Below are 128,944 nucleotides of genomic sequence, written 5' to 3' on the forward strand. Positions count from 1 at the left end.
AAGTCAGCATATATCTGGCATTCATTTGCAGTGGCAGGAGGCCCAAGCATGCTAGTTCTGCCTGTCTTGGTTTTTCTGTCCTCTGTCTCTCTCTCTCTCTCTCTCTCTCTCTCTCTCTCTCTCGTTGCTTGAAAATAAATAAATGAATGAATATTTAATTTAAATTTGTATTGTGTTTTTTTCTTCTCTAGTTTTATATGCTTTCTATGTGCTAATGTTGTGCCCCTCCCTCCAGCAGGAAGAACGACAACAACAGGATTCTTCTCAAGCACACTTTATTGGGAGCTCCAAACTGAAAGAGAGAAGGACCCCGACCCTACTGAGCGCCAAGCTTATATACTTATGGTCATGTGATTGTATAGCGTCGTCTGATTGGCTTAAGTCTCATCAGATGATTTTGCATCACCCAATCGGGATGGGTGAGCAACCAGATTAGAATAACATCATGTGCTCATGCGCAGACAATTAGGATACAAAAGCAGTAAACAAGCTGACATGGCAAAGCCTGACGAAGCCAGCATGGCTTCCCACATGCTAAGAATAATAACTCCTTATAAAATAAATTATGATTAATTTTCCTGTCTTTTCTCTTGCTTAAAAACTTGAAGTTGGGGCTGGAGAGATTACTCAATGGTTAAGGTGCTTGTCTGCAAAGTCTAATGACTCAGGTTCAATTCCCCAGTACCCATGTAAAGCCAGATGCACAAAGTGCACATGCATCTAGAGTTCAATTGTAATAGATGGAGGCCCCAAAGCTGCTTTTGGTTGGGTGATTTCTGCAAGCAATGCGAACCTGACTGCAATAGTAATATTTGGCACAAAAGGAGTGGGGTTGCTGCTAGACACCTGACTGTACAGCTTTGGCCTTTCGGAGCTGATTTTCAAGAGGAATGTGGAAATATTTGAAACCTTGGCTTAAGAGATGCCTTGCAGTGCTTGATGGACTATTCTGGTCAGAATTGAAAGGCCTGAATGCAGTAAGAACTATGGACTGTGAGGTTTGGTTTATGAGAGTTAGAAAGAGCTTTGTCTGGACTGGGCTACAAGCAGTTTGTGTGAGATGCTTGCTGTTATGCCTGTTTCCTGAGAAGTTGTTCAGGGTTGCTTTGCATAGAAACAGACTGGTGTGATCAGAGGGATATGGCACAAAAAAGAATGAAATCTTTGGGTGAACTGCTGCCTATTCAGCTGCAATTGAGAGATTACAACCTTTCAGATTGGGCCAGCTGACCTGCACTGGGGCAACAGGAAGAATGTACTCTTTTGAAGGGGCCTGAGTGCTCAAGGAGTGTCCTGGTCCAAAGTCTGCTTTATTCCCCACTGGATTAACAAATTGGCACCCTACCTGGTATTATGGAGTATAAGAAATGCAGGAAAGAGAGGGTTATTGAGTTTGCAATGCAATCTGTGTTTTGGAAATGGCCATGGCAGTGTGAAGCAGGTTTTCTGGATGCCTGTATGGAGACCAGATGGAGCCATGAAATTGAACCATGGCTTGCAGTGGAGACCCAGTGGAGATGCTGGGACTGAAAGATGGCTGCCAAGGAGAGCTGTCGGCCCTGGATGAAGTCTTCCAGGATTGTGAGTAGTCTAGCTGGAGGGGCGGAATTAAAACTACAAAGACTTGTTGTTGGTTAGGATTATCAGGTTTAGAGACTTGTTACTGGTTAGAGCTGTTGGACTTGGAGCCACAGAGTTTGATGTTTGTCTTGGTTGTTTTAAATCTTATATTGGTTGAATATTTCTTTGCTATGCCCAATGCTATCCTTTGCAGTGTGAATGTCTGTGTCATTATGGGTTTGGGAGGGATTTTTTTTTTTTTTTTTTTTTTTTTGGTATTATGGCTCATTTAAGATCTTGGACTATGGAAATGTTTGAACATCACTAGGATTGATAAAAATTATGGGAACTTTTACAGTTGGATAAATGCATTGCAATTTACATTATGCATGGTTATCAGTTTGTGGGGGTCAGAGAAGAATGTGGTGATTTGATTCAGGTGTCCCCCATAAACTTAGGTCTTCTGAATGCTAGGTTCCCCAGCTGATGACAATCAGAAATTAAAGCCTCCTGGAGGCAGTGTATTGTTGGGGGTGGGTTTATGGGTGTTATAGCCAGTTTCCTTATGCACCAGTGTTTGGCACACTCTCCTGTTGCTATTGTCCACTTCATGTTGGCCGGGGATGATGTCCACCCTCTGTTCATGCCATTGTTTTCCCCTGCCATCATGGAGCCTCCCCTCAAGTCTGTAAGCCAAAATAAATCCTTTTTTCCAAAAGCTGCTTGCTCTTCATCAAGTGATTTCTATAAGCAATGTGAACCTGAATGCAATGGTGAACTAATGAGTTGCTTGGGGTTACTTACAGAGCAGGGTGAGGGGTTTCTAACAGGAGCAGTGGATGACTCAAAGGCAGCCGCTTCTCCAAAAGCCCACCCAGCACAGGAACTGATTCACAGAGCTGCATCTCTGGAGCTTACTGCACCACCTGCAGGTGGCTGAGCGAGTGAGAGAGTCTCTCTAAGCAGTTGTTTTCCCTTTAGTTATCTTTACACAGGGTCTTGCAATCCTTTTCCCATGTTGACCTGAATTTCCTAACCTTCCTTCCTATTTCTTTTTTTGGTTATTTTTAAAAATTATACATATATTTTTTGGTGCGCACTCTGTGTGTGTGTATGTGTGTGTGTGTGTATGTATGTGTGTGTGTGCACACACATACATACACACACACACACATACACATTCCAGACACATGCACTCCTTGTGCATTTGGCTTATGTGGGTCCTGGGGAATCAAACTAGGATCATTAGGCTTTGCAGGCAAACACCTTAACCTCTAAGCCATTTCCCCAGCCTTTTTTTTGTTAAGTTTTAAAATTAGTGACATCTCCCATAATTATAGACAATAAACCATGATAATTCTGCCCCCCCACTTTCCCCTTCACAACTCCACTCTCTATCATAGCCCCAACCCCTCTCAATCAGTCTCTCTTTTATTTTATCATCATATTTTCATCCTATTATGATGGTTTTGTATAGGTAGTGCCAGGCATTGTGAGGTCATGGATATCCCGGCCACTCTGTGTCTGGAAGAGCGCATTGTAAGGAGTCCTACCCTTCCTTTGGCTTTTATATTCTTTCTGCCACCTCTTCCACAATGGGCCCTGAGCCTTGGAAGGTGTGGTAGAGATATTTCAGTGCTGAGCACTCCTCTGTCACTCTTCTCAGCACTATGGTGCTTTCTGAGTCATCCCAAGGTCACTGCCATCTGAAAAGAGAAGCTTCTCTAACCAGAAGTGAGAGTGGCATTAATACATCGGTATGAACATTAAGAGAAGTGCTTACCGGGCAATTTGGTGAGCATAATATATGCATTTAGCCAGACATCAGCAGATGTTACACCCCTAGGGCTCATGACTTCCCCTATTCATAGGTTTTAGGTATCAGGCATGTATCTCCTCCCATGGAGTGGCCCTCCAACTCAATTAGAGAGTGGTTGGTGTCCCCCATAACAGAATGCCACTGTTGTACAGACAGGCTTATTTGGTCTGGCTAGGCAAACTTAAGGTTTGCAGTGTCTACTATTGTTTATCTCCACTGATGACTTCTCTCTCTTTCATAAGGATGCATACGGTGTAGCTTTTTCCAGTTTTTTTTCAGCTGGTCTACAGGGAAGAGGCTTTCAGCTCAGCTCCAGAAGTAATTCTCAGTGACCTTGCAGCTCAAGTATGTGGAGTCTTCAGCAATAGGGTCTGTTGCAGTCAGGTTCACATTGCTGGTAGAAATCACCCAACTAGCCGGGCATGGTGGCACATGCCTTTAATCCCAGTACTCACGAGACAGAGGTAGGAGGATTGTCATGAGTTTGAGGCCACCCTGATGTTACATAGTGAATTCCAGGTCAGCCTGGACTAGAGTGAAACCCAACCTCATAAAAAAAAAAGAAAGAAATCACCCAACCAAGAGCAGCTTGTGGTTTATTTTGGCTTATAGGCTCAAGGGGAAGCTCCATGATGGCAGGGGAAAATGACGGCATGAACAGAGGGGTGACTATCACTCCCCAGGCAACACAAGGTAGACAACAGGAACAGGACAATGTGCCAAACACTGGCATGGGAACACTGGCTATAACATCCATAAGCCCGCCCCCAACAATACATTGCCTTCAGGAGGCTTTAATTTCCAATTTCCATTAGCTTGGAAACCTAGCATCCAGAACACATGTTTATGGAGGACACCTGAATCAAACCACCACAAGGTCCTACCATCTCTCCCTTGTGGGAAACCAAGAGTCTCAGCAATGTTTTGTAATGTTTTGGGGACATAAGGGACTTCTCTGACCAACAACTCACTGGAAGGTATCCTATCCCTGGCAGTGAAAAATTTCTGGTAACAATCTATGGCTTCTGGATAACACCATTGTCCAAAAAAGTAGGTTTCCATATGAGTTATTCATACACTCTGAGATTTTTTTCCTTTGTTTTTTCGAGGTAGTATTTCATTCTAAGTCAGGCTGACTTGGAATTCATTATGTGGTCTCAGGATAGCCTTGAACTCATGGCAATCATCCTACCTCTGCCTCCCAAGTTTCAAAGTTTAAAGGTGTGTGCACCATGCCTGGCTCCTTAGATTTTGATGAATCCTCTTCCCATCCTTCCTTTACTCAATCTTTTCCCTTGATCTCACTTAGGCCTTTCCATCCCGAGTATTTTGTTTTTCTACTTACATATGTGAAATACTATCCCCTTAAGTCCTCTCCTTTCCTCTCTTCCTTGTAGCCCCTTACTAGCTTACTGGCCTCTGCTATTGAGTTTTATTCCAAGTCAAATGCAAGTCCAAACATTTGTAGCTAGGATCCACATATGAGGGAGAACATGTGGCACTTGGCTTTCCGGACGTGGGTTACCTCACTTAGTATAATCCTTTCCAGGTCCATCCATTTCCCTACAAATTTCATTTTTTATTTACCACTGAATAGAACTCCATTGTATAAATGTGCCACATCTTCATTATCTACTCATCAGTTGAGGGACATCTAGGCTGGTTCCATTTCCTAGCTATTGTAAATAGAGTGGCAATAAACATGGATATGCAAGTGTCTCTAAGGTAGTGCAACGAGTCCTTAGGATATATACTCAGGAGTGGTGTAGCTGGGGCATATCATAACTCTATTTTAGCTGTCTCAGGAACCTCCACATTGATTTCCACAATGGCTATACCAGATTACATTCCTACCAAGACTGTAGAAGGATTCCTCTTTTTCTGCATCCTCACCAGCATTTACTGTCATTTGATTTCTTGGTAACAGCCATTCTGACAGGAGTGAAAGTAGTTTTAATCTGCATTTCCCTGATGACTAGGGATATAGAACATTTTTTTAGATGTTTATATGCCATCTGTATTTCTTATTTTGAGAACTCTCTACTTAGTTCCATAGCAGTTTTTTTTAATTGGGTTGTTTGGTTTCTTATTATTTAATTTTTTGAGTTCTCCATATATCCTATATATTAATCCTCTGTCAGATGTATAGCTGGCAACGATTTTCTCCCATTCTGTAGGCTGTCTCTTTGCTCTATTCACAGTGTCCTTTGCTGTACAAAAGCTTTATCATTTCATTAGGTCCCAGTGGTTGATTAGTGGTTTTATTTCCTGAGCAACTGGGTTATATTCAGAGTCTTTGCCTATACCAATATGTTGAAGGGTTTCCCATACTTTTTCCTCTAAGAGTTTCAGAGCTTCAGGTCTGATATTAAGGTCTTTGATCCATTTGGACTTAATTCTTGTGCATGGAGGATCTATTTTCATCCTATAGATACATATCCAGTTTTCCCAGCACTATTTGTTGAAGAGGCTGTCTTTTCTCCAATGTGTATTTTTGCATTTTTTGTCAAAGATCAGGTGGCTGTAGTTTGCCAGACTTACAACTGGGTCCTCTATTCTGTTCCATTGATCTACATGTCTGTTTTTGTGCCAGGACCATGCTGTTTTTATTACTATGGCTCTGTAATATAGGTTAAAATCAGGTATGGTGACACCACCAGCCTTATTGTTGTTGCTGAAAACTGTTTTGGATATTTGAGGGTTTTTTTTTTTTTTGTGCTTCCAAATGAATTTTAGGATTTTTTTTTTCTATTTCCATGAAGAATGCCATTGGAATTTTTTTTTCTGTATCTTTTTTTTTTTCATTTTTCCTTCCTTTTTTTTAAGCACTAGTTTGTGCTTTGTGAACAGAATCAAGACATTAACAAAGATCAGCTTCTCTGAAGAAAAGCATTTCTATAGAACAAAGATAGCTACATGTTTTGCTGCCATTACACAGCTCAAAGCAGGAAAAGAAAATATTTACAAAATACCAGTTTTTTTAAACTTTTGATTTTTTTTTACAATGCTAAAAGGGTTATTCAGAATTTTCAACCTTATAAATAGAAGAAGCACTTTATGCATAGGGATATGGTGCATTATTGTTGTTTAAAGAAACAATGACAAACCTTTAACTTGCAAACAGAACAAAAAAAAATCACTAATGTTGAAAATTGTGAAAAAAACCCCAACCATTAAGCAGTTTGCCTACTATTTTAATACGATTACAAAATGGCAGAAAAAAATTCCTTCCCCCCCTCCCCTTTTTTGGTGATGTGATTACACATGAGACAGGCACAGAGTTACCAAGAGTTTGATGGGGAGTGATGGAGACCACAGCTAGGACCAGACAGTGTTCCACAGGCAAGGGGAACATGAGCAGGAGACCAGCGGACACGGATGGAGACTGGAGGGGAAGGAAGCATGGGTGAGCCAGTCAGTGAGAACAGGATAGGCAGATGATGTTGGGGAGTGGGGAACAAGGGGCCAAGCAGTCCTAACCCTACCATCATCGACCAGGATAGGTGGAAACTACATTCTGAGTGGAAGGACTAGTGTGTACATGTGTATGTATGCATGGATTTGGGGAAGGGGCAGACAGGAAAGGGTAGGGAGGGACAGGGTGGGGTGACCTGAGCAGTTGCAGCAGGTTACTGCAGTTAAGGAGTCAAGACAGATGACCAAATAAAAGTAGGTCTTCAAGATCTGGACACAAGGGGAAGCTGTTCTGCTAAGAGCAGATGGCAGGCATGGCAAAGAGGCTGTAGGGTGCTCCAGCAAGGAGACCAAGGGGGACCCAGCCACAGCTAAGCCAAGTTGCAGACTGGAGGGAAGTTTAAGAACCCAGAGTGCCCTTGTTCTGCCCCACCCTAACCATGCTCAACGGAGCTTTCTACCCCTGCCATTTGCTGGTCCACCCTGCCCACGGGTGCAAGGAAGGGAGAGGGGTGATCATGTAATATCAGGAAGTCCAGTGATTCAACAGTGCCCAGAATGTTCCAGGACCAGGCCAGCAGGGTCTTATCCTGAACTTCTGTCTGCTAACTGGAGGAAGTGGTCAGGTGTGACAAGAAAACATGGAAACAAAAACAAAACAAAAATCAAAATAAGAAAAAAAAAGGAAAGGAGAATCTAAATTCCTTAAATTCACTAAAAACTGTGAAAATTTCCAGCATATGATGTTTGAATATCAAACGCAGAGATTTCTGAAGCTTTAATGCCAATAGTAGTGAGTCTGTATAGATTTTCAACTCCCGCTCATCTGTGAGTTGGGCGCTGGGCTGTAACTGTTGCTGCCAGATGCCGACTCTTGAGGGGGACAACAGGAGGTGAGGTGGGTGCCACCTCTGTCTCCCGGCCAGTCTTGCTGCCTGAGGTGTGTCGAGTACAGCGGGCTGCTGGTTCCTGTGCATCCAGTGGGTCCTCACATTCTGCCTGGGGACTGTATGCCAGGGGGAAGGTCCGTCGCTCCCACAGCTGGACAGACTGTTCATCCAGTCCCAGCTCTGGTGTGGAACATCGGGTGTCTTCACTGGCTAAGTGTCACAGTGTGTCCCGAGCCACAGGGGTAAGGGGTGCTGAGTGCAGTTCTGGGCTAATGGGGCTCCTTGGGGATTGACTGTGGGAGAACTCTGACACAGAGTGGCTACTACTGACATCAGGGGAGGCAGGCTGTGGGGTAGAGGGGTTGGCACTGCCCAGCTGGGGAGTGGTCCGGCCGTCTGATGACCTGTAAGACCTGCTGCCCTGCCGCTGGGGTGGCACACTTGTGGTCCACAGCCACCGTGCCCTCTCCATCTCCTCACATTTGGCATGCAGGGCGGTGAAGGCTGCATTAGAGAGGTCCTCGATCTCCTCATTCTCCTTATCAGGATTTCCCTTCAGAGACTGAAAATCGACCTCCCGCCAGCTGGGAGTAAGGATTTCCTTATATTGTAGTTTCTCGACACGGGTTGTTGCAGCAACAGACATTGGGATGACAATGTTATTAATATCGAATGAGCTCTCTCCTCTTCTTACTCTCCTTACTGGCTGAGATGTGCTGGCTGTAACCTGTGAGCTAGAGCTGGTGGGTGCAGAGGTGTCTGACGAGGTGGAGAGCTGTTGCACCAAGGGGCTGTGTGGTGAATGGTGGGCAGCTGCCAAGTAGCTTGAACTGCTCATGTCTGTGTGATGCTTCAACACTTCACTTCTCTCAGATGAATGGTCTCGCAATCTCATTTTGCTGTGGTTTGGGTCATGCACAGGTGGCGGTGGGTTGAGCAAGCGCTCTGCTTTTGGCGCTGTCACTCGCTCCACCATGGGCACGGCCCCCACATCATCTAAGTGCTGCCTGTGGGTCCTGTCAGGCTGGGTTTGGTGGTGGGACAGCTTGGCTGTTGCTAGGAAGGAGTTGACCAACTTGTGTCTATCTTTAAGAACTGCATCTGGCAGACTGCTGGGTATGGGCACTCTATGTTTAAGTGAAAACTTTTTGGGAGGTTTAATCTTGTCAAAAGGCTTGTTTTGCCACTGAGATTTCAGCATGCTCTGGAAGTGCAGACTTATGGGAACATCATCAGGAATTGCTAGTACAGGGTGAACACAAGAGTCCAATTGGGAAAGTCGCTCCAACAGAGGGGCTTCATAGTGGATTTCAGGAGGCATGGTGTTGACACTCCCTGAACCACACAGTGTACAGGAGGGATTCACATCACAGCCAGAGCGGACATGCTGCTCCTATGAACCTTCTTAGAAAGAGGAACAATGCCATTGGGTCGAACAAGCCTCTGTTTCTTACAACTCAGCACAGGCCGTGTTCGGGCTGCCACACAGGTACCATCAGATGATGAAGAAACTAGACTCAGTCGTTGCTTTTTATGCAATTGCACCTCAGCATCAGAACAGTCACCTGGAACATGGTCTGCCAAGACAGGCTGGAGAGTGTTAACAACTCCATTGACTGGTCTCAGTGCTCCGTATGATTTGGTAGACAATGATTCTGGGTTATGACCAACAGGGGCACCATGGTTTTCCAATGGCTGAGAAACAGACTCAATCAATTTGTCAGTCCCATGATCAGTCTTCTCCTCAGAAGTAAGAAATAAGTCTGTTGTATGGTCTGAGAATGGTGCCTCCCCAAGTACTATCAACCCCTTATTAGCACGTATCTGTTTGTAAATATCTGTTTGCTGACGAATTTGATATTCCAAGTCGGAAACATGAGCTTGCAGCCAGTTCCAGTGGCTGACAATAGCTGCTCGATCTGCAGCCCATCTCCATTCTGACCTGCGTTTCAGGGGCACCTGGCACTGCTCAGGATCAGCACGGGTCAGTTCTTCCTCTTCAACGTCGGACTCCCCTCCTGAACTACTGTCCGTGACATCTGAATCAAATGCTTGTTCACTGCATCTCAAGTTGGCTATGCCACTAGCAGTAAATCTCTCCAATTCTTCTGAAATGGAATCACTTTTCAAGAAGTTGCTAAGTCCTTCTGAAGTGGTGGTCTCACTGGCAGCTTTTCTCAAAGCGGCTTCAGCCTTACGAGTCAACATCAACTGGCTCCGGGACCGCAAAGATTCCAAGTTTGGCAGTTTGCTTAAAGTCTTCTCCAAAAATCCACCCAGCTGATGCTGTAAATGCCTCTCCACTTGCTTGGCTTGCACAACCTGTAAGCGCTTCTGTAACCTGTGGGCATGGATCTCAATATCAGCCTGTCGCCTCAATAAAGCTGTTATCCTTGTGTCAGAATCTAAAGCACTGAAAAGAATGGAAGACAGGAAAGACGCTTTGGCCTCTAACTTGACACCCAAGTTAGAGCCAGAGTCTGTACCAGATGATAACCCACTGCTTCCTTGAAGTGCCTGCTGCTCCATGGAATTGACAGAAGACTTGTTTGCAGTGCTTTTATTGCCATATAGAGTTGTATGTTCTACATCAAGGCTTCTATGTGGAAGAGTGCAATTGGTCATACCCCCCTTCAAGTCCCCAGAGTCAGAAAACCCCACTTCACCTCCCTGTACAGCAGATGAAGTGAGGGCCCGTTTTCCCCCATTGAGGGAATTGGAATTGTCATGATCAGAATGTGTTGAACTTTTAGTCAATTTCTTAGCCAACCCATTAACAGGTGGTTGTGGAAGACCTGTCTGACCACTTATACTCATGGTTCTAAGATTCTCTAAAGAAAACTCCAAAACTGGCTGTCTCCCCAACAGCTCAGCTCAGAGTTCATAGGACTGAGATAACAGAGGATGAGATTTAAGGACTGTCTGCTTGCTGAAGACCCCTTGCAATTTCAAAGACTCCTCTGAAGGAACAGCGGTTACATCAGAGCAGAGATAAGATGCCACCAGTGGTTGCAGCTTCCCCAAGTCTTCCTTGGTAGAATTATTTCAGAAGTCTAGACTGGGATCCTCTGCAGCAATGGCTTTTCTTTTGGTTCCGTTGGCAGCAATAAGGATGTTGGCGTTGCTGTTATTTTCGGCACTGCCAGGGGACAAGGTGGAGGATGGGGGAGCCAGTTTGAACCGGGTGTGGTGTGCTTCAGCTGCTGCGTCAGTGAGAGCGGGCGCCATCGCAGCCATTCAGCACAGAGAGACAGAAGTCCAGTCTCTTCCAGTGCGGAGGCCAGCTCCACGGCCCCTTACTGCCTCCCTTGAGAACAGTCTTAAGAGGCGTCCAAAGAGCATTCATAGTGTCAGGTATAGTTCACACAATACTCAGATATGAGCAGGAAAACTAAGTAATTCCCTCAGTTACCACGTATGAGGAGGCAGAGAGAACAGGTATCTGAGAGGATCTGTGCGGCTCAACCAAGCCTCGAAGTGGCCATTGGAATTTTGATGGGGATTGCATTAAATGTGTAGATTGCTTTTGGCAAAATTGGAATTTTCACAATATTGATTCTTCCAATCCAAGAACGTGGGATGTCTCCCCATTTTCTAGCATTTTCTGCCATTTCTGTCTTGAGTGTTTTAAAGTTTTCATTGTAGAGATCCTTCACATCCTTGGTTAGGTTTATTCCAAGGTACTTTATTTCTTTTGATGCAACTGTGAATGGGAGTGATTCCCTGATTTCATCCTCAGCATGTTTGTTGTTAGCATATAGAAAGGCTACTGATTTCTGTGTGTTTATTTTGTACCCTGCTACATTGCTATAAGTGTTTATTGGCTCTAACAGTTTGCTGGTAGAGCGTTTAGGGTTGTTTATGTACAGAATCATATCATCTGCAAATAATGATAATTTGATCTCTTCCTTTCCAATTTGTATCCCTTTTGAATGTCTCTTGCCTTATTGCTATGGCTAAGACTTCCAGTACTATATTAAATAAAAGTGGGGACAGTGGACACACTTATCTTGTTCCTGATTTTAGTGGAAAAGCTTCAGGTTTTTCTCCATTTAGTATAATGTTGGCTGTAGGTTTGCCATAAACAGCCTTTATTATGTTGAGATATGTTCCTATTCCCAGTCTCTGTAGGACTTTTATCAGGAAGGGATGTTAGATTTTGTTAAATGCTTTTTCTGCATCTAATGAGATGATCATGTGATTTTTGTCCTTCAGTCCATTTATATAGTGTATTACATTTATCAATTTGCATATGTTGAACCATCCCTGAATCTCTGGGATTAAGCCTACTTGGTTGGAGTGAATGATCTTTCTGATATATTCTTGTATTCTGTTTGCCAATATTTTGTTGAGAATTTTTACATCTATGTTCATGAGGGAGATTGGCCTGTAATTTTCTTTTTTTGCTGCACTTATTAGAAGAGTCAGAGAAAACCTTGCTGAAGTAGGAGTTGGGCAAAGCAGGATCCCTGATGACTCTGAGTGCTTCAGGTGTCAGGTGCCTCTCTGGGTCTTTTCAGGTTGTTGGCATCTTTCTCAAAGAATTGAGAAAAGTGCACACAAGTCATAAAATAGCAAGAAACTTTAGGAGCAAAGCAATAGTAAAGATTTGAATATACTGCCAAAAGGGATAGCAGGCCACTCAAGTGGCTAGTTCTCAGGGGCCCCAGGAAGTGATCTGGGCTTCTCTTGATAAGATTTTTAGGGGCTGATGGATTGGTTGTTTAGGGGCAGTGTTTGGGTGGTTCTCCGGTTTGACTGACAGGTTTATGTTATGTAACACATATTGCATATGCTCCTTCTCATGATGCATCTGATTTTAGTCATATGCATGTCCAGTTGTTTATAGGCATAAGACAGTCTCTCCCTAAAAGACACAGCATGCTGCTGTACATGGTGGCACACACCTTTAATCCCAGCACTCAGGAGGTAGAGGTAGGAAGACCGCCGTGAGTTCGAGGCCACCCTGAGACTCCGTAGTGAATTCCAGGTCAGCCTGGGCTAGAGTGAAACCCTACCTTGAAAAACAAAAAAAGGAAAAAAAAGAGACACAGTATGCTTTACTGTGAATGCACCCACAACCAGTTCAGCATGGATGGCTCTCTGCTGATTCGATCCAAACCGATGTGAGAATATATTTGAAAAAGTACTGATTGTGAATAATGATCACTAAGGGGAGAAAACAAGTTCACTGTTTGGAGAAGGATGTACAGTTCTGTCCAAGAGGGAGGCCAGGATTCCAAACAGATTGCCTGGTGCATTGTTTAGGAGAAGGGTGTGTTTAATGCTTAAGGTGGCTAAACTGTTCCCGATTCATGCTTGCCCTAACCACAAACATGCAGCAAATGCTAAGGCTGGTTTCCAGGTGGTCTGGTGTGTAGCCTGGAATAGAGACATCATACTCACAATGTACTCCCAACCATTCAGAAAATAAACCTTTATGTATGCAGATGGACAGAGGGTGAGATGGGAAGGAATAATGCATCAGTACTCAAACATGTAAGCAAGGAGGAAGGAGCCATGTTATCCCCAGCCTGCCTTAAGGAGAGAAGTAGCAGCCTGTTACTATGCTAATGATGCCCATGGACTGTGGAGGGAAGCCTGATGCTAGCAAGGAAGACTCAGTGGAGCCAAGCCCTTTGGTTGAGGCATCAAACAGGGCTTAGTGCCCAAGGCATGAGTGTGGCCCTAGTGGATAGGAGGATGACTGGTTCCTTAGGTGCTCGGGTATAGATGCAGGTTGTCAATGTCTTCCCGGAGAGCACCTGCAGCTGACGAAGCTGGGTCATTACTCATCACGGTGAAGGAACATGTACACTGCAGGGAAGGGTGGGGTATCAAAATAAGAGACTGCTGGTACCTCTTGAGCTGGGAGTTGTAGCTCAGTGATAGAGTGCTTGCCTAGCATGCACAGGGGCCTGAGTTTTATCCCCAGCACTCCACAGAAAAACAAATATAAATGAAATGTATCTCTTGCAGAATTCAGGGTAGTTTTTCAGGACCATTAAAGTTGGAGTTCACTTTGGATTGGATGTGTCAGAAAGCAGAGACAATTTCAGGATTGCTAATCTCATTAATCTATTGGTAAAGGAATCATTCTGGCCAGGAATTCTATTCTAGTAATTTTTGTGTTGTTTTATCTATGTATTTTAGATAGTCACATTTTATCTATGTACAGAGTACAGATATGTTTACAGAGAGGTCCTGTTATTACCTGGCCCATTCTGGCCAAAGTGGCCTTGCGCGAAGTTGATGCTGTATGGGATGGTTGCAAACAACAGAATACCAAAGCCTACATTTTTTTTTTTTTTTTTGAGGTAGGGTCTTGCTGTAGGCCAGGCTGACCTGGAATTCACTATGTAGTCTCAGGCTGGCCTCGAACTCACAGCGATCCTCCTACCTCTGCTTCCCAGCTGCTGGGATTAAAGGCGTGTACCACCACATGAGTTTTAAGGCACCTGGAAGGATGTGGACAGAAGAGCCCGAGGGCGCCCTCTACTGACTGTTCTAATTTCTCTATGAGCAAAGCACCTGGAGATAAAGGAAGGAGGATGTCAGGTTTGACAGGTGGAGGCTTGTCAGAGACTCCACGACAGGGAAGTCCCAGGCAGCAGGAAGTTTTTCCTGAAGCTAGTGATTATAATTGAGATGGCACGACTATGGCTTTGCAGCCATATTCTGCTGCACAACTGTAAACCCAGTCATAAGAGAGCCTGATGTAGAAGATCAAAGTTTCTGTCAGGCCATGATAGGAAAGGGGGTAGCTACATGACCCCAACACCTCTGAGCCTCAGATTCAACATCTGTCAGGGCATTATTAGTATCTATCCATTTTAAGTGTTGTGAAGTTTAAATGAGTAAATGTGTCAAGTACCCAGAATGGTACCTAGCTTGGGTAAGTAAGTAGGTGCTACAGTCAGCTTCTCATTGCTGGTAAAAAGCACCTGACCAAGAGCAGCTTGTGGGAGGAAAGGGTTTATTTTGTCTTACAGACAGACTCGAGAGGAAGGTCTATGATGGCAAGGGAAAACAATGGCATGAATGAAGAGTGGACATCACCTCCTGGCCAACATCAGGTTGACAACAGCAGCAAGTGTGCCAAACAGTGGCAAGAGGACCCTGGCTATAACACCTGTAAGCCCGCCCCTAACAATACAGGAGGTTCCAATTACCAAATTGCCACCAGCTGGGAACCTAGCATTCAGAACACATAAATTTAAGGGGGACACGTGAATCAAACCACCACAGTAGGTGTTACCTATTATATCATGTTCCCCTGATGCACACACTGTTCCTCACCTAGTAAGTTAGTGTTGGCCTTGGAGTGAGGGGAGAAAGAATTCCTTTACCATTGTAATTACGTTAAATAAGGAACAAAAGAGGAGAAAGTCAAACACAAGAAAATAAAGGGCTGGAGAGATGGCTTAGTGGTTCAGGCACTTGCTTATAAAGCCTAAGGACACAGGTTTGATTCCCTAGTACCCATGTAAGCATAAGGTGACACATGCATCTGGAGTTCACTTGCAGTAGCTAGTGGCTAGAGGCCCTGGCATGCCCATTCCCTTTCCCCCAAACAAATAAATGAATATACATACATATATATGTGTATAAATATATATGTGTGTGTATATATATATGTGTGTGTGTGTATGTATGTATACACACACACACACACACACACACACACACACACACACACACACAAAGAAAGGAGTAGATGAGGCCAAGTAGTCTGGATTGTGTGTTTGCAGGTTTACAGGGATTTTGAGCTTTAAAAGTGCCACACATATCTTTTAAAAACAAGTTAAGTGGGCAGGAGAGATGGCTCAGTGGTTAAAGGCACCTGCTTGCAAAGCCTGACAGCCCAGGTTTGATTTCCCCAGTACCCATGTGAAGCCAGATGCACAAAGAGGTACATGTATTTGGAGTTTGTAGCAGCAAGAGGCCCTGATACACCAATTCTCTCTCATAAATAAATATTTTTAAATGAGAACAACAATCATTTTTATACATAGGATTTTTTTTTACCAAGAAAATATAAGAACATACATCTGATTACAAGTAAGATATCACAAAAACATAATTCACATGATTATCAAGTTTTTATACCAGTCATTGGAGACATCTGCAAGTCAATGTAGACTAGCATACTCTATACAAAGCGTTCTCCTTAAACTAGCATTCCCAGAAAGTGATCACGTAACACTAGGCAGCCCATCGCATGAAACCCCGAACACAAGAGAGAGAGAGGCTGGGCAGTGAGTTGCAATGTGTGGCTTCTTTATGTCAGAGCCTAACGCTTGAGATGTTATTTGAGAGAACACAAAAACATTAACTGCAAAAGCATGGTTTTACTTTCTATTAATGTTAAAGCTCATTAGGCAAGATATAATGAAGCACTGGGTACAAATTCTGTCAAATACTTAGCTAAAATGGACTCCAGAAATTCCTTATTCCACACATCTATTACTTCCCAACTGTTCTCACCTTCTTATGGAAGGTGCATGTGCATATAAGACAGTAGGTATTGCTTAGAATTTACCTTGCAGAGGCACACTGACTGATGTAGATTCACAAAATGAATAATAGACTCTGGAGCTGAGGGAAGAGAATCTGAGTTTGAGGCCAGCCTGGGGCTACAGAGTGAGTTCCAAGTCCGTCTGGGCTAGAGTGAGAACCTATGTTGAAACCCCCTGCAAAAAACAAAACAAAACAAAACAAAAAACCCAACACCTTAAATCTATATAATCAATAGTTAAGAGGTTTGTATCATATTTGAACTGTAAAGTAAAAATCAAATGAACCAGCAAAATGCATTACTGAGGACTCACGACCAATCATGTAAGAACTGGTGAAAAATGTTCACCTCAAAGAATTCTTAATGACCCAGGAAAAAATGCCTAGAGGCCCTTCTTCACGAAAGGGGTCTGAGTTAAAAGCCCCGCTCCCACACTCACTATGAGCTGCGTGGTAAGTCACTCTCTCTGTGAAATAGCAACTGGGACGCAAGATGCCTGGACCGCCTAGCACAGAGCAGACCCCACCCACACAATTTATACTATCATGTCTTGCTAACAGTTTATGCCAAGTGCATTGGTGATAAATCAATGGATGTATGGGAATCCCCAACTTGCTAGAACCTATGCAGTTAGGAAAGGGAATATTTTTTCCCTAGAATATGAAAGGAAAATATTATTCTAGCTCTTGGGAGGCGAAGACAAGAGGGAATAATAACAAAAATCCATAAGATTAACAGTCCACTTTTGAGCAAAATTCTGCTTACCCACATATACTTATTGGATATATATAGCTTAGTCAACTGAACTATGAACACAATTCTTTATTGACTTTTCTTTTTTCTTTTTATTTTTTTTAAATTTTAATTAATTTATTTATTTGAGAGTGACAGACAGAGAGAGAAAGACAGATAGAGGGAGAGACAGAGAATGGGCACGCCAGGGCTTCCAGCCTCTGCAAATGAACTCCAGATGCGTGCGCCCCCCCCCCCCCCCGGTGCATCTGGCTAACGTGGGACCTGGGGAACCGAGCCTCGAACCGGGGTCCTTAGGCTTCACAGGCAAGCGCTTAACCGCTAAGCCATCTCTCCAGCCCGACTTTTCTTTTTTTAAAAAAATATTGTATTTATTTATTTATGAGAGAGAGAGAATGGGCACACCAGAGCCTCTAGCCAGTGCATACAAACTCCAGACACATGTGCCCTCTTGTGCATCTAGCTTACGTGGGTCCTGAGGAATCGAACCTAGGTCCTTAGGCTTCACAGGCAAATGCTGTAACTGCTAAGCCATTTCCCCCATCCTGACTTTTCTTTTCGAGGCACAGTTTTATCTATGAAAGGGAAAGAACTGCTTGAAATCTAAGCACTATGTTAAATAACTAAGTAAGCAAGTACTTGAAGGAATGACAGGATTAGAGAATTACACAACCCATTCTCTGCTTAGGTCCTCTTGCATTTACTGAAATTTGAGAAAAAAGACTTTTTCCAGTGAGTCTCTTACCTCAGCCTCTTGAGTGCTGGTATAAAGGTGTGAGCCACACCTGGCTTTGTCTGCATTCTTAAATATTAAAAATTTTGAATTAATATATAATTAATGGATATTTGTAAGTAGGTTATATTTAATTTATCTATTTTCTTTAGGGACTCCTATGAATTAGACATATTTAATAAATATTTTTATAAAATTACTTTAATTCAACATATGTCCCTATCTTCAAGGAGCTAAGCAAAAAACAAGCTTGAAAAAACCAAAAAAAATATTTTTTTGGTTTTTTCAAGGTAGGGTCTTGCTGCTCTAGCCCAGGCTGGCCTGGACTTTATCTCAGGCTGGTCTCAAATTCATAGTGATCCTCCTACCTCAGGCCCCTTAGTGCTGGGAATAAAGGTGCACGCCACAACGCCCAACTTTTTTCTTTTTTGGTTTTCTGAGGTAGGGTCTCCCTCTAGCCCAGGCTAACCTGGAATTCACTATGTAGTCTCAGGGTGACCTCAAACTCATAGCAATCCTCCTACCTAGCCTCCCAAGTTCTGGGATTAAAGGTGTGTGCCACCACACCCAGCCTCTTTTAAAATTTTTATTATTTACATGTGTGTGTGTACATGGGTACACTAGGGTCTCTTGCTGCTGCAAACAAATGCCTGTTTGGCTTTATGTGGGTAGCTGGGGAACTGAACCCAGGCTAAATGGAATATAGTCCAGCAGGCTTTGCAAGTAAGTGCCTTTAACTACTAAGTCATTTCCCCAGCACCCACAGCTTCTAATTTTTCACTTTTAATATTAAATTAAAATTAAAATTTTGGGGCTGGAGAGATGGCTTAGCAGTTAAGGTGTATGCATGTGAAACCTAAGGACCCAGGTTTGATTCTCCAGGTCCCATGTAAGCCAGATGCACATGGTAGTGCATGTGTCTGGAGTTCATTTGCAGTGGCTGGAGGCTCTAGTACACCCATTCTTACTCTCTCCCTCTCCCTCTCTCTAATGAATGAATAAATAAATTTTTGTAGAGGATATTTGCTGACAGCAAAAGCAACATGAAAAAAAATAAAAGTTCTCATTTTCATTTTGTGTTCTGAGACAGGGCCACACTATGTAGCCCAAGCTGGCCTTGAACTTGAGGTACTCTTGCCTGAGCCTCTCAAGTGTTAAATTTGTAAGTGCTCATGCCTGAAACCTTTTATCTTTTCAATATTTATTTTTTATTAGTTTTCTATTCAGCAAATACAGGCAGTTTGGTACCATTATTAGGCTCATCCATGATCTACCCCCTCCCCGTTGAGGTATATGGGTCGTGCATTGTGGAGTTAGCCCTCAGTTATGGGTAGGATAAATGTCTCTGCATATCATGACCCAACATGTGGCTCTGACATTCTTTCCGCCCCTCTTCGGCAAAATTTCCCTGAGCCATGTTGGGTTCATTTTTGGTCTGCTTCAGTGATGAGGTGTTGGTGGCCTCTGAGGCTCTGGCTCTCTGATTTGGTAGGAGTTGATTTTTCTCTGTGTTGGTCTCCTTCCCCCTTGTGCTGGTATCCGGTGAAACCTTTTATCTTTAACTGAAATATTTGGGGGCTGGGCGTGGAGGTGCACAACATTAATCCCAGCAATTGGGAGGATCACTGTGAGTTTGAGACTACATAATAAATACCAGGTCAGCTTGGGCTAGAGTAAGATCCTACCTTGAAACACCAAAATGAAAAAACACAAAAAACAAACAAAAGAATCAGGGGGTTGGAGAGATGGACCAGTGGTTAAGGTACTCGCCTGCAAAGCCTAATGACCCAGGTTCAATTCCCTAGTACTGATATAAAGCCAGATGCACAAAGTGGCACACATTTCTGGAGTCCATATGCAGTGGCTAAAGGCCCTGGCATGCCCATTCTTTCTCTCTGCTCACAAATAAATACATAAAAAATATTTTAAAAATCAAACTGTGACCTATTTTATTATTTTATGAATAGGCTTCTAACTATTCAGCCTTTAAGTAATTAACTATTATTCTTCCTGTACTTCAAATGGCATTTCTATGTGGTCCTGTGGATTGAACTCAGGGCTCTGTTCATACTAAGCATTCTTAAGATACTAAATTGTTCAAATTTAGAATCAATTTCTACAGACAGAAGGATGAACAAAAAAAATCCTATTTTTTCTTACAGAGACACATCAAATGTATATCCTCATATGTACTTAAGAATAACTTTTCGTTGTTACTATTCTAGGATGAGAATTTAATGAAAAGTTTTGTTCCTGAGTTGGGCATGGTAGCTCATGCCCATAATCTCAGTAAGGAGGGAGTTATAGGCCAGCCAGGTGCAGAGTCTCAAAAGCCAGTAACACACACACAAAAAAAACTTTGTCTCCTCAAAGTACTAATAGTAGGCAAGCACTACAGCCACAGGACTGTTTCTCCAGATGATTCTGGATTTTCTTTAGAATCCCCAAGACGTGACACAATAGCTGGTCATTACCCACCTTTCTGGATTAAAAACAGCATTTCTTTGGGCTGGGAGATGGCTTAGTTGTTAAGGTTGCTCGCCTGCGAGGCCTAAGGATCCAGGTTAGATTCCCCAGCACCAATGTAAGCCAGATGCATGTGGTGGTGCATGCGTCTGGAGTTTGTTTGCAGTGGCTACAGACTTTGGCATGCTCATTCTCTCTCACTCTCTACCCCTTTCTCAAATAAATAAAACCAAAAATAAAAAACAGCACTTCCTGTACTGAAACCTACTTTTATTATTCCAACCAAACTGTGAAAAGTATTAAATACACCTTCAATAAAGATGTCTCTACTAATGTTGACAGAAATAAGAGAGAGTCCCTAAATTATTGCAAGTAATAAAGAACACTACTGTGGGATTCAGGGTATAGTCTCTGTAGTAAAGTATGACTTCAGCTATGAAATAGGACTAATTTATTTTCAAAGCCATATGTTGTCAGTCATGTGTTAAGAGAACTCTCAACTAGAAGAAAATGAAATTATGAGTTTTCATAATTAACAAACTGAAATTTCTGATTGTTTAAAAAAGATATATAGCCAGGTTTTGGTGGCGCATGCCTTTAATCCTAATACTTGAGAGGCACAGGTAGAAGGATCGCTGTGAGTTCAAGGCCACCCTGAGACTACATAGTTAATTCCAGGTCAGCCTGGGCCACAATGAGACCCTACCGAGAGAGGAGGGGGAGGGAGTAGGAGGGAGGGAAAGAAAGATATATAACTGAAGCAATTAAAGTTAGGGCATAATTTTTATTAAATAAAGTGGTTCTTGTTCACCATTGCAAATGACTGTTTTATTTGTCTAAAGGCAGCAATTGTTCCTATTATTCTCTCATAATATTATATAAGCCTTGATTTAGTTCCAGATAACTAGGAAAACTTTTTCATATTTCCCCAGATCTGTATACTTGCAAAGGAAATTCAGAACATGTAGGTAAAATGCAACACATATATATAAAAGATCAGTTTTAGATACTGACAATTTTTCTTTGGAATTAGATTAAAATTTGGCTTCTTGTCAGAATTCTAATGTCCACAGAAGTCAGTATCTATTGTTGTAGCCCTCAAGTGCTAGGGAGAGAAGATAAATTCATACAATAGACTGCAGCAAATACTGTGGGTCAAGCACGAACAACAGTCCACATGAAGACATCAGCACATCCAATCTTAACACCCCTGGGTGTGGTATGGGTTAGAAATCAGGACTAAAGCACTGTGGTTACTTGATTGCAGGTACTGGTGGGCTTTCACTGTACATTCCTCATCTATCCCCAAACACATGGAGATTCAGGAGGGAAAAAAGGCCAAGCAAAGTGGTGGGCAAGAATAAACAAAGACAACACCATAAATCTGAGAACATCATCTCTTTTGTGTAACAAAAGGAGTTCCCTGCAGCACAGAAAGCCTGGGTGGCGGGCTGCTACTCGGTTATCTGGGGAGGTCGGGATGCCGACTCTGGCCACTCATAGACGTCGGGCAGCAGGGAATCGTATTCGCTTCGCCAGATTCTTTCTTTAACGTATTTGGCCTTGTCTTCAGGTTCTGGGTATCGGAAAGCCATTTTATTAGCATAAAGGTATTCTGTAACCTGTAAAATAAAAAGGGTTATTATGTAGGATCTGAGTGTCAATCTAACAGAGAAAGAAAGTACTATTACAAGACACAGAAATGAAGTTAGAAGAACAGCATTTTTCTTTTTTCAAAATGTAAATATATTACTCATTTCACAGTATTTAGGTTTTGCAATGTGTGAAAGATAAAAATTATCTGCAATCTGGAGATGGCTCAGTGGTTAAAGGTGCTTGCTTACAAAGCCTGCCTGCCTGGGTTCCATTCCCCAATACCCATGTAAAGCCAGATGCACATGGTGATGCATTTGACGTTTGTTTACAATGGCAACAGGCCCTGGTGCACTCATCCTCTCTCAAATTAAGAATATATTTTTTAAAGATCTGTCATTTCAGAAGAGTGTTCAGCACTGAAATATCCCTATCACTACTGCCAAGGCTCAGGGTCCATTACAGAAGAGGTGGCGGAAAGAATGTAAGAGCCAGAGGAAGGGTAGGACTCCTTACAACATGCTCCTCCAGACACCAAATGGCCTGGATATCCATGACCTCACAGTGCCTGACACTACCTATATAAAGACCATCATAACAGGAAGAAAAGATCATGATGTCAAAATGAAAGAGAGACTGATGGAGGGGGATATGATAGAGAGTTTCAAAGGAGAAAGTGTGGGGAGGGAGGGAATTATCTTGGGATATTGTTTATAATTATGGAAATTGTCAATAAAAATTAAAAAAGATCTGTCATCTTATAATAAATTTAAAAAAATATTTTTATTTATTTAGTTGAGAGAGGGAGAGAGGGAGTGAGAAAGAATGGACAGACCAAGGTCTCTAGCCACTGCAAACAAACTACAGACACATGCACCAGGATGTACACCTGGTCTATGTGGGTACTGGGAAGTCAAACCTGGGTCCTTAAGCTTCACAGGTGAGTACCTTAACCGCTAGCCCATCTCACTAGCCCTCACGATAGATTTGATGGCAGTTAAAAAATAATCCTTGAAACTGGGTGTGGTGGCTTCTAGCACTTGGGAGGCAGAGGTAGGAGGATCGAGTTCAAGTCCACGCTGACACTACATAGTGAATTCCAGGTCAGCCTGGGCTAGAGCGAGACCCTATCTCAAAAAAAAAAAAAAAAATCCTTGAGCTGAGTGTGGTGGTCTATACCTTTAATTCCAGCACTTGGGAGGCAGAGGTAGGACGATCACTGCGAGTTCAAGGCTAGCCTGAGACTACATAGTGAATTCTAGGCCAAACTGGGCTACCGTAAGACCCCATCTTGAACCTCCCCCCCCATTACATTTACAGAAGAAAATGTATTCTTTCCTATTCTATCTTAGCCAACATAATTTAACCATTGACTACACAAAGAAGGAAGAAAGGCTTAAGATTCTTGGTGGCAGGCAACAAATACAGATCTAAGAGGGCCGGGTGTGGTCGGGGCATCCCTTTAATCCCAGAACCTGGAACCTAGTAGGGGACCACTGTGAGTTCAAGGCCAACCTGGAACTACTGAGTGAGTTTCTGTTCAGTGTAGCCTAGAGTGAAATCATGCCTTAAAATAAGTAAATAATTAAGACCTAAGAGGTTCCTAAAACCCCAGGACCAAATAAACACATCATACAGCCATGAGCATAGCTCATTTGTCTTTCCTGGTTTTGTACTAAATAGAAGAAAAGAAATGATGTTGAAAGATAAGGAAAGATTTCTGTTTTTAAGATGAAGTAGAAGCATTCTGCCCTATTCCTGCTGTAAGTATGGCCAAGCCCCCCTGAAACAGAGGACACTACTGGTGGAGAGGGCAGACCACTGGGAACCCATTCTTTTTTTTTTTTTTTTTTCGAGGTAGGGTCTCACTGTGGTCCAGGCTGACTGGAGTCTCAGGGTGGCCTCGAACTCACGGCGATCCTCCTACCTCTGCCTCCCGAGTACTGGGATTAAAGGCATGCGCCACCACGCCCGTCTTTTTTTAATTTTAATTTTTATTTATTTATTTATTTTTGGAACCAATTCTTTTGTTAGCCTGTACTTCAAATCTGGAGCTGAAGAAGCTTCAACAAGTGGCTGCTCTCTCCAGTCACATGACCAGAAAACTTATGAGGCAATGCCACTTGCCAGTGAACACCCAGAAACACTATGGTCCACTTCCTATGGCACAAGAGCAGAGGGAGGGGGGGCTTAGGCTCCCACCCCACAGCTCAGTAGAGGGTATGGTGCCCCATACCCACTGTCAGCAGAGACCATGTGGGAAGCAGGACTCCCATTTCTAACCAGACCGTAGCAAGTCTGAGTACCAGACCACTGGGATGGATGTCAGAGAAGGTTTATAAAGGACTGGCCACTGTGCGGTGGTAGAGGCTCCAGACTGTCGTGTCACCTGTCTCAAGTGTCAGCGAAGTGGGGAATCTCCACTGGAGAGAGGAAGCCATAATGGACACTTTCTCAGAGCATAAGGAGCAAGATGAGGCACTGGCCATCACACACGCAGTAACAAGCAGCTAAACTGTTAATCCCAGCATTCAGGAGTCTGAAGCAGGAGGACCACTGTTGAGTTCGAGGTCAGCCTGAGCTAGAGTGAGATCCTACCTTGAAAAACCAAAACCAAAACAAACAAACAAAATATGTATATAGGGCTGGAGAGATGGTTTCGTGGTTAAAGCGCTTGCCTGTGAAGCCTAAGGACCCAGGTTAATTCTCCAGGTCCCTATTCAGCCAGATGCACAAGATGGCGCATGCACCTGAAGTTCATTTACAGGTGCGTCCACTCTCTCTCTCTCCTCTCTGTCTCAAACAAAACGAAGAAACAAAAGCTGAAAAACTAAAACATCAGCAAAAAACCCTACATGAACCTTAAAAAAAAATATGTATACATACAAAGACCTACGGTAGCAAAAGCATGCTAGCCTTTTCATTTGAAATAGTCATAAGCACTCCACACAAGGACAGTCAGGGGTAGTTCTCACAGGCCTCTAAAAGTACCCACAAAAAAAAGGTGGAGAGTAAGAAGCTATGAGGGGCTGGAGAGATGCCTCAGTGCTTAAGGCACTTACCTGCAAAGCCTAATGACCTGGGTTCAATTCCCCAGACCCCATGTAAGCCAGATATATGAAGTGGCACATGCATCTGGAGTGTGTTTTCACAAACATGTTCTGTCTCAACTACCTACCTACCTACCTACCTACTAACCTAACCTAACCTAACCTAACCTAACCTAACCTAACCTAACCTAACCTAACCTAACCTAACTAACTGACTGATTGACTGACTGGAATAATTCATGAGACCAAGAGCATATTCTTAGACTCCATGCCCCCACCCCCAGATGTCAGTCTTGTAAACTTTCAGGAGGTGACTGGTGGCTCTAATAAAAATGCACAAACACAGGGCTGGAGAGATGGCTTACTGGTTAAGCACTTGCCTGTGAAGCCTAAGGACCCCAGTTCGAGGCTCAATTCCCCAGGATCCATGTGAGCCAGATGCACAAGGGGTGCACGTATCTGGAGTTCGTTTTCAGTGGCTGGAGGCCCTGGTGTACCCATTCTCAATCTCTCTCTCTCTCTCTCTCTGCCTGTCACTCTCAAATAAATAAACAAATAAAAATAAACAAAAAAATTTAAAAAATGCACAAACAGCTCTGTTGCGGTTGAAGTCTCCTGCCATAGGGCTAAAAGGAGACAGTCAAGAGTGGCAGATTGGGGTGGGGATACAAAGCTATACCTATTTTCCTGAACCTTTTCTCCAAAAACAGAAAGCCTGTCACTGAACAGGCTGCCAAGTTTCTATCCTATACTGCCCCAAAGCAGGTTTCCTTTAATACTTTTCATTGGACGTATTTCCAAAATCTGTGCTTCCAAAAGACAGGGTATTACCATGTAGCTGGGTTGCTTCAAATTCATGATCTTCCTGTCTTGGCAACCAGAGAGTTGGAATTACAGGAATGCAATACCATGCCCATTGGTATCATCTATAATATCATCCCATAAACTCTACATCTGAACTCTATCGAAGTACTTCTGGAGAGATGGCTCAGCAGTTAAGGCACTTGCCTGTAAAGACTAAGTTAGACCCAAATTTGATTCCCCAGACCTGTGTAAAGCCAGATACACAGGGTGGAGCATGCATCCAGCTGGTGGGAAGTAATAAAAGATGAGCAAACAAGTTACAAAATAAAGACATTAAAGATATATAAATAACAGCGCAATGTAAATCGGTGCTTTACTTTTTTTGGTTTGTGTGTGTGCGTGTGTATGTGTGCAAGCAAGTGGAGGCTAGAGTGACAGCTCATGTGTCATCCTGACATACACTGTCCACTGCTTTTGTTTTCAATACTTTTTAAAATTTTTATTTATTAAGAGAGAGAAAGAGAATAGGCACACCAGGGCTTCTAGCCATTACAAAGGAACTCCAGGCACATGTGCCACTTGTGCATCTGGAATCGAACCTGGGTCCTATGGCTTTGCAAGCAAATGCCTTAACTGTGAGCCACCTCTCTAGCCCTGTCCAATAATTTTTGAGACAGGGTCTCACTGGCCTGGTACTCATCAATTAAGCTTATTGGCTGGCCAGTGAGCTCCAGAATCCATCTCTCTCCCTCCTGAGACTTTGGATTACAGGCACACACTACCATGCCTGGCATTTACATGGGTACTAGGGATTGAATTCAGATCCTCAGGCTTGTAAGGCAAGCTCTTTACTGACTGAGCTATCTCTCCAGCTCTTTATTTTTTTTTCCAAATATCTGACAATATTTATCAGAAGTATTAGACATACAATTACCTCTTAAAAGATTAAAATGGAATACCTCTTTTAAGATTAGAATTTATCTTAGAGAAGTCTGGTGTGGTGGGTAATGCCTATAATCCCAGCACTTGAGAGAGAAAAGCAGGAGGATCAGGATTTCAAGACTACCTTTGACTACATATGTATTAAACAGAAAAATGCATAAGAAACCAACTGAAAAGCAGGCACAGGTGACCTCATCACGTGCACATGAATGTGTGTATTTACAAAAACAGAAAGACTAGAAGGCAATAAACCCCAGATAATGCATGCTATGTGTTCGATTCTGGTAGTAAGCACATGAGTGAGGGCTAAGGATGTGGTCCAGCTGGGTAGAGTGCTTGCCAAGCATGCATGCTCATGTTTGATGCCCAATATGGCCTAGGGTGTGGTGGCACTACCCATAAAGCCTAGCACCCCTGACCTTCAAGGTTATCCTTTACCACACAGTGAGTGAGTTTGAGGCCAGCCTCAGATACATAGGATCCTGTTTGAAATTATGTATGTATTTTTCTTCCTTTTCATCCTTCTAAATGTTTCAAATTTATCTCTTTATAAACTTGTGTTACTTGTACAAGAAAAATCAGGTAATATATTCAAGTAGTATAAATCACTTACCTTTATAGCAATGTTAATTGAAACTTCTTGAATATTACCAAGTGGTGGGTAAAGTCTCCCTTGGGCTAACTCTTCATCTGTCAGTAGACTTGTTAGTGCCTGGAAAGAAAAACACCATTATACTTTGTTTGCTTAAGTAAAAGAAAAATCTAGTAAGGTGACGAAACAGAAAAGTATAGTTAGCTGAATTCTTATTTCTTTTTAAAAATTTATTTATAAAATTTATTTATTTCAGAGAGGAAGAGAAACAGGCGGGGGTGGGGGTAGGAAAAAGAGATGCACCAGCACCTCCAGCCACTGCAAATGAACTCCAGATGCATGCACCCTCTTACGTGGGTCCTGGGGAATCAAACCTGGGTCCTTTGGCTTGGCAGGCAAGTGCCTTAACTGCTAAGCCATCTCTTCAGCCCTGAATTAAATTTTTTTTAAAAAAATGTATTTGACAGAGAGAAAGAGGGAAGAAGAGAGTCTAGCCACTGCAAACAAACTCCAGACATGTGTGCCACCTTGTGCATCTGGCTAAGGTGGGTCCTGGGGAATTCGAACCTGGGTCCTTTGGCTTTGGAGCAAATGCCTTAACCAGTAAGCCATCCCTCCAGCCCCCTGAATTCTTATTTCTTACAGGACTACACTAAACTGCCGAAATTAAAACTGTTCATCACTAAGCAATAAAGAAACAATCAGATTTAAAGACTTACTGAGACCTTCTGTTTCATACATGCAAAAGCTCTGCACAATTATAACAGCTTCAAAGAAAACAGACATCAGCCTTTATGCCAATGTGAGTTGTTCCAAACTTCTACTGAAAAGTCTGAAGCAATAGGTCAGCAAGCCCAGTATCAGCACTGTCCATTAGGAGTGTTGAAGGAGAACATGGTGGTTTGATTCCGGTGTCCCCCATAAACTTATGTGTTCTGAATGCTAAGTCCCCAGCTAGTAGCAACTTAGCAACTGATGCCTCCCGGGGGCAGTGCGTTTTTGGGAGTAGACTTTTGAGTATTATAGCCAGCTTCCCCTTGCCAGCGTTTGGCACACTCTCCTGCTGCTGTTGTCCATCTGATGCTGGCCAGGAGGTGATGTCCACCCTCTGCTCATGCTATCATTATCCCCTGCCATCACAGAGTTTCCCCTTGAATCTATAAGCCAAAATAAACCCTTTCCTCCCACTAGCTGCTTTTGGTCAGGTGTTTTCTGCCAGCAATGCAAAGCTGACTGTAATAGAGATGTATTTTATCTATGTTGTCACACTGTTATCTTCATACATACATACATACATATATCCAAGGTTCATATTTGATTCATTGCTTATGATCCAACATTTGAGAAGTATGATTTTGAAAGTTAATGCAAAAATAGATAGCCAATAAAGTTATGAATGGCTAACTTCTTTTTCATTAGTAAGATAGACTTAACACATTCTCTTTGCTTTTAAGAGCCATTTGTTTTTATACTTCATATTTATAGAATAAGCAATATTAGAAACATTACCTTCGCAGCTTCTAGGAAAACACTATCACTGATATGTCTTGTTTGGCAGAGAATCACAGCTAAAGCCACACCTGGAATACAGTTTATACCATTTATTTAGTAATATCACTTTCAAATTATCCAAGGGGCCAAATATTTATACTGAAACAAATAAATGGTAATTTACATCAAGCCATACATCCCCCAAGAGCAAATAAAAATCCTAATTAAAGAAATCAAATGAACCTTGTTAATTTCTTTTGTGTGTGTGTGTGTGTGTGTGTGTTTGGTTTTTTTGAGGTAGGGTCTTGCTCTCACCCAGGCTAACCTGGAATTCAGTATGTGGTCTCAGGGTGGCCTTGAACTCCTGGTGATCCTCCTACCTCTGCCTCCCAAGTGAGTGCTGGGACAAAAGGTGTGCATCACCACATAATTTTAGAACTAACTGGATTTTTCAATTTAGTTTTTACATTTATCATTACCGCAAATCCTTGTGGGTTGGAAACATGGTTCAGTGGTAGAGTGTTTGCCTAACGTGTGAGGACCTGTGTTCACTCCCCAGCTGCATCAGGGCTGAAGAGATGGCTTAGCGGTTAAGGTGCTTGCCTGTGAACCCTAAAGGACCCAGGTTTGTTTTCCTCGGTACCCATGTAAAGCCAGATGCACAGGTGGCACATGAGTCTGGAGTTTGTTTACAGTGTTTAGAGGCTCTGGCATGCCTAATCTCTCTTCTATCTGCCTCTTTCTCTCTCTTAATAAATATAATATTAAAGAAAAAAGCAAACTAGTTGCAAGTCCACCTCTAATCCTCCATTCCTTGTCCACAGCAACTGCTTTCAGCTCCTTCAGCCGATTCACTCAAAAACTTGCCTGAATTTCCTGATTTTATTTTATTTTATTTTTTTCGAGGCAGGGTCTCATTCTAGCCCAGGCTGACCTGGAATTCACTATGGAGTCTCCAGGTGGCCTCTAACTCATGGCAATCCTCCTACCTCTGTCTCCTGAGTGCTGGGATTAAAGGTGTGTGCCACCACACCTGGCTTTCATCCCAGAACTCTGAATTGTTTATATCTGCTTGTATTTTGTCTACCTTATATATTTTCCTCCCCGCCTCACCCCCCGAGATAGAGTCTTACTCTAGGCCAGCCTGACCTGGACGTCACTACAGTTCCAGGCTGGCCTCAAGCTCATGGTGATCCTACTACCTCAGCCTCCTGAGTGCTAGGACTAAAGGTGTGTGCCACCATGCCTAGCTTTACCTCATATTTATGTTCTAATGTGGTGTAAACCTCTATGGCAGTTCCAACCTGGTTAGGTCATTCTTCATTTCACACACAAAGCTGACATCCTGGAAACTCCATTATCAGCTTGGGGACTGTTTCTGACTCCATTTCCTATGCTCCACTTTTTACTTTTTTTTTTTTTAATTTTCTTTCTAGTAAGGCAGGTTCTTCTGTATTTTTCTGAAAAATGAGGTGAGAAACATTTTCTGTAACTTTTTTTTCCTCCTAACAGCAGGTTTGTTAACTCTTCCTACTTACTTGATTAGTCTGTCTGGGTTTAGAATTCTAATTTGGAAATAATTTTCCTCCAGAACTATGAGGTTCCTACTTTCAATTCTGATGCAAGGTCAATGATTCCCATCCTGCTCAGTATTTTGATTTGATCTTGGGAGTATGAAGGGTCTTTGTTTCTATGCCTGATGGTGTCTGGTTTTCACTATAGTCTCAAGGTGTGTTTTCTCCACTGTACTTGACATTCAGTGGTGAGGGCTTCTTATGTGAAAAAACTTTCCATTTTAGGAAATTTTGTGAAATCTGATATGATTTTTTCCTCTCATTCTTTAGTTCTCTTGTCCTAAAATTTCCACTTTCTTTCTTAAAAAATTTTTAAAATTTTATTTATTTGACAGAGACAGAAAGAGGCAGATATATAAAGAGAATAGGCACACCAGGGCCTATAGCCCCCACAAACTCCAGATGCATGTGCCACCTTGTGCATCTGGCTTACATGGGTCCTGGGGAATTGAGCCTGTGTCCTTTGGCTTTGCAGGCAAGTGCCTTAACCACCAAAGCTATCTCTCTAGCCCTCCAATTTCTGATATTGTGCCTCCAGCATTAGCCATCTAATTTCCTTCTGTGTATGTGCAGGTACACATGGAAGTCAGAGGACCATTCTGTTTGTCATTCCTCAGGAACACCATCTACTTGTTTATGTTTCTGGACAGAGGGGCTCTCATTGGCCTGAAGTTCAACAAGTAGGCTGGAGTGGTAGGCCAGCAAGACTTGGGGATCTGCCTGTCTGTGCCTCCCAATGCTGGCATTATGGGCATGTGCACCACACCCAACTTTGTGTGAGTTCTGGGGATCACACTCAGGTCTTCATCCTTACATGACAAGCACTTCACCAATTAAAAGCTATCTCTGACTCTTCACTTACTATCTCCTGAAGCGATGTCCTCAACTTTTTTCTTGTAATCTTTCTGCTACTTTTTTAAAAAAAATTTTCGAGTTTGTTTTGTTTTCTAGGTTTTTACAATTTATTTTTATTTTTCATTTGTGTGTGTGTTTGTGTGTGTGTGTGTGTGTGTATGGGTACATGTGTACCATCATGTGTGCAGAGATCAGAAGACAACTTCAGGGTGTTTCTCCTCTTCTCTCCACATTCTTCTGTGACAGGATTTCTCTCAGTGCGTTTGCTGCTGTGAGCTTCCAGAGCCTCTGTTTCCCACTGTCATAGGCACACTGGGATGATATACGCCTGTGGACTTTGCATCCAGCTTGACTAGGGAATTGAAGTTGGGCTAACAGGCTTGTAAGCAAACACCATTAATGCTGAACCTTCTAATTTTTTACAAACAAAATTCTGGGGGCTTAGTGGGTAAGGTGCTTGGTTACAAAGCCTAATGACCTGAGTTTGATTCCCTGGTACCCACACAAAGCCAGATGCACAAAATGGCATGTGTCTGGAGGCCCTGGTATGCCCATTCTGTGTTTCTCTGCTTGAAAATAAAAAATTTAAAAAATCTGTCTTGTATTTTATTATTTATTTGACAGAGAAAGAGGGAAGGGGGGAGGGAGAAAAAGAGAGAGAGAGAGACAGAGACAGAGACAGAATGGGCACGCCAGGGCCTCTAGCCACTGCAAATGAACTCCAGTTGTATGTGCTGCCTTGTGCATCTCGCTAACATGGGTCCTGGGGAATTGAACCTGGGTCCTTTGGCTTTGCAGGCAAATGCCTTAACTGCTAAGCCATCCCTCTAGCCCAAATCTGTCTTATTTTAGAATCTGGTATCCCCATCAAGGAGATTTATAGTTCTTTCAAAACTTTCTTCCCACAGTTTTTTCCCAAGATGCTCTTCTTTAGTTTGCTAGCTTTGGTCTCTTCTATGCAATATTCCTGCCTTGTGAGAGACCACCATTGGGTGATGACGAAGCACTGCTCATACCTAAGGTTAAGAAAAGAGGAGCTCTGGGCAAAGGGAGGGCTGCCCCACTCTGAGCATCACTGCAGTGACCTTGGCTTTGCATATCTCCGTTTCCTGGCACATCTGTTCTCAGCCCTGGCTAGCATTACCTACTCTAGGCATCTGTTTTACTCATTCAAAGAGAATGCCCATCAGTCAGAGATGGCAAGGGTGGCCAAAGATTTGTTTGCCCAAAGATTAGAAGAGGGTCACAGGAGTTTTCTTATTTTCAACTCTCACTTTTCTTAAGGTACAGTGGTTTGACCATCTCCATTTAATGTGTCTTAAGTGGTCTCGGGCTGAATCTAGTGTTTAAAAAAAATATTTTAGCTGGGTATGGTGGTGCACACCTTTAATCTCAGCACTTGGGAGGCTGAGGTAGGAAGATTGCTGTTGAGTTTGAGTCCACCCTGAGACTACATAGTAAATTCCAGGTCATTCTGGACTAGAGTGAAACCCTACCGGGGGGGGGGGGGCGGGCGGATATTTTAGTTACTTATGAGAGAGAAAGAGAGAGAGAGAGAGAGAAAGGGCTACACCAGGGCTTCCAACCACTGCAAACTAACTCCAGAGGTATGCATCACCTTGTGCATTTGGCTTATGTGGGTCCTGGGGAATTGAACCTGGGTCCTTCAGATTTCCAGGTAAGTGCTTTAACTGTTAAGCCATCTCTCTAGCCCTAAATCTAGCATTTTATCTTCTTGTCATTTTCTTACATCGTATATATTCCCCTTGCTCTTCTTTCTTATTTTTGGGGTGGTATTTGAGGCAGGGTCTCCTTCTAACCCAAGCTAACCTGTAGCTTACTCTATAATAGCCCAAGGTGGCCTCCAAACTCACATGAATTCTCCTACCTTATCCTCCACAGTGCTGTCTTAGGATTTAATTATTTCATTTTATCCTCTGATATTCCTTTACCTGAAACTGAAAGTTTTCCCAGTTATCGTAAAATGTGTAATGCATATTGTTATCAAAATTCCCCATCAATTTTTAATTTATCACTGTGTAAATCTCTCATAAGTTTAATCTTACTTAGCTGAAAAATACTATTGTACATTTTTCCTGTACATTTTGCAGAATTCTGTAAGTATCATTACTCTGCTGTCTATAAGCAGCATTGCCCTTGTTCTGCCCACACGCTGAGAGCACGCTTTGCTTTCCTGTCCTCTGAACTGCTTTCTGGGGTTATATTCCTTTTCTGAAGGAACAAGATTTCCTTTCTTTTCACACAAGCCTTTACATGGTGAATTCTGAAAATGTCTTCATTTTGCCTTAGTTCTTGAAAGACGTCGTCACTGTATCACGAATCTCCCATGAGCAACACCGGAAGCTCCTCCCTGCATCTTGACATCACTCCACTGAGGAGTCAGGTGTCAGCCTCACGGCTGTCCCTTCACAAGAAACACTTGGCCCAGCCGCTCACATGTCTTCTGTTGTGATGTTCTGAAGCCTACAAGGAGCTTTCCAGGCAAAGGTTACTTTTCCCCTACCCGAAGAAGGCTTCAGTGAACACCTTTGAGTCTAATCATCAGTTACAAGTTCAGAGAAATTCTCAGCCACGCACCCTGCAAAAGTCCCCTCTCCCTCGTCCTCACTATGGTTTTCTTCCAGGACGTCAAGGACCTGCCAATGCTCTTCTGTACCTCCTTTTTTTGTCTCTGGGCTTTGCTCTGCATTGGTGCTTCTAAGAGGCGCTCTAGCTGATTTTCTTGGGCCTAATCTGCTCTAAGCCCCATTCACTCAAGAAATGATCACAATAAATTTTTACTTTCCAGAATTTACTGATTTTGGCTAAAGTTTTCAAGTATGGTTTTTGTCTCTACAGTAGTATTTGTGTCATGACACTTGACTTACATGTGAGGCCAGAATGCCTATTCTTTTGCTTCTCTGGGTTTGGCTTGTGCTGTCCTATCTCTTCATGTGTTACATTACCTTTGATTTTTTTTTTTTTTTTAAACAGGGATTGTATTTTGAAATTTCTTTATAGAAACAATTTGAAAATACTGGGAGAGTGATTTTCCGAGATTGTCCTTTGCTTCTGCTGTAAGTCCAGAAGTAAGGCTTGAGGCTGCCTAGATGAACTACTGCTAGAAAGCCCACCCATTCCTAGGTGTGGCCCTGTAGAGTTTCAGTCCACAGTGGGATGCCAGCCATTCACCAGACTCCTCCTTGGACAAAATATAATACTGTCCTTCTGCCAGGAAAATTATAGCTTTGCCCCTTGGCCATTTGTTCCAGATTAGTAAATGCTTCTAATGAGAAGCTGGTTTCAAAGGCTGGCTCACCCTTTAAAAAAAAAAAAAAAAATATATATATATATATATATAGAAGCATATAGAGAGACTGGGTGCACCAGGGCTTCCAGCCACTGCAAATGAACTCCAGACACATGTGCTGCCTTGTGCATCTGGCTTTCATGGGTCCTGGGGAATTGAACATGGGTCCTTAGGCTTAACAGGCGCCTTAACCACTAAGCTGTCTCTCCAGCCCCTGGCTCAACCTTCTAAGCCCTCCTTTTCCTTAATCTTGATATGGAATCCCACAATATTTTGTTAGCCAACGTATTACTAGCCTTTTGACCTTTGAAAGGCTATTTGTCTATTTTATCGGTTTCAAATAGGGTCTTACTATATAGTATATATAATATATATACATACATACTATATAGTATATATACTTACTATATAGTATATATAATATGTAGTATATATATCTAGTATACTATATAGCTCAGCTAGCCTTAAATTAATGATCCTCCAGTCTCAGCCTCTCAACTCTAGAATTACAGGCTTCTACCATTACAGTGGACTTTGTTTATAAATTTCATCTAGTTGTTAAAGTGGTTAGACTGGAAAGTTCATTATTATAGTTTGAGGCCACCCTGAGACTACACAGTGAATTCCAGCTCAGACTGAGCTACTTTGAGATCCTACCTTGAAAAGAAAAAAAAAAAAAAAAAAAAAAATTCTTTATATACAGACTTTCAGACAAATCTATTTGTGAGTCTATTTTTCCTTCCACTGCCAGGTCATTTTTCATGTCTACATTTAATGGAGGAAGACAGGAGAAAGTTAGCTCAGAAAGAATCATGAGATGCCACCACAAAAATGGAACTCTTGTCCGACTGAGACTGATCTACAGCACCATCTGCTGTCCAGGCTAGCACACTACCTAGAGAGATAGACAGATAACCCTGGATGGGCTAGCCCAGGGATCTACTCTCAATCTACTGACCAGTCGGGTCTTCCCCTTGCATATAAAGCCTGTTTTCTTCCCGTCAAAGACTCTGCCCTGCTCTGTCCAGCTCAGTTTAGCTTCTCTGCTTGGCTTGCCTACCTCTCTTCACTGAGGCCAAAAGGATCCACCTTGAGTCCAGCTTCACCCTCACCCAGCATGGCTGGGTGGGTGGGGAAGAACATGAAACTGTTTCTTGGTTTGGATGGTGTGGCAGTTTGAAGGGATGGTCCCCAATAAATTCTGGATTTTATTAAAGTTTGTAATTTAGATCTGCTGGAGGAGGTGTCATTGTGGGTGGACTCAAATTCCAGTCTAAACATATGGAAATTATGGAAGCTTGGCCTGGAGTACCAGAAGTGTGCTTGCTTGCTCATGGTGGCTTTTTCTCTATCTGCTTGGGTCTGTGGAAACAGGCCAGCTTCTTATAATAATATGGAACTTCCCTTGGATCTGTAAGCTTCAAATAAATTCCCTTTCTCACTAACTGTGCCTGGTTTGGAAGTTCATCTCTACAAACTGAAGGTGTGTCCTACAGAGAGCTTTTCTGCTTGCCTCTACTTTATAGTTTGGGGTAACTTCTCACTTTGATTACATGTATGATCTTCCTCTGTTCTCTGAATCTACCATGTATGTACTTTCCTTACACTCCAGATCTACCATGTGGGTGCCCTTACTAACTCTAGGTCTGCTACCTGTTTAATTTCTTTTCTTTTCTTTTCTTTTTCTTTCTTTCTTTTTTTTTTTTTTTTTGGTTTTTTGAGGTAGGGTCTTCACTGTAGCCCAGGCTGACCTGGAATTCACTATGGAGTCTCAGGGTGGCCTCGAACTCATGGCAATCCTCCTACCTCTGCCTCCTGAGTGCTGGGATTAAAGAAAGGCGTGTGCCACCACGCCCGGCTGTTTAATTTCTTTAAACTTGGGGTAACCATGAGTGCAACTCTCTGCTTTGATATCTGCTCTCTCATTTTTTTTTTCCCCTTTAGCCTCACCATTTGTCCTTTTACTTCCTAAAAACATATGGCAGATGTCATGCCAGTTTCTCTTAAGTCTCTCTACACAAGCTCCTAGATTCCTACTTCCCAGGTATTTATGACTGTTCTAGCTTTCCTTCCTAGATCCCTTAAATCTCCCCTGTGATTCTTCATTTAAACAAACCCCACCATTTGTGATTTTCTCAATAAACTTAATAATTAATAATTTATCCCAATTGAATCCATCTTTATTAAAGGTAGTACAGAACCTAAAACTTGGGGTCCATAAATGCAGGGAGACCCCTCCTGAACCCCTAACAGCGTTTATTCATAAAGTTAGGTCTTTAAGATTTTGCGTAAGGGCTGGAGAGATGGCTTAGTGATTAAGGCACTTGCCTGCAAGTTCAATTCCCCAGTACCCATGTAAGTGAGATGTACAAGGTGGTGAATGTGTTCATTTGTAGTAGCTATGTGCCTATTCTCTCTCTCAAATAAATACATAAAATGTTTTTTAAAAACTATTGCATAAAAATACTCAGCTGAGCATGGTGGCACATGCCTTTAATCCCAGCACTTGAGAGGCCAAGGTAGGAGGATCACTCTGAATTCAAAGCCAGCCCGAGACTACACAATGAATTCCAGGTAAGCTTGGGCTAGAGCAATATCCTACCTTAAAAAACCAAAGACAAAAACAAAACAACAAAAATAAGCAACTTTTAGGCTGGGTGTGGTGGCCCAGCACTCTGGAGGCAAAGGTAGGAGGATTGCTATGAGTCTGAGGCCAGCCTGGAACTGCAAAGTGAGTTCTAGATCAGCCTGGGCTAAAGACCCTCAGCCCCCCCACCCCAAACAAACAAACTGCCAAATCTGTTAGCAGTAAAATATGACATAAAAATTAGCAGAGAAGTATTCGCTTTCTTGCCCTCATGTCTTTGTGCCATACAAATACTATCGGACAGACAGGTTTATTTTAAATATATTATTTCAAACCAAATCCTAGAAAGGAATGACTGATGATGAAAGAGCTTCTCTTGTAGACACTAGGTCTCAAGAGGCAACTAACTATGAGGAGAACCTTACATACAAAATCACCAGAGTCACAGGCTAAGTAAACGCTGTGTTTACTTGACAGTATAGCAGCGTGCATGTCTGATGCTGGTATACGTGTGCTATGAATCCAATTCCTCTTATCATAACATAACATAAACATAACATACAACAGTGCCTGTTGCCAGCTACTCAGGGACAGTTCTGCAAGGGGAAAGAAGGAATGTGTGTAAAAGAATCCATGCCAAATCCCTATCTGGTTCAATATAATCTTTCTTGAAAATGAATGGGGCTGGGATGTGGCACAGTGTTTGTCTATCATGTATGAGGCCCTGGCTTCAACTACTAGCACTGCAACAAAAAATTAACAAGCAACTGAGGAACACCAGAAATTTACAGAAACAAACAAAAACTCAGCAAAAAGGAAGAAACATCTCCAGAGACATGGAAGAATACTAAAACCTTTTTAGTGGATATAAACAACAATTAATTCTAGAACACAGAAAGGGCAGTGGGAAGAGAACACTGTTGAATGGGGTGAACTGAGAGTCACACCAGTAAGTGGGTATTGTCCATCTCCTTGGTTCAGACGCTAGTACGGTAGTTGGGTTTCAGAAATGAGCCAGGCGCAGCGGTGCATGCCTTTAATCTCAGCACTCTGAGGTAGGAGGATCACCACGAGGTGAGGCCATCCTGGGGCTACAGAGTGAGCGCCAGGTCAGCCTGGACAAGGGTGAAACCCTAACTTGAAAAAAAATCCCATAAAATCCTTAATTTTTATGCTTGATCTCAGCCAAAATGCTGAGAAGCAATGGGATACTTAATATTTTAGACATAATTAAAGTAGTTATGAATGGAATTATATGACATTTCTGTTTTACTTTAGAAATACTTAGAATAAACACTAGAACTGCTAAAAAACAACAGACTTAGGTCAGTGAGGAAATACCACAGAAGGTTCCCATAATGTAAGATAAAAAAGGTAGAGGTAAAATGAGAAATAAAATTTAAAATCAGGCGTGGTGGCACATGCCTTTAATCCCAGCATTTGGTAGGCAGAGGTAGGAGGATCATGGTAAGTTTGAGGCCACCCTGAGACTACAGAGTAAATTCCAGGTCAGTCTGAGCTAGAGTGAGAGCCTACCTTGAAAAACCAGAAAAAGAAAAATTAAAATTTAGGGTCTGGAGAGATGGCTCAGTGGTTGAGGTGCTTGCCTGCAAAGCCTATAGTTTGATTCCCCAGAATGCACGTAAAGCTAGATGCACAAGGACATGCACGCTTCGGGAGCTCGTTTTCAGTGGCTAGAGGCCTGGAGGTACATGCCAGTGAGCAGTACTAGTATTCCCATTCTCTTTCTGTCTCTTAAATAAATAGAGATATAATGAACAAGTTTTGACACTATGAATAAATCTTCAAAGAAAACAAAGCAAGCCTGATTTACTAAATTCTTTGTGCTTTCCTCTACATTCATATTAAAAATCTATAAATACTGTTGCTCATTTAAACCTTAAATTCCAAAGAATTCCTCCATAAAGCTTTTTAAAAATTTTTTTTGAGGCTGGGTCTCACTCTATCCCAGGATGACTTGGAACTCACTCTGTAACCCCAAAATGGCCTTGAACTCAGGGCAATCCTCCTACCGCAGGCCTCCTAAGCACTGGGACTAAAGGCATGCACCACCATGCAAGGACCATGAAGTATATTTATGTAACTGTTAATCTAGTACATAAATCATGGCATTTACCTGGAAAAATATAGACATTGTTTCCTTGACCTGGTGTGAAGACTCGTCCATCTTGGAGTTTCACTGGCCCAAAGGGACTGCCGCTGGCAAATAAACACCTGCCCTGTAATGAAATGGAATCATCTCACTTTATGTGGTTGGGAAAACCCAGGTAAATTTGTATAAAGTGAAGTTGTGTGTTTCTAGATTACCTGGACATAAGAAATCACATACTATATATATCGTTTTATTAGGGATGAGGCTGTTCCATGCATAAATTGAATTTAAAAGTTAAAACATGGGCTGGAGAGACAGCTTAGCAGTTAAGTGCTTGCCTGTGAAGCCTAAGGACCCTGGTTTGAGGCTTGATTTTATTCCCCAGGACCCACGTTAGCCAGATGCACAAGCAGGCACACGCATCTGGAGTTTGTTTGCAGTGGGTGGAGGCTCTGACACGCCAATTCTCTCTCTCTCTCTCCCTGCCTCTTTCTATGTCACTCTCAAATAAATAAATAAAATAAACAAAAAACTGGGCTATGGAACTAAATAGAGAGTCCTCAAGAGAAGAAGTACAGATAGCATATAAGCATCTAAAACAATGGTCTACATTCCTAATCATTAGAGAAATGGAGATTAAAACTACGTTGAGATTCCATCTTACTCCTGTCAGATTGGCTACCATCATAAAAACAAACGACCATAAATGCTGGCGAGGATGTGGAAAAAGAGGAACCCTTCTACATTGTTGGTGGGAATGCAATCTGGTCCAGCCATTGAGGAAATCAGTGTGGAGGTACCTAGAACAGCTCAAAATAGATCTACCATATGATCTCCAGCTATAGCACTCCTAGGCATATATCCTAAGGACTCATCTCATTGCCTTAGAGATACTTGCTCAACCATGGTTATTGCTGCTCAATTCATAATACCTGGGAAATGGAACCTGCCTAGATGTCCCTCAACTGATGAGTGGGTAACAAAGATATGGCACATTTGTACAATGGAGTTCTACTCAGCGGTAAAGAAAAATGAAGTTATGAAATTTGCAGGAAAATGGATAGATCTGGAAAGGATTATAGTAAGCGAGGTAACCCAGACCTAGAAAGCCAAGTGTTGTATGTTCTCTCTCATATGTGTGTGGATCCTAGCTACAGATGATTGGACTTGTATGTGAGTAGGAAGAAAACTCAGTAGCAGAGGCCAGTAAGCTAAAAATGAGATATAAAGGGAAGAGAAAGGAAGGGAGGGGGTACTTAATAGAATGTTATTGTATATACGTAAGTAGAAGAATAGATTAATGGGGGTGAAAAGGCCCAAGTGAGGTCAGGGGAAGAGATTGAATAAAGGAAAGGTGGAGGGAGGGCTAATCAAAATCTAAGAGCATATAAATAAATCATATGGAAACCTCCTTTTTTGGACAATGGAATGCTCAGGAGCCATAGATTGTTACTAGAAAATTTTCAGTGCCAGGGATGGGATACCTTCCATTGAGTTTCTGGTCAGGAAGGTCCCTGATGCCCCCAAAATATTACAAGCCATTGCTGAGGCCCTTGGTTTCCCACAAGGAATAGATGGTAAGACCCCATTGCTGAAGACTCCACATACTTGGGCTGCAAGGCCACTGAGAAATCCTGCTGGAACTGAGCTGATAACCTCCTCCATGTAGACCAGCTGACAGAAAGCTGGAAGAAGCCATTCTTCAAGCAGCTCAATGGGAGAGAGAGAAATCACCATTGAAGATCAGTGGACACTGCAAGCCCTGTATTTGGCCAGCCAGGCCAAATGAGCTAACGGGTGCATCAGTGGCACATCTGTCATGGTGGAAACTAACCTCTAATTGGACTGGAGGCCTGCTCCAAGGGAGGGAATACATACTTGATGACCCACCAAAGGTTAATGGTAAGATCCTACTGCTGAAGACATCATATGCTGTTGGTACAGAACAAGGAGAGACCTGGCTGGAATATGGAAGAAAGTCAGTCACCCAACAGTGAGCTGGTCTAGTGCCAGAAGGGGCTACATGAGCGACGGGAAAGTGACCAAAATCTGTCCAAGCAACTCGTGGTCTAAGCTAATAGCTACTCAGCAGTAAACAACCTGACGTGATGCTCACCCAAGTGCAATAATGGCACACAGCCATGTTGGGTAACCAACTGCTCTTGGTTGGGTTGGCTAATGGATCCACTCAGTGGAATGGAACACATAGCTGGAACTGGAAAACAAGTCAGAATTATATCCAAAAAATGAGTTTCCTCTCCAATATCAAGCTCCCACCACTCTGAGGCTACAAGAGGGACTACACCTATTAAATTCTTTCTAAACTAACAATGGTTATCCCATTAATCTGGTGCTGACTTCACTCTCTGTTGGAAAATCTGCCTCTCTTTTTCAGAAGGATACAATGTGAGGAGAAAAATCAGTTCATCCATCGCACCTCACCAGGGCCCCAGCTGAAACAATACAGTAATTGGGGAAATGAGCAAGAGTGCTGCTTTCTTGGTGAACCTTCTACCACCACAAGGGTGCAGGAGATAGACACAGAGAACACTCAACTCCTACCAAACGAGAGATCCAGAGTTACAGAGGCTCCCAAGACCTCATCACTGAAGTAGACCTAAAACAAACCCAACATGGCTCAGGGAAATTCGCGGAAGAGGGGGTGGAAAGATTGTTAGAGCCACAACTTGGGACATTATGCACAAACATTGCCTCTTCCCCATAACAGATGGTTACCCACATAGTGCACGACCCACAATCTCCATGGGGATATCTGGCACCCCACACGTGCTGTTTACACAGTGAGTATGCACATAACTAATAAAGTAAAAAAAATGGTAATAAAAAAGAAAGCAGAATTTATGACTCATTTATATAAAAGAATTTCTATAAGTAAAGAAAAAAGAATAGTACATGAAAAGCAAAGATGGTCAAGATAAAGGGAAAAGGTCTGGCTACTCAAGTGAAGTCTAAGAGGACAGAGAAAGTATGGCCAAGGCAGACACACTAACCTGTCTGCCAAAAAGAGAAACAAAGCAAAAGTCAGCAAAGTTAGAAATCACCACAGTTTCAGGAGCACTGTATTCTCCAGATGGTACCGGCACAAAGAAAACCAGGAAACGAGGAGATGCTCAGGGGGTTAAGTGCTTGCTGTGCAAGCATGGGGACCTGAGTGTGATCCCAGCACCCATGCACAGTGCTGGGCATGGTGGTACACAGCAGCAGTCTCAGTGCCATGGGGGTGGAGATAAGATCCCTAAGGCTTGTTGGCCAGCCAGTCTACCCTAGCCTAACTGGTGAGCTCCAGGCCAATGAGAAATCCTCTTTCCATTAAAAAAAAAAAAAGTGTGTGGCATTCCTGAGGACATCACCTGAGCTTATTTTCTAGCCATTTTATGCAGGCACACAAACATATGTTTGCATGTATGCACATCCACATATGTAAAAAATAAATAAAAAAAGAACAAAGAAAATTATTACTAGGCTTACTACCGTAAAACCACTCAAAACCTAAGACATGACTTTACATCGAAAACAAAATTCCCTAAAGAATAAAACATTATCTTGAAAATGCTGAAAGAAAGTAGCTACAAACTTCAAAATGAAGACAAAAGAAAGAAACTATCATGAGACTTCATGAAACCCACACTCACACAAAGCCGTTCTGGTAGGAGGAAAATGACTGTACAGAGAAGTACAGACATGCAGGAAGAAAGGGAGACAGAAGAAGTTCAAATGTAGGAAAACCTAAATGATTAATTTTTGTCTAAAAATAATAATGCCTCCTCGGTTCAAAGTAAACACGGAGAAAGAAAACAGTAGGTACCGGAGAGCATTATAATAGCATTCACAAGTACATGCTTTCCAGAATCAATACATGTTACCAGGGTGACTCCTGAACCCACGTTTCTCTCCTCAAAGCACTACAGAACTGGGCAAGAACATGTAGGCAACAGTACCTCTGTGAGTGTATATGCTTCTTCTGGGGTGCACTCAGCCTTCGTAGTAGGATTACTTAATGCAAATATGATAGGCCTTTCATTGATACTGGCCATGGCTCTGAGAACCTCAGGAGTAAAGAGCCGGCCAGCACCTGCAACTCCTGCAACACATAAGGGGGAAAAGTGACTCAGGACAAAGATAATAGCAATTCTTACCAACAGCATTTCCCCAATGTATTCACTGTAACAGAACCACATCACAAAGACACATTTTGTATTGCTGAGAGAATACTACAAAGAACACAACTTCAAATCTGAAAGAAAAAAATAATAAAATGTTAACAATTTTCAGTTATCCCAAAAGAAACAAAATAGAATGGTAGTTGCCAGTGGTTGAAGGAATGTGACTGTTTAGAGGGTACTGAACTTCAGTTTCATAAGACAAAAATAGTTCGGGAGACTTGTGGCACAACAATGGGAATGTATTTAAAGCTGAACACTTAAAAACAGGAAGGGTGGGGGACTGGAGGTATGGCTCAGCAGTTAAAGAGGAGTGCCTGCAAAGCCTGATGGCTCCACTACCCATGTAAAGCGCATCTGGAGTTTATTTACAGTGGCAAGAGGCCCTGGTGCACTCACTCTCTTTCTTCTTGCAAATATTTTTTTTTAAAAACAGGTAGGATGAAGATGGGCATCACCATGAGTTCAAGGCCAGCATGGGCTGCAGAACAAGTTCCAGGTCAGCCTGGGCTAGAGTGAGATCCTGCTTCAAAAAACCACGCAAACCAAAACGAAACAAACAACAACAAAAGGTATGATGGAGCTGGGGAGATGGCTCAGCAGGCAAGAGCGCTTGCGGCAAGCATGAGGGCCTGAGTTCAATTCTTCAGCACCCAAGTGAATGGCTGTGTGGTTGTACACCCCTACGATCCCAGTTCTGTGAGGAGCAAAGAAACAAGAATCCTTGGGACTTGCTGGTTACCAAGTCTGACTATAAGCAGCAGCTTAGGGTTCAGTGAAAGGCTGTCTTAAGGAAGCGAGTGATCAAGGACCAGAGCCTGTGTCCTCTGGCCTCCATGCACATGCACACATGTCATGGTCATCTGCACACACACATATGCATACACCACACCAATTACTACACACACACACACACACACACACACACACACACACACACACATGTGCGCGTACAGACACGCAGATAACAGGAGCATGGTATGCTTATATGAACTTGGCTACTATTTGCCAATTTTTTTAAAAAAGGAGCAAAACTTGTCTCAAATGTTCACCTGTTAAACTCTATGGTGCACATTGCAAAACAGTAGGAATTCAAAGATAATCTGGACTGAATCAATCAACATCTTGATACAGCTGAGTTTTCCTTTCAGTAAGTACATACAAAGTCCCAGACCTGAACTAAGCTATTAAGACATACAAATGAACACAATGCAGGCAGGTTATAGTTGAGACAATGAGCAGTCAGCTCTTTCTTTCTCCCACAGGTGCCATGAGCCGTGGGCAGAGCTGTGAAGGACAGCGTGCAAGGCGGGTTTTCTACCTGAGGCTGCAGGGGAACATGGACGTAGCTGACATGACCAAATGATGCCTTAGCTGAGCACTATCCCCTCAAAACTTTCCTTTTTCTCTCCTTGGCCCATCCCCTCAAAGCTTTTCTTTCTTCTTCTTCTTTTTTTGTTTTTTTTCAAGGTAGAGTCTTGCTCTAGCCCAGGTTGACCTGGAATTAACTATGTAATCTCAAGGTGGCCTTGAACTCAGTAATCCTCCTCCTACCTCTGCCTCGCCAGTGTTGGGATTAAAGACATGTGCCACCACGCCCGGCAGAACTTTGCTTTTTGTCTTCTTGACCCTCCAGAGGTCAAGATCAATGGATAGGTTCTTAGTTCCCACACAGAGTTTTGAGAGGAATGACCTAGATAACCTTTAAGATTTCTTCTTGTCAATGAAGAAACTAATCAAGGCATACTTTTCTTGTTTGTGAAGGGTTTTTGTTGTTTGTTTTACTTACTTTAAAAAAAAATTTATTTATTGGCGGGGGGAGGGCACACCAGGACCTCTAGCCACTGCAAATGAACTCTAGATGCATGTGCCACCTTGTCCATCTGGCTTATGTGGGTTTTGGGGAATCAAACCTGGGTCCTTAGTCTTTGCAAGCCAAGTGCCTTAACCACTACGCCATTTCTTCAGACTGTGTTTTAACTTATTTTTGAGGAGAGAACAAATGAGTGTGCCAGGGCCTCTTACTGCTGCAAACACAATCCAGATGCATTTAACACTACGCATCTGGCTTTATGTGGGTACTGGAGAATTGAACCTGGGCTGGCAAGTTTGCAAGAAAGTGTCCTTAAACACAGGCCCATTTGCCCAGCCTAAAGGTTTTACTGTTTAAAATGCAGTAAAGCTCCTATGTGAAAGCTGATATAACTACGAGTAAGATTGTAAGTTCAAACTTCTAGAACCAGAGAAAATCAACCAGCTGAGAACCTGCTGCTATGTGGGCACTGTCTGATGTCTGCTATGCAATGCCTGGATCAAAACACACTCAAAGTTTCCTTTTTGTTGCTAATAAAACTCTCACTCTGTACTAGATGTACCTGGCACAGTCTAACAAATGACCTTGGCCTTTTAAGAGTTTGTGATCAACAGTCACAAGTCTAAAAGCAAAGCACCATAAGGAGGCAGGCAAGCATGTGTGCACCCGTAGTCCCAGCTACTTGGGAGGCTCAGGCAAGAGAATTATTTGAGTTCAGATGGACAACACAATGAGACTGTCTCTTTTGGTCTGCTCCCTCTCCCCTTTTTTTAAGAGAGAAAGAGAGGGAGGGAAGGAGAGAAACTGCAGATGCATGAGCCCCTTTGTGGCATGTGTGCCACTGTGCATCTGGCTACATGGGACCTCAAGATCTGAACACGAGTTCTTAGGCTTCACAGGCAACCACTTTAACCACCAGCCCTCACTTTTCTTTTCAGACAGCATCTCATTATGTAGCCCAGGTTGGCCTCAAACTCATGATTTTCTTACCTCAGTCTCTGAAGTGTTGGGCTATGTGTTACTATACCCAGCATGCGAGCCTATCTTTTAAAGAAAATCCCCTAGAAAGGGTAAGAGGGGAGGGGCATGCATTGTCAATGCCACAGCTCACAGACGAAAGATTACAAGTATTGCTAGGCATGGTGGCGCATGCCTTTAATCCCAGCACTTGAGGCAGAGGTAGGAGGATTGCTGTGAGTTTGAGGCCACCCTGAAACTACATAGTGAATTCCAGGTCAGCCTGAGCTAGAGTGAGGCCCTACCTCAGAAAACAAACAAACAAACAAACAAAAATTACAAGTAGTAGGTGAGAGAGGCGGCTCAATAGTTAAAGATGATTGCTTGCAAAACTTGGTAAACCAAGTTCCGCCCTCCCCAGCACTCACGTAAAAACGTTTCACATGTCTGTGGTCTCAACATGCCTGTGACAAGAAGCCAGGAGGACCCAAAGCTTGTGGCCCAGGTGGCCTGGGGTTTGATTCCAGTAGCAAGAGACCCTGGCTCAATAGAAGACGGATGAGTAGACACCTTGAGATTTCCACATGTGTGTCATGGACACATGTGGCCCCCACACGTATACTTGCATACATAAACATGTGCAAGTAAATAAGTAAAACAATTTTAAAACAAATGTTAAGTATCACCCTCTGAATTTTCACACACTGTAACCACAAAAAAGTTACTACTGAAAACACAAGTCAGGGCTGAGAGAGATGGCGTAGTGGGTAAGGCACTTCCCAGCAGAGTCTAAAGGCCCAGGTATGATTCCCCAGTGTCCATGCAAGCCAAATGCACAAGGCGGCACATGTGTCTGGAGTTCATTTACAGTTGTTACAAAATGTGCCCATTCTCTCTTTCTCTAAGAAAATATTTTTTAAAGAGAAAACACAAGTCAGCCCACTGTATTTGTTGTCTTCTTCATGAAGATTGGAAATATTAAAGAACAGGGAGGTCCCTGATGCCCCCAAAACATTATAGGCCATTGCCTAGGCCCTTGGTTTCCCAGCAGGAATAGATGGCAAGATCCTATTGCTAAAGGCTCCACATACTTGGGCTGTAAGGTCACTGAGAAATCCTGCTGGAGCTGAGCTGAAAACCTCCTCCATGCAGACTGGCTGACAGAAAGCTGGAAAAAGCTATGCTGCATGCAGTTCACAGGGAGAGAGAGAAATCACCAGTGAAGATACTCAACAGTGGACACTGCAAACCTTAACTTTGGCCAGCCAGGCCAAATGAGCCAATGGGTCCAATAGTGGCATGTCTGTTACGGGGAAAACCAACCACTCTCTAATTGGACTGAAGGCCCGCTCCATGGTACTGATAATGAAAACCTACAACAACGGTAGTCATGAGCCCTAGGGTGTAACATCTGCTGCTGACTGGCTAAATGTATATACTATGCTCACCAAACTTCCCAGTAAGCACTTCTCTTAATATTCATACCTATATATTAATGCTACTCTCACTTTTGGTAGAGAACCTTCTCTTTTCAGATGACAGTAACCTTGATATAATTCAGAAGACACAATGGTGCTGAGAAGAAGTGACAGAGGAGTGCTCAGCACTAAAATATCTCTTATCACACCTTCTAAGGCTCAGGGTCCATTGTGGAAGAGGTGGCAGAAAGAACATTAAGAGCCAAAGGAAGAGTAGGACTCCTTACAATTTGAGCCTCCAGACACAAAATGGCCTGATTATCCATGACCTTGCCATGCCTGACACTACCTACACAAGACCATCATAGTAGGAGGAAAAGATCATGACATCAAAATAAAAGAGACTAGGCCAGAGAGATGACTTAGCAGTAAAGGCACTTGCCTGCAAAGCCAAAGGACCTCAGTTTAATTCCCTAGGACCCACAGAAGCCAGATGCACAAGGGGGGGTGCATGCATGTGGAGTTCATTTGCAGTGGCTGGAGGCCCTGCCATACCCATTCTCCCTCTCTGTTTCTCTCTCTCTAAAATACACACACACACACACACACACACACACACATATTTTTAAAGAGAGCAAGACTAAGACGGGGAGGGGATATGATGGAGAGTAATTTCAAAGGGGAAACTGGGGGTAGGGAGGGAATCACCATGGGATATTGTTTATAATTATGGAAGTTGTCAATAAAAAAACAATAAAAGAAGAAATGCTGGAGAGATGACGTCAGCGGTTGTGTGCATTTCTTGTGTAAGCATGAGGGCCGCAGGGGACCTGAGAGTACCTGAGCTCAAACCTCCAGATCCTACATAAACAGCTGGCTTTGGCCACGTAGGCATGTAATTTCAGCTCTACAGGGGAGCCAAGACCTGAGAATCACTGCAGCCCACAAGCTCCAGAAGTAATAAAAACACACTCAGGCTTGAAACAAGACTAGGTAGAAGAGCAGTCGGGTGGAACACCTGACCTTCCTCCCCAACCACTGCAGGTAAGTGTATGGGGCACTGCAAGGGCACATACACATGCATACACCACACTACACACTACACACATCAGACACACACACACACACACACACACACACAGAGAGAGAGAGAGAGAGAGAGAGAGAGAGAGAGAGAGAGAGAGAGAGAGAGGGAGAGAGAGAGAAATCAATGAAAAAAATTGGAGGAGAAAGATTATATCCACGGCACGTGACAGATCTTGTTATTTTCAGGTTATTATTCCCTAGACAATATAGTACAATAACTACTTGCACAATATTTGCATTAACTCAGATATAAGTAACCTAGTGATGTTTTAATGTACATAGCAGACTATGCACAGGTTAGATGCAAGGGACTAAAGAACTGCAGGTTTGGTACCAGCACTGAGCCTGGAACCTTCACACACACAGAAGGATAACCTGCCTAACAGTGTGGTAGTTTGAATTTATGTCCCCCATAGACTCAGGTGTTTGTTTATTTAATTTTTTGCCTTTTTTTTTCTTTTTTTTTAGTTTTTCGAGGTAGGGTCTCACTCTAGCCCAGGCTGACCTGGAATTCACTACAGAGTCTCAGGGTGGCCTTGAACTCATGGCGATCCTCCTACCTCTGCCTCCCAAGTGCTGGGATTAAAGGTGTGTGCCACCACGCCCGGCTTATTTAATTTTTGTTTGTTTGTTTTGCTTTTGTGAGGTAGGGTCTCATCTTAGCCCAGGCTGAATTGGAATTCACTATGTAGTCCCAGTGTGGCCTGGAACTCACAGTGATCCTCCTACATCTGCCTCCTGTGTGCTGGGATTACGGCATGTACCACCACAACTGGCTTGGATGTTTTACTAAAGCTTATAACCTGGATCTGCAGCCACCTGGCTGGAGGAGGTATCACTGGAGGCAGATCCTGGGGTCCAGCCCTAATGTGTGTTTAGGGGCGGATTGGATTCTCAGCCCCAATGTACGCAGAGCAGTCTGAGCTGTGGCTTATCAGCTTGCTGCCCATTTGTGCTTGCTGCTTTTTTGTTTTTACAGACTTTTTGGCTGTTTCTCTCTGCTTGGATGTATGGAAGTTTCTTCTTATGCCACAGATGGAACTCCCTCCCACCCCCCTGCCAGATCTTGAAGCTTGAAATAAAACCTCTCCATCATGAACTGTGTCTAGCTTGAATGTTCAACCCAGCAATGTACAGCTGCCTACAAGCTGAAAGCTGGGAAAATGCCAGTTTACTTTTACTAAGCCTACCTGGTAGTTAGGATAGGCAGGTAAGTAACAGATCACTGACCGTCAGCATTACTTACCAATGATAGCTGACGGCTTGAGTGTATTCACTGCATCTTCGAAAGTATCAGGTAGGTTCTCGGGGGCTGAGTGAGTGAATGGCTCCTGGTAACTATCTATTTTAGCAGTCCGCCCCTGAATGTGTTGATAAGATACAGCACTTTTAGCACCACATATTGAAGATTAAGAGAAAAGACATGAATTATGAAGTACAAACATAAAATAAGACTTTGCATTTATTTTCCTCTTTTACCTATGTCTTCAAATTCTAACTTCAGTGCCCCAAAATATAGCACATGTATCATATCCCATTGTACCTCACAACATTCTAACCTCACTCAAACACTCCCTCTATAAAGTCCATCAATACTGCACAAAAGCTAGACAGCTTTTATCTGGGCTACATGAGTTTTATTTTTATTTATTTGAGAGACAGAGAGAGAAAGAGGCAGATAGCAAGAGAGAGAATGGGCGTGCCAGGGCCTCTGGCCACTGCAAACGAACTCCAGACATATGTGCCACCTTGTGTATCTGGCTTATTTGGGTACTGGGGAAAGAAACCTAGCTCCTGATGCTTCACAGGTAAGCACCTTAAGTGCTAAGCCATCTCTCCAGGCCCTAGATGAGTTTTAGAATTAAGATTTTTTTTTTTAAATTTTAGAAATATAAAATAGCAATTACAAATACTATATATATAGCCTACCGAGAGGATAGTAAGCAGACTAAACAGACCTGTGAACAGTTACACCAAGTAAAAAGGCTTGTTTATTTTTGATGCGAGGAAGTGAACCCAGAACCTTGAGTATATAAAAATGCTCTGCCATTGACCTCCCAGTTTTTTCTTTGTTGTGCAGTTTTTTAAAGGTAACAAGATATGAATACCAGGAATACAGGCTTCTTATACTGTCCTCAAGACTACCAAAGCTCTTCAGATGGGCTTTTTATAAGAAACTGTAAATTTTGAAATGGATGGCAGAGTTTAGGATCACCAGAAGAGAATGGAAGCCTAAGGCCCATATGTCAAGCAACCAGGAATTTGCTGTAGTTAGCAACACCACATTCATTCTAGACCTGCTCTGCAATTCAGATAAAGGGCAGCAGCATAACACTGGATGAAAATCAACACTACAGGGCTGGAGAGATGGCTTAGCCTTTAAGGTGATTACCTGCAAAGCCCTGGGCCCATGTAAGCCACATGCACAATGTGGCACATGCACGGAAGTTTGCTTGCAGTGGCTGGAGGCCCTGGTGCACCCATTCTCTCTCTCTTTCCCTCTCTCACTCTCTCAAACACATAAATAAAATTTTAAAAAAAATAAAAAAGAAAAGAAAATCAGCACTTCAAAGTAAAGTATAAACTGTGAGGCACTGGAAAGGTACACGCTCCACACAGAAAGGTGATGCCTGAAAACCATTCTATTTCGTGTATCAGCAAACACTGTGCTTACAGCACCCCGGGAAGACCGCGGCTTAACAAGCAGAGGGGAAGCTTTAGTCAGGCAAGATTCTCAGGTTCTGAGTCTGCCCCCAACGTTGATGACTTTGGAAAAAATCCTTGAACATTTTAAACTTGTTTCTGTGATTGGAAAATTTCATAGGACTCCTCCCATACAAATTATATATATATATAAAAAACCAAAACCCAACCTCCCTACAATAAACACCATATGAATTTTGAGAGGACTAAAGAACAGATGCAATCTCCTCACAATATCTGGTATACTCCAAATTACTGTTATTATCTTAAATTATGTGTGATTTAAATGTCAAAGATTTTTACACCTTAAATTTTAATTTATGTTTTTGTTTTAGTAGAATACTGAAAGGAAAAGAATTTCAGAACCAGAGCCAAGTACACGGAGGTGGCCTGCTGCATAGTTAAGTAGCAAGAATTCTTGTGATTACATTATGATGCAAGTACAGCTGCACTGCACACCACTTAGTTCACCTTAAAACATAATCACTGCAAGGAAGGAAGGCTCAGAGAGTGCTGCAATAATGCAGGAGAGATCTTTATCACCCATAGATGGGTTTCAGAAACACATACTTTTTGTTCCTGCAAAGGGTCCACAGGTTTCTATTAGATTGCTATAGGAAATTACGATTAAGTAGTTAAGGAATTTTTGCTTAAACATTAGATGTGGACTGGAGAGATGGCTCAGTGGTTAAAGAAAATTGCTTGCAAAGCTTGACGGGCTGGGTTTGATACACCTGGAGTTCATATGTAGTGGCAGGAGGTCCTGGCGTGTCCGTACTCTTTTTCTGTCTGTCTGTCTGTCTCAAATAAATAAAAATATTTTTTAAAAAAATCAGATGTACTCTTCTGGTTAATATGGCAGCACAGTAGCTACACAAGGCAGCCTAAGGGGGAAAAAGGCAGAAAAATATCACAATACACTCTTCTACCCAAAATGAAGGTGTTTAAGGAATTATTAATCCCAGCAGAGAAGCAGGAGAGTCCCAGAGGCAAGCATACAACCAGCCAGAATTGGCTCCAACCATGGCCCTGTCTGAGCCAGCAGGAGCAGTACTACGGTGAAGGGACTATCCACTCACAACAGCCTCACAAAACCACAAATCCTGGAGAAGACAACAGAGACCAGCTGAGCAGCTCCTGAGGGAGAAGACGACGACGGGGAGCAGCTGAGCGGCGCCTGAGGGAGAAGATGACGGGGAGCAGCTGAGCGGCTCCAGAATAACGTTAAGCACTCCCCACAGCCTCCCCTCCCCAAACCTCTAGTACCTGGGTCCACTGCAGACCTTGGCTACCACTCAGCCACACAGCAGATCACCAGCCCAACCCGCCTCATCAAGTCCATAGTGCAAAAGCAAGAGGAAACCAGGTGGGTACTCAGCGTAGGTGAGACCCGAAGCCATCCAAAAACGTAACAGGGACTACTTACATTGGATCAATACCTGCCCCAAAGCCAGGTATTCAGGCCTGCACTGGAAGAAATAACTGCACCTTCCATGTCAGGGCAGGTTATGTGTTTTTAGACTTGACTGATATAGTTTTCGTCAGCTTTGCCATTCTTAAATAAGTTGTTTACTAGAGTTGACTTTTGTTGCTTTTGATATTTCCTGATATATGATGCCTTTTTGTATTTTTGTTCTGTCATTCTTGGGGCCAGGGTCTCACTTGGATCCAGGTTATTTGGAACCCATTACAGACCAGGAATCTCAGCCTCCCAGTCAAGAGGATCAAGGGTGTGAGTCAACACATACCCTTGAAGACTTTGGGTTTGTTATATTATCAGTTTTCTTAATCCCCACTCTGCTGGTTTTGACTGAATTATATATGTATATTGCTCAACTGAATTTTAAAATTTCCTGTATTTTGCTCCATACAGTCTACTAGAACACTTGCATAGCAAGCAAGCTCAATACGAGGGTCACTTCTGCTATTACCCTAGGAGTAATATAACAGCCACAACTGGCACCTGAGACACCTGCACTGACATATGCAACTTCTGATTTGCACCTCCAAGAATATACCAGGTAATTAGAAAACCCAAGCACTGAATTGACTAAAGATGTAAAAATATCTACATTATAGGAAAAGAACAAAATATCAAGACAGTAATTCTACCAAAAATTATCAACCAATCAGAAATGACCTCCAGTGAGACTGATGTCTGACAAAAAATTCAAAAAAATAACTATGTTCAAAGAAACCAAAGGAATCGAAGAAGAAAACAAACTCCTAAAAGAATCTCAAGAGAACATAGGAAACCAATTTAATGAAATAAGGAGGTCAGCACTCGGGAGGCAGAGGTAGGAGGGCCACAGAGAGTTTGAGGCCATCCAGACACTACACAGTGAACTCCAGGCCAGTCTGGGCTAGAGTGAGACCCTACTTCAAAAAACTAAAACAGGGGCTGGAGAGATGGCTTAGCGGTTAAGCGCTTGCATGTGAAGCCTAAGGACCCCGGTTCAAGGCTCAATTCCCTAGGACTCACATTAGCTAGATGCACAAGGGGGTGCATGCGTCTGGAGTTTGTTTGCAGTGGCTGGAGGCCCTGGCATGCCCATTCTCCCTCTCTCTGTCTCTCTCTCTCTGCCTCTTTCTCTGTCTGTCGCTCTCAAATAAATAAATGAAAATGAACAAAAAATTAAAAAAAACTAAAAATAAAAAATAATTAAATAAGGTCAATATAAGACATGAGTAAGGAAATAGAAATACTGAAGAAATACCAATCAGAAATACTAGAAAAGCAAAATATAGTGGGTCAAATAAAAAACTCTAAAGCTGGGCGTGGTGGTGCATGCCTTTAATCCCAGCACTCAGAAGGCAAAGGTAGGAGGATTGCTGTGAGTTCGAGGTCATCCTGAGACTCCATAGTGAATTCCAGGTCAGCCTGGGCTAGAGTGAGACCCTACCTTGAAAAACCAAAAAAAGACCTCTAGAAAATCTTACTAATAGAATGGATCAAGGAAAGGACAGAATATCTAAACTAGGAAGAGAAGTGGCACATCTAGTACAGTCCAACAAAGAGAAACACAAACTAATAGGAAGATATGAATGGGAATTACAAGACATTTAAGGCACTGTGAAGAAACCAAACACAAGAATTCAGGGTATAGTAGGGGAAGTTCACTCCAAAGGCACAGTAGGTATTTTCAACAAAATAATAGAAGAAAGCCGGGCATGGTGGCCTTTAATCCCTGCACTCGGGAGGCAGAGGTAGGAGGACTGCCATGAGTTCGAGGCCATCCTGAGACTCCATAGTGAATTCCAGGTCAGCCTGGGCTAGAGTGAGTCCCTACCTTGAAAAAGAAAGAAAGAAAGAAAGAAAATTTCCCCTAAATAAGGAAAGAGATGCCAATCCAGATATGGGAAGCATTTAGAACATGGAATAGACAAAACCGGGACAGAACCTCTCGTTACTGTATTATAATTAAATTACTAAACATACAAACCCAAGAAAATACATTGAAAGCAGTTACAGAGAAAAAGCAACTCACATGTAAAGGCAAGCCCATTAGAGTAACAGCAGATTATTCAACACAATCTTTAAAAGCCAGAAGGGCTTGGAATGATTTAAGTTCTGAAAGATAACGGCCGTCAACCAAGATTACTATATCCAGCAAAGCTATCTGTCAATAAGGACATTCCACAACAAAAACAGGTTAAAGGAAGATATGCTCACTAAACCAACTCTACAGAAAATAACTTCATACTTAAAAGAGAAAGAAAAGGACACACATGAGAAAGTGGGAAAAAATAAACTATATTCAAATACAAGAAAGTAAAGGAGAAATAGGAAGCACTACAAAACAAGAATGGTGGGAATAAACACATACCTTTTTTTAATTAACTTTTTTCATTTTTATTTATTTATTTGAGATTGACAGAGAGAGAGAGAGAGAGAGAGAGAGAGAGGCAGCTAGATAGAAAGAATGGGTGCGCCAGGCCCTCCAGCCACTGCAAATGAACTCCAGATGCGTGCGCCCCTTTGTACATCTGGCAAACGAAGGTGCTGGGGAATCAAGCCTCGAACCAGGGTCCTTAGGCTTCACAGGCAAGCACTTAACCACTAAGCCATCTCTCGAGCCCATAAACACATACCTTTCAGTAATAACTCTTTTTAAAAAAAATTTTATTAACATTTTCCATGATTATAAAAAAATATCCCATGGTAATTCCCTCCCTGCCCCCCACACTTTCCCCTTTGAAATTCCATTCTCCTTCATATTACCTCCCTATCTCAATCATTGTACTTACATATATACAATACCAATCTATTAAGTACCCTCCTCCCTTCCTTTCTCTTCCCTTTATATCTCCTTTTTAACTTACTGGCCTCTGCTACTAAGTATTTTCCTTCTCACGCACAAGCCCTATCATCTGTAGCTAGGATCCACATATAAGGGAGAACATGTGGCGCTTGGCTTTCTGGGCTTGGGTTACCTCACTTAGTATAATCCTTTCCAGATCCATCCATTTTTCTGCAAATTTCATAACTTCATTTTTCTTTACTGCTGAGTAGAACTCCATTGTATAAATGTGCCACATCTTCATTATCCACTCATCAGTTGAGGGACATCTAGGCTGGTTCCTTTTCCCAGGTATTATAAATTGAGCAGAAATAAACATGGTTGAGCATGTTCTTCTAAGGAAATGAGATGATTCCTTCAGATATATGCCTAGGAGTGCTATAGCTGGGTCATATGGAGGATCAATCTTTAGCTGTTTTAGGAACCTCCACATTGATTTCCACAATGGCTAGACCAGATTGCATTCCCACCAGCAGTGTAGAAGGGTTCCTCTTTTTCCACATCCCCGCCAGCATTTATGATCATTTGTTTTCATGATGGTGGCCAATCTGACAGGAGTGAGATGGAATCTCAATCAAGTTTTAATCTGCATTTCCCTGATGACTAGTGACGTAGAACATTTTTTTAGATGCTTATATGCCATTCGTATTTCTTCCTTTGAGAATGCTCTATTTAGCTCCATAGCCCATTTTTTGATTGGCTTGTTTGATTCCTTATTAGTTAACTTTTTGAGTTCTTTGTATATCCTAGATATTAATACACACACACACACACACACACACACACACACACACACACACATATATTTGGTGAAGATTTTTTTTCCCATTCTGTAGGTTGCCTCTTTGCTTTTTTCAGTGTGTCCTTTACAGTGCAAAATCTTTGTAATTTCATGAGTTCCCAGTGATTAATCTGTGGTTTTATTGCCTGAGCAATTGGGGTTGTATTCAGAAAGTCTTTGCCAAGACCATATGTTGAAGGGTTTTCCCTACTTTTTCCTCTAGCAGTTTCAGAGTTTCAGGTCTGATGTTAAGGTCTTTAATCCATTTGGACTTAATTCTTGTGCATGGCGAGAGAGAAGGATCTATTTTCATCCTTCTGCAGATATATATCCAGTTTTCCCAACACCATTTGCTGAAGAGGCTGTCTTTTCTCCAATGAGTATTTTTGGCATTTGTATCGAATATCAGGTGGCTACAGCTACCTGGGCTTACATCTGGGTCGTCTGTTCTGTTCCACTGATCTACATGTCTGTTTTTGTGCCAGTACCATGCTGTTTTTGTTACTATGGCTCTGTAGTATAGGTTAAAATCAGGTATAGTGATACCACCAGCTTTATTTTTGTTGCTCAGTATTATTTTAGATATTCGAGGATTTTTGTGATTCCAAATGAATTTTTGGATTGTTTGATAGGGATTGTATTAAATGTGTAGATTGCTTTTGGTAAGATTGCCATTTTCACAATATTGATTCTTCCAATCCAGGAACAAGGGATGTTTCTCCATTTTCTAGTGTCTTCTGCAATTTCTCACTTGAGTGTTTTAATGTTCTCATTGTAGAGATTCTTTACTTCCTTGGTTAGGTTTATTCCAAGGTCCTTTATTTTTTTTTTTTTTGATGCAATTGTAAATGGGACTGATTCTCTGAGTTCATCCTCTGTTGTTTGTTGTTAGCATATATGAAGGCTACTGATTTCTGTGTATTTGTTTTGTATCCTGCTACATGGCTGTAGGTTTTGATCAGCTCTAACAGTTTGCTGGCAGAGTCTTTAAGGTCCTTTATGTATAGAATCATGTCATCTGCAAATAATGATAACTTGATTTCTTCCTTTCCAATTATATCCCTTTTATGTGTGTCTCTTGCCTTATTGCTATGGCTAAGACTTCCAAAACTATATTAAATAAAAGTGGGGACAGTGGACACCCTTGTCTTGTTCCTGATTTTAGTGAAAAAGTTTCCAGTTTTTCCCCATTTAGTAATATGTTGGTCAATAATAACTCTTAATCTCAATGGCCTCAATGATCCAACCAAAGACACAGGCTTACAGACTGGATTAAAAGGCAGGATCCTTCTGTTTGTTGTCTCCAAAAAACTCATCTCTCCATAAAAGATAAACACTGTCTTAGGATGAAAGGATGGAAAATGGTATATTTAGCAAATGGGCCTATGAAAACAGCAGGTGTTGCTATCTTAACAGCTGAGAGGGTAGACTTCAGACCAACATTAGTAAGTCAAGATAAAGAAGAATACTTTATATTGATTACAGGAACTCTCCAACAGAAGGACATTACAATCCTAAACATATATGCACCTAGCATGGTGCTCCCAATTTCATTAAATAAAAATGACTAGACTTAAGGTCACAGATAACAACAAGCACAATTGCAGTGGGAGACTTAAATACCCCACCCTCATCAAGCGACAGGTCACCACAGCAAAAACCGAACAGAAACATCTGCATTAAATGACATCATAGAATAAAACAGAGCTAACAGATATCTGCAGGATGTTCCATCCAAATGCTTCAGAACACACATTCTTCTCAGCAGCACATAGAACACTCTCTAAAGTAGACCATGTACTAGGACACCAAACAAATCTTAACAAATATAGGAAAACTGAAACAATTCCTTGAACTCTATCTGATCCCTCTGAGATTAAACTACAAATCTACAGGCAAGAAAAACTACAGCGGGCTGAAGAGATGCCTGTGAAGCCAAAGGGCTCATGTTCAACTTTCTGGGTGCCACATAAGGAGATGCCCAATGACACAAGCACACAAAGTTGCATATGTGCACGAGGGGGCGCACATGTCTGGAGTTTAATTACAGTGGTTGGAGGCCCTGGTGTGCCAATTTCCTCTCTCTCCCACTCTTGCATTTAAAGGAAAACAAAGGCAATCTGTTGGGTTTGCCTCAAAACAAAAGAAAAACTATACAGCATATACAAAATCATGGAAACTAAACAGTACACTATTAAATGATGGATGGGTCACTGAAGAAATCAAGGATATCAAAAAATTCATAGAATCATAATTAAATGTAGCGATAACACAACATATGTGGTAGTTTGAATAAATAGGCCCCCTAATATATTCAGTGTTTTATTAGTTTGTAGTTTGGATCTGCAGCCACTTGGCTGAAGGAAGGAGTTATTGGGCAAATCTTAAGGTGTGGTGATGAGTTTCAAATTCCAATCTAAAGATATGCAAAGTGGTCTAGAGGGATGGCTTAGCTGTTAAAGCATTTGCCTGCAAAGCCAAAGGGCCCAGGTTCGATTCCCCAGGACCCACGTTAGCCAGATGCATAAGGTGGCGCATATGTCTGGAGCTCGTTTGCAGTGGCTGGAGATGCTTGTGTGCCCAATCTCTCTGTCAAATAAAAAAAATATATATTTAAAGATATGCAAAGTGCCTAGTTCCACGTGGAGATCCTGAAGTGTGTTGTGTGGCTTTTGGCTTGTGGCTTTCTCTCTCTGCCTGGTCCTTTAAGAGGGGGCCAACTTCTACCATCATGAAACTTCTCCTGGATCTGTAAGCTTCAATAAATATCCCTTCTTCCATAACTGTACCTGGTCTGTGACTCCATCTCAGCAAACCTGAAGCTTTAAGTACCTATATTAAGAAGTTAGAAAGGTCGCAAGTAAACAACTTAATACTTCACCTCAAGGCCTTGGAATACGAAGAATAAGGCAAACTGAAAATCAGTAGATGGGAAATAGAAAATAGAAACAACAATGGGCTGGAGGGATGGCTTTAGCAGTGAAGGTGCTTGCATGTGAAGCCCAAGGACTCAGGTTTGGCTCCACAGTACCCATGTAAGGCCAGATACACAAGGTGGCACATGTGTCTGGAGTTCTTCTACAGTGGCTAGAGGCCCTGGCATGCCCATTCTATCTGTCTCGTTCTCTCTCCAATAAATAAGTAAGTTTTAAAAAATCAATAGAAACAACAACACAAACAATACATAGAATCAAAGGACTGAGGGTGGTGACACACACTTTTTTTTTTTTTTCCGAGGTAGGGTCTCACTCTAACTTAGGCCAGCACTGGGATTAAAGGTATGTGCCACCATGCCTGGCTTGACACACACTTTTAATTCCAGCATTTGGGAGTAGGAGGATTGCTGTGAACATCAGACCACCCTGAGTCTACATAGTAAATTCTAAGTCAGCCTGGGCTAGAGCAAGACCTCACCTTGAAAAACCTAAATAAATAAATAAAAGAATCAAAGAAAGAAAGAGTTGACTCTGAAAGGATACACAAGATTGATAAAACCTTAGTAAATCTGGGGCTGGAGAGATGGCTTAGCGGTTAAGCGCTTGCCTGTGAAGCCTAAAGGACCCCGGTTAGAGGCTCAGTTCCCCAGGTCCCACGTTAGCCAGATGCACAAGGGGGCGCACGCATCTGGAGTTCGTTTGCAGAGGCTGGAAGCCCTGGCGCGCCCATTCCCTCTCTCTCCCTCTTGTCTTTCTCTCTGTGTCTGTCGCTCTCAAATAAATAAATAGAAAAAAAAAAAAAAAACCCTAGCAAATCTTATCGAGAGAAGAGCTCAGAGTGGTGGTGCATGGCTTTAATCCCAGCGCCTGGGACCCAGGTTCAATTCTCCAGGACCCATGTAAACCAGATGCATAGGGTGGAACATGTGTCTGGAGTTCATTTCCAGCAGCTAAAGGACCTGGCAGGCCAATTCTCTTTACCTGCTTCTTTCTCTCTCTCAAATACATTAAAATTAAAAATAAAAAGACAAAAAACTTAGTTCTAAGCTGAGTGTCATGGCACACTCCTTTAACCCCGGTACTTGGAGGAAGAGGTAGAAGGATCATTGTTGAGTTTGAGGAAACCCTGAGACTATATAGTGAATTCCAGGTCAGCCTGGGCTACAGCAATGATCTACCTCAAAAACAATAACAACAACAACAAAAAAAAAAACCCTAAAAAATAAAAACACTTAGTTTTAGGCCCAGGGCCAGGGCTTGTTGCCCAGTAGCAGAATGCTTGCTTAGCATGCAGAAGATTCCAGGCCCAATCCTATAAGCCTCAAAAAAAAAAACAAAAACAAAAACAAAAAAACCAAAAAGCAAAAAACAAACCCTCAAGTTTTAATAAGTTAAATACAATCATAATGGCTAAGTGAGCTCTTAAGAGCCTAAGAACAGTGAGAAAGATGAAGTCTGGAGCCAAAAGGCAGATTATGATTTAAGTATGAAGGAAGAGTCTCTGTAAAAGAAGAGACTGGAAGGTCTCTGGTGAGAACACCGGCGAAGATCATTAAGATCATCAATGGGGAGGTCCACTGCCTGCAGGATTTTAAGAAATGATACTATTTAAACAATCCAACAAAATGTCACAGCTACACTCTTGCTTTCCCATGTTTTAATCATCTTACCTTAACTAATAAACCATGCTTGTCAAACATCCAGATTTTCTTTTGTGCCTCTTCTTCTGAGAGGCCATTTTCGACCATAGACATCACTATCAGATTTGCAATTCCAAGAGCTGCCTGCCCAACACAACAGATAACAATGAAGAGTAGAGGATGAAGTACTGAGTTACTTATCTACAAAGACTGTAGCCAACATGCTGTCATTCCTTCTACTTCTAGAGGACAGTGCTGGGTTTAAATATTACAAATGGATCTGGAGATTAAAATTAGGGCAAATTGTAAAAAGGGGTCTGCAACATTAGAAAAATAGGGGGTGGCCTTCTTTCTGCTGCTCTCTCAAATAAATAAATAAGAAACATTTAGCTCAGCACTTGAGAAGCAAAGGTATGAGGAATTGCTATCAGTTCAAAGCCACAATGAGAGACTATATAGTGAATTCCAGGTCAGCCTGGATTAGAGCAAAACTCTACTTTGAAAAACCAAAAACAAACAAACAAACAAAAAAAACCAAAAACAGGGGTGGGGGAAGGGTTCAAGGATTAACAACTCTGGTTCATGGGGCTGGAGAGATGGCTCAGTGGTTAAAAGTGCTTGTTTGCCAAGCTTGTTGGCCAGGGTTTGATTCCTCAGTACCCACATCAAATCAGATACACAAAGTAGTGCATGTGTCTGGAGTTCATTCACAGGGGTTAGTGACCCTGGTGCACCCCTATTCACTCACTCCCTTTTTCTCTGCTTCTTTCTCTCTCTCTCCCTTAAATAAATAAATAAAATGACACACTTAAAAGGGGGGGTAGGGTTGGCAGGGGAGAAAGCTTAGCCAGTAAGTGCCTGCCATGCAAGCATGAGGACCCAAGTTCTGATCCCTAGACCTCATGTAAAAGCAGGGTGTGGCAGCACACATAGCACATGCCTGTCATCTCAGTGCTAGGGAGGCAGAGACAAGAGGACCCCTGAGGATCGCTGGCTAGCTAGTCTAGTTAAATGGGTGAGCTTGGGGTTCAGTGAGAGATCCCGTCTCAAAAAGAAAGAAGGGAGGGTGTGCACATCTGCTTACACGTGCATACACTGTACACGTATACCCTACCACCTCTACTACACACACACATCTCCCAGCTGCTCAATGCTCCCACGTTAACTGTGTGCTGGAAGTAGGACCTGGTGGTATAGTACTTATGCACAGAGAGCCACTTGTGTCTTTAAGTACTTTTGAATGGGCTAGGTACAGAAAATATACAGTAAGGTTGAATTTCCTAATGGACAAATGGATACAATGATAATTCGTAAAGCTTATGTCATAATGGTATCTTAGTCCCGTTTCTATTGTCACAATAGAATATCAGAGACTGTGTAGTTTATAAAGAATAAAATTTAGCCAGGTGTGGTGGCGCACGCCTTTAATCCCAGCACTCGGGAGGCAGAGGTAGGAGGATCATGGATAGTTCAAGGCCACCCTGAGACCACACAGTTAATTCCAGGTCAGCTTGGACCAGAGTGAGACTCTTACTTCGAAAAATCAAAAAAACAAAAAACCAATAAAATTTATTCAGTTCATACACAAAGAAAAGACAGGGAGCAAATGAATAATACAGTTCATGTTGACATCTGACATTCATGTACCATTCTCCATGAAACCATGATCTACGTATACCAACATGCACAGCCACTCAAAAATTAAAAATAAAATAAATTATAAAAAGCTGGGTGTGGTGGCACATGCCTTTGATCCCAGCACTTGGGAGGCAGAGGTAGTAGGATCGCTGTGAGTTCAAGGCCACCCCGAGACTACAAACTGAATTCCTGGTCAGCCTGAATTAGTGTGAGACCCTACCTCAAAAAAAAAAAACCAAAAAAAACCCCCCAAAAAACAACAACAAAAAAACTTACCTCTCCTGCTCCAAGAAATAAGATTTTGTGTTCTGAGATGGGTTTATTGATAACTTTTTGGGCTGCGAGAAGGCCAGCTAGGGCAACTGCAGCTGTCCCTAAAAAATCAAAGATGTTTAAAATGAAAAAGCACATTACATTGCTTAAAAAATATACATCAGACCTCTGGTTTCCCTTTCACTTTACCTTGAATGTCATCATTGAAGGTACAATATTTTTCCCGGTATTTTCTCAAGAACCTGAAGGCATTATGGTTTCCAAAGTCTTCAAACTGAATAAGCACATTCCGGCCATACCTAAAAAAGCAAACCACATAATAACTGCATTGAAAACACTCTCATTAAATAGATTTCCTGTTTAATATTTGTTATGACACGATCTGAAAATAGCATATCATATCAGCTCAATACCCTTTAAAGTTTCAAGAGCTTGGACAAAGCAAAAGGCAAAATTCAGAAATAACAAAAATTATGTGGTAATGGAAGAGAATATGGCAGCACAATGGGCCCATGAGACATCTGTGTAAACTATTTCTAAAGGTCCTGGAGGGTATCTAGTGCATACAAGCAATAAATAACTCCATAAAAAGGAAGAGACTGCATAGTCCTATTAAGTAACACTGAGGACTCCGAATGCTGTGAGTTCCAGGCCAGCCTGAGCAACAGAATGAATTCTAGGTCAGCATGGGCTAAAATGAGACCCTGCTTCAAAACAACAATAAAAACAAAACAAAAGAAAAAGAAGGGCTAGGGAGAAGCCCAAGGATCAATAGCACTTGCTTACAATGGCTGCTGGCCTGGGTTCAATTCTTCATCCAGGTAAAGCCAGGCACAACAAGTGCCATGGTGTCTGGAATTTGTCAGCAAGCCATAACACACAGGTACACGCATAAAAATAAAGAACACAAGCAAAAGAAGTGGTTTAAAAAGAAGGTATGATGACTTAGGAAAAATAAAAACTAACTGTGAAATCTTAAAAGCCAGGATGCAACTCGATTTGCACTAAAGGAAGAAGCCAGCTAAGGTATGCTGGGAGGGAAGAAAGCATCCTGAAGGCCAACTTAGAGATGCCGTCACTGAGAAAAGCCCTCAGTGGAAAGGCAGAGGGGAGGGGACATAAGAGGATAACTTAATGGGGACATGACCAATTTGAAATATTTTCCTAAAGCTTCCAACAAAAATTGTTATTAAAACAAAGGCGAGCCAGGAGTGGTGCAGGCCTGGAATACCAACACTTGTGAGGCAGAAGATCAGGGAACAGGAGCATTCGTCTCTCTGCTGACACCATGTGACCAGCTCCATCAAGCTTGTCTTGTGCCTGCCCCACCTCACACAGTGATCTTGTTTTCTTTTGGTTATTTTGTCACAGCAATATAGAAAACAACTTATACACAGCCTGGTCTAGATGAGACCCTATCTCAAAAAAAAAAAAAAAAAACCCCACAAAATAGGGCTGGAGAGATGGCTCAATGGTTAAGGCACTTGCCTGCAAAGCCAAAGGAGCCAGGTCCAATTCCCCAGGATCCAGGTAAGCCAGATGCACAAGGGGGCACATGCGCCCTTGGCATGTCCACTTTCTCTCTCTTAAAACACCCACCCACCCAAAATATGCTGCAGGGGAGCATCCGAGCAGTGGTGCAAGCGAGCCTGGCCATTTGTGAGGACGGCTGGCAGGGCGGTGCAATGAGGGTTGCCAGCGGAAGTGAACGCAGACTTCCCTCCATACGTCTGGTTAACGCCAGAAAAACAGAACACCAGGCGCATCACTGGACAGGAAAGAACAAAAGTTCCCAAAACTTAGTCTCCCCTTTGCAAACACCGGGTAGACAAAGGAAAGCAAAGCAGAATGAAGCCTCCATGCTCCCCACCACTCAGGTGCCTCGTGTCTCTCATATATATAAGCTTTTAAAGATACCTGTCAGTAATTGCTTTCATAAACTCATCAATCAGATCATCATAAAGTTGAGAGCGATCTCGTTTCTGATACAAGCCCATGTAAAATGGATCTTTTAAGAGTGCCTGTATAAGAAATCAAATGTAAACATAAAATCATATTACATTATTAGACAGACATAAAATAAAAACTGCAATCCTTTTAGAAATTTTCATAGGTTTAACTTACTATTACTCATATAACAGTGAGTTTAAGAAAAGCTTCAGATCTACACATAAGATTTTCCCATTTCAAACCGTCTTCAGAAGGCAACCATGATGAGTTAAAGAAAAAGAGAAGGGAGGCAAAGGGGAAGAATGGTATCACTCACGTTGTTGTCAGTTCCCACGTCAATGCACACTGGTAGGCACCTCTCGGGCCGTATTCCCGCACAGGCTGTATATAAGCAAAGCTTTCCTACTGGAATTCCCATTCCATAGACACCCAGATCTCCAAGACCCAGAATTCTCTCTCCATCAGTCACCACCACGGCCTTTATCACAAACAAGCAAGTAGCAGTCAAAAACAGCACTACAGAAATGCATCTTTACTCTCACTTTAAAAAATAAAACTGTTTATAATATCACTTCCAGTGTAAACCCATGAAGCATACTTAACCTAGGATAAGCATTAACTAGATCGTTTTTCTTTGGTCTGGGAACAGAATGCTTATGACTTTTGAACCCATTTAAATATTTCCAAAAGACTTATATGGGAGAAGCAAACAAAATTCTAAGGAAGAGAGTACTGTAATAAAAAGAGTTTAGAAATAGTGTGACACCCCAAAACAATAACCTCAGCCAAACAAAATAACAACAACAAACCCTACTATCAAAAGTAGAGAAAGATCTAGAATTTAAAAATAAATGCACCTACACCTAAGGCTTTAAGATGATACTGTAAGCTTCGTTATTTTACCAATTTTTTTCTAAATTATCTAACAATTTTTATTTTTTTCTGGGGGAAAAGGGTATTAGGCAGGGTCTTGTGTAGTTCAGGCTGGCCTTTAACTCCTTATACAGCCAAAAGATGACCTTAAACTCTTTTTAGGAGGGGGTGTTTTCAGGTAGGGTCTTGCTCTAGCCCAAGCTGACCTGGAAATCAATATATACTCTCACACTGGCTTCAAACTCACAGTGATTCTCCTACAGTGGTAGCCTCCTGAGTGCTGAGATTAAAGGCATGGTGACACCATGGTCAGCTATGGCCTTAAGCTCCTCCTACCTCTACCTGCTGGGATTTCAAGCATGCAGCACCACAGTAGAACCATTCATTAGTGTTTACTTTTGTAAAGATGATGTAATCAAGGCAAGTAAAATTATTGCCTCTAACAAGCACAAAAGCCTACTGAAAGATCTGGATATATGTTCTTAAATTCTGTTTTACAGGAGATAACTATATGACCATGGTTTATATTTGCTATATTTAAAACTCTTTTGAGACTTCTTTCTCCCTTCCTCCTCATCTTCTCTTCTTCCCCCAACCCCTAGGATCTCAACTTTGCTATACAGCAGAGGATGACTGTGAACTTCTGATTCTCCTGCCTCCACCTGTGGAGTACTGGAACTACGGGTGTGTAGCCCCAGGCCAGGTTTATGATGTGCTAGGATCCAAACTAGGGCTTTATGCATGTATCCCTACCCCCAAGTGTTTCTTATTTGCTAATGATCTATATCTAGCTTATAATTAAAGACAAAAAGACATTAACCTCTGCCCAGAACAAAAGCTGTTATAACACCTTTTCTTTTATGTTTGTCTTTATTTTCTTTCTTTCTCTCTCTCTCTCTCCTTCCCTCCCTTTCTTTCTTTTATCAGAGAAAAGGTCTCATGCATCCCAGGTTGGCCTTGAACTTGCTGTGTAGGGGAGGATGATATTAAAAACTTCTGATCCTCCTGCCTCCACTTCCCAAATGCTGAGCTTATAGGTATGCACCACCACCCCTGGTTCAGGGGTTTCTATTTTCTTCCTAGAATAACATTAGTGAAATAGAAGAGGCATAGAGACAAGGCAGGAAATTAAGGGGGCAGTGACTATGAAAGAGCTGTTTTGTACACTAGCTCCGATTTCTTTCTCAGAGTCAAATTCTGTACCAGTCATCTGTTTTAGAACTATCATCATCTCCTAGGACATGAAGCAATGTCGGCAGGTACACAGGTGCTAATAGATCAGAGCAACAATGAAAAACTATTCTTGGCAATTTAGAGTTCACTTACAAGGAAAAAGAAAACAGTGTGAAAAGGAGGGGTGTGCTCTTAGTACCTTAACATGATTTTCTGGCCAGTTATCCACAATTGATCTAACATGACCTCTGTCTGAGATTGAAATAAATAATCCCCTGCAACAGAACAAAAACACCTTTGCATTTCATGACAGTTTTTGGTTTAAGTTTTTGTCCATAATTGGAATATTTAAATATTGTAAGAAAATATCAAGATACAGTTTCATTCCCAAGCAAATTCAGCTATGTCACACTGATTTATTTCCAAATATTTTCAAGCATTTTGAACATTTTTCACATAGGGCTATAATGAAGATTACTGTTAAATCATATGATTATTTTAACCAAAGAGTAATATATCTATATGGCATATCCAAATCACCAACACCAAGAAGCATTGTAAGGCCTAATAAAATACTACTAAACTCAATGACACTGAAAGATTTAAATTTGAAGGAGCAGGAGAGGGAAGAAAATAAAAATGCACTCACATAAAGAAGCAGCACTTGGAACAGTAGAAAAAGTTATTTTCATTTCTTTAAATTTTTATTTATTTATTTATTTATTTATTTATTTTGGTTTTTTCGAGGTAGGGTCTCACTCTAGCCCAGGCTGACCTGGAATTCACTATGTAGTCTCAGGCTGGCCTTGAACTCATGGCGATCCTCCTAACCTCTGCCTCCCGAGTGCTGGGATTAAAGGCATGCACCACCACGCCCGGCTTCTTTAATTTTTTTTTTTTTATTGACAAAAGCTATATATTTATCATGCCCAATATGTAGCTTTTAAGTAGGTATACATTGTAGAATGCCTAACAACAACTACAGAAAACAAAACAAAAACCTCAGGGACTGGAGAGATGGCTTAGTGGTTAAGGTGCTTGCCTGCAAAGCCAGGTTCGATTTCCCCATGCCCACATAAACTAGATGCACATGGTGGTACATGAATCTGGAGTTCATTTGCACTGACCAGAGGCCCTGATGTGCCCATTCATACACACACAAACACACACTCTTTCTGCTTCTATCTCTTTCTTTAATAAATAGATTAAATATATATATATATATTTAATCTATTATATATATATATTTAATCTATTATATATATATATTTAATCTATTATATATAATCATATATATATATATATATATATATATATACACACACACACACATATATATACACACACATACACACACTCGGGATACTGTTCTCTAAATCGGATAATTAGGATTCAATAAAGGAAAGAGAAGTACAGAATAAGGAAACAGGTCAGGCAGAAATGGCCTCGTTGTCTTTGAACTTACTCTGATGTTTGCCTTTCCCCTGGTGTCTTTGGCATTACTGCAGTGTCAGTCAACAGTCTCGGCCTTTTCTGAACCATGGCTATGTCATTGTCTCATGAGCTTGTTACAATGCCAAGTCACCCATGATCTAATGACTAAGTAAGTAAAACAAATCTCTTGCAGAGGACACTGTGCAGTTATGAGATACAGCATCCAAAAGCCAAGCTCTGTATGTCTATCAGTTCTCATCTCTGGGTGCACATGAAAACCACACAAGGAACTTCTATGAAATGATCCCACTTGGCAGACTAACTGAATCAGAATCCCTAGAGGTGAAGTCTGGTCAGCAGTATTTCTGTTTCCTTCTATCCTTCCATCTGAGTGGAGAACCACTGTTCTAATAAGAAACTGCAGAAGGGCTTGATGAGATGGATAAACACTTAAAGGCATTAACTTGCAAAAGTCTGTCAGTCTTTGTCTGATTTATACTTGTAAAGCCAGATGCACAAAGTGGTGTATGTGCCTGGAGTTCATTTGCAGGAGCAAGAGGCCCTGTCATGTTCATTCTCAATCTCTCTAATAAATAAAGTATTTAAAAAACCTACAAAAGCAGCAAAGGGCTGAATGGTATTACAGAAATGTCTTAGATATGTTAGCTGAGGTCAGCATGCAGATTAGAACAGACAGTGCTCCTCAGTGTCGCACAATCATGGAGGGTCTTCACCGAATTTCAGACCAATCAGCCCTTTCTCCCTCAGCAGAATCTTGGGGATGGAAGGGAGAGGACAGGAGAGTTGTCAAGGTTCAACCTCTGCCATAATACCAACAGATGCTTCTTATGCACTCTAAAGTTAGAAGGAGTTACCAGACTAGATATCTCAGCGTCTATGTTTGTATCAGTGTGGATTAGCCATGGGAAAAAAACAAGGACCAAGGAAAACAATAGGTTAGAGAGGGCAGCATAACTAGTATGTATATAAACTTATAAAGAACCAACCTATCAGTCCTCTAAGTAGCTTTCACGGGTACTACCACCCCTGTCTGACAGGGAAGACAACATTCAGAGGGACTATGTAGCTCATCCAAGGACTGCAGGTGAACAGCCCATTCCAGTACTCCTTCCCTATAAGAGTTGGGAACAGCCAGACCCACTTGAAATTAAAATTTATGAAAGCTGATTTAAAAGGGGGGAGGGGAAATATTAGAAAATAAAGCTGCAAATAACTAGGGAAGCCCTTCACTTGGCAAACTGGCCAAAACTTTAATGATCACTACAAAAAGCACAGGATTCTTGTAATGATCGTGATACTTAACAGGTGAGAAATAATTCTATTATTTCTATGAAAAAAATATGAACATGTTGGTTTTTTTTTATTAACCTCTTTCAATATAAATTAAGCTTTTATGAGGTGGGCAACAGGGAGATAAGACTTTAACACATTGAAATCTAATTTGGTGTTATGGAATGATTTTTCTTATATAATAATAATTTACATATTTTTTAAAATAAGCCTTACTTAGGTCTTCTAAAGATGTGTCCATACTGGGAACAGGCAAGCCCAACTGTTGGTGTGTATACAATTGGCATTAGACTTTCGATATCATCCTGTAGTATTCTATAAAACAGTTTCTCATTTCTTTCTTGGATACCCATTATATAGATGTATCTGAAATTAAGCACAGTAAATAAGGTGAGTCAGCCTGCATGACAAATGGAATTTTTTTTGTTCATTTTTGTTTATTTGTTTGAGAGCAACAGAGAAAGAGGCAGAAAGAGAGAGAGAGAGAATGGGCGCAACAGGGCTTCCAGCCACTGCAAATGAACTCCAGACGCGTGCGCCCCCTTGTGCATCTGGCTAACATGGGTCCGGGGCAATCGAGCCTTTAACCAGGGTCCTTAGGCTTCACAGTCAAGCACTTAACCACTAGCCTATCTCTCTAGCCCACAAATGAAAATTTTGGTTTTTTAAAGTTAACCTTAGCAACCCTCCTAAAAATTTCCCCAAATCCTACATTACCACTCTTTAACATCCAGGAGTAAAAATTAGCAAAAATATAGATTTACTTAAAATGGTAGATGATGATATTTTTTTAATAGCCAGAGAAACAGTAGCTAAAGCTCTGTACAAAGCCTGAAAATAAAGAGATCACCACAAGAAACCTGTCTGCCAGGAGGCTGGCTTGTGAATAATAAATACAGAGATCACCACGAGAGGCCAATCTGCCAGGAGGCAGGCTGGCATGTGAATAGTAAATACAGAGATCACCAAGAGAAGCCAGTCTGCCAGGAGGCTGGCATGTGAATAAGGAAACAAAATGAGGTGTTAGTCATCCAAATGTTTACCAAACAGTACCTGTGCTAGGCACCATGCTGAATTCCAGGACATAGCAAGATACCCCTGGCAGTTTAAAATTCAGTGGGAGGCTGGAGAGATGGCTCAGCAGTTAAGACGCTTGCCTGTAAAGCCTAATGACCCAGGTTCATTTCCATAGTACCCACATACAGCCAGGCACACAAGGTGGTGCATGAGTTTGGAGTTCGTTTACAGTGGCAAGAGGCCTTAGTGCACACATTCTCATATTCTTTCTTCTTACATACAAACGAACAAATAAATCCAGTGGGTTTTAAGCATTAATTATAAGGTACAGGGAAGAGAAAGGCAGCCCAAGAAAGTCAATGGTCAATAGTATATAAACATGTAAATACCTTTCTTTAGTATTTTATTTACATAAATAAAATATAATGAGAGGGAGAGAGAATGAATATGAATGGGCACATCAGGGTCTCTAGCCACTGCAAACTAACTCCAGATGTATGCAACACCATGTACATCTGGCTTACATGGGTTCTGGGGAGTCGAACCTGGGTCCTTAGGTTTTGCAGGCAAGCACCTTAACCACTACACCATCTCTTGAGCCCTAAATAACTTCTTTTAAATATAAAGTGTGGTGCTGGAGAGAATGCTTACAGGTTAAAGGCACTTGCTTACAAGCCTGATAGCCTGGGGTGATTCTCCAGTAACCATGTAAAGCCAGACACAAAATTTGGAGTTTATCTGCAGTGCAGGAGGCCCTTCCTGGTGCACCCTAACACATACACACATGAAAATAAATTATATATAAATGTATATATAAAATAAAAAATAAGTGTGAAGAACAGGAACATATAGCTTGAAAACCACAAATTAGTTTGAGATTAATGTGTCTTAAATAAAACTTAGCTTTGCATCAACCTTGTTTCTTCTTCTCCTACCATGTGACCCAACAGGGAAATCAGACATCATTCTTACTTTCCTTCTCCCACTCTCCCCTCCGCAAGTACATCAAGACCTACAGTCTACCTGCGAAATATCTTTCAAAACTATTTCCTCCTACTCATAACCAGTCCAAGCAACTAACCAATCTTTATACAACTTTCCTTCCCTGCTCCAAACCATTGCTCTCTTAAAAACATTACCTGAGATCATTTCTATTCTCTTTAAAAGGCTTTCAAATGTCAGTAAAAGAAAGCTCTAACTCCTAAAATAGTAAGACCTCTGTATACTTCCAAGCCTCGTTTCCTCGGTACCGACCTACTTCTCCATTTCTGCAAATGCGCTGCAACTCTTATGAGGACATGGTGCAGTGGGCAGCCCTCTGCCTGACCCCTGCTGCCCAGGAACCGTCCCTTACTCTTATCTCCTAATGTAGCTTGGGGGCTGCTCTACCGACCCACCACGTGTATTTTCCTGTGTTTAAGCCCCACAGTACGTTATTACCTCTTCTGTATTCAATTCTGTATGGTTTTCAGATTATAGTACAGTCAAAAAATCCTAAAGTGATTCAGCATAGCAAAGGAAGTTACATGCAAATTTTCTCTCTTGAGCCATAATGAGTTATAGCTCTTGGGTAGCCATGCAAGCAACAGGGTCAGTAAATGGCATTTTGCCAAGTGTTAAGTTATGATATTTAGTAGATTGGGTATATTACATGCATCTTCAACATATAATACTTTCAATTTATGATGGGCTCATTAGGACATAAGTCCATCAAAGGTTGATAAGCTTCTGGAATCTGGATTTCCAAGAGTTAGCATCCAATTGTATTAATTGTCAAGTTGACAAGAATCACTTGGGAGGGATTATCTTTTTTTGAATGTTTTATTTACTTATTATTTGGGAGAGAATGGACATTCCAGGGCCTCCAGCCACTGCAAATGGACTCCAGACTCATGTGTCACCTTGTGCATCTGGCTTTACGTGGGTATTAGGGAGTCAAACCTGTGGGTCCCTAGACCTCACAGGCAAGCTCCTTAACAACTAAGATATATTTCCAACACAGGGGAGGAATTATCTTATAATTACGGTATTTGAGATGGGAAGATCTGCTTCAACTGTGGGCTGAGGCCTTAACTGAGGACAGCACCATTCTATGGGCTGAGGTCCTGGGTCAGTGTGAGGAGAGAGCTGGCTGAGCAGCAGCATTCATTGCTCTCTACCTCCCTACTGCGGGCTGAATGTGACCAGCTGCCTTAACTTCCTGCCACGACAGACTATAACCTCTAACAGTAAGCTGACACAAACCTTCCTCCTATAAACTGATATTTGTCAAGTATTTTGTCCCAGTAACAAGAAGTGGTGTAACTAATGCAAACTGGTATGCAAATGGTTGGTGAATAGATAAGAAGGGAATTATATTTTCCATGTTGCTACTAGGAGCAGAAATGGTACCAACAGAATTAGAGAGATTTCGTCTTACTATAAAGACATAACCAAAAGTAGCTAGGCTAATGAAATGGGAAAGGCAGCTTTGTAAAAGGAAGAGCCAGGGTGTTAGGGAAAGAATGGGCGAGCCATCCACTGGATATGTGAGAAGAAAAGTTGCGCAATCCCTGGGCCTTCTTACGTTACCACTTCACCTTCATCTCACTTCAGTCCCCCTGCTGCATGCCCGCCGGTGATTTTGTGTCCTCACCTACGTCTGTTACAGCTCAGAAACAATGACTGCCCCATTCCACTGACCACAACCTCCATCATTCGCCTAGTTATATAATGCCCTCACTTGCTCATTTTTTTGAGAACTCTACTTTGTGGTTCATTCAGTTTCTTCCATCCTACCAGCTCCCAGGACCCGGCTGTCTTACTCTAAGCAGTCTCCCACAGTTGTCACCATTTAAAAACTTACGCAAACCTTTATCAGTCCACTACCTTCTACCACCAAACACTGAACTCCTTGACAAAAAGGCTGGATTTCATTTTTGTAACACAGAAGGTTCTAAGCCTGGCATACAACAGCCCAGAATACATGGATGCAGCACCTTTGCCAGCACAGCAGACTACACAGAACCTGAATAAAGGTGAAGGTTCTCCTTTCCCAGGGAAAAGTAGCACTGCTGTACAGAATGGGGTCTTACCATGTAGCTCAGGCTGGTCATGAACATGTGATCCTTATCTACTATTTCAGCTTCCTGAGGAATGGAATTACAGGTGTGCACCACCATGCCAGACTTGTTCTCATCTTTTCTTGCCTAACTTGATTGGGTTTTATCTCATAACTGAATGGCTTTTTAGCATTTATTACACTGCCTGTCAACTCTATTGTCCGTGGTCCCTCTAAATCTTAGCTGTGACATTCACATACATCATAAAGAAAAATCAAGGTAATCAGGCATGAAGCTTTTTGTCATCACCATCATTATTAAAATCTATATATCAGGGCTGGAGAGATGGCTTAGCAGTTGAGGCATTTGTCTGCAAAGCCAGAGGATCCCAGTTCGACTCTCCAGGACCCACTTAAGCCAGATGTACAAGGGGACACATGCATCTGGAGTTCATTGGCAGTGGGAGGCCCTGGCGTGCTCTCTCTCTCTCTCTCTCTCTGTCTGCTTCTTTCTCCCTCTCAAAAAAAAAAAAAAAATTATCACCCTTTACAGCAAGGCAACACCTCTACTTCTGCATTAACCATATGCCTTTCTCTCTGGACCTCACTGTAGCAATTATTCTTTTCCTGAGCTCATCCTTTTATCTATGAACATGTTCAACTTTCTAGAACTCTCAAATTTTGATCCATTTTTATTAATAGCTCAATGTCTTTCTTCTTCCCTTGAATTTATTGAGCACGATTCCATTTTTGGCTCTGCCCACTTACTTTTCAATCTATTGCAGCCTTTCTTTTCCCCATCACAGAAACCACTCCAACATCAGTATTTTATACTGAACCCCAGAAGAACACTCAGTCCTGTGTTCAGACTGTAAGAAATATGAATATGATGATGGTCCATTTTCAATGCATACATATAAATACATGTAAGACTTGAGCTTACAGGCTGAACAAATCAGGGGTACTGAACATCTGCCATATACACTCCTTTGTCCAGACTGGAAATTTATAGGGTGTGAAGTGTCTTAATGCATGCCTGGGTCTGTAGATTTCAAAGCCCCATACAAACACAGATAAAACCTCAAGTCTTCAAAAAGCAGAACGAGAACCAAGGTTAACAAAACAAAAGCTGTGACTCAGCTTCTGGGGGTTACATTAATATACCAGGAATTGTACCTGAGTGAGAAATGTGAAAGACAATCTGTCTTTTCGAGTAAAGGGTTAGATAAGGTAGGGAAACATCTCTAGAGAATGTCATTTAGTGGAAAAGCTACTCCTGAGTCAACAGTCCTTGAAACCAAAGCTTAGTCACATAAGACTGAGGCCAAAGTCTGATCCAGAGTGAAGCCAGGATCTTTGTATTAGGATAGAAAGCGAGCCAGTGGACTGCCATGAGGTGTGCTGGCGGCCTGAGCCCTTCATGGCTGTACCCTTCTTTAGAGAGTGGTCGTTCTCAGACCCCAGACTTATGTCTAACAAGATGGATCCCTCGACCTACAATACTTTGTTCCTCTCTCAGTTTGACTGTTACATGCAACATACTGTTTAGCCTTCGGCCCGGCAGTCACTTCCCAGGGAGCTTTATCTGATCCCCATGCTGGGCTCACTTCCTACACCATGCTTTCAGAATCCATACTGCAGGCACACTCTTACACTTCATGTCACAGTGCAGTATACAGTACAATGACGGTCACATATAGCTAACTGTTGCTAAGCTCTCAGAAGGCCAGGCTACATGTTACTGGGTGGGTCACTGCTGTGGTTTCAAAGCATTTGTTAAATTTCATGTATTAGAAACTTAATTCCCAAAGTCATCAGCCAGTGGTGTCTGGATGTAGGACCTGTGGGAGGTAGCTCCAGCATAAGGGCTCTGTTCTCCTGAGCGTATCCATCCTTTCGTACACGGATAAGTTATCAAGGGAGTATGCTAGTTGTTAGCATAGTGGATCTATTATAGAAGCCAGTTTTACCTCCTCACTATGAGGTGTCCCATGCAGACTTGAGACTCAAGAGTGCACCGGAAAAGAGGCCCTCTCTGATGCAGTTTCTCATCCTTGAACTTTCTAACCTCACAACCTATTATTAGAGTTATACACAAAGTAAGGTGACCAATAAAAGTTTCTGAATAAAATATGCACAAATTAGATGACACCCTATGTTTCCAATGTTCTAGTCACGTGTGAAACGCACAGGCATTGGAACAAAAACTGATTTCTGTCAAATTTTATAACTATGACATGACAAATAAGACACAAAATGAAGGGAACAATCACGGAGGAGTTAAAACAAACTTCATCGTGAGACTACGTATTTCTTCTGCCATAACAGACCCATTTTTTTCTAATCAAAAAGTCTATCAATTTAAAAAAGATTATCAGCCAGGTGTGGTGGCACATGCCTTTAATCCCAGCACTTGGGAGGCAGAGGTAGGAGGATCACTGTGAATTTGAGGCTAACCTGAGATACATAGTGAATTCCAGATCAGCCTGGGCTACCTTGAAAAACAGAACAAAAAGACTGTCAATAAAAAAACTCAAACACCCAATTAACTTACTTTTCCAAAGGGCTACTCATCTTTTTCAAGTTTCTATGGAATCGTAAGGCTTGAATATCTTGTGTCTCTATTTTAGGAGGTAAAAGTCCTTGAAGACCAAGCATTTGTCGTTCTTGTAATGTAAATGCCATTCCCTAAAGAGAAACAAAAGGATTAAAATTATTGCTGACACCAGTAGCCATCCTTTAAATTACATCCTTTAAAATTACATCCTTTCAAATGTAATTTTAAAATGTAAAAAATAAAGATGCATTTTATCTCTTAAAAAATGTAATTTGAATGCAAGTTTTGAAAATCCACAAAATACTGAGACTTCAAAATTTTATGATTCATAATACCTAGTATTGACAAGGGTATGGGCAGAGTTACCTCTCTGGTATCATTGCTGGAAATGTGAGCTAGTGTGGGCTTTTGGAATAGATTTTTAAAATCTTAGATTTTAAATCTTTAGTGTGTGGTCATTCTCGGACCCCAGACTTATGTCTGAAGATTTAAAATCTTCAGCACACATATTCTTCAGTTAAGCATTATGACTTCAAGATAGCCATCCCAGAGAAATACCCAAACACTCAAGGCAGAGGTTTACACAGACCTGGCTGTAAACATGGCGCCTTGGCTGCTACAAACTAACTGAAAGTGGGTATCTCCTTACCACAGAAACAGTTAAACCTATCTGTGAGTATATAAAGCAGTACAAAGACCTCTAAGACTCATGGGGGAAAAAAGCATGCTGCAATGAAATCACACTATTAACCTACTTGTACTCAGAAAAGCCATATAAAGCTACATGTTATACAGACTCAGGTGACACATGATGAAATCAACAAAACCAGCTAAAATTAATCTACTTCAGAAAATCTTCCATTTCTGGTTTTAGCTGTGGGGGAAATTGTTTATTACAACATGATTCCAGAAAAGTGCTGAAGTGTGGATTTCTGAAAACTCTTTCCTCCATAAAAGGGATAAGAAACTGGCCACACTATCAGATTCAATTTTCTTTCTTTCTTTCTTTTTTTTTTTTTTAAGTTCTGGAAACGAAGTAAAGGCTTGCCACCAAAAGGGCGCTCTTCAAAGCAGCTGGATTCTACGCTTCAGGGCATGGTTACTTGCCTGAACCCTTTCCCCATCCTGCAACCAGCAACTAGTTATAGCTAAAAGTAGCCGCTTGGAGGTCACTAGCTGGAGATTTTGCCAAAGCCCAGATGATATGTATTTACTGACCAGCCTTAGCATGTGCTAATACCATTCCCTCTTCCCGAAAATAGAATTTGTTGAAAACAATCAGAGGCAACTTTTCAACACAGCAGCTGCTTGAACAGAGGATCACACCTGAGGTCAGGAAAATAATCAAACAGGTGAAAAGGAAAGCTTAAGCAATGAAGCGTCTGTGGGAGAGAAGCTTTGAAAAGCTAGGAGGTATTTACAGGACTCTAGGAAGCCTGAGCTGTGGACAAACCCAGGAAAGACGTGAAAGGCCCTAAGCTAACCTGGAGGCTCTGGGCAGGAAGTGAAGCCTAATACATATTTGTAAACTGCCTGTCTGAGCCCGGAGGCAGGCAGCAGCATGCAGGAAGCCTTACTCGTTCTGATTCCAAATATGTTCATCTCTGTACAATCATTAGCTGACCGCCATACTAGTACTAGCCAGAGACTTCATTACACAAACACAACAATACAGATTTCAGGGCTGGAGAGATGGCACAGCTGTTAGGGTGCTTGCCTGTGAAGCCTAAGGACTCAATGTATGACTCTCCAGATCCTACATAAGCTGGCCACACAATGTGACGCAAGTGCACAAGGCCACACATGCACACAAGCTGGCGCACACATCTGGAGACTGACGGCAATGGCTGGAGGCTCTGGCATGCCAATTCTCTTGCCGATTCAAAAAAAAAGGGCTGAAGAGATGGCTTAGCAGTTAAAGCAGTTGCCTACAAAGCCTAAGACCCCGGTTCGATTCCCCGGTACCCATGTAAGCCAGATGCACAAGGTGGTGCATGTGTCAGGAGTTTGTTTGCAGTGGCTTTAGGCCCTGGCACACACATACAATCTCTGTCTGCCTCTTTCTCTCTGACTCTCTTTAAATAAGTAAATAATTTTTTTTTTTAAAGAGCATAAACTTCAAAAAAAAAAAAAAAAAAAGAACACCTCAGAAAAACCAATGCATAACAGGACTGGAGCTAGTGTGAGGTCTTCAGAACGGGGGTTGTGGAGGGAGGAGAGGAAATACCCATCACTGTAAGACTACAGGCACAGTGGCACACACTGGCACACTTGCAATCCCAGCACTGGAGAGGCCGAGGAAGGAGGTTATCATTATTTATTATACTCAATGCATGTAAAGCTTTGGGATCAACTGAGCCATGCCAGTTTTGTGGCTATGCAGGATGCAAGTTATGGGTTCATGAAGATGTCACATGAGGGCTGAAGAGATGGCTTAGTGGTTAAGGTGCTTGCCTGCAAAGCCAAAGGTCCTTGGTTAGACTTCTCAGGACCCATATAAGCCAGATGCACAAGGGGTACATGCATTTGGAGTTCGTCTGCAGTGGCTAGAGGCCCTGGCATCCCCAATTTTCCCTGCACCCCCCACCCTGCCTCTTTCTCTCTCTCAAATAAATATCAAGAAAAAAAAGATGTTAAATGAAAGGCTGGATGCCAGGCAGTGTCACCATCAGCAGTCTGCAGGCTGCATGTGGAGCCACGGGAGTAAAGCTGAAGCCGCAGTGAAGACCGGAGGGAAACACGGACCCCGGAACCAGGAGTATCTGCTGAGGAAAAGCCGTAGGCCATGTGCAGTCAGAGCAAGAGAAGGGCCAGGAAGACTGCAGCCAGTAAGGCCAGAGGGCTGGGGTTGCCCAAGCCCGAGGAAACCCCTATAGCCAGACAGAAGAGGTTAGGAGTGGATGTTTGTCCTGCTGGGCTTTGGTCTTCTTTTGGTCCACTCCTATCTCTGCCTCTATTCCTCCTTCTTGCAGCAGGAGTGCTCACCATTGGATACTGTGTGTCTTGGGAGTAAGTGACTTTCCTCGTGATTCTCAGAGGCTCACAGAATTTGTCACCGAAGTCTCTGGATTTTGACATCTGAGTGATACCAGAACAGCTGGGACCTTGAGAGTCTTGGATATGGACTGCATGTACCTTGCAATGTGGCATGAGCATGAGCCTTTTGAGGTCAGGGTGGAATGCTACATCACGGATCTTAAATGTCCCCCAAAGGCGCATATGAGGAAGTCTTGGTCTGGAGTGGTGTGCCTGGGAAGTGGAGCGTTAAGTAGGGCCTACGGTGAGGTCTTCTGGTCACTGAGGAGTGTGACCTTGAAGAGGACTGTGGGGTATTGGTTTCTTTCTTTCTTTCTTCCTTGTCCCAGACAAGGTAAAGGGCTTTGCTCTGTCATGCACTTTCTGCCTTGCTGCAGGCCCAAAGCAGCTGAACAAATTGACTGCAGCAGCTGGGCGTAGTGGTACACGTCTCTAATCCAAGCACTCAGGAGACAGGGGTAGGAGGATCACTGTGAGTTTGAGGCCACCCTGAGACTACATAGTGAATTCCAGGTTAGCCTGGGCTAGAGTGAGACTGTACCTTAAAAAAAACAAAAAACAACAACAACAAAAATAAAAAACCCCGCAGAACAAATCCTCTATTAGCTATAAACTAAAACTCCTTTCCTATTTAAGAATTATATCAAGCTGGGCATGGGATACAGGCCTGTAATTACAATACCTAGGAAACTGTAGGAAGAGGATCATTAGTTGGAGGCTGGTCTAGACTACAAAGTAAGTTCACAGTCTATCTGAGACTCTGGCTCACAAATTAACAAACAAACAAACAAACAAAAAACCCTGATTATATGAGGTATTTGTCTTAGTAACAGAAGGAAAGCTAACACATCTAATGATCAATACTGATTTAAAAATAAAAAGTCTCTTAGAAGGCTGGAGAGATGACAGTTAAGCAGTTAAGGCACTTGCCTACAAAGCCAAAGGATCTAGGTTCAATGCCCCAGGACTCATGGAAACCAGATGCCACAAAGTGACAGATGCATCTGGAGTTCACTTGCAGCACTGGAGGTCCTGGTGTGCCCATTCTCTCTCTCTCTCTCTCAAATAAATAAACAAAAATAAAATAGGGCTGGAGAGATGGCTTAGCAGTTAAGCGCTTGCCTATGAAGCCTAAGGATCCCGGTTCAAGGCTCGATTCCCCAGGACCCACGTTAGCCAGATGCACAAGGGGGTGTATGGGCCTAGAGTTCGTTTGCAGTGGCTGAAAGCCCTGGCCTGCCCATTCTTTCTCTCTGCGTCTTTCTCTGTCACTTACAAATAAATAAATAAAATAAAAACAAAAAAATTAAAAAATAAAATATTAAAAAAAAATCTCTTAAATTCTCAGCTGGATGTGGTGGTGCATGCCTTTAATCACTTGGGAGGCAGAGGTAGAAGGATCACTGAGAGCTTGACACTGAGAGCTGAGACTACATAGTGAATTTCAGGTCAGCCTAGGCTAGATTTAAATGTTAACAACAAACAAAAATCCCCAACATATTTATCAAATGGCTACTGTATCTAAGACTCTGAAAAAGATACAAAGTATTTGAATGGTACTGTCCAAAATGAACCTAAAACACAGTCAATAAGACAGAACCTTATCTAAACATAACTCCCAGTGATTGAAACAAAGCTTAAGACATGAAAAGCAGAAAGCTAGGTTCTTCTAGGCAGTTTCAGTTAGAAACTGAGGCTCAGAGGGAACCAGGAGTTGCTACACCATATGCCACCTCACCTTGGCCCAAGAATGGAAATCTTGGCAGGAATGGAATTCGTATCTGATTGAGACTGATCTACAGTGCCTCCTGCTGCCCACAGTCTAGCGTGCTACCTAAAGAAACAGCCCAGGTGGGCTGGCCCTGGGGCCCACCCTCCCGATCTACAAACCAATTGGGTCTTCCCCTTGCATACCTGAATATGACAAAAGAATACACTTTCAAATATTATAAAGGTTATGGCCTGCTCCTCTATCCTGCTCTCTGGATTTTCTTAATGCCTGCTCTCCTTGTTCAGGCCACAGGGATACACGAGAGTCTGGCCTGTACCCTCACCCAGCTTTCACCCTTACCCAGCTTGTGTGTGTGTGTGTGGGGGGGAACATAAAACCGTTTCTTGGTCTAGAGGAACTTTTCTGCTTTCCTCTGCTTTATGGTTTGCGGTAACTTCTCACTTTAACTACGTGTATGATTGTCTTCTAGTCTCTAAATGTACCATGTGTGTATGTATTTCCCTTACATTCCAGACCTACCATGTAGATGCTTTCATTAACTCTATGCTTATTACCCATATCTTTAAACTAGGGGTAACCATGGGTACAACTCTCTTTCCTCAAGATTTCTCAACTGGATTTCTTGGTCTCTACTTTGATATTTTCCCTCTGCTACTCCTCCTTAAGTGGGCCACGGGGAAATATAAGGCGGATACTATGTGTGTTTCTAAGTCTCCCTACACAAGCTCCTAGATTCTGCCTTCCATATGTTTGTGGCTCTACTCCAGTCTTTCCCTTAAAACCTTTATTTTTCTTAAAGGATGACCTACACAGTGCTTTCCCCATAAGAGCTTGTTTCCTACTTCCCATGTGTTTATGACTCTGCTCTAGCCTCCTTCCTAGACCCAAAGTTCCTTCAGTACACACCACTATTTGTAATTTCTCCTGAAATAAACTTAATGCTTCATAATCAATACTTTTCAGTTTTTTGTTAAAAATAGAACAGTGGGGCAGGAGAGATGGCTTAGCAGCTAAGGTGCTTGCCTGCAAAGCAAAAGGACCTAGGTCCGATCCCCCAGGACCCACATAGCCAGATGTACAAGGTGGTGCATGTGTCTGGAGTTTGTTTGAGGTGGTTAGAGAGGCCCCTGGCGCATCCATTCTCCTTCTTTCTGCCCACCTCCCATCCGTACTCTCTTCCAAATAAGTAAAAATATATTTTTTTAAAAAAATAACAGAGCCAAAAATCAGGGTTCATAAACTTGGGGAATTCATGACCCCCAAAATCCGGCATCACTGACCATGTGAAACAGGAAGATAAAAACTGCTTAGGGGTTCAGAGGAGGGAACAACTACTCTGCCAAGAGAGTAGAAAGAGGCTCTAATGGAAGACTTGCTGGGAGTGGGGGAGGAGACGGAACAAGATGGGATTGGGGACTGCCCTTGGGACCTCAAGTATGCTAAACAGGTGCATTTCCATTAAGCTACAGCTCCTGCCCTGTATTTTAGACAGGCTGCATCTTGAAGATCCAGTAAGATTTGTGGAGTTGAAACACAAGCAAGAAGGGCTGAGGAGATAGATGTCCTTTGCAGGCTTCCTGTAACCCACTGCTTGCCACTCTCATGCTGTGGCCATTACCAAGAATCCCGAGAAGAGGTGCATCCATGGGACCAAGGATCCCCTGAAGGCCTCCTATAACCCACTGCTTGCCACTCTCATGCTGTGGCCATTACCAAGAATCCCGAGAAGAGGTGCATCCATGGGACCAAGGATCCCCTGAAGGCCTCAAGCTCTTGAAAGCTGTGGTACTTACACAGCTCATTACTACTCTCTGGCAAGAAGAAAAGTGACAGGAGAGATCCATAGCATCTACAGCCCACACAGGCAGGCGGAAGCGGCTCCAGCAGTGGCAGCACCAGGTCCGCGGTGGCAGCTGGTCTGTGGGGACACAGCTGCAAGGCTCAGGTTGAGCCTCAGGAAAAGCCAGGTGAGGGGATTCTCCACTCACACAGAAACTCCTCACAAACTCAAGAAACGTGAAGGGAGGACCACAGAGACCAACGGAGGAGCAGATCATGAGGTAGAGGATGACTTGGACCAGCAGGAGAACTAGACCTACCGCAACAGCTCCCCTCCTCCACCACCAGCACAAGCACCAGCAAGCACAAGAGACCTGGGGAAGGGAGATCACAGAACCCAGCACCCATGACCAGAGCAGCAATCCAGCGACCCAGCCAGCCTATCTGAACCCACAGCGCACCAAAGAGAGACCCAAACAGGAGCTCAGCATAACTGAGACCAAAATCATCCCAAAAGGTAACTGGGATTACACCAGGTCAGTACCTGCCAAATAAGCCCAGTATATAGGCTTGAAGTGGAAGTGTGAATTGCACCTTCCAAATCAGGATAAATTACATGTTGAATCTGATGGACGGTTGAATTTGCTATTCTTAAAAAAGCTATATTTTGGGCCTCTTATTTGTTGCTTCCTGATTTATAGTGGCTTTGTTTCTTCTTCTGTTGTACATTAGGGAAGGGTCTCACTTGGTCACAAGCTGACTTGGAACCCTCAACAGACCAGAAATATTAACTTCCTAGGTGACAGGATTAAGGGTGTGGGGCACCACACAACCTAAAGGATTGAGACTTTGTTAGAGGATCTGGTTGCCATAATACCTACTCTTGCATAAATACTCTGTGCTGTTTTTCATTGAATGTGTACATTGTTTACTGAAATTTGAGAATCTGCCTGTATTTTATTCCACTCAGCCTACTTGAATACTCTCATAGCAGGCAGACCCAACATCTAGGATCACTTTATAGATATTCTTAGAGTCTTAAGAGCCACACCTTGCACATTAAGCTCCTACCCTGAAGATAGATAACATCAGATTGATTGATACATCTAATAATACTGCAGCTAACTAGAAAATCCAAGCATTAAAATAATACAAGATGGAAAAATATGTACATTAAAACACAAGAAGCACCAAAAATCAAGATAATATAAATCCATCAAAAAGTATTAATGCATCAGAAATGACCTACAGTGAAAATGAGTTAGAGGAAATGCCTGAGAAAGATTTCAAACGAATGACTATAAATATGCTCAAAGAAGTCAAAGAGGAAATCAAATGAATAAAGGAGGAAATAAAAGGAATCAAAGAAGATGCAGGACACCAATTTAATGAAATAAAGAGGTCAATACTAGACATAAATAAGGAAAGAGAAAAAAATAAAGAAAAACCAGTCAGAATTACTAGCAATGAAGAACAAGTCAATGAAATAAAAAACTTTGCAGAAAATCTCGCCAGTAGAATGGATGAAGGAGAAGACAGAATATCTAAAGTAGAAGACAAGGTAGCAGATGTAATACAGTCCAACAAAGAGAAAAACAAATAGGACAGTATGAATGAGGATTTCAGGATATCTGGGACACTATGAAAAGATAAAACATAAGAATTCAGGGTGTAGTAGAAGACATAGTAGGCATTTTCAACAAAATCATAGAAAAAAATTCCCTCAAAATTGGGAAAGATACAGATACAAGAATCCTTTAGAACACCAGCCAGACAAAACATGGAAAGAACCTCTTCTCGCCACATTATAATTAAATTACCAAACATACAAACCAAAGAAAAAAATTTTCAATCAGTTAGAGAGAAAAATCAAGTTACCTTCAAAGGCGAGCCCATCAGGATTACAGCAGATTACTCAACAAAAACTGTAAAAGCTAGCAGGGCTTGGGGTGATGTATTCCAAGTTCTGAAGGAAAACATCTGTCAACCAAGGTTACTTTATCCTGCAAAGCTATCCATTCAAATAGACGGAGAAATAAGGACATTCCACAGCAAAAGCAGGCTAAAGGAGTATTTGAAGACAAACCCAGCTCTACAAAAAATCCTCCATGCTGAAGAGAAAGAAAAGCACACATATAAGGAACCTGAAAAAAAGCAAGCCATCCTCAAATACTAGTTAATACAAGAGAACAAAGGTAAAACCAGAAGAACTAAAAAAAAAAAAAAAAAGGCAAAAATACATACCTTTCAATAATATCTCTTAATATCAACAGCTGCAATGTCACAAACAAAAGACATAGGTTTGCAGACTGGGTTAAACAAACAGCAGGATCCTTCAATTTGTTGCCTCCAAAAAACTCACCTTTCTACAAAGATGTACACTATCTTAGGGTGAAAGATTGGAAAATATGTTTTAAGCAAATGGGCCTAGAAAACAAGCAGGTGTTCCTATTCCCACATTTGACAAATTAGACTTCAGTTCAACATTAATTAGGAGAGATAAGGAAGGTCACTGTATATTGATTAAAGGCACACTCCAACAGGAGGACATTACAATCCTAAACATATATGCACCTAACATGAGGGCTCCCAACTTCTTCAAACAAATGCTATTAGAACTAAGGTCACAAATAACACCAAACACAGTTGTAGTGGGTGACTTCAACACCCCACTCTTATCAACTGACAGGTCACCCCACGAAAAAATAAACAAGAGCCATCTGGATTAAATGAGGTCATAGAAGAAATGGGCCTGAAAGATATATACAGGACATTTCATCCAAATGCTGAAGAATACATATTCTTTTCAGTAGCACATGGAACATTCTCTAAAATAGACCATATATTAGGACACAAAGCAAATCTTAACAAATATAGGAAAATTGAAATAATTCATTGCATTCTATCTGACCACAATAGACTCAAACTACAAATCAATAGCAAGAAAAGCTACAAAGCATACACAAAATCATGGAAACTAAACAATACACTACTAAATGATGAATGGGCCAATGAAGAAATCAAGAAGGAAATAAAAAAATTCATAGGGGCTGGAGAGATGGCTTAGTGGTTAAGTGCTTGCCTGTGAAGCCTAAGGACCCCGGTTCGACGCTCGATTCCCCAGGACCCACGTTAGCCAGATGCACAAGGGGGCACATGTGTCTGGAGTTCGTTTCCAGCGGCGGGAAGCCCTGGTGCGCCCATTCTCTTCTATCTGTCTCTTCCCCCCTCTCTCTCTGTCACTCTCAAATAAATAAATAAATAAATGAACAAAAAATATTTAAAAAAATTCATAGAGTCATGTGATGAGAACACAACATGCCAAAATGTTTGGGACACAACGAGGGCAGTCCTAAGAGGGAATTTTATAGCTTTAAGTGCCTATATTAAGAAACTAGAATGGTCTCAAGTAAACAACCTAATGCTTCACCTTAAAGCCTTGGAAAAAGAAGAGCAAGGCAAACTGAAAATCAGTAGATGGAAGAAATAATAAAGATCAGGGCAGAAATCAATGAAATAGAAACCAAAAAAATAAAAAAAAAAAAACCAAAGAATCAATGAAACAAAGAGTTAGTTCTTTGAAAGGATAAAGAAGATTGATAAACCCTTAGCAAATCTGACCAAAAGAAAGAGAGAAGAGACACAAATTAATAAAATTAGAGATGAGAAAGGAAGCATCATGATAGATAACCAGAGAAATTCAAAAAATCTTACGGACATACTATAAAAACATATACTCCAATAACTATGAAACTCTGAAAGAAATGGATGATTTCCTTGATTTATATGACCTACTTAAATTAAATGAAGATGAGTTTAGTCACTTAAATAGACCTATAACAAGTATGAAGATCCAAACAGTTATAAAAATCTCCCAACTAAAAAGAGTCCAGGCGCAGCAAACTGTTAAAGCACATAAACACCTATAGCCTTGTAGCAGGATACAAAATAAACACATAGAAATCAGTAGCCTTCCTATATGCGAACAACAAACACACAGAGGATGAAATCAGAGAATCACTCCCGTTCACAGTTGCATCAAAAAAATAAAGCACCTTGGATTAAACCTATAACTAAGGAAGTGAAGGATCTCTACAATGAATACTTTAAAACACTCAAGCGAGAAATTGCAAGAGACACTAGGAAATGGAAAGACATACCTTGTTCTTGCTTCGGAAGAATCAATGTTGTGAAAATGGCAATCTTACCAAAAGCAATCTACACATTCTATGCAATCCCCATCAAAAATTCCAATAGTTGGGCTGGAGAGATGGCTTAGTGGTTAAGCGCTTGCCTGTGAAGCCTAAGGACCTTGATTCGAGGCTCAATTCCCCAGGACCCATGTTAGCCAGATGCACAAGGGGGCACACATGTCTGGAGTTCGTTTGCAGTGGCTGGAAGCCCTAGCACACCTATTCTCTATCTCTCTCCCTCTTTCTCTGTCACTCTCAAATAAATAAATAATAAACAAAAAAATTCCAATAGTATTCTTCACAGAAATAGAAAAAACAATCCAAAAATTCAGTTGGGATCACAAAAATTCTCTAACATCTAAAACAATACTGACCAACAAAAATAAGGCTGGGGGTATCACCATACCTGATTTTAACCTATACTACAGAGTAATAGTAACAAAAACAGCATGGTACTGGCACAAAAGCAGACATGTAGATCAGTGGAACAGAATAGAGGAGCCAGTTGTTAGTCCAGATAGCTATAGCCACCTGATATTTATAAAAATGCTAAAAATACTCATTGGAGAAAAGACAGCCTCTTTAGCAAATGGTGCTGAAAAAAACGGGTATCTTTCTGTAGAAGGATGAAAGTAGATCCTTCTGTCTCTCCATGCACAAGAATTAAGTCCATATGGATTAAAGACCTTAATAATATCAGACCTGCAACTTTGAACCTGCTAGAGGAAAAAGTAGGGAAAACCCTTCAACATATTGGTCTTAGCAAAGACTTTCTGAATATAACCCCAATTGCTCAGGCAATAAAACCACAGATTAACCACTGCGACCTCATGAAATTACAAAGATTTTTTAAGGCAAAGGACACTGTCAATAAAGCAAAGAAGCAACCTACAGAATGGGAAAAAAGTCTTTGCCAGCTATACATCTGATAGAGGATTAATATTTAGGATATACAAAGAACTCAAAAAAATTAAATACTAAGAAATCAAACAAACCAATTAAAAAATGGGCTATGGATCTAATTAGAGGGTTCTCAAAAGAAGAAATATAGATGGCATATAAGCATCTAAAAAAAATTCTACATCCCTAGTCATCAGGGAAATGCAGATTAAAAACTATGTTGAGATTCCATCTCATTCCTATCAGATTGGCTACCACCCTGAAAACAAATAACCATAAATGGTGACAACGATATGGAAAAAGAGGAACCTTCCACACTGTTGGTGGGAATGCAATCTAGTCCAGCCATTGTGGAAATTTGCTAAGACAGCTAAAATAGGTCTACCATATGACCCAGCTATAGCACTCCTAGGCACATATCCTAAGGACTCATCTTATTACCTTAGAGAGACTTGCTCAACCATGTTTACTGTTGCTCAATTCGCAATACATGGAACCAGCCTAGCTGTCCCTCAACTGATGAGTAGATAATGAAGATACGGAACATTTATACGATGGAGTTCTACTCAGTGCTAAAGAAAAATGAAGTTATAAAATTTGTAGGAAAATGGATGGACCTGGAAAGTAACCCAGGCCCAGAAAGCCAAGCATCACACATTCTCTGTCATATGTGGATCCCAGCTACAGATGATTGGACTTCTGTGTGAATAGGAAGAAAACTCAGTGGCAAAGGTCAGTAAGCTAGAAAAGAGATATAAAGGGAAAAGAAAGGAAAGGAGGGGATACTTAATAGGATGGTATTGTATATATGTAAGTAGAATAGATTAATGGGGGTGAAAAGGTCTAAGTAAGGTCACGGGAAGAGACTGAGTAAAGGAAAGGTGGAGGGAGGGCTAATCCAAATCTAACAGGATATAAAACCTACTTTTTTGGACAATGGGACCCTCAGGAGCTGTAGATTGTTACTAGAAAATTTTCAGTGCCAGGGATGGGATACCTTCCAGTGAGTTGCTGGTCAGGGAGGTCCCTGATGCCCCCGAAACACTACAGGCCATTGCTGAGGCCCTTGGTTTTCCACCAGGAATAGATGGTTAAGACCCTATTGCTGAAGACACCACATACTTGGGCTGCAAGGCCACTGAAAAATCCTGCTGGAACCTCCTCCATGTAGACCAGCTGACAGAAAGCTGGAAGAAGCCATTCTGCATGCAATTCAATGGAGAAAGAGAAATCAGATACTCAACAACGGACTCTGCAGGCCTTATATTTGGCCAGCTAGGCCAAATGAGCCAACAGGTGCAATAGTGGCATGTCTGTTATGGTGGAAACCAACTGCCCTCTAATTGGACTGGAGGCCCACTCCATGGGGGGGGGGGAATACATACATCCCTGGTAGTGAAATCCTAAAACAGGGATAGTCATGAGCCCTAGAGGTGTAACATCTGCTGCTGTCTGGCTAAACGTATATACTATGCTCATCAAACTGCCCAGTAAGCACTTCTCTTAATGTTCATACCCATATATTAATGCTACTCTCACTTTTGGTAGAGAACCTTCTCTTTTCAGATGGCAGTGACCTTGGGGTGCCTCAGAAGGCATCATGGTGCTGGGAAGAAGTGACAGCAGAGTGCTCAGCACTGAAGTATTTCCGTCACACCTTCCAAGGCTCAGGGTTCATTGAGGAAAAGGTGGTGGGAAGAATGTAAGAGCCAAAGGAAAGGTAGGACTCTTTACAACGTGCTTTTCCAGACACAAAATGGCCCAGATATCCATGACCTCACAGTGCCTGGCACTACCTACACAAGACCATCATAATAGGAGGAAATGATCATGACATCAAAATAAAAGTGAGACTGACTGAGAGGAGGAGGGGATATGATGGAGAATGGAGTTTCAGAGGAGAAAGTAGGGGGAGGGAGAGTATTACCATGGGTTATTGTTTATAATCATGGAAGGTGTTAATAAAAAAATTGGGAAAAAAATAAATAAAGTGAGATTGGCACATTTTTAAAGGTTATTCTTTTAAAATGCCAGGCTTTAGTCTAAATGCACCTATCCCAAAAAGATACATTTCATATGTTACAATAAACTTTATGGATCCTCTTGCAAGTTTCCTGCAAGAAATCTCTTTTCAGAATTACATTAGTTAACATTGAATATATATTTATCCAGAGTTATGTTTTATTTATGTCCATCTCCCCTTTCTTGTGCTGAGGATTTAGTGCAGGACCATGCTAAGCATGTACTCTACCACTGAACTATTCCCAACAGCCATTCTTTACACTTTCTAACCACAGGCCAGACACTATGCAGAGCTTTCCAAAGCTTGCCCAAAAAGTGTCATGAAGGAGCAGCTATGGTTCAGATGACTCAGGTTAGGTGCTCAAAGGGCTTATTGAGATGCCCACAGTCATATAATACGTAACAGGCAAAACTAGATTTGGAACTCAGGCTGAAATGGGAATGTCCAGCCTTCTTAATTATTATATTTACTATTTAATATTCCCATTAAACAAAGAGAAAAAGCCAGGCGTGGTAGCACACACCTTTAATCCCAGTACTCACGAAACAGAGGTAGGAGGATTGCCATGAGTTTGAGGCCACCCTGAGAGTACCTAGTTCATTTCAGGTCAGCCTAGGCTACAGTGAGATCTAACCTAGCAAAACCAGGAAAAACCAAACAAAACAGAATGTTTTGCCAGTTGAACCTAGCTTATATAAAGGATGAAGTCATGATTGGATCTCAACAAGACCCATCACTTCTGCCCTAAGAGTGGTAATAGTCAGGGGTCTTTCTTTCTGTTCTAAAGCACCTAAGGTGAGGCAGAAACATGTTGCACCCTTGGCCGGGGAAAGAAGTCCGAGAAGCTTTAGACTCAGCCTTCACTAGTATCCTTTGGAAGACCAGTGTTGGCTAACTAGTTACAGGAAACCCAGAGCAGACAGCAGCTGTCACCACAGACTATAAGACGCTTACCAGTCTCCTCCAGAGGGATCATTCAGGGGCTGAGCAGAGTGGGAGCCCTCCTATCCCCAGAGATGAATCTCTGCCAAGGAACTACAGGTCTACTCACTCCCAGAGGGAGGCCACAACTGTGACCCCTGGGGCTCCTTGCAAGGCTGCAAGAAGTCCTCCCAGTCTACAAGAACAGATATCCCGGAAATTGGCAGGAAACCCTGGAAATGGTCCCTGGTTGGTATTTAGTAGACCATCAGCATGTGTTAAACAAAACACTAATAGGAATGTTAAGTGAATTCATTTGCCTTTTAATACACAGCACCCAGAGATTTGAGAATAAGTCAGTTGGGTGTCCTGCACTATTCCAGAGTATTGGTATTGCCAGAAACAAGAGCGGGCCTCTTCTTGTTGACAGCACATTGCAGTCTTTCCTGCAAATCTTCAAGTGCCTGAGTCAGGACAGCTGAAGCTTCTCTAGGCAGAACCTCAGTCCCAGTCTCTAACAATCTGAGGAAAAGATTCTGGCCCCAACAATAACACCTTTTCCAGTGGTAAGCCATGCCCCACCTTCCTCTTTCCCTCCCTGGACCACTTCCTGCCTGTAAGACAAGACAGGTTCTGTGGCCTCTCAAGTCTTGTGGGCACTACAGAAGGCAGGTCAGGTGGCCAAGGCCCTGTTTGTTCATCCTCAGTGAGAAACAGTCAAGTCCTAGATAAGAAGTTACTTGAAGGCAAAAAGCATGAGTAGTTAAATTCCCCTAGCTGGTGGTATAGTCAGAGTCTACATGTCTTCCTGTGTGATGTGGTTTGGAGCCCTGGTAGAACAAGGAAGGTGGATGTTTTCTTGAAGTCTATAGGGCACTTTCCAGAGGGAGTGTTGTCAAGTCAACCAGAATTCTACTTTCCTATTAGGCATGCCCATCTCCACCTCAGAGACCGGTGGGTGCTCCCAAGAGCCCTTGGCAGATTGGCAGTGATAGGTGACAGTACGGGGAGTGCTTCTTGACTTACAAGCTATTCTCTTCCCATGCATTTGGTACCAGCTATCAGACTCTCACTGGCTGGCATCAACTGAGGCATGAAGATTTCAAATGAAGAGCTGAGACCTCTGCTCTCGAGAGGAACAAGATGTACTTGTGCGGCTCAGGCCCCCTTCAGTGTGTGGTTCAAGCTCTGCGCTGTGCTGAGCCCAGCGGGCTTACCTGCCCCTGTTGTTTGTTTTACTTCATGACCAAATGTGTCCCCTCTTCTCTCAGTAAAGAGAGAAGTCAATACCCATGTAAAAGAAACCAAGAAGCTCTCATTTTGAACAAAATCAAAGGGAGAAACTAGTGTCTTCTATTTGTTGTAGGAAGGAAAAGGGTGGGGTAAGCAAAAGGAGGCCCTGGTACTTTCTCTGGTTACAGTTCAGATGACACCCATGAAATTGAGCCTGACCAAACCTAAGAGTCCTTCAACCGGCAGGACTGGAGACTGCTCAAGTCTCCTGCCATCCCAGACAGAAGGCCACAATACTCCCCTCAACTTTGCCAACTCACTCCTCCAACAGGGCCCAGGATCCCAGCCTTTCTAGCTCTACCAGGTCTGCACTTGGAAGCTGCTATGTTGATCTGAAACGAGGGTGAAGATGTCCACAGGGAACACTGCCCGTGTGGCACCCTCTGTCCCATTTCACAAGTCCTTCAGCACTTGCAGGCTAGGCTCAGGCTAAATGAGCCACTGTCCTCCTGGAGACTTTCTATGGGCATAACCCCAATGTGGTCTGCGTGGGTGGCTAGTGCTACGAGGGCAGGGATGCCCCACTTTAGTAAAAGAACAGGGAAAGGCCATATGAAAAGACAGAAAATAAGGCATCTGCCTAAATAATAGGCAAAAAAAAAAAAAGAAGGGACTGTAAAGATGGCTCAGTGGTTAAAGATGCTTGCTTGCAAAACCTGCCACCTGGTTTAATTCCCAAAACACACATAAAGACAGATGCACAAAGTGATACATCCATCTGGCGTTTGTTTGCAGCAGTGAGAGGCCCTGACATGCCCATATACTCTTTCCCTCTCCCTCTTTCTTGCAAATCAATATAACAGAACTTTTTTATGTTTTATTTTTATTTCAGAGAGAGGGAGAGGGAAAGAATGGGTGCACCATGGCCTCTAGCCACTGCAAAGGAACTCCAGACATATGTACCACCATGTGCATCTGGCTTACATGGGTACTGGGGAATCCAACCTGGGTCCTTGGGCTTTGCAGGCAAGTCCCTTAACAGCTAAGCCATCTCTCCAGTCCAGAAATATATTTTTTAAACAGGCAAAAATGTGTGCAAAGCCAGGCATGGGTGGCTCATGCCTTTAATCCCAGCACTCAGGAGAGGCTGAGGTAGGAGGATCGCCATGAGTTCAAGGCTAGCCTGGGTTAGAGTAAGACCCTGCCTTAAACAACGATAAAAATGTATGCAAAAGGGCTGAAGAGACTGCTTAGTGGTTAAGGCACTTGCCTGCAAAAGCCAAAGGACTCAGGTTGGATTCCCCAGGACCAACATAAGCCAGATGCACATGGTGGCACATGTGTCTGGTGATCATGAGCAGGGCTAGAAACCTTGGTATGCCCACTCTCCCTCTCTCTCTCTGTACCTGCCTATTTCTCTCTCTTTCTTTCACTTGCACTCTCTCTCTCTCAAATAAATAAAGGAAACTAACTATATATTTTTTAAATGAAGGGTAGCCAAGCATGGTGGCTCACGCCTTTAATCCCAATACTTGGGAGGCAGAGGTAGGAGGATCACTATGAGCTTGAGGCTACCCTGAGACTACATAGTGAAGTAAAGGTCAGTCTGGACTACTGAGACACTATCCCGAAAAAACAAAACAAAACAAAACAAAACAAAACAAAACAAAACAAAACAAAACGTGTGAAGAGTGACACTCAGGAGGCTTCAAATGATTTTTGCCATATGGAAAATGAAAAATTCATGTAGAAAATGCAAGTATCTGAACTTAGCACAGAACTAGCAAATATAAACTTTCATTTTTTATCATGTTAAAGTACATCAAGGGGAGAGAAAAGTTACACTGGCATCAATGTCACTAACCTTGTTTGTTCTTGGGTTCAGCATGAGTGGCTTGCCTTTCTCTTTCCGGTGCAAATGACGACATGTCAAATTACAAGGAGTGGTGACCGCTCTTAACCTGGAAAACATCTTTGCTGTCACCTGGGAGAAACAAGGCACATAAACCACAGGTGAAAAACATCAGCAACTGCATGAACACCAGATATCCCTTTTCTAGAAGCTTATCTTTCAACATGTGAGAGGTCAAAACACATTTATGTTACAAGTTGTAACATAACTTTTACACTTTGAAGGCAGTAATATATGACAGTAAAGACAAGCTGTCCTGTTAATACTGTCAAGTAATTAGGTAACAATCACAGCTTTATTCTGTTATGTAGTGCCACAGTAGGCACAAGCCAGACCCTATACCAAATAAATTGAACCTGAGCCTCATTGTTTTTGGGATTTTCAGGTAAGGTCTCACTCTAGCCCAGGCTGACCTGGAATTCACTATGTAGTCTCAGGGTGGTCTCGAACTCATGGTGAACCTCCTACCTCTGCCTCTCAAGTGCTGAGGTTAAAGGCGTACACCACCACACCCAGCTTAAATAGACTTATTTTTGTCTAAGAAGGCTGTTATTTTGGGCTGGAGGGATGGCTTAGTGATTAGGTCACTTCCTGTGCAAGCATGAGGGCTGTGAGTGCCTGAGACTGCCCAAGTTCCTATCTCCAGATCCAATGTAAAACAGTGACACATGGCCACATGTGCCTGTCACCCCAGTCCCACAGGGGACCACTGACCCAAGAAATCTTCAGAGCCCAGCAAGCTCTGGAAACAGTACAAAGAGACTGGCTAGAGGCCCCTGCTATGGGTGAGCCTATGGGGCATATCAAAGACATACACTTGCATATACCACACATACACAAAAGCAAAACATTTTTTAAATGTTTTAAAATTTTTTATTATTTATTTGGAAGAGAGGCAGAGAGAAAGAATGGGCTTGTCAGGGCCTTTAGCTGCTGCAAACAGACTCTAGATGTGTGCACCTCCTTGTGCACATGTGCACCTGGCTTACATGGGACCTAGAGATTCAAACATGCATCTTTAGGCTTCACAGGCAAGAACCTTAACCACTAAGCCAACTTTCCAGCCCTAAATTATTTTTTTTAAAACCTGTCACTTAATTTTTTTTTAAATGGGCTGGAGACATGGCTTAGTGGTTAAGCCATTTGCCTGCAAAGCCAAAGGACCCAGGTTCGATTTCCCAGGACCCATGTAAGCCAGACGCACAGTGACACAAGTGCACCGTGCAGGGCTATTGTCGGCAATTCCAGGAAGCCTACCATCAGGAGGGAGGCAAGACAAGAGAACCTGCCATGCCCTTACAGGACACTTCACCTGGCCAACCTCCTCACTCTTGCCTGCACATGCCCATCTACACTCACTCATACATGAACACAGACATTATACATACACACAAAAAAATCCTTCATGCTCATATATTAACGCTACTCTCACTTTTGGTTAGAGAAGCTTCTCTTTTCAGATAGTGGTGACCTTGGATGACTCAGAAGTCACCATAGTGCTGAGTGACAGGAGTGCTCAGCAGTGAAACACCTCTAACACACAGTCCAAGGCTCAGGGTCCGTTGTGGAAGAGGTGGTAGAAAGAATGATGTAAGAGCCAAAGGAAGGGTAGGCCTCCTTACAACGTGCTCCTCCAGACACAAAATAACCTGGATATCCATGACCTCACAGTGCCTGACACTACCTACACAAGACTGTCATAATAGGAGGAAAAGTGATGACATCAAAGACTGATTGAGAGGGGGAGGGGGTATGATGGAGAGTGGAGCTGCAAAAGGGAAAGTGGGGATGGGGAGGGAATTACCATGGTTTATTGTCTATAACTATAGAAGTTATCAATAAAAAATAATAATAAAGCCAGGCATGGTGGTGTATGCCTTTAATCCCAGCACTCAGGAGGCAGAGTAGGAGGATTGCTGTAGCTTGAGGCCAACCTGAGAATACAGCGTGAATTCCAGGTCAGCTTAGGCCAGAATAAGACCCTACCTCAAAAAAACCAAAAACCAAAAAAAAGGGTACCTTAGCGGCTAAGGTGTTTGCTTGCAAAGCCATAGGACCCAGGTTCGATTCCCCAGGACCCACATTAGCCAGATGCACAAGGGGGTGCATCCGTCTGGAATTCATTTGCAGTGGCTGGATGCCATGGTGTGCCCATTCCCTCTCTCCTTCTTTCTCTGTCAAATAAATACATATTTTTTAAAAACCAAATAATCATCAGCATCATGTTTGTAAAGGAAAAACATTTTTACTCTCTTCCTATATTATTTCAGACACCAATTCTGTGAAGACAGTTTCTTTCTCTTTAGACTCCCAATTATAGCACATTACTGTGATCATGTGTACAGGGATTTTGTCCACACATTAAACAACTCTCCAGCAGGTGATATTCTATCATGCAATGGTGCCACAAACTAGAGATGGCATCATATCCACTGGTTAAGGATCCAGGCTCCCAAGACATGCCCAATTCCAGCTGCCAACTCCAAGGAGAAGGTAGATGCCCTTTACTTCCAGACTAGTGACCAGCTTATACACTGGACACCCCTTATGGTGATATTGATAAGAACTCAGAAAAACTTTACTTACAGTTCCTGGTTTATTATGAAAGATACAGAAAGGATGAACGGCCAGATGAGAGGGATACAGGACAAGGTACGAGCGGAGAAGGAGTGCACAGTTCTCTCCACTCAGTCCATGTTTGGCAGCCCAGACGCTCATGAATCTTATTCAAGAGCTTTAACAGAATTTAATGTCCAGCTGGTCCCTCCCAAAGGATATGGGTAGGTCCTCTATAATCACTTGGTCAACCCTCAGCCTGCTCCATCCTGGAGCCCTTCCAGACTTCATAGCTACCTCATTAGCATGAAGAAGGTGATCAAAAGGCTTATGAGTAACAAGACACTCCTATCACTTAGGAAACTTTCTGGGTTTATGCTCTGTGCAAGGAACAAGGACCAAACACACTTTATATTCATTTAATACTATACTGTTCTGATAACGGACTATGACTCTGGTTTTCTCCCCACCCCCTCTCCTCTCTTTGAGTCTTTATTTATTTATTTTATATGAGAGAAAGAATGGGCACACCAGGGCCTCTAGCCACTGCAATGGAACTCCAGATGCATGTGCCACCTTGTGCACATGTGTGACCTTGTGTGTCTGGCTTGTATGCTCTGGGGAGTTGAATTTGGGTCCTTAGGCTTCACAGATAAGTACCTTAAATGCAAGCCATCTCTCCAAACCTCTTTTAGTTTTTCTTTTCTTTTTTTTTTTTCTGTTTCTTGTGGTAGGGTCTCTGTCTAGCCCAGTCTGACCTGGAATTCACTATGTACCCTCGAACTCAGTGATTCTCCTACCTCTGCCTCCAGAGTGCTGGGATTAATGGTGTGTGGCATCATACCTGGCTTCTTTTAGTCTTTGGAGAAAAGACAGCTGCTTCAGCAAGTGGTGTTGGGAAAACTAGATATGTATCTGTAGAAGGATGAAAATAGATTCTTCTATCTCTCTATGCACAAGAATTAAGTCCAAATGGATTAAAGACCTTAACATCAGACCTGAAACTCTGAAACTGCTAGAGGAAAAAGTAGGGGAAACCCTTCAACATATTGATCTTGGCAAAGACTTTCTGAATACAACCCCAATTGCTTAGGCAATAAAACCACAGATTAATCACTGGGAACTCATGAAATTACAAAGATTTTGCACTGCAAAGGACACACTGATAAAAGCAAAGAGGCAACCTACAGAATGGGAAAAAATCTTCGCCAAATATATATATGTGAGAGGATTAATATCTAGGATATACAAAGAACTCAGAAAGTTAGCTAATAAGGAATCAAACAAGCCAATCAAAAAATGGGATATGGAGCTAAATAGAGCATTCTCAAAGGAAGAAATACGAATGGCATATAAGCATCTAAAAAAATGTTCTACGTCACTAGTCATCAGAGAAATGCAGATTAAAACTAGATTGAGATTCCATCTCACTCCTGTCAGATTGGCCACCATCATGAAAACAAATGATCATAAATGCTGGCGGGGATGTGGAAAAAGAGGAACCCTTCTACACGCTGGTGGGAATGCAATCTAGTCCAGCCACTGTGGAAATCAGTGTGGAGGTTCCTAAAACAGCTAAAGATTGATCCTCCATATGACCTAGCTATAGCATTCCTAGGCATATATCCGAAGGACTCATCTCATTTCCTTAGAAGTACGTGCTCAACCATGTTTATTGCTGCTCAATTTATAATAGCTGGGAAATGGAACCAGCCTAGATGTCCCTCAACTGATGAGTGGATAATGAAGATGTGGCACATTTATACAATGGAGTTCTACTCAGCGGTAAAGAAAAATGAAGTTATGAAATTTGCAGAAAAATGGATGGACCTGGAAAGGATTATACTAAGTGAGGTAACCCAGGACCAGAAAGCCAAGCGCCACATGTTCTCTCTCATATATGGATCCTAGCTACAGATGATTGGGCTTCTGTGTGAGAATGAAAATACTTGGTAGCAGAGGCCAGTAAGTTAAAGGAGACATAAAGGGAAGAGAAATGAAGGGAGGAGGGTACTTAATAGGTTGGTGTTGTATATATGTAAGTACAATGATTGAGATGGGGAGGCAATATGATGGAGAATGGAATTTCAAAGGGGAAAGTGTTGGGGGGGGAGGGAATTACCATGGGATATTTTTTTATAATCATGGCAAATGCTAATAAAAATTTTTTTAAATTATTTTTATTTATTTGAGAGAGGGAAAGAAGGTGGGAGAGAGGGAGGGAGGGAGAAAAGGAGAATGTGTGCACCAGGGCTTCCAACCACTGCAAAGAACTCCAGATGCATGCACCACCTTCTGCATCTGGCTTACATGGGTCGTAGAGAGTCAAACCAGGATCCTATGGCTTTGCAGGCAAGCGCTTTGCTAAGCCATCTCTCCAGCCCCTTTTAGTCTTTTTTTTTTTTAAGGCAGGGTTTCACTTTGTAGACTAGGCTGGCTTGCAACTCTATATAGCTGGAGATGACTTGAACTTCTTATCCTCCAGCCTCTTCCTCCAGAGCACTCAGATTATGGGCCTGGACTACCACACCCAAGTTTTGTGCAGTGCTGTGGATAAAAACTTAGCATTTTGTACATATTGGGTAAGTACAAATGCTCCAAGTTACACCCTCATCCTATTTATTTATTTCTGATATACTACAGTTAAATATTTTTCTTCATTTATTTGCAAGCAGAGAGTGAGAGGAGAGAGAGAGAATGAGCATTCTATGGCCTCCAGACACTGCAAACAAACTCCACGCACACGTACCACTGTGCATCTGGCTTTATGTGGATACTGGGAAATGGAACCCGGGTAGCTAACTTTGCAGGTCCTGATACTCCATTTTTTCCCACATCTATTATTTGCCTGCATTTCTACCTGAATGTCTCGTTCTTATTTGAGCCTGAGTCCCTACAGGACTGATGTTACATACAGGTATGTGTGGCCAAGGCCAGCTGTTCCTCGAGATTCAAACAGGCAGTGTCAGGTTCCCTCAGGTCTCGTGTTTGCACAGAAGTGCACTCAACAGGTGAGCCATGTCTCTAGCACATACATCACTTCCTGCCCTGTACCTTTTTTATATTCACCTGTTCATGTTTAAACCTAAAATTCTGGTTTTATAACATATTTGTTTCCAGGACATTTTCAAGACCCTTCCAGATTATCCTAATGTCTTTAGTACGTAGATACACATTTGTGGTCTGTCTCCTGGTAAAAATCCTGGTCTACGAGCTCATGATCTTTTTAAAGTAAGGGAACATTGACAGAGGTCACCTACAAGATGTGTGCTCTAAAAGCCAACTTTCAGAGGCAGTTTCAAGTTTGCTTCAATGAGATCCAGTGGGGTTACAATTTAAGACACATTTCCAAATTAGTTCTCGTTTAAATGGCTACATAGCTCAGGGGAACAATTTCACACCCAATTTCAAGTGAGCTGAGGTTTAGGGTAATACTTATGGTATGGGGTGAGTGTTGTGACTCAACCCAGGAAAGACAGATTTCCTAGTGATCATCTATGGGGAGGACAAAGCCTTCCCAGTACTCACAGGTATACACAACTTTGGTTCCAAATGATGAAGGGGCCCTGGGAAATCAGCTTCCATCTCCCAGGTCCAGAAGACATCCATGTTAAACTCCTGCTCACTGCTGGAAGGTTCTTTCTACATTCCAGTATGTGGATTTCCCTTGTGCCTTTCAAGCAAGTGCATTTAACTGCTGTTTTAATTATTATGATTTTGGGGGGGTGGTGGCTGCAGGTAGGGTCTCACGCTAGCCCAGGCTGACCTGGAATTAACTATGCAGTATCAGGGTTGCCTCAAACTCATGGCAATCCTCCCATCTCTGCCTCCCAAGTGCTGGGATTAAAGGCATGTGCTACCTACCACACCTGGCTCTGTTTTATTTTTATTTATGTGGGGAGAGAACAAGGGAGAAGGGGAGAGAGAGAGAGAAAATATGAATGGGTGACCAGGGCCTTTAGCCACTGAAAAGGAACTCCAGATGCATGTGCCACTGTGTGCCTCTGGCTTTGCACAGATGCTAAAGAACTGAACCTGGGCCAGTAGGCTTTGCAGGCACTACCTTTAACTGCTCAGGCATCCCCCCAGTCCCGCTTTACCACTTGCAATTTGACTTTTGTGTGTTTCTATTTTATATACCATGACTGTGCTTTTACAGCAAGAAGGGGAGAGCCTTTCAGGTGACTAATCAAACACCTTGAAGTGAAAGTTGATTCACCTTCCTTTAAACAAGTCATCTGCTGTGGAATTACCACATGACAGGACCAGAAAGAGGCCCACAGCCAGCACACTTCTCATGTTCCTACCAAAATCTACACTTGTCCATGTGATTTTAGCTTCTATAAAACTTATATTCAATAGTATTAGTTCATGTAAAAGTCTGAATGGTCTATCATTCTACCATCACTGAAATCATACAGCTTCTTATGGTTTATTTTTAAATTATTTTATTTATTTATTTGGGAGAGAGAAAGATTCGGCACATCAGGGCCTCCAGCCACTGCAAAGGAACTCCAGATATGTCTCCCACCTTGTGCAGCTGGCTTTTCATGGGCACTGGGGAATCAAACCTGGGTCCATTGGCTGTGCAGGCAAGCACCTTAACTGCTAAGCCATCTCTCTAACCCTTATTTTTTATTTTTTTTTGTCACAGTGTCTCACTTGCTAGCCCTCACTTGCCTGGGATTCACTATGTAAGCCAGACTGGCCTCAAACTTGAACAAAAACAAGAAAAATATATCCAGGTTACCTTCTTCTCAAGTGCTTTTACGTTTACAAATAGGCAAGCCACTATAGGATTTTGTTCCAGCATGACTATGACACCTCTTCCCCAATCAGTACTCATGTATTGAGCCCTCCATTCCTATTTCACAAAAAGGGTCTAGAAGCAGCAGCCTTGGAAGGTTATATCTGGTCCTTCGGAGCTGTTTCCTGTCTGCCTTGGGGCAAGAAGCCTGGGCAGTAAGTTCCTGCAGCCATGTTCTGCCTCACTTCCGCCCACCATCCATGGACCAACATCCACAGACTGAACTTCTGGAACTGTGAGCCCAAACAATTCTTTCTTCCTTTAAGTTGTTCTTCCAGTATTTTTGATACAGATATACAAAAGTAACTAAGAAAAAAAAAAAATCTGGGTGTGGTGGTGCCTGCCTTTAATCCCAGCATTTGGGAGGCAGAGGTAGGAGGATCACCATGAGTTGAGGCCACCCTGAGACTACATAGTGAATTCTAGGTCAGCTTGGGCCTTGAACTCAAGGTGATCCTCCTTCCTCTGCCTCCCAAGTGCTGGGATTAAAGGTGGGCACCACCACACCCGGCTATAGAACACATTTTATTTTATATTTTTTGGTTTTTCGATGTAGGGTCTCACTCTGGCTCAGACTGACCTGGAATTCACTATGTAGTCTCCGGGTGGCCTTGAACTCAAGGTGATCCTCCTACCTCTGCCTCCTAAGTGCTGGGATTAAAGGTATGTGCCACCACACCTAGCTTACATTTTATTTCAAATAAAAGTATTGTGACATGTGAAACTTATTTTAATTCATGATTAAAACCCTTCTTTCAAATACTGAATTTAGTTTTTATGATAAAGATAACTCCAACTGTCAAATCTTCCTCATGGATAACTGTACTGCTCAAACAGAGAATAACCAGGTGTGGTAGTATATGCCTTTAACTTCAATCCTAGAGAGGCTGAGGTAGGGCAGTCACTGAGCTTGAGGCCAGTCTGGGGGTACAGAGGGAAGGGGACTGTTTCAAAAACCAAAAACAAACAAACAAAGCCTTTAAACCAAGTAGGAATGGGCTGGAGAAATGACTTAAGAGTTTAAGGCACTTGCCTACAAAGCCTAATGACCCAGGGTTCAATTGCCCCGTACCTACATAAAGACAGATGCAGTGGTGCATGTATCTGGAGCTCGTTTATAGCAGTTGTAGGGCCTTTTGTGCCCATTTTCTCTCCCTTTCTCTCTCTGTGTCTGTTTCTTTCTGCTTGCAAATAAATAAATATTCTTTTATGTAGACATAAATTTTTAAAAATCACCATTGGGCCAGAAGTAGTGGTACACACCTTTAATCCTAGCACTCAGGAGGCAGAGGTAGGAGGATTGCTGTGAGATCAAGGCCATCCTGAGACTACATAGTGACTTCCAAGTCAGCCTGGGTAAAGTAAGATCCTACCTTGAAAAACAAAACAAACAAACAAAAAACCAATACTGGGCTAGAGAGGTGGCTCAGTGGTTAAGGTACTTGCCTGCAAAGTCTAAAGACCCAAATTCGAATCTCCAGTCTCCACATAAAGCCAGATACACTAGGTGGTGCATGAGTCTGAAGTTAAGTTTGCAGTGGCTACAAGACCTGGTATGGCCATTCTCTCTCTCTCTCTCTCTCTCTTTTGGGAGGGGGAGCTTTTTGAGGTAGGGTCTCACTCTAGCCCAGGCTGACCTGGAATTCACTATGCAGTCTCAGGTGGCCTGGAACTCAGGGTGATCATCCTACCTCTGCCTCCTGAGTACTGGGATTAAAGATGTGCACCATGATGCCCAGCTTCTCTTTCTCCAATAAATAAATTAAGGGCTGGAGAGATGGCTTAGTGATGAAGTCACTTGCCTGCAAAGCCAAAGGACCCAGGTTCAATTCCCTAGGACCCATGTAAGCCAGATGCACAAGGTGGTACATGTGTCTGGAATTCATTTGTAGTGGCTGGAGGCCCTGGCACACCCATTCTCCCCCTCTCTACCTGCCTCCTTCTCTAATAAATAAATAAAAACATTTATTAAAAAATTGGGGCTGGAGAGATAATTTAGCAGTTAAGGTGCTTGCCTATGGAGCCTAAAAGGACCCAGGTTCAATTTCCCAGTACCCACATAAACCAAACGTGCATGGTGGTATATATGTCTGGAGTCCATTTGTAATGGCTAGAGGTCCCACTGCGCCCATTCTCTCACTCTCTCAAATAAAAAAAAAAAAAATGGGCTAAAGAGATGGCTTAGTGGTTAAGGTACTCGCCTGCAAAGCCAAAGGACCCATGTTCGATTTTCCATTACCCACATAAAGCCAGATGCACAAGGTGGCGCATGTGTCTGGGGGTTCCTTTGCAGTGGTTAGAGGCCCTGGAGTGTCCATTCTGTCTGTCTCTTTCTCTCCCCCCGTCTCTTTTTCTCTCTCTTTCATAAATAAATTTTTAAAATATATATTTTATTTATTTATTTGAGAGAGAGAAGTTGTGTGTGTGTTTGTGTGTGAGAGAGAGAGAGAGAGAGGGAGGGAGGGAGGGAGGGAGAGAGGGAGGGAGAGAGGGAGGGAGGGAGGGAGGATGGATGTACTAGGGCCTCCAGCCACTGCAAATGAACTCCAGATGGATGCGCCACCTTGTGAAGCTGGCATATGTAGGACCTGGGGAATTGAACCGGGGTCCTTTGGCTTTGCAGGCAAATACCTTAACTGCCAAGCCATCTTCTTCAGCCCAAATAAATATTTTTTAAGACTGCGTAAAAGTTCATGGATTTTAAAAACATTTTAAAAAATAATAATAAACCTCACACAACAATCTTTGCCAAAATTAGAATTCAGGACTAGAGAGAGAATGGTGACATGTAAGCTTGCTACCATATAGAGAGAAGCACAGTGAAAGGGGAAACACACCTCCCTGTTTTACAGATAATAAAAGGAACTCTACAAATGAGAAGTAGAAACAGGAAACACAAGCAGGTGGAGACAGTAATTCTGAGTGACTGTACAAAATCAAGCTGCTTCCTCCCAAGGTTTTTGGCTGCAGAGACGGCTGGGTTTCTCCCTGGTGTGGCCAGTGTCAGTCACCCTGGCCCTTCTGGGCAGTAAGCACTGATAAAAAGTTGTTGAGCTGGGTGGTGTTCACAAACAAGACTGAACTGCTACTGTAAGGCCAGTGGATACTGGAGGCGAATTTCCTCAAGAACCTACCCTGGGGGCTGGAGAGATGGCTTAGTGGTTAAGTGCTTGCCTGTGAAGCGTAAGGACCACGGTTTGAGGCTCCATTCCCCAGGACCCATGTTAGCCAGATGCACAAGGGGGCGCATGTGTCTGGAGTTTGTTTGCGGTGGCTGGAGGCCCTGGCATGCCCATTCTCTCTCTCTCTCTCTCTCTCTGTCGCTCTCAAATAAATAAATAAAAATAAAATAAAATAAAAAGAACCTACCCTGGGAGCAAAGAGATGTTACCACCTGGAAGGCTGTTAGTAGACATGGGTTACTAGGGAGAGCTCAAGGTCAAGACTTGATGGATGGTGTGCAGTTAGTCAGTTCTGACCTTTATCCTGAACTCAGTTTAGAATGAGATGTCTTGCTTATGATCCCAGAGTCTCACTACCTCTGCCTCCTAAATCCTGGAATTAAAGGTGTGTGACATCACACCAGTTCTGATATAAATTTAAATTTTATTTATTTTTACATGTGTATGTGCATGTGTGTGTGTGTTTGTGTATGGGTATGCCAAGACCTGTTGCTGGTGCAAACAAATGCCAAAGAGTCTCTGAGTTGTTAGTCTGGGCCAGCTGCACTGACCAGAAAAGGACAAACTAGGACAATGTGATCCAACTATTCACACACTAAACCTGGTATTTGTTTTTATGCTCTTAAGCTCATTCTTTGGTTGGTTATAAAGAATCCTTTCTTTTTTTTTTTTAATTTTTTTGTACATTTATTTATTTATTTGAGAGTGACAGACAGAGAGAGAAAGAGGGAGACAGAGAGAATGGGCACGTCGGGGCCTCCAGCCACTGCAAACGAACTCCAGATGTGTGCACCCCCTTGTGCATCTGTCTAACGTGGGTCCTGGGGAATGGAGCCTTGGACTGGGGTCCTTAGGCTTCGCAGGCAAGTGCTTAACTGCGAAGCCATCTCTCCAGCCCGAATCCTTTCTTTTTTAAGAGCCAGACATGTGGCTGCCTTTAATCCCAGCACTCAGGAGGCAGAAGTAGGAGGATAGTTGTGAGTTCAAGACTGAGACTACAGAGTAAATTCCAGGTCAGCCTGGGCTAGAGCGATACCCTACTTTGAAAATCAAACAATATATGTATATATATAATTTTTAAAAAATTTATTTGAAAGAGAAATAGGCAGATATAGACAATGGGTGCACCAGGGCCTTCAGCCACTGCAAACGAACTCCAGACACAGGCACCACCTTGTGCATCTGGCTTATGTGGGTCCTGGGAATCACACCTGGGTCATTTAATTTTGCAGGCAAGTATTTTAACCGCTAAGTCATCTCTACAGCCCAAGAATCCTTTCTTTTAAGACTAGATGGGAACAGGTTATTGTAGAAGGTCTTCAGAGTTTTTGTTGGTATTGGTTTCAAGACAGGGTTGTACTGGCCTTGAACACACAGAAATCTTCCTGCCTCAGCATCCCCAGTACTAGATTGTATAGTAGTTTTAAGAAGGTCCTTAAGCTAGACACAAATACTCCCTACATATACCCTTTTTTTTTGAACTTGCAGGGCTGAAGAGATGGTCCAGTGCTTTAAGGCTCTTGCTTACAAAGCCTAACAGCCGGGTCCCATACTCCAGTACCCATGTAAAGCTAGATGTGCAAAGTGGAGTGTGCAAGTGGAGTTTGTCTGTAGCGGCAAGAGGCCTTGGAGCATCCATTCTCTCCCTCCCTCTTTTTGCTTGCAAATTAGTAAGAGTATTTAAAACTTCTCCATGGATACTAATCTGGGAACAAGTCAATTATAAGTCTCATTTTCTCATCAACAAATAGGGGAGGTGACACGTCCAGAATCATCCAATGACGTACATGTATGGAAATAAATGACCCCTTACAGCAGCAGCAGCACTTAACTTGAAGGTTACATGAATAAACCTGTAACTAGACAGGCAGGCCAGCAGTGCCTAGGGCAAGCTCTGAAGTCAAACTGCCTGGATTTCAGCCCTGGCTTTGTCAGTTGCTAGTTCGCTGATTCCCAGTTAAGTAACAACCTCACTGCAGTGCAGTTGTTCTCGTCCATTCTAATGGGGGCAAACACTAAGAGCTACTCAATAGGGTTTTGTTTTGTAACAGATTTTAATTAGACAATCCACTCAAAATGCTTATCAGTGCCCTCCGAGTGCTGTATAAATCTAGTTAATGTAAGAATTACCTTTACTGACGAACAGTCAGGAGCAACTTTCTAAATGCCAGTCAGCTCTGCATTAGCATCTTCTAATGATGAAATCTGTATCATGAAGACAATCAAGATTTACACTTAGAATACTTTAAATTCACTAGGAGTGATGGCCAAGGTGGGAAGATCACTGTGAATTAAGAGGCCAACTTGAGACTACATAGTGAATTCCAGGTCAGCCTGTGACAACACGAAACCCTACCTCAAACAAACAAAATCAAATTCAATCTCAGGTCAAGAATGCGAATTTGGGGGTGGAGGAATGGCTTAGCAGGTAAGGCACTTGCCTGCAAAGCCAAAGAACCCAGGTTCCATTCCCCAGGATTCAAGTTAGTCAGATGCACAAGGTGGCGCATGTGTTTGGAGTTCGTTCGCAGTGGCTGGAGGCCCTGGTGTGCCCATTCTCTCTCTCTCTTGTCAAATAAATAAGTAAAAATTAATTTTTTAAAAAAGGAAAGTGAATTTGAATGATACACAGATCCAGGCAACAGGGTCAGAGAGATGACTTGGCAGTTTAGGCCTGTGAAGCCTAAGAACCCAGGTCCAATTCCCCAGGACCTCCATAAGCTGGATGCACAAAGTGGCACATACATCTGGAGTTCATTTGCTGTGGCTTGTGGCCCTGGTGCACACATTCTCTCTCTTTCAAATAAATAAGATATTAAAAAATAAAATATTTAATATATATACACACACACACATATATATTCATAACAGAAAACTATTCTAGGCAGTCCGTACAGAAAGGATATGCCCTTTAATTTTGAAATTTGTATATACTAGTCAAAAGCAGCTTATGCAAGCATATAAGCAAGATTATCACTTTCAAATAAACGGATTAACTTTTTTTTTTTTGGCTTTTCGAGGTAGGGTCTCACTCTGGCCCAGGCTGACCTGGAATTCACTATGTAGTCTCAGGGAGGCCTCGAACTCACGGTGATCCTCCTACCTCTGCCTCCTGAATGCTGGGATTAAAGGCATGCGCCACCACGCCCGGCCTGATTAACTTTTAATAAAATCTCAATTTTAAATTTTTATAAAATCAAATTTAATTTTTAGTATGAGTTTTGTCATCTAAGTTAGTTTTCAGTAAACCAGTAAGTTTTGGTGCTGTGTTTTATAATATACCTAGTTTGCTTGAAAGTCAACAAGAGCTAGAAGTTTAGTTTAACAATCTAAAATTAGATTAGATTGGAAACTCCTGCCGATCTTCCTGAGTTCAAGACTACATAGTGAATTGCAGGACAGCCTGAGCTAGAGTGAGACCCTACCTTGAAAAATCAAAAAAAAGAAAAAGAAAAAAAGAAAGAAACAAAGAGAAAGAGAGAAACTCCTTATATGCAATTAAATACAAGCTAGGATGAACAGCATCATAGTGTTGTTTTGTTTTGTTTTTTGAGGTTGGTTCTCACTCTAGCCCAGGCTGACCTGGAATTCACTATGTAGTCTCAGAGTGGCCTCAAATTCAGGGGGATCCTCCTACCTCTGCCTCTCGAGTGCTCGGATTAAAGGCATTCAGTACCAGCAATAGTAGGTTGTTTTGTTTGCTTGCTTGTTTTTTTTTGGTAGGGCCTTACTTTAGCGAAGTCGGACCAGGAACTCACTCTGTAGCGCTAGGCAGCTTTGAGCTTACACAGATCCTCCCACCTCTGCTGCTATTAAAGGAGTGAGACAGGTGCCCAGCTCACACTAGCTTTAAATTTACAAAACAACTGAAATGAGTCAAGGGTGATGATGCATGCCTGAAATCTCAGCACTTGGGAAGAAAAAGCAGGAGGATCAGGGGTTCAAGATGTGCAGCAGCTACACAACTGACCAGCCTGGGCAATGAGTCTGTCTCAAAAATAAGTAGGGCGCGGTGGCACACACCTTTAATCCCAGCACTCTGGAGGCAGAGGTAGGAGGATCGCCCTGAGTTCGAGGCCACCCTGAGACTACATAGTGAACTCCAGGTCAGCCTGGGTTACAGCAAGACCCCACCTCGAAACCCCCCCCCCCAAAAAAAGCGAATAAAACAACTCTTAAATGGAAAATAAGACTTCCTTTTATAACTCTGACATGTATTTTCATATGTATACTAGAAAATAAAAACATAACCTTACAAGAATGTAACCTAGAAGGACTATGCTAAGTCTGACACACGCTGCCGCATAGAATCAGCTAGTACTAGCAACTATACCAACGATCTATTTACTTTTTATTTATTTTGCCTGTTTACCTAAGTTTCAGAATACTTGGAAATTAGATGGTTCCTCTGCAAATGGGCATATAACACACCCAAATGAAAGAGTTACTCTGGGGTACTCCTACTGAAGAGCGCCCAACCCATTGCTAACAGCAGCGCTGCGACTGCTAACAATTCCAACACGAAGTGAAGTGACAGTGCTATTAGCTGCTTTGCTGAGGAGCGACCGCCACAGCATTAGGAAGGCAATTCCAGGGATACACTTGTCAGGGTGCACTCTCTGGAGGTCAGTTGTTCTGCATGCAAAGTGCCTTTCTTTAACCGCTGAGCCATCTATTTTGGACACACTACTTACCACAAACTCCATGAATTTTTCTAGAATGCTCGCTGGAACCAAAAGAGAAAGTTAAACCTAAAGTCCCCAACGCGCCACACGCAGGGTTGGTTATCGCGGGCATCGGAGTCACCTGCCAATCCTGGCTCACAGAGACCATGCCACATGAATGGAGAGGTCCACCCCAATCTTAGAACTTTCTAGCCTGAAGCATTCTTTTTATGGCGAGCACGCACAAGCCGCCCAGCTCGGGCGCTCCCTAATCTCGGTTGAAAAGAGATGTTGCCAAAGAGCTTTAGAGCCACAATATCAGTCTTTAATGAACCCCGGAGGAAAAATGAGAGAGAGAGATGTTCGCGGTCTGGCGGGCACAGGGCGGGGCTCCGGGGCGGGAAGGGGGCGACCGAGACCCGGCCCGGGAGGGTGAGGCCGCGGAGCCCGCCCCAGAGCGTGCGACCGAAGCTCGGCCGACTCAGGCTCTTCGGCCCTCACGCGCCCCTTCCCTGCGCCCCGCTGCCAATCACTGCCCGGCGCGGTCCGCACACGCGCAGACCCTCGGCGCGCGGCTCCCGGGGCCGCTCGGGGAAGGCCCGCGCCCTCCCGCCGCCGCGCCTCCCCGCCTTACCGGACGTTTCTCCCGCGACAGGTGGTGCAGCAGGCAGAGAGGCCGCAGCGCCCCAGCCCGCCCCGCGATGCTCAAGCCCGGCGCCGCCCGGCCTCCCTTCTTCCCCGCTGCCCGCTGCCGGCGCCGGGGCCAGCTCCGGCTAGCACGGGCAGGGGCGGGTCCACACGCGACGGACGCGCGAGCGGGCCAATGGGAGGCCGGCAGCCGGCGGGGGCGGGGCCCGGCCCCTCCGCTGGGCGCTCGTGTTCCTCCCGGGCACCTTCCTCCGCCCGTTTCCGCGAGGTTAACTGATGGGCTGCCGGGCGCGCCCGCGTGGCCGCGATCCCGAAGACGGGACAAGGGCCCTGCGGAGGAGGAAGGGGAGGAGGAGGGGGACGGGGAGAGGAGGAGGCGGAGCCCCGAGGTACCCGCGTCCCTGAGAGCGCTCGGCCTGGCCTGCCGGGGTCCCCGCAGGCTTCAGTGCGGCGCACGGGCGCCGGCAGACGCTGTGCGCAGGCGCGGCGGAGGTGTCCAGGGGTACCAGTCTGCGATTCCCGGACTCGAGGGGAGCCTGCGATGTGGGTCCACGCTGGACGACTCATGGAGGAAAGGAGGAGAATGGGAGGGAGAGGGGTCTTTTATACACAAAGGCCCGCGCTTTAAGGACGCGTTATGTTTCTGAGCTGTTTTTATTGATGGATGCATCATCCTCAACAATTCGGTACCACTGTCCACGGCTAGTGGCACAGTTACGGAACCGCTGGGAATTTACTAATCATTCTTACTGTCACCATCACCATAAATAGACAGTGTTCTCTCGCAAAACCACTGGGACTTCTCACTAAATAGTCACACGGGAGAAAGCAGCAAAGGACCTCACCTCCCCACGGCTGTACCCACCCTAGACTAGAATTTCAAAGAAAACCTCTATTCTTATTTGGGAAACTGCTACCACCAGAAATTCTTTATTGTAAACGAAACTATATACTCCTTAGGGATGGCAATGACCACTAAATATTTAAGAGTAAGCAAGGGGCAAGGCAGATTGGATAAAATTACAGGTGATGGAAATAGAGTATAGAAAAAGTTGGAAAGAAGGCAGAGAAAAGTTCCCTCCTCGAGTCTGGTAATTAAATTTTGAGGAAACTAAGCCACTGTGAACATGGAAGGGTGGGGCATGTGCTGGAGCACTGCTGTTAGATGATAAATGATAGGTATGGCTGCTATAGTAACCACCGCAGTAAAAGAGGAGCTATAAATAAGCGTGGCCTAAATTAACCCGGTTTGCCTGAAACTTCTAGATGCCACAGCTGAAAGATGGAAATGTCAAGAATTCAAGTGTCTTTAAATTCTTTGTCAGTGGAATTCTTTCTTCTTCGGAAGTTTGTCCTGTGTTAGAGTAATTCCAGATTGAAGGGTTGCCAAGAGCTATCACGGATGGGATTTGTTTTTGCTTGGATTAAGGTCAATTCGATCTTTATTAAATGAAATAGCTGTTAATGGTAAGGAGACAGGAGCCTGTTTGCCCCATCTCTGATTCACAGGTTCTTTCTCCTTCCAGTGATTGGTCAAAAGCTTTCCAACGAAAACCACACCCAATTTGGTAGTAGAAAAACAAGCTAGTTTTTCTACTGCTACCACCACACATACAGTCACTAGTGAACACTTTATCCCTGGTCTATAAAATGTGTGGCACCCATCTATATTCCAGCTACTTGGGAGGCTGAGGTGACAGTATACTGAATCCTAGAAGTTCAAGACCAGGCTTGGTGACATGGGGAACCCCACCTTTAAAAGAAAAGCAAACGCTTTCGGGCATGGTGGCACACACCTTTAATTCCAGCACTCAGGAGGCAGAGGTAGGAGGATCACCCTGAGTTCAAGGCCACCCTAAGAGTACATAGTGAATTTCAGGTCAGCCTGAGCTACAGACCTTACTTCGAGGGGGAAAAAAAAGTGCATTTCTCCAGCAAATACTAACTGGGTGTCCTGTAATTTTAATGCTGACTATCTGCCTAGATACAGCATGTCATATTCCACAGGTTGAGGTTCAGTCCCACAAGACTGTCCCATTTCATGAACCAGTCAAATCTCAGCTTGTCACCTCTCCATCCTTAAGTTCAATTAACTTGCTAAAAAGGCTCACAAAAGGTAAACATTTTACTCACATTTGTCGGTTTTTCATAAAGAATGTTACATGTGATATACATAAAAAATCAGCTGCAGGTTGGGAGATAGTGGCTTTAGCTATTTAGCCTTGAGGCACTTGCTTGCAACGCTGGAAAGCTTGCCAGTCTGGTGTAATGGTGGCATGTCTGTTATGGAGAAAAGTAACAGCTCTCTGATTAGACTTGGACTTGAGCTTGAGCCCTGGTCCTCAGGAGGGAATTCCTACCTGGTACTGAAAACTTAATGAAAAGCCTATGCCTAGGGAGGTCAAAAGCCCTAGGGGAAACTACTACTATTGTCTGGCCAAATAGCTATATTATGTCCACCCAAACTGCTTTCTAAGTACTTATGCCCACATATTAATGCTACTCTCACCTTTGATGATAGAAGCTTTTGTTTTAAGGTGATGGTAATCACTGGGGTGACTCAAAACTCACTAAAGTGCTGAGAAATTACAGTGGCATGTTCAGCCCTAAATGAGACATCTCTGTTACAATCTCCAAGGCTGAGGGACCATTGTGGGAGAAGTGGTGAGAATATTAAAGCCAAAGGAAGGGGAGGAATGCTTTGCAATGCTGTCTTCCAGACATAAAGTGGCAGTGGTATTCATAACCTCACAGTGGCTGATGCTACCTATACAAGACCTGCATAACAGGAGGGGAAAAATGATAATATCAAGATAGAAGAGGCGGGGCTGAAGAGATGGCTTAGCAGTTAAGGTACTTTCCTGCAAAGCCTTAGGACCTAGGTTCGATTCTCCAGGACCCACACAAACCAGATGCACAAGGGGGCGCACATGTCTGGAATTTGTTTGCAGCAGCTAGAGGCCCTGGCATGCCTATTCTCCCTCCACCCCCACCTGCCTATTTCTCTCTCTCCCACTCTCTCTCAAATAAACAAGTAAAAATAAAATATTTTAAGAAATAGAAGAAGGACTAGTTTGAAAGAAGAAGGAATTCAGTGGAGGGAGAATTTGGGAGGGAAAGAGAGGGTGGGAGGGGATTATGATTCTGATATATTGTTTATCTTTATGGAACTTGTCAATAAAAAGTTTTAAAAAACAGTTGGAAGAGATGCATGGACAAGGTGTATGAGGACTGTGGAGCTTCCATGCCCTCTGTGGCCACATATCCTCAAGGTGAATCTGCATATCAGCAACCAGGGAACGTCAAGCTCCATCCTTTTGGCTTCATATGGAAGCTTCATCACATAGTTATTACTGATGATATCTGTAAGCCTTGGGGATCAACTCAACCTCCAACTGGAGGCAGGAGGGGTGGGTCTGAGTTACAGCCTTCTAATTATATGGCAGGTCCCCTCAGCACAAGCCTCCATTCTGCAATTATGTATGAGTTATGTCACTGGAATAAATGATGCTCCTATAACCCAGGAGATTCCAATAGCTTTAATAACTCTATGTCAGCCATTATCACTCAGAAAATTACAAAGGTCTTAGGAGGAATGGATAGACTACTCAAGGGTTAAAGGCACTTACCTGCCAAGTTTAACTGCCTAGGTTCAATTCTGCAGTACCCATGTAAAGCTAGATGCACAAAGCAGTACATATGTTGAGTTAATTTGCAGTTGCAGGAGGTCTTGGTGTGCCCATTATCTCTCTCCTCTCTTTTAAAAAAAAGGTCTGGTAGTGCATGTCTTTAATCCCAGCACTTGGGAGGCAGAGGTAGGAGGATCACTGTGAGTTAGTGATTTCCAGGTCAGCCTGGGCTACAGTGAGATCCTACTTCGAAACTCCCCCCCCTCAAAAAAAAGGTCTGGTTGGAGAAATGATTTAGCAGTTAAGGCCTGCAAAACCAAAAGACCCAAGTTCGATTCTCCAGGACCCCTATAAGCCAGATGCACAAGGTGGCTGATATGTCTGGAATTCGTTTACAGCAGCTGAAGGCCCTGACACACCCATTCTCTCTATCAGCCTCTCTGTCAAATAAATAAAAATTTAAAATACCACAAAGGTCTTAGGAGCTCTGGGTCAGGAACTGGGGATAGAGGCTAAATATTAGAACAAGATATTTTCCCAGTGCCCTACCTAAAAGGGTTTTAGGGGCTCTGTCTCAGGAAGTAGGGCAGAGACCAAACATATTTCCTATTATATCACTGTGTCACAGGCTTCTTAGCCAATATGGTGACATATGAATATTAGATATTTCAAAAGTGTGGCTAGTTTAATATGGGGTGCACATTGGATTTGCAAACTTTGAAAAATAAAGTAAAATATCTAATTTTTAAAAGTAAGGCTCACATTTTATAGTTTAAATGTAAATTGTGCCCCATAGGCTCATGTGTTTTAACACTTGGTGGCTAGCTCATGGTCCCGTTTCAGAAGGTTATGGGACCTTTTTAAGAGGTGAAAACTGGGTGGATGAAGTGAATGTCTGGAAGCATACCTTGACATTTTATCACCCAGCCCTACTTACTGCTTATGCTCTGCTTCCTGGCTGAAATGCGATCAGCCTTCCTTGCCATGAAACTTCCCCTTGAAATTGTAAGTCAAAATAAACCTTTTCCTTCCTTCAGTGGCTTCTAGTTAGATATTTTGTTCCAACAATAAGAAAGTAATTAATACAGAAAATTTTGTCTCAAGAAATTGTGCTCTTGGGAGAGATGGCTTAGCAGTTAAGGGATTTGCCTGCAAAGCCCCCAGGACCTATGCAAGCCAGATACACAAGGGGGCCAATGCACCTGGAGTTCATTTGCAGTAGCTAGAGGCCCTGGTGCACCCATTCTCTCCCCCCTCCCCCCCATTTCCCTCTCTTGGTTTCTCAAATAAATTAATAATAATAATAATAATAATAATAATAATAATAATAAACGAAATGGTGCTCTCATGCCAGGCATGTTGCCGTATGCCTTTAATCCCAGCTCTTGGGAGGCAGAGATAGAAGGATTACTGTGAGTTTGAGGCCACTCTGAGACTATGTATTGAATTCCAGGTCAGCCTGGACTAGAGTGAAACCCTACCTTGAAAAAAACAAAACAAAAAAAGAAAGAGAAAGAAATGGTGCATGAATGCTCTCTTTTCTCCTGGCACCTGAATCTCCTGGTCTTTGCTTTGGTAAGTTCTCCCCCTTCACAGATAGGCTATGTAGGCACAGAAGGGGGGTTCTTCCTATCCAGAAACTTTCCTGTCTTGTTTTGGGGGACTTTCCTGCTCTGTTACATACATGATTTTTCTTTTAGCTCTAAAGGGGATCTCTTGACTGGGGCTCATGCCTTGTGTGGTGGTTTGATTCAGATGTCCCCTACAAACTTAAGTGTTCTGAATGTTCGGTTCCCAACTGATGGAGATTTTGAAATTAATGCCTCCTGGAGGCAGTGTATTGTTGGGGGCGGGCTTATGGGTGTTAAAACCAGTGTCCCCTTGCCAGTGTTGGCATATTCTCTTATTGCTGTTGTCCACCTGATGTTGGTGAGGGGGAGATGTCCACCCTCTGCTCATGCCATTGTTTTCCCCTGCCATGATGGAGCTTCCCCCTGGTGCCTGTTAGCCACAATCAACCTCTTTTTTCCCCACAAGCTGCTGTTGGTCAGGTGATTTATTTATTTATTTGACAGCGACAGACACAGAGAAAGAGGCAGATATAGAGAGAGATAGACAATGGGCACGCCAGGGACTGCAAATGAATTCCAGATGCATGCGCCCTCTTGTGCATCTGGCGAACCTGGATCCTGGGGGACCGAGCCTTGAACCAGGGTCCTTAGGCTTCACAGGCAAGCGTTTAACCGCTAAGCCATCTTTCCAGCCTGGTCGGGTGGTTTGTCAGTGATTCGGACCTGACTGCAACAGTACAATTGGTACTGAGGTGTTTCAGTCAGGTTCGCATCGCCAGCAGAAACCACCCGACCAAGAGCAGCTAGTTCAAAAAAAAGGTTTATTCTGGCTTACAGGCTCAAAGGAAAGCTACATGATGGCAGGGGAAAATGACGACATGAGGTGGACATCACCTGCTCACCAACATCAGGTGGACAACAGCAATAGGAGAGTGTGCCAAACACTGGCAAGGGGACACTGGCTATAACATCCATAAGACTGCTCCCCCACACCCAACAATACAGTCCCTCCAGGAGGCATTAATTCCCAAATCTCCATCAGGAGGGAACCTTGCATTCAGAACACCTAAGTTTATGGGGGACCCCTGACTAAACCCCCCATATCTTGCCTTCCACACGTGTGTGTATGCCTTCTCTGGAAGCTTATCTGCCAGAGATTTCTCTATGAAAGAGGTTCTCTCCATTTTCCCTTTCTGGACAAGGGGCCGAATTTTCTTCTGGCTTGTCTTTCAGCTAGCTTTCCCCTGGATATTATTTCTACTTAAAAATAAATCTCCTAGATCATAATCTAAAGAAAAAAAGAGAGCCGAGAGTGATGGTGCACACCTTTAATCCCAACACTTGGGAGGGAGAGGTAGGAGGATAGCCATGAGTTCAAGGCCACCCTTGAACTCTGCTCATGTCCTGAGAACTTGATTAAGGCTGAATTTAAAAGTCATGGGTTTAAGGGAATAATATTATATATATGATAGTAGAAGAACAGATTACTGGGGGTGGAAAGGCCTAACTGAAGTCAGGGGAAGAGATTGAGTAAAGGAAGGGTGGTGTAGGGTTAATCAAAATCTAAGTGGTTGGAGGATCTCCATGAATTCAAGGCCACTGAGACTACATAGTGAATTCCAGGTCAACCTGGGCTAGAGTAAGACCCTACCCAGAAAAACCAACTAACTAAATGAATAAAAGTAATGGACTAATATGCTTGGCAAAGGAAGTGTCAAGGCAGAATAACATTGAGTCTGTGATGTGACTTCTCTCTACCACTCTTACTCAGAGCTACAGTGAAAGAGAACAAAATGCAGAAAAGAACTTATGAGGTTATGATGAGGAAGAAGATTTTGTGCCTTTTGTTGGTAACTGTTAGACACATTTTAAAGCTCTAAACAACAGAAAACTCCCTATTATAATTGATTTAAAACATAGAGGCGGGCTGGGGAGATGGCTTAGTGGGTTACGTACTTGCCTGTGAAGCCTAAGGACCCCGGTTTGAGGCTCGGTTCCCCAGGTCCCACGTTAGCCAGATGCACAAGGGGGCGCACGTGTCTGGAGTTCGTTTGCAGAGGCTGGAAGCCCTGGCGCGCCCATTCTCTCTCTCTCCCTCTATCTGTCTTTCTCTCTGTGTCTGTCGCTCAAAAAAAAAAAACAAAACAAAACATAGAGGCTTATTTTTCAAAATGAAAAATGTATAAGTAGGGTTCAAGGCTGAACTTGACTCATTTATTTTCTGGGTTGTCATTGAGAGAGGTAAGGAACTTCTTTTGGAGAAAAGGGCTTTCTAGAAAATGTAGCTGACACCAGATAATTCTTGACAAGAAATGTCTTCGCAAGAAGCATGGCTCTAAGCAGCATGTAGACAGCCTGTTATAAACAATCTGGTAGGGATTCCTATGGGTTTGGGTGTTGGGTTATGTGTATAAATTATCTGACAAATTTCAACTCCTCGATGATTTTTTTTTTTTTTTTTTGCTTTGTTTTGTTTTTCAAGGTAGGGTCTCACTCTAGCCTAGACTGACCTGGAATTCACTATGTAGTCTCAGAGTGGCCTTGAATTCATGGAGATCCTCCCACCTTTGCCTCCAGAGTGCTGGGATTAAAGGTGTGCGTCACCACACCCAGCTGATTTTGTTTTTTGTTTGCTTGCTTGTCTGCATTTAAGGAAAGGGCACACATTGGTGTTTGGAAATGTGAGCTCTAGTGTCCTTTTTCTCTCTTATACATGTATAAGTTCTTTTTTCTTTAAACTTTTTTATTGGCAATCTACATACATATACACAATACATCCTGATCTTAATCCTTTCCCACCACTTTCCTTTACCCCCCCCCCCATATCCTACATCTGCTGAATCTCTTCTTTCCAACTAGTCTCTCTTCGGTTTTGATGTCATCACTTCCCTCTCTTATTATGTAGGTCTTGTGTAGGTAGTGTCAGACATGAATGTCATGGCCACTTTCTGTCTGGAATACAGTGTTACAAAGCACTCCTCCCTTTTCTTTGGCTCTTCAATTTTTTCCACCACCTCTTCTACAATGGTCCTTGAGCCTTGGAGGATGTGATAGAGATGTCTCACTAAGTGCTTAACATTCCACTGTCACTTCTTCTCAGGACTTTCATGAATTTTAAGTGTCCCCAGTAGTCACTGCCATCTGAACATAGAAGCTTCTCTAACTAAAACTGACAGTCACATTAATATATGGACATAAACATATATTTAAAGGACACTTTGGCCAGGCGTAGTGGCACATGCCTTTAATCCTAGCACTCAAGAGGCTGAGGTAAAGGGATCACTGTGAGTCTGTGGCCAGCCTGAAACTACATAGTGAATTCCAGGTCAGCCTGAGGTAGAGTAAAAGCTTACCTCGAAAAAACAGCCAAAAGGACATTTTAGTGGGCATAATATATCCATTTATCTAGACAACAGTAATAGTTTCCCCCTAGGGCTTATTATATCCCCAGCCATAGTCTTTTGATTAGGTTTTCAGTACAAGGCAGGAATTTCCTCCCATGAAGCAGGCCTCAAATCCAATCAGAGAGCAGTTGGTTCCCCCATAACAGACATGCCACCATTATACCAGTTGGCACATTTGATCTGGCTGGCCAGATGTCACACTTGCTGGGTTCACTATTGGTTAAGACTGTTGGATGACCTTTCTCCCCCAACAGGCTGCCTAGGACCTTCCAGCATCATGACAGCTAGTCAACAGGGCAGAGGTTTCCAGCTCAGCTCCAGCTTATTCTTCAGTCATTCTCCCTCCCTCCCTCTCTCTCTCTCTCCCCCTCTCCCTCTCTCTCTCTGTAGGGCAGTGGCCATCTCTTTTTTCCTCTATGGGGGGCATGCTTAAACTTTCCCTACCTATCTCAAAGGACACCAGAGGAATGAGAAGAGGTAGAAAAATTTGTGTGGGATACAAAAACAAAAAACTCACTTGGCTTCCCTGCCTAGTACATACAAGGTAATAAATAATAGTTACTTTTCATTAATAACTTACTTTTTTTGGTTTTTCAAGGTAGGGTTTGGCTCTGGCTCAGGCTGACCTGGAATTCATTATGTAGTCTCAGGGTGGCCTCAAACTCTTGGCAATCCTCCTACTTGTACCTCCCAAGTGCTGGGATTAAAGGCATGCTCCACCATGCCCAGTTTAAATTTTTTTGTTTTTATTTTATTTTTATTTATTTATTTGAGAGCAACAGACAGAGAGAAAGAGGTAGATAGAGACAGAGAATGGGTGCACCAGGGCTTCTAGCCACTGCAAATGAACTCCAGACGTGCCCCTTGTGTATTTTTTTTTGGTTTTTAGAGGTAGGGTCTCACTCTAGCCCAGGCTGACCTGGAATTCACTATGTAGTCTCAGGGTGGCCTCAAACTCTTGGCAATCCTCCTACCTCTGCCTCCTGAGTGCTGGGATTAAAGGCATGCCCACCACGCCTGGCTAATCACTTACATTTTTGATAGATATTTCTCTTTAACCCTCTTCATGTACATATTAAATCTCCTCATGTCAATATTAAAAATAATTTAAGCCGGGTGTGGTGGTGCATGCCTTTAATTCCAGCACTCGGGAGGCAGAGGTAGGAGGATTGCCGAGAATTCAAGGCCACCCTGAGACTACATAGTGAATTCCAGGTCAGCCTGGACCAGAGTGAAACCCTACCTCAAAAAAACAACAAAAACAATCATTTAATTGCCTTAATACAAAGGTAGGTATAATGAACACCACGTTTTACATATGGGCAAACTGAGGAATTTGAAGGTCATTTCAAGGGTACTACCAATAAGTAGAAAAGTGACACCAACTATGCTGTACAAAAAGTATTTTTTAGTATCTTGATGTGCAGTCCCATGTCTTGGAAAGAGAATTTGTAGTATTATATCATCCCATGCCTACTTGGGAAGGCCTTCCCCATCCTAAGCAGGTAAAACAGAGTCCACATCTCATGCAGGAGGTCTCAATATGTAGTTCTGGAACTTGCTAGAAGTTCTGTGGTTTTGGTTTTGGTTTGGCTTTTTATTTCCATGCTGAGGATGGAATCCAGGGCTTCATGTATGCTAGGCAATCCTTTTAGCACAGAGCTCCTCTCCTCACAGTCTTTGTTATAAAAAGCGCTCGAAGTGACTGGGATACAGGCTCAAGTTGAAGATCTACTGTTTGATTCTATTGATCAAGCATAATTTATTTGGCATGTAAAATTTATTGCTGGGAAGAGCTAATTGGGAAGTAGGTTATAAAAACATGATCCTTGCCTTTGGGAGTTTATTATAATATGGAGATAAGGCATTTGCTCATATGAGCGTCATAAAACATAGTATGTTACTAAACTCATTAATAAATTTCATAAAAAGCAGTGTTATTAAATATTTGCAGGGAAGGTTTATTATTGTGATGTCTTTCACTGTAAGGAAAATGGAATGAGTTGGAATGGATGAAATAATATTGTCCAGGTTGGATAACATCTTTATGAAGGGTTATTATACTACATTTTCCTTTTTTAATACATTTTCTACTTTTGTGTCTATTGAGCATTTTTTATAAATAGTTGTTTTATGATAATATGTAAAGAATAATCCCAAGAATTTTGATAATTAAAAAGGTTTTTTGGGGGGGGTTCTTTTTTTGATTTTTGAGGTAGGGTCTTACTCTGGCCCAGGCTGATGTGGAATTCACTATGTAGTCTCGGGGTGGCCATGAACTTATGGCAATGCTCCTACCTCTCTGCCTCTGAATGCTGAGATTAAAGGTGTGCACCACTATGCCTGGATTTTATTTATTTAGAATTTATTTATTTTATTTTATTTGTTTATTTGTTTTGAGGTAGGGTTTCACTCTAACCCAGGCTGACCTGGAATTCACTATGTTGTCTCAGGGTGGCTTCAAACTCACAGTGATCCTCCTACCTCTGCCTCCAAGTGCTGGGACTAAAGGCATGGGCCACCACACCCATCTGGAATTTAATTTTACATATACTTATTTATTTGTAATTCAGAGAGAGGCAAGAGAGAGATAGGGAGAGAGAGAGAGAGAGAGCAAGACCACCAGGGCCTCTTGCCACAAACAAACTCTAGGCACATGATCCAGGGCCAACCCAAGCCCTGGGTTGCAAATATGTACTTTTAACTGTTGAGCCACCTCCCTAGCCCAGAAGTGATCACTTCTTATTCATAGACTACCTGAAAATGCTTTGTGGAGGACATGACTTAAGTGTAAGGCTGACTCAGCAGAGGAGTTCCTTAAATGCAATCTCTACAGCTGGGTGCAGTGGCTCACACCTCTCAGGCCAGCACTCAGGAGAGACTTGAAGTGGAAGGCTCATCTGGGCTACCAAGTGAGTTTTGTGTCACCTTGCACTGGAGTAAGGCCCAGCCAAAAAATGGATTACAAAACATGACAGCAGGGAAAGCAAACTGCTAAACCCACAATCAATGAGTCACCAGAAGGAAGTCAGAAAGATATTGGTCAGTTTGTGCAAGTTCTGTATGGCTGGGAGTCGAGATGTTCACCTGTGAAGTGGGAGGATCTTCAAGGAGACAGTCTGCTGCTGTGTAGCTGGACATACAATTTCCTCATAAACTGCTTCAATTAGCAGAGTTTGAAGTGGTGTGTTAGATGGGCAGGATAGTGCATACCTGTAATCCCAGCACTCAGGAGGCATGGGTTGAAGGGTGGTGAGTTCAAGGCCAACCTGGACTACCTAGAAAGACCAACAAGAAGAGGAGGAGAAGAAATAAGAAGAGGAAGAAGAGAGAAGGGAAAGAAAGCAGAATAATCTCAAGAAGGCATATCTTCACCAGCCTTTCTTAAAATTAAAGAAAAACTTCTGGGAAAACCTTTCTAGCAGTTTACATGAAAATTGAACATCTTTGCTAGGCATAGTGGAACACGCTATTAATCCCACACTTGGGATGTAGAGGTAAGAGGATCACTGTGAGTTCAAGGTCAGCTACAGAGTGAGTTCCAGGTCAGTCTAGTTTAGAGTGAAACCCTACTTCGTAAAACCAAAAAAAGAAAGAAAAAAAATTAAACAGCTTTATTTTATCTAAACACTTAGACTGTGTTTCTATAAGAAAAATCCATGTTAAAGTTCTGAGAATTCTGGAAGGATTTTTTCTCAATAATAAGAATTTGCATGAGGGCCGGAGAGATGGCTTAGTGGTTAAGGTGCTTGCCTGCAAAGCCTAAGGCCCCAGGTCTGATTCCCCAGTACCCATGTAAGCTAGATGCACAAGGTGGCACATGTGTCTGGAGTTCATTTGCAGTAGTAGAAATTCTCTGGAAAGACCACTCCAGTGCCAGAATGAGTGAAAGTAGAGGAGTTTGTTACCGGGGGGCCAAAAAGCTTGAGGTAGCCTTCCAAAGATTTTACTTCCATTTTATAGTTTTCATAGCCAAGGCCAGGGTAAGTGAACAAACAAGGTGTGACAATTTGCCTATCAGTAATTTCTGTAGTCAGGCCACCCTAACAAAGAACTCCATGTTACTTTGCTTTAGCCTAAACTGCCTTTCCTTCTTATCATCCCTTTGGGCCCTTTCTAAACAGTTCCTTCTCTGGGATTTTCCATCTGCTGACAAAGATAAGTTTTAGCTCTTCAGCAATTAACTGTTACAGTAACTCAGCGAATCTGTTCAACTTTTCTACCACAGCTAGAGGTCCTAGTACACCATTCTCTCTATCTGCCTCTTCCCCTCTCTCTCACTCAAATAACAAATAAAACATTTTAAAAGTTTAAAGAAAGAATTTGTTATGAAAGAAACATGTTATTATCACTTAAGTGTTGATCTTTAACTAAAAATTGATTTGCCTCTAAAATATGTCCCAATATACTAAAAAAAAAAAAGTTGCATGAATAGGTCTATTGGTTTTAAGTTCACATTATCTGTACCACAAGCAAATAGGTAGTGCTAACCACAACTTTATATTTATGCAATTCTGTTTGCCTCAAAAGTGGAAGCATTCTATCAAACTTCCCAGTAAGCACTTCTCTTAATGTTCATACCCTTATATTAATAATACTCTCACTTTTGGTAGCGAATCTTCTCTTTTCAGATGGCAGTGACCTTGGGATGACTCAGAAGGCATCATGGTGCTGGGAAGAAGTGACTGGAGTGCTCAGTACTACAATATCTCTATCATACCTTCCAAAGCTCAGGGTCTATTGCAGAAGAGGTAGCAGAAAGAATGTAAGAGCCAAAGGAAGGGTAAACCTCCTTACAATGTGCTCCCCCCAGACACAAAATGGACTGGATATCCATGACCTCACAGTGCCTGACATTACTTACACAAGACCACCAAATAGGAGGAAAAGATCATGACATCAAAATAGAAGAGAGATTGATTGACTGATTAAGGTGGGGAAATGGAATTTCGAAGGGGAAAGTAGGGGGAGGAAGGGTATTACCATGGGATTTTTTTTTATAATCATGGAAGTTGTTAATTTATTTTATTTTAGTTTTTTGGCTTTTTGAAGTAGGGTCTCACTCTAGCCCAGGCTGACCTGGAATTCACTATGTCATCTCAGGGTGGCCTTGAACTCATGATGATCCTCCTACCTCTGCCTCCCCAAGTGCTGGGATTAAAGGCATGCACCACCATGCCCGGCTGGAAGTTGTTAATTTAAAAATATTATGGAAAAAAAAACAGGAAGCATTCATAATGAATGTTGACTGTCCCGCTGGGAATTATCTTGAAATAAAGTCAGGTCATTAAAATGAAAAACTCTTTAAAAACAAAGAGAAAGTAAACAGTATATGTAAAGACATTTGTGTTATACATTTGTGCAGAAACAAATCTCCAGGCTAATACAGAAGGAGACACAGAAGCTTTTGTATAGGTAAGAGCTGTCATTAAGAAAGAGTAATGTTTTCCCAAAATATAGTATACTGAGGTAATTAGCTCCAAAGGCACTAACAGTTTTTTATATAATTAAAATAAACATAACATTTTAGGTTGTCTAAGAGTTAACTGATACCATAATAAGCAGAATCATCATTACAAAAATATTTTCTGAAAAACTCTCAGAAAGGGCTAGAGAGATGGTTTAGTGGTTAAGGCACTTGCCTGCAAAGCCAAAGGACCCAAGTTTGATTTCCCAGGACCCATGTAAGCCAGATATACAAGGTGCTTGTGTCTGGAGTTTGTTTGTAGAGCCAGAGGCCCTGGCATGTCCATCCTTTCTCTCTCTCTCTCCCTCTGCTTCTTTGTCTCTCTCTCAAATAAATATATTAAATAAAATATCTTTTAAAAAAACTCTTAGAAAATTTTGTAAAGACTATCACAGGTGTGTGTGTGTTTTGAAGGCTGAACCCAGACTTTGCTTATGTTAAGTATTCACTGTACCATTAGGCAATACCCTCCAGTCCCTATAGGCTCATTCGCAGTAAGAACCCTTAGTGCAGAGAAGAAGTGACAGAGGAGTGCTCAGCACTGAAATATCTCTATCACACCTTCCAAGGCACAGGGCCCATTGAGGGAGAGGCAGTGGAAAAAGTGTAAGAGCCAAAGGAAGGGTAGGACTCCTTACAATGCATTCTTCCAGACACAAAATGGACTGGATATACATGACCTCACAGTGCCTGACACTACCTACACAAGACCATCATAATAGGAGGAAAAGATGATGACATAAAAATAAAAAAGAAGGATTGGAGAGATGGCTTAGTGGTTAAGCGCTTGCCGGTGAAGCCTAAGGACTCTGGTTCAAGGCTTAATTCCCCAGGACCCAGATACATAAGAGGGCACACAGTTCATTTGCAGTGGCTGAAGGCGCTGGCGTGCCCATTCTCTTTCCCTATCTGCCTCTTTCTCTGTCTGTCACTTTCAACTAAATAAATAAAAATAAACCAAAAATTTAAAAAAAAAGAGAAACTGATTGAGATGGGGAGAGGATATGATAGAGAGTAGAGTTGTGAAGTGAAAAGTGTGGGGCAAGGGAATTATGGTTTATTGTCTATAATTATGGAACTTGTCAATAATAAAAAAGTAAACACCTTTATTCCCTAAGGAAAAATAGCACTTTAATATTTATGAATAACATTTCTATAAGGAAAGTATAAGAGAAAAGCAAAAAGAACACCAGACTGATCTCTATAGACAGTTTATTGAGAGAAACAGCAAGCGGCAGTAACCTTCCTTCAAGATGAAGGCTGAAGCACTGAGCCAGGCTGGGGTGCAAGCTTGTAAGGAGGATCCTAAGAAAAATAGACTGGACCAGCTATAGGCCCAAGAAAGTAGATAAGAAGCTATAGTTATTTGTGTCTTTACTCAAAATAAGCTTTTATTTATTTATTTATTTTTTTGAGAGCGACAGACACAGAGAGAAAGACAGATAGAGGGAGAGAGAGAGAATGGGCTTCCAGCCTCTGCAAACGAACTCCAGACGCGTGCGCCCCCTTGTGCATCTGGCTAACGTGGGACCTGGGTAACCGAGCCTCAAACCGGGGTCCTTAGGCTTCACAGGCAAGCGCTTAACTGCTACGCCATCTCTCCAGCCCTCAAAATAAGCTTTTTAAGCCAAATTGTCTAGGGAGGATATCCCACCAAGGTTTCTGAGCTAAGGGAAGTTTATTAATCAGTACTAGAGAGGCCTGTCAAGGCTGCATGCCTCTGAGGTTTCTTAATTGCCTGCTGGTCTTAGGGATAGTTATTCACTCTTTAGTTCCCTCTAGTTTTCAGGAAAGGCTATTAACCCTTCAGTCTGGACTCTGGAAAGATGAAACGATTGAGGAGAACTGGGGATGAGTGCGGCATTTAGAGGAGGACTGTGTGGGCTGGAACCGGGGTGACAAACTCTTTTTTAACTATTTTCTGTTGGTGGTGGTGGGGGGGCAGTAGATCTCTCATGGTGTTCAGTGCAGTTCTGTGGAAGTTGAATGTTTAGGGGCTGATATTTAGTGGCCATGAGGAATTTGGTGACTCCTTGTGAAGTGAAGGCATGTATTTTGTCTTGGAAGATTTCAGTGAGGCATCTTGTGTATACAAGGACCAAAAAGGAGAATTAGTAGAAACATAACAATGGAGCTCACTAAAGAGTTCAACCATGGAAACCATTGTCCTAAATCTGACTAAAAGTTACTCTTACGGATTTTATTTATTTCTTGTTTGATTTGTATCTGTTGTTGAATAATATTAGAATTACCCACCATGTTGAAACAGCACATTGTAGATAATTGCTGACATCAAATATGATGTCTTAATAATAAGAAATCAATAGTAATTCTATTTTGTAATATTGAAATTTGGAGTACTTTTATTTCTTGGTTAATTTCTGCCAGAACTCGTGCAGTGAGATTAGCAGTCTTACTGAAAACACAGGCCAATTTTGACACTTTCTTATTCTTTTTTTTTTTTCCAAGGTAGATTCTCACTTTAGTCCAGGCTGACCTGGAATTCACAATGTAGTCCCAGGGTGGCCTTAGCTCACAATAGTCCTCCTACCTCTGCCTCCCAAGTGCTGGGATTAAAGGTGTGTGCCACCATGCCTGGCCTGAGACTTTCTTTCATATTCCCATCACAAGGTCTGGAACAGGCAGGACAGAGGCTGATGCAATGGCTACCTGTTTTAGATTTAATATGATTAAATTATCATCACAGTTGAAGGGCAAGCCTCTGATAATTCGTCAGTAGTTCCTGCATTAGGCTGGGGATGTATGCCAGTTGGCAAAGTGCTTGCCTCGCATTACAAAACCCTTGGTTTGATCACAAGCACTACATAAACCTGGAGTGGTGGTGCACATCCAGCACTTGGGAGATAAAGGCAGGAAGACCAGAAGTTCAAGGTCATACTCAGCTACATAGAAACTTTTAGGCCAGCATGGAATACTTAAGACCCAGTCTTTAAAAAATAAAACGTTCCTTAGCTTGAGAGATGGCTCAGCAGTTAAAGGCACTTGCTTGCATAGCCTGATGGCCTGAGTTCAAGTCCCTAGTACCCACATAAAGCCAGATGCACCAAGTGGCGCAGGTATCTAGAGTGTGCACTGACAGAAAGTCCTGGTGTACTCTCTCTTTTTCTCTCTCTCTCTGTCATTCTCGCAAATAAATAAATAAAATGGCTGGGTGTGGTGGCACATGCCTTTAATCCCAGCACTTGGGAGGCAGAGGTAGGTGGATCGCCATGAATTTGAGGCCACCCTGAGACTACATAGTGAGTTCCAGGTCAGCCTGGACTAGTGTGAGACCCTACCTCAAACAAAAAAAAAAAACAAAACAAAACAGAAATAAATAAATAAATAAATAAAATGTTCTAAAAGTTCCTTGCCAAGTCAAACGGCTGGTCTTTTTTCTATTACTCACTTACTATGTATGATTAATAAACTAAGCCTGTGGGAGAACGTTTTAAACCCAATAGGATAGGTAAGTGGACTCTGGCTGGTGTCTGAAGGGGAAAAAAAATCCAGAGAATATTTGCCTTGATCATCCAAATAGTGTTCTTATCTTGTCTGTGTGTCTTTAATGGAGCCTACAAGTATCAAGGCTCTTAGACAACACTGAGTCTAACAGCTGTAGTAATTTAAAGGTACCAACATAAATAAATTATGTTTGATTGTCCAGTATCTTTTCCTACTAAGCAACAAATGATGGGTCCTATGATGTGTGAGATATCAGAATCCTAACAACAGTTCTTGTCATAGTTATGTTGGATACTTCATATGTTATATATTAACAACTTCATATGTTATATATCAAGTCACAGAAGCAGCTTCCTAGATGTGATTCTCCTCCCAGTTTTGCTTTTGATAAAGAATCTTACTATGTAGCCAAGACTGGCCTTCCACTCAAAATCCTCCTGCTTAGGCCTCTTGGGTGCTAGGACCACAAGAGTGTGCCACCACAACCAGCTCCCAAGTCCTTTTTTGTTTTTCTGTGTAGGGTCTCATTGTAGCCCAGGCTCAACTGGAATTTACTGCAAGTCACTATGTAGTCTCAGGGTGGTCTCAAACTCACAGTGATCTTCCTGCCTCCTGGGTGCTGGGATTAAAGGTGGATGCCACCATGGCCAGCTAGCTCTCTATCTCTTTATTTTTAATTTTATTTTAAAAAATATTTTATTTTTATTTATTTGAGAGAAAGAGAGAATGGGTGTGCCAGGGCCTCCAGCCTCTGCAGATGAACTCCGGAGGCATGTGACACCTTCTGCATCTGGCTTTACATAGGTCCTAGGGAATTGCACCTGAGTCCTTTGGCTTTGCAGGCAAGTGCCTTAACCACTAAGCCATCTCTCCAGCCCTCCCAGGTCTTTTGTTTGTTTTGTTTTGAAGTAGGGTTTCACTCTAGCTCAGGCTGACCTGAAACTCACTATGTAGTCTCAGGGTGGCCTTGAAGTCATGGCAATCCTACCTCTGCCTCCTGAGTGCTGGCATTAAAGGCTTGTGCCACCATGCCGGCTCACGTCCTAGGTCTTTTTAATTTCAGATTCCTGGCAGACTCAAGTGCTTTCCAAAAAATTATCTCCCTATGCCAAGCTGCTCTCTTGGGTTAGGAAGTTTTTTTTAGATGTTCTTCCTATGGACAGTGGTTTCCTCAGAATGTCTGGAAGACCTCAGAACTTCCACAAAGTTTGGCTCAATTCCAATGGTTCATCATAGAATTTAGTCATTTTGAGGCCTGTACCTTCCTACAATAAACAAAATACCTTCTGGATTAACAGATATCCAAAGGGAAATCAAATAGCCTACCTTTCTTGTACCTGACCCCAAATCATACTTATCTCACACAGAACATGGACTAAATGAAAAAGGACATTGAGTTCTACCTTCTACTACCAAAAGGTGGAAATAGAATCTATTATCCATGTCTTTGGCCAGCAACTGAGAATGGGGGTCTATGAGATTTATTCATAGAGATTAAGAATTCTTGCCAGGCCGGGTATGGTGGCACACATCTTTGATCCCAGCACTGGCGAGATAGAAGTAGGAGGATCACTGTGAGTTTGAGGCCATCCTAAGACTACATAATGAACTCCAAGTCAGCCTGAGCTAGACTGAGACCCTGTCTCAAAAAACGAAACAAAACAAAACAAAAATTT

The 128,944-nt window shown here is 42.5% G+C and overlaps 1 protein-coding gene and 1 pseudogene across 3 annotated transcripts; both read right to left on the reverse strand.

Moving 5' to 3' along the window:
• Positions 1-7,362: 7,362 nt before the first annotated feature.
• LOC123458633 lies at positions 7,363-11,127 on the reverse strand (annotated as a pseudogene).
• Positions 11,128-20,917: 9,790 nt separating this feature from the next.
• On the reverse strand, positions 20,918-109,836 carry Me2 (malic enzyme 2). Of its 3 annotated transcripts, none has more exons than XM_045144254.1 (17): positions 109,719-109,836; positions 106,551-106,625; positions 93,828-93,947; positions 76,144-76,277; positions 69,749-69,898; positions 66,987-67,062; positions 65,058-65,219; positions 64,709-64,812; positions 62,981-63,090; positions 62,795-62,892; positions 60,911-61,024; positions 49,766-49,880; positions 43,024-43,166; positions 39,089-39,191; positions 28,644-28,714; positions 27,156-27,254; positions 20,918-21,775 (listed from the first exon to the last, which is right to left on the reverse strand). In XM_045144254.1, the coding sequence occupies exons 3-17, from the start codon at positions 93,933-93,935 to the stop codon at positions 21,608-21,610; spliced, it is 1,755 nt and encodes a 584-aa protein (XP_045000189.1). In that variant the 5' UTR covers positions 93,936-93,947; positions 106,551-106,625; positions 109,719-109,836; the 3' UTR covers positions 20,918-21,607. The 3 variants fall into 3 exon arrangements, with proteins under 3 accessions (XP_045000189.1, XP_045000190.1, XP_004667548.1); XM_045144255.1 differs by lacking the exon at positions 109,719-109,836 and adding an exon at positions 109,115-109,320; XM_004667491.2 differs by lacking the exon at positions 106,551-106,625 and having other exon boundaries at positions 109,719-109,834.
• Between the last annotated feature and the right edge of the window lie 19,108 nt (positions 109,837-128,944).

The sequence above is a fragment of the Jaculus jaculus genome, chromosome 2 (assembly GCF_020740685.1).
Source record: "Jaculus jaculus isolate mJacJac1 chromosome 2, mJacJac1.mat.Y.cur, whole genome shotgun sequence".
Taxonomy (NCBI): Eukaryota; Metazoa; Chordata; class Mammalia; order Rodentia; family Dipodidae; genus Jaculus; species Jaculus jaculus.

Coding starts and splice junctions, on each gene's coding strand:
- Me2 (XM_045144254.1), bottom strand. CDS start 93,935: ATGTTTTCCAGGTTAAGAGCGGTCACCACTCCTTGTAATTTGACATGT. Junction 65,220..66,986: donor GGCCAGAAAATCATGTTAAG/GTACTAAGAGCA, acceptor TTTGTGATAAAG/GCCGTGGTGGTGACTGATGG. Junction 21,776..27,155: donor CAATTAACATTGCTATAAAG/GTAAGTGATTTA, acceptor TTTATTTTACAG/GTTACAGAATACCTTTATGC.